We start from the raw sequence: 127,904 nt of genomic DNA on the forward strand, positions 1-127,904 counted from the left end.
AGAATATCAATTGTAACATTGTGAGTCCAAAGCAGTGCCAAACCACTTGATGCACCCCGAGCATCCACAACAAAACAAGAGTGCATACCAAATTTCCTGCACAATCGATTTATTCTGTCCTTCCCAGTCTTTGTTTCAATAAGAAAAATAATCTCAGGTTTTTCCACATGAGAGAGGTGAACCAGGTACCGAATTGTCGCAGCCCTCCCTAACCCGCGACAATTCCAACTTAAAATTTTCATTGATTCCTGCGAAGCTGAGCCTCCCCAGCCTCCACGGGTTCCAAGCATAAAAAATGGTCCACTTTGTTTCCTTCCATATGAGTAGCCTCATCCGAATCTTTCTCACCCCCTGGGCCTTCCAGCCTGGGACGCTTCTGTTTACCTTGACCCGAGCTAACAGAGATGTCTAATTGCTTTTGGTCCCTCATGAAGCTTCCTTGCTGCTCCTGCGCCTCTGATATATCCATCGGTGCAACATAAGTGGGATTGGTTGGGTGTGGTGGAGGCAATAAAGCAATATTGGCTCGGTTTGGTAACGGTTCTAAAGCAAGGGAGGCTTGGATGTTGGGTTCTTGAAGAGGTGGGATTGGGTTACCAAACTGGGAAGGCTGGTTGAGTGAAAAGGTGGAAAGGTGTGAGATAAGATTGGATAGGAGAGTTGCCACGTCAGGATGAGAGAAAATCGTGTTATTGGCAATAATATGTTCCAGGTTGGTAGGTGGATTACTAATATGGTTATTATTCAAATTAACCAAGGAATGAGGAGGTGATGGAGGGATATTGTAGGGCTGACGTACTGTGTAAGAATTGGAAGGTGAATAATTATCCAAGGATTTCTCCTGCATTTTCGGACCTTCCTTAGCAACAGGTATGGTCTGAACTCCACTGGAAAAACTCTTCGCCGAGGAACTAGATCCATCTACTGGGGCACTCTGTGTCTGGGTAATAAGCTGGGAAGGCATGCCTTTGAGAAATCTGGGATCGGGGGGTGTAGCTCTCAGTGAAGGACCATATCGGATCTCAGGGAAGGAGGGACAGCTTGACGCCTTTGGGCATCCATGCTCCAAGAAGTGCTTATATTCAGCATCGAAAAAAGAAACACACCTCTTCACCTCATGATCAAATAAACCGCAGAAGTAACAAAAGCTTGGAAGTCTTTCGTATCTGAGCAACACTGTGGATCTGTTCCCGGATCTGCGCTTCACCGTGATAGACTGACGTAAAGGTTTAACAATATTGATATGAACTCTTGCTCTGACATACTTGACCTTAGCTCCAAACTGAAATCCTTGAACCAAAATGACCTGCTTGGGTTGCCCTACTTTCGCCGCTAATTGAGAAGCCACCTCCAGATTAAAGAGTTCCAACGGCACTTCATGTATCTCGCACCCGAAATCGTGCTCGAAAACCCCATTCTCGATTTTCATTCCAATGTTCCAACAACAGAGATTACCCCGAACCGCCCAAGGGCCTTCATCCAACACGTTCAAGAGATCTAGCTTATGCTGGAATTGGAAACAGTAACGATTTTCCTGCATGGGGGTGATAACGACGGGAAAACGTGGGTTCCATGCATGGACCAGAGCCTCAGATACTGTGTGGCGCCTCTAAGGCTTGCAAAACACGATCTGGCCCACCAAACTATTTTATCAGTATTGCATAATCGCTCCTCAGTCTGTTCCTGCAAGAACAAGGCATCCTCATCGTCATCCTCAGGAGAAGGCATTTGTGCTACCGGCGATGAGATCCGGGGTGATTGATGTGCAGGGTTCTCTTCCATTTCGCAGCCACCAAAGAGAAAGCAAGATGAGGAAATGAAGAAGAGAGGCTGAAGAAAGCAAAAGAAAAACTTTGTAACCTTCTCTCATGGTTTGAGGTATCAGTCTCAGATCGCTCTTTGTCAGTATTACTCAGCCACCGATCCCAACACCATATGGGTGAAGAAGTACAAGACAAGGGTAAAAATCGTAAAATAATCTAAAACCCAATTTTTTTGAAAATACCACAAGCAAACTTTTTCTATACGGACCAATCTGTTTTGATAATGTACTGATTTTAAAGATGACATACCCGATACAACACAAAAACATGCTCTCTCTTGCCATCATCATTTCAACGATTTTTATTTTTTTTTGACTCACCGGTAGAAGCGCTATCCCTCATCACCTTAAACACAATCCTCATGCATGCACACCACCTAAATCCCAACCGTTGAATCTCTGAAGGTAATCTTATTCGTTAAAAATATAACATGCCTATTTTAGGGTTTACCTCCACAGCCGGTTTATTTGGTTGAAGTCTAATATGTCCCACTCTTGTTTTGGGGGGGGGGGGGGTGAACCTAGTAGAGGATTTCTCATCGGCACCGACGGAGATGAAGAGATCTCTGCACAACTCACTCACTCACGTATCTCTCTCTCTGTATCTTTTTTCTCTTTCACTGCCGGCGGAGATCGAGAGCTCTCTGCACAACTCACCCTCTCTTTATATCGTTTTCTCTCTCTCGTTCTAAATCGTAAACAGTTGAATATCTATTAGGTGGTGCTACATTTTACCCCTTTGTGATAATAGAAGAGGGAAGAGAAGTCGATTGAGGTACTTATATGGATATCTCAGCGACATACTCCATATCATTGGAACCGATTTGTTCAACAAGAGAACTAAAATTCCAGAAATGAGAAACAGAGAAAAAGAGTGAGAGAGAAACCACCGGAAAAGAGAGATATCGCCGCTTAAGGATTAGACATGTAGCAACACCTAGTCAAATTCCACATTCGGTTAAGAGAAATTGTAGGAGTAGCAGCGACAGAGATGTACGATTGAACCTGCCGGAGAAAGCAAAATCCCGATCACCAGCAGAGATTTATCATTTATGAACTTCATATTTTTCTAACTCAAATGTTGCTCCATTAGCTGAGTAAAGGTAAACTTGTGAACGGTTAGAATTTGACGTTTAAAATCTACGTTGAAATTTAGGTGTTGCGTTTAATGGTGCGCTTAAGGATAGCCCTGCCACCTTTTCCCCTTCTTTGTTTTTTTAAGTGCGCGCTCTTTTCTCCCTCTTGACTTTCTGGAAACTAACCTGCTTGTTTTATAAAGTCTGACTTGTCCACGCATGTTTATCTTTTATTCTGAGGTGGAATATGTTTAGGTTTTGGCGATACTCATGAGGATTAGGTTGGAACTTTGATTGATGTGTGAGGCCAACAACCAACCACCACACACCAACCCCCCTCCCCCTCTCCGCTTCTCTCACATGCACAAAAAGCCTCAAAGCCTGAGGAGTGAGGAGTGAATTTAATTACTATTGGATTTTTTTTTGGGTAGAAAATTACTATTCGATTTGGAAAAAGCAAGCACATACTCCCCTTATGATGTAGACATGGTTGTCAATATGGATCAATTCCATGTATACACTACGCAGCCCAATAATCTCTTATTAGCTTTGCATCTCTATCATGGTTTTAGTGAATGGTATTGGATAGGGTATCAGTGACCTTAAAAAATGATATGATATCGATGCGGTATCGGCATAGATCGGTCATATCATACAGATTTATCCCTGATTTCTTAAAAGAAAATTTAAACTATTTTGCCCATGTCCATACCGGTTTACCGTTGGTGTTCAATCATAAGCCTTTCTCCTTGGGTTTTAAGTTGTTAGGCCTCGTTCACTCCATTTTGACTCATTTTGGTTACACAACTTTCACACAACGCCCTTGTTTCTTTCGCTATGGCTTGTCTAGCTGTCTCCTTCGAAGGGACTATCCTTTTAGACTCATGCGGGTATCACTCACCTTCAAAACTGTTTAGTATCGACAGTATCAGGCGATCTGATACCGACACCGATACCTCAAACCATGATCTCTATCTCTTTAAATAGTAAATGAGAAAAAGAACTTTGTCCGAGAGCAATTCGCCTGCGCCCAGACATAGGGTGGGATGGAATGACCCCTCCGCATGAAAGTTCAAAAATCTCGCCCTATTGATGCTTTAACGGGCTCCCATTGGTCACCGTGTTGACGTTGGGGCCACACTCTCAGACAAAAAACTCTTCCCGATAGTAAACAATGGGAGAAATACCATTGTTTAACTGTATAGCGTACACTAGCATTTTTTGTCTCTCTCCTCCCATAGTAGGGGTAGATATGTCATTTCATAGGAGGGAGGAGAGAGATAGACATAGGGAGGCACTAACATACATTATGCAGCCTGGCAGGCACAATTCAAACTCAAAACATTTTTGTTCTGCAATGTAGTTTGGGGCTGAGAGATCGAGAACTGGCAAGCGCGACGTCCAACAGTCTGAGGTTGATTGAGTTAGTTTTTTTTTTTTTCCTTTTTTCTTGAGCTCGGCGTTGTTGGATGTCGCACCTACCAGCTGTCGACCTCTCAACCCCGAACTGCACCGTAGTACACTTTTAGGGAATTTGAGAAGATTTTTTTCCAAAAAACTATGCCCGAGGGCTCTCAGGGTCAGGCCGGGCTGACCCTGATTGGCCCTGATCATGGGGAGGGGGAAGGGACATGCATGGGCTGGACTTGGCCGGGTAAAAAATTATCAATTTTACTTATAATAACACTAAAATAAATTGTTTATATCACTTATTATTTCATATATAATATATTATATAACAAAATGTGAGTGACATTTAAAGTTTATAATATATATTTTATAGTATAACTTAAAATAGGGTCAGGCTAGCCCGGGGCCAGGCTCAGCCTAAGGCCTCAATTCAAACCCAACTCGACCCTGACTCAGGGTTAGAAATTTCCAGCCCTGACCCGCCCTAAGGGCCAAGATATCTTAGCCCAGGCCCTATTCGGGCTCAGAGTGGCTTCGGGCCGACAGGGCCAAACTTGCACCCTTACTATGTATGTTTTTGGCCAAAAAAATGGGAATCCGTTGGACATCTCTTTCCTTCATGTGAATTTTCTCAAAAAATTTGAGTAGTAAAGCTCTCTCATGTTTATATTTTAAAACATAAATGTGAATCTTCTTGCAAATAATTATTTTTCAATGGAAACTTGCTTCATAAATATGCTAAAAACCTCTCCAATCAAGCGGACATAGGAAGAATTCCTGGTCTCATGCACCTATTTGCACCACATGGAAAAGTGATGTGCTCATTCTATCCATTTAAAAGAAAATATGGTTTTGCATTAGTAAAATGTTAAATTTCGTTACTTAATTAAATTAAAGGTAAAAAAGAAGGCTGCGTGGCGCTTACACCTAGACACAAGAAGGGAGAAATGCCCGCCCCACACCCTGTGAAATGAAAAATCACATCCTTATTGGATGCCCCCGACATGCGGCGTAAGGGTCACACAGCCTGGTAGCGATCCCCCTCCCTTAAATTAAATACCCTCCCGTGTATTGACATGCATCCCCCCTTTCCATCTCCATGCATGATTAAATGGTATTCCAACTACTACTGAATTTCTTCTACTTTCTCAAAGTTTTGTTTTGCCACTGGACAAACTTTTGTCAAAGTATTTTTGTTGAAACTTTGTGTCTAGACATTTTCGATTTCTTTCTTTTCAAAACTTTAATTTAATTGTTTCCAAGAATTACCTATGGCATATTGAGTCACTTTCAAGACGAATTTTAAACTCCTTAAGTCCACCCCAAGGTCATGAACTCACTATCAACATCGATGTGCATTTACCCTTGAGTAAACAATGTGTCTATAATGGCCCATTTGTGGAACCGTAGGAGAGAACCCAATACACAAATGAAATCCATCGGCCCAGCCCAATAAAGCCAATCCTGTCCAACCTAACTAGCATAGATTATCACATGATGCAAAGCATAACGCTAGCACATTTGCTTGTGCCACTCAAAAGGCTTCATCATTCCTACAATGCTCACTTTAAATATTTCCATGTACTCCAAGGATTTAATTCGCGGTATCGGCATCGGTGTTTGCAGATGATACCGATACGATATCAGGCCGACATTGAATCACAACACTATTTTTACACCAAAAGAATAGATGTCCATACCGTATCAGCCAATCCATGTCTAGATTGCTAGCTCCCGTTCATAGTTTCACTATAGATGATAAATGAGGAATCTTGTTATGGCGGTTCTTACTTCTGATGACTAACATATTATGATTTTTTCTCCCAGGGTATGATCTATTCAGATATAGTCAATCTGATACTTATATCTAAAATCATGATGTGGATAGATGATGTGACAATTCTGACCATTGTACATGATAATGTGTCGAAACATAGGTCCTCTTATGTATTGACATGCATTTCTATGTATGTTTACAATGCTCCAACTACTTATGAACACTTTCATAACCCTTAATTTTCCAAATTTTGTTTTGCCGCATGACACTGTGAGTTCAAATTATTTTTGAAAATCCTTTTAAGTCAAAAAGCAAACAAAACAAGATGTCAAATTGTAAATTTATCTTTTACAAAAAAAAAAATAAATAAATAAAAATTTGTAAATAAATACCAATAGAAGTTTCATTTTTTTTTTAACCAAAAAAAAAAAGTGTGAATCTTCCTATATATACATTCATAACTCACCAAAATCTATTTTCCTCTCTGACATTTTTTTTTGGGTAAGAATTTTCGGCTGATATTGGTAGGGTATACTATCCCTCTGCGTTAGATTGTAAAGCAATATAGAATGATGTCGACCTCTTGAAAGTTTTGCTGCAACACTAGAGATTCCTACCCCAAAATCTAACGTCAAACTTGGTTCACACAGGGTGTCCTGAGCTTAGGGATTTAGGAATTTGTATCGAATCAATCGTATCAGCCGATTTATTGTAGCATTGATGGATGTCAATACCAATACCAATACTTAACTGATACCAAATTGGTGATATGGTACAGACAGAGTGTATAAAGATTAATCAAAATACGATTTAATAGGTGATATTTTTTAGGACAAAAGCATCCAATCAAATGTATATGTATTATTACGTAGTGATGTTGGCATCAGTTTAGGTTTCGGTATCGGTACTAGAGGATACCCTATCTGATATCGTGCAATAAAACCATGTCAGCCCAAAGCCATTGTTACATTTTCAAGATTAAATATGCAAGGGAGGCAGACGCGTCTTGCCGTCTTCCCTGTATAGGAGTCGATGATTCATGGAAAGGAAGGGTAGGAAAGAGGACTCACCGAGTCCCAAAGCCTGCTTTTCTTAAAGTTAATGGACAGAGCCACAGAGGTCCCCAATGCTTTTCTTTTTCCAGTCAAATTAAACAGCAGAAAGTAAATAGTATTAATTAACAACATACAATCACATACAACATCAAACTCTGCAAAACAGAGGATTGGTAGCTCAGCTCAGGTTACAACAAAGGGTGCCGAACCAGCGTTTTAGGCCAGTTCTGGATTGGAATCGGTTTCAAACTGGTAATTCCGAACTAGATTTCTAGGATTAGCCGGTTTTGGATTGGAATTGGTTTCGCATTGATCATTACGTACTATATTTCTATAGTTTATAACATATTTTGACCGATTCCTGATCTATTCAGATTTCAGACTGATTCCAGTCTAAATATACATTCCGATCTTTTAAACCCTTGTGCCAACTGCTTTCTTACACCTCAGAGGAGCTTGGTTTGAGGAATCGGATTAATTGGATCAATCGATTTGTATTGGTATCGGTGGATTGATACGGACAAAGATAAAAATGTAACAATCACATTTTTTCAAAGGGGAAACAAGACCAATACTGACCAGACCGGTACCGATTACTAAAACCCTGCAGAGGAGCCTGAAGCCTCTTTAACAAGTCGTCAGATCCCAATCTTTCCCAAAGAGATCAATTCAGAAGGAATAATATTGCATCTACAATATCGCACCTTGGAGGACAAGGAACAACAGAGACCAGATTACACTGAAAAGGCCACTCTGGACATGCCTACATGGCGCCAGAGTTTTCCACGCGAGAAGAACAAAAGGCATTTTAAGCAAAAATATAATAACAAGAAAAAGGAAAAATGAATATGAACCAAAATTCTTTTTCCTTCACTCGTTAAATCAAATTGGAAACAATTTGTACAAGAGCTTGATAAGACAAGGATCATTTGATACCAATGAGGGATAGAGAATTGCAGGATTCGGGCCGGGTTGGGAGGTTTGTTTGGAGAAGAAGAGCCGAGCTCTTATGTCTCACAACTCTTGCGCCACTGAACGTTCAAACTCAAAGCAGTCGAAGCTTTAGCAAAAGTCCTCTTTCTCCTCATCACCTACCATCTCAACTCTCTTTTCCTGTTAGGAGAGTAGGGAAGGAGAAAGACACTGCAACTTAGGATTCTGTTATATTTCCCAGTCAGACTTCTACTCGGAGTCGCTATCCATGCTTTCCATTCCTTTCAATCCCCTTTTCTTTTGCTGCAATACCACAACACCCCACAATTTATAATTTAAAACCCTACAGATGAAAATTGTAAAAAAAAATAAATAGTTTGCCATTTTTTTTCTCCCTTCCTTTTACCCATTTCAGCAAATAAGAATAAGACACCGTCAAGGCAAATATTTGATGACCCATCCCCATCCATTTCCCTTTTATTTATTTTAAATCACCACCAAAACCATGGATGACGCATATTATTGTTTTTAAGCTTTATAAATGGACATTTTTTTTTTAGCCAAACTGACAACTCCGATCTACAATAGCTAGTGTGGAACATTCAATTCTCAAGTCAGCGACCTCATTTGTCTCCTTCATTTGTTTTCTTACTTCGCAAAGAATCTTTGATGACTCAAACAAGTCAAAAGTCTTCGCAACGTTTCAAGGTTGTAAGATCTGGATGGAAGCCAAATGGTGAATATGATGGTCATTGATGCTGGGTTGAACCAGCACGTGCCAGTTGGACGCCAGTGACGCAGAGAAGACAACTTCCCACGGTCCCAGAGTTTTAAAAATCGGAATAAGGTTAATTGAATCAGAATCGGCATTACCCGATCCATAATGCAGTTCAGGCTGATTCTGTCCAATACTCGACTGATTCCGGCTAAGGACGATACTGTCGCCGGTTCGGCTTACTTGAACCTTGCACGGTCCTACCTCCTACCCCAACCCCAACTCCACGCACGCACGCACGCACGCACTCGCAATCCACTCCAGAATCCGAGTCCAAGTCAAGATGTCTATCGTTATTACATTAAAACTAATAATAAAGGAGCTATAATAAATGCAGGGGACTAGGTCAGGTCAATAGGAGTATAGGGCATTACCTTCTTCACGCATTTCTTCTCCCTGACTTCGTACCGTCCCCTCGTCAGGTCAGAGAGCCACATCCCCGGGAAACAGTACTGCACCGACCAAAACACAACCAAAAAACCAAAGCACATGCCTTTGTTAAATCCACTGTCATCTATTCTTAAGAATTTTTTTTTGGTAAGAATCTATTCTTAAGAATTCACAGCATGGTTTGAACAGACATTTGATCAGATCGGATCCACTTGTGGATGCGGTCAACCTAAGCGGTGGGGGGAGAATAATAAAAAAAAAAAGGAACCTAAGGTATTTTAATGCCAATACATCATGGTGGGTTAGCATTAAAAAAATTCTAAAAAAATTTAATTTTTACCTGCAGAGTCTTGTCAATGTTTTTGGCCCTTTTCTTGGGTCTCTGGGGGAGTTTAGTGCCCTTCATGGCGAGGAAATCATCCTCTTTCTCCTTCCTGGAAAGGGAGACATAAATCCTGGACCACTCGAATGGATCCAAGTTCACCTTCTCCCCTACACCACCAGCCCCGGCAGCCGCAGCTGTTGTTCCTGCTGCTTCTTGCTCTGATGGCGCTGCCGTAGCAGATTCCACACGATGATTGACAGGGTCAGCTGCTGCTGCGGCGGTTGTTGACCCTGACCCCTTGGGCTTATTATCTCCCTTGGCACCAGGGCCTGAGGAGGAAACTATTTTGTCACTTCTTTCCGGCGAAGGAGAGGATCGGCATACAGGGGCATGTATGCCGCGGCTTATACTACTGCCTCCACCGTTGCTCCTCGACGGCGACCCATTTGCAATGACCAACCGATCTTCTGAATTTCTGATCATCATCATCACAAGAGTGAAAGGAAAATAAAAGATTAGATTCTGTGGTGAGACCAACCAAACCAAAACACCACCACCACCACCACCACGGGGAGGCACAGGATGAGACAGGCACCACTTGGAACCCCCTACGACCACCGACAGATGATGATGGCTAAAGTTGAAAGTGGAGTGGTAGTGATGTAAAAGAAGGTTTTTTGATGGAGAAGGATTCTCTTCGTCTCCCAGAGGAAAAACCTTTTTCCTTTCTTTCAATTTTCTTCTAGCCTAGGTGGGGATTTACGAAGAACCAAAAGGAGACACATACACCAAAAGAGAAATCTTTAATGCCCACCTAAAACAAGAAAAAGCTAACAACTAGATGGATCAATAATTACTGGCCTTAAGTAACAAAAGAAGAGAGATCAACAAAACGTTTAAGGTTCCATCTCCAACAAAATCATAATAAAAGATAAAGAAAGGGAATTTTCCTTTTCCAAATAGGGGAGATATATTTCCAAGTTCCAACCCCAGAAGAAAAACAATCCACACTACAAATCAACAACAGAAATAAAACGCAAATGAAAATAACATCAGAAGGAGAAGGTAAAGAGGAAAAGAAAATCCAGAGCCAGATCCCACCATGGAAGTAGGGAACTAGGGAAGGATATATTGGGTTTGATGGTAGCTGTTCTTGTTGATGTAGTAACACTACAAAAGGGATTCTTATTGATAAGACTTTCTCATTTCTAAGGGATAGGATGGTAAATTACAGGGAAAAAGCTCCCCAGTTCAGCGAATCACCATGAGTTATGTAGAAGCTCCATTAACTGGCAGATCCATCCAAATTCAAGGCCAAGGATTCGAAAACTAAAACTAAAGAAACCAAAATAATTCGAAAATTAAAACTAAAGAAACCAAAATAAGAACGAAACGCCTTAGCAGGAACAAGCCAAGTAGCCAAAACCCTAATTCTGAAAAACGACAATAAAGGAAAAGAAACGAAGAAATCCCAAACGCAGCTGATGCAGAGGAAGAAGGTAAAAAGAGCGAGGGAAAAAAAGGTTGGGATGGGGGAAGACAAAATTCAGATATAACATGAAGAACAAGAAGCAGGAGTCTACAAAACAAACAAGACCCCCCGAGCATTACAAGCTAAAATAGACAAATAGGAAGGGGGGAAGAAATGGAAAAGGTTGCAGACCTGCTGAGATGAGAACTTGTGCTTTCGCGGAGGGGCGTGCAAGGTCGCAGGTTCCCTCCCCTAATGTAAGAGGAGGCAGTGGTGCACGGAGGGAGCGGCGGTGGCATTGTCGTCGTCGTAGACGATTGTTTCTCCAACCCAGGCACGAGTCTCCTGTGGATCTTGATCACTTGCCTGCCCTGCACCGACGATTCATCCGTCACCGATCGGCTCTCCGATCGAGATCGACGAGACCTCTTATTGTGACCCCATTGCAACAGAACGTCGACTCCACGGTTGGGACTGGGACTGGGACTGCTTTCGTGGCTCTGGTTCTTCTGGATGGAATGGTTTTCCGATTGTGGTGGACCATCGGCTATGACAAAATGGGAAAAGTTCTTGTCAGGGCTATTGTTGGAAGGACTCGTTCCAGATCTGAATCTTAGAGCCTTCCCTTCCAAATTGCTGCAACTTGATGTTCTGCCGTTTTCTCCAACATCATCTTCCTTGCATGTTCTTAGGTTGGATTTCCTTCCATTGCTAAGAGGAAGACACTCCGGGCTGAGTCTCTGGTATCTGTCACAAAAAAAAACAAAAAAGCAACCTAATCAGCACACCGAATGCAAACTGCAGAAGAATAATTTCATAATTTCTACTAAATCATGGATTTGTGGCACCCAAAAGAAAAGAAAAAGAGAGATCCAGAAGATGCAACGCCTTCTGTAAGATTAGAGAAAAAAAATCACTCCAGTTGTGGACAACCAGAATAAATACCCAATTAATAACGAAGAAATCCTATTAGCTAGATTGCTTTCCTTTCCTTTTTGCCATATAACGCCACAAGAGGAGAACACCTTTCAGCTTTAGGAGGTTACCGAATCACCATTGCAACTTGCAAGGAGAAATCACATTTTGAACTTCAAACATGTGAACGAACGAGTTTCTCGCAAAAAGAGTTCAAAATCATATTTTTCTCATCGCAGTTTGATTAATCCAATGCATCAACTTAGATCCCTGAATAAACAGCTCTTCCTCTGTTTCCTGTGTCTCCCATTACTAAGCCTATCACCAGAACTGGAATTCATAGACCTAAACAATGGCTACTTTCTTCCAACTAGAAATATCAAAACCAAGATTTCCACTCGGACCAGGATAAAGATCCACACAATTAGGCTTCTTTGATAAAATAAAGAAGAAAAATTATGCTGTCACATGAGATAATGAGAACAGAACAAAGAAGAAACGGAATCATAGAAAAGAAAATCCTCCTCTGAATGCTAGAAAGATACGGCAATCCTAACACAAGGTTGTCCTTTCATCGTAAAATCTGTTGCGGTAACGACCACCATAATAACCTCCAACATCGACTGAACCAGTTAACAGGGAACCAAAAGCCAAACATCGCCAGAAAAGGAAAGAGGAAATAGAGAAAGAGGAGGTAGCTATCAACTCACTAGATTACTTGATATCCGAGAAAATAGAAAGAGTTAAGGAGAAGAGAGGAAGGCCTCCATTTCTCAGTAGAATATCGCGACTCTTCTTTCTTAGACCCTGTGAAACCACCCGCAATGAAACTCGATCCCTATTCAAGAGACTAAAGGATGACATAACCACTCTACCTAAACTCAAAACCGCCGATCTTCGACCTGAACTGCAAAAATGGGGGTTAAAACTCGGCGATAATTAGAGAGGTGGATTACGAGATAAAGTGAAGAAACCTCCCTGATCTTTCGAATTTCTAATGGCACAAACATGTCCAATTCGTTCTACGATGCTCAAGCCTTACATTCAGGAAGAAACGTTAGCATGGCAGGAAAAAATACGAAGATTTTCCATATTACTCTGAAATAGACGAACATTAACCGCTTAGAAACAACCACCAAGATACTTCACCCAAGAATGAGAGACTCTCCAGCAAAAGCAAGATTTTGGTGGTGTATTGCTGTTGTACTCCAAAACATTCAACCAGAACACAAGAAGGCATCGAACAATTTCGACGACCAAACAAGGTTAATGGTGAAAAAAAACCTCTCCATTGCCGGAATCTAAAGATATTCTGTACCGGAATCAGAAAATTTTACCAGACAATGATAGTCCCGGGGAAATTGAAAAGGGGCAAAAGAAAAACTCTCCACGCTCCTGAAAGAAGCATAAATCTTCCTAAACCACCCAAAACGAAACACAAAAGGCAAGAGCATATATATATATATACAAGCACAAATCTTCCGAGAAGCGACTCTGCTCTGCTAGAATCCGACGGAAAATTTCTGAGACCAGACCAGCGAGACACACATCCGAAACAAATGATTATATCATTAGTCCAGGCGTGTCGCCGATGAGATAGGGATTCGTCTTTCCGACGGAATGGAATAGGAGTTGCCTCCATCTCTAGACGGAAACAAGAGATCCACCGAAAACCGAAGAACACCACAAGAAACACAATACAAAGCGCCTGAAAAAAGGCTGGTCCGACCAGGAAAAAGCCAGGAGAACATCCCTGTTCGCCTTCTGAACAATCGAGAAACTCAATCCCTTTCCGGAGGAACTAGAAGAAACAATCGGCCACAAGCTTCAGCTAGAAGATATAAGAGGTAGAAAGAAGAAAGCTCGAATTATGTTATTCTTTTGTTATAGGATTTTCACAGAGAAGTTGAAGGCCATCCAAGAAGGATAGATGGCAGACCTCATCATATCCAATGCCGTGGAGAATCAGGAAGCAACGCCGAGGTGTTATTGGTCGACGGGGAATATTGGTTACGCCGTGAAACGCATCAGTCCTTCAACAGCATATCACCATCACCGTCAATGGCTTCGAATCGGGTGTATGATCAATGACTCCTCTTCTCTGAAGGAACAGAGAGCTTCAACCAAGAGACAAGAGGCTCATGAGAGTTTCTGTAAACGAAGAAGAGAAGAGGAAAGAGGAGAAGGTAGCGAGAGAGAGAGAGAGAGAGAGACAGAGTTGCAGAAATGGGCTGAAATAGTGGGCTTTTATGGAATTCGATTTGTCCGAAATACCCCCTAGTTTATTCGGAAATATCAAAACTACCCCTGAGCACTGGAGTAAAAGCAGAAACCTGCCTCTATTCAGTCCATTGTCTCCATTACAACAATTATATCTTTCCGGTGAAACCCTCAAGTCTATAACCTTACTCTACTCTACCCGTTTAGACGAAAATATCCTCGGCTTTTAATCCTATTACCAGAAAATCCTGTCCACTTAAATTTTAGGCATCGGCATTTCCTACACAGTGAGCCACAGCGAAGCGCTAGCAACCAATCCCATGATTTGAATAATTCGCCATAAATAAATAAAAGCAAAATTTTACACCTCATCTCCCTTTCCCCAACTGTAGAGATCGTCTGTACGGTATTCACAGTATACAACTCCATGATCACAATTCACAAATGAGCGAGTAGGAAAGAGCATTTCTGTATCCCATTTTTTTCACAATTTTTCACAAATGGTGAAAAAAATCTCTCCATTGTTTGTAGATGTTTGTCATAGGAAGTGGGTTGAAGAGAGGGGGCATCTTCACAACACGATCTAGATCTAGAATCTATTCTGAGAATGTAGATAGAATGTAGATTCGGGTTAAATTGGCTGATATGTTTGATCCCTGATTTTGAGTGGTCTGGATCAATCGATCCGAATAGAATTTCTAAGATTAGAATATATTTTGTCTGATTATGGCCAATTTAAGATTGATCCATATCAATTTCGATCCGATCCAAAACAAAATTGATTGGGACCAAACTAGATCCTGATTCCAATCTTTTAAACCCTCGTAGCAAGCCTTTAAAGGTCAAAAGATTGACTATATTACTTCACCAAATTTGGGGTTAAATATATTGACAAGATTTTCGAGTCTCATCCAAATAGTAAATTAGTGTATACGAGTGGCTCATCTTACTGATGGCATATAAAATGATGATGTGATAATTCTGAATTAGATATCTAGAGAAATTATTTTAATTTTCTATTTTTAAAACTTCATATTTAAATTCAATCACGGTAATCCTCATTTATTGTCATGAGTTGTCTAAGCATTGTCATGCATCCTTTTGGCAATCATGAGTTTTTGTTTTGTTTTTTTTTTTCAATGAGAAAAAAAAAGATTTACTAAATCAAAGCGGTAAGTTGTCCTTATATCTATTACTGTATTGATAAGGGTAACTATCAACTATTTGAGTAGCCACCACATGGCAGGTACTTCTTCTGTTTCACACGATCTGTTATATTCCATATTACACCAGGATTCTTCTCCTTCACTATCGAGAAGTTTCGCTACAACGGGACTTTCCCTCTAGGATTCTCTACGATTATCTTCTACCATGTCAATCAACTATGAAGATTCACCTTCCTTAAAATGACAATCTATCATCGCAGGATTCTGAGCAATGCCTCCCAATAGATAACGGTACTTTACCCTATAAATACAAAGGCAAACACCCAAGTGAGGGGATCACATAATTTATCTCTCGTGTTAGTACTCTGCAAATTCATATTCTTTCCTAGTATACTGACAAAATAAGAAATCATTGTGTGAAATAGCAGAGAAGGATATGTTTGAAATATCACGAACTATAGAGTACTTGGAAACTATGAACAAAACATAGACATTCCATGTTCTATCAACAATGATTTCATAAACTTCATTACAATGCAAAATTGGTACAAGAACATTCCTCATGAAAATTGGGGGCCATTGAGGAAGCCATTCATCACTCTATATATCCACTAATTGCTCAAAGCCAATCTTCCAACAAGTCATCGATCGAAGAGTAGAAAGAATAAGTGAAATACTATTCCATACCCAAGAGACTTGAAATTTAGCGAGGTAACATTGGTATTGGGAAAATACTTGGTCTTCAAAACTCTGCTCCACAACGTTGATGGATTTTTCAGTAAACTCCTACCCAGATGGAACAAGAGGGCCTTATTATGAACATAATTCGACTGAAAACCCAACCCTCCCAAGATTCGTAAGTTTACACACATTTATCTATGAGATTAAGAAAAGTTTCCTATGTTTGTTTGTTTCCCATCTTCAAAACTTGGAATTCATTGAGTCAGACTAATCACAAATGTTTTTTGGAAATAAAAAACTTGACATTAAGTATGTAAGAATAGAGCTTAAGACAGACTTAATGAGAATGGAAGTTTATTTTGAATTAGCAAATTTATTTTGAACTCTATAAATGAGAGAGTTTTGGGTCTATTTTTCCATAAAATTTAGCCCTATGTGATTCATATAGGTAAGGTGTCAAAACCAAGCACGAACCGATAAAATCGATCGAAAATCTGGAACCGAATCGATCCTTATCGGATTGAAGTATGACACGGCTGATTAAAAACCTAATCGCACCGATCTAACCAATATCCAGATTGAAAGTCGAACCAAATGAAACAGGAAAAAAAAAAACGTTGAGTATGAGGTTATGAATAGGTGAATTGATTATTTATTGGTTTCAATATTAGTGAGAAGATTTCTAGTTGTAAGGGGAACTCTGTCATAACTACAAATTATAGAACCAGGATCCTCTCCAGCCTCTGCTGTGCCGTTGGATGTGCATTGCCGCCCCACCGGTATTGTAGAGGATTTTTATCTCAAATTATAGGAGTGTAACCCGATCATTTAATAGAGTTTCATCTCTTTCTACAAAAAGGGGGGGGGAATTGTTACAAATCAATGAGTATGTGATTATGAATAGGAAAATTGATTTGTAACAATGCTTCCATTGATCTCCTTGTTCATTATACAAAATTAGTTGGACAGCTAAATGAATTATTTGATACTTTGATAATATGGTTCATTTTGTGATTTTAATTTTAGTTATCTTCTCGCTAATTAGTTATCCATTGATTTCAATATTATTTATCTTCCTCTTACAATGATAAACAAAACTTTATTTGTAACCATAATTTCTCTACAAACTCTATTTATCTATTGAATTCATTAGTTATCTTCCACTTATAATTTATTTCTCTTTGTTTTGATTAGAACTTGAACAGATAGAATCAATTTCTCAATTCCTGATTGTTTACTTGTCTGATTTGGGGAAGACGATTTAAAGTGTTTCTTCTGAATGTTTCCTCCCTACAGTTTATGAATGTTTTGGTTTTACTCTTACTCGTTTCTAGACCGAAATCGGACTAAACCAACCGTTTGACGCCTCTACAAATAAGTGGGCATCTATATGTATCCAGTTGATAAGCCCGTCCATAAAACATGTTACCAAATATAGTAGTATTTTTATTACAAAATATATATATATATATTTATATATATATAATAGTATTTTCGTGTACCTAATAAAAGATGCATTAAGCATAGTGGAGAATGGCAATAATGCGAATGGGTCCTATTCCTACCCAATCAAACTGGAGTTTGCCAGGGTGATCATGACCATCCGATTTAAGGAGCCATTCTTAATTTTGGGTAGCAATGCCATAGACCTGAGGCTTATGGACAGGGACATAGACTTGTTCGCAAATCGCTGGATTGGAATCCTTTCCCAACACACACACATCAAAGAGAGAGAGATATGCACATCCTGATAGAGTCTTGACTTGTCCATTTCCCGAACAAAACATTCCAATCGGACGGCATTCACATTAAGTTTCCCTAATGCAATGTTCCATCCCAATGGAATACGGATTTCGTAACCCACCAATAGACAAAAGCCATTTACACAGTCCCATATTGAGAGATCTCCTAACATGGCCCAACCTTATTATGTCATGTGGATGGATGAAAGGTTGTTCGGACCATTGCATAGAATGAATATGATTCTCAAATTCAATCAAATATCCCTGTGTATGTCCATGAATATTCGCAGATGATTTATTAATGGATAGTCAAAAATTTGGATTCAATTTAAATTCGTATATGATTATTTGAATAATTATTCAGATAATGAGATGTTGGATACGGATTCGGATAGCTTTTGCTATCTAAATGATGGTCGAATATGGATTCAAATAATTTTTGATATCTAGATGATAATCGAATATAGATTCAGATAGATTGATGTATTTGCTTTGATAATATCCACTCTAATTGTAACTTTATATCATCTATCTATAAGTATTAAGTACTTAGGTTTTCTTGTATTATATATGGGAAGGAGTTTTCTGTCCAGGAGTGTGGCCTACGCCAGTACTCGCATGTGTCTATCTCTATCCTCCTTAAAACAAGGGTTAGGACTGTCTTTTCATATGGGGGAGGAGAGAGATAGACTCATGGGAGTGCTGGCGTAGGCCACACTCCAGGACATAGTTCTTTTTTCCTTTTATAAATATGTTTATTTATGGAAGTGCTGAATAACACATCTAGAGGAGTATTTAGAACTTGACACCTTTTAAGACAAGGTATAAAAAGAGTTTTCAAAATAATTCAAAAATGACATCCCTATTGTTGTGCACATATTTCGAGTATACTTGTGAACAGACACCAGCACAGAAAATTATCCTCTCCAATTTCTTAAGGTGTGGCAGTGCGGCAATGCTAGGTGAAGATGTCGACACCTGACAGCTACTGCATCCAATGGTCCATATCAATGAGATCCGATCGTTGGATGCAGCAGCTGCCAAGTGTCGACATCTCCACCTAGCACTGCCGCACTGCCACACTTTAGGAATTAGAGAGGATAATAATCCCACCAACACCTATGTCTATCTCTCTTCCCCTTCCTATGAAAATGACCCCGCCCTAGTGTGTCCCACGCTCCCAATAGTGCACGCCACCCTTCTCCCTTTATTTATTTAGTTGTTTTGGCGAAAGAATATTTTTTTCATTTAGTTTGAAGACTTGTTTCAAACTATAGGCAATTGACAGTCCTTTAAGCTATGTTTGCATTTGTGTTTGTTGTCTTAAATTTTGTGAACATATTTTCCATATCTCGTTTGGGAAAGGAAGAGAAGGTTGGTATGACAAAATTTTCTCTCAACTTCGTTGTCCTCGGGTGAGAAACAAAATTAGGGATTCAAATTCCCAATAGTAGTTATTTTTCCTCTTGCTTTTTTTCTACTAGAGCAATCAAATGATTGATTCCCCAGACTTTCATAAAGAAAAGGATAAACTATCCTTAGGGTACCTCATGTCGGAATATTATGTTTTAAGATTTTTTTTTGTTACCTAGATTCGAAATAATTTTCAACTTTACCCATGGTCAGTTCTCTCACCCCCTCTCACCTCCGCCCCCATCTTTGGCTTCTGCCACCACCATACGCCTACCCTAACCCCCAGCAACCCAACCCCCCCCCCTCCCCTCCCCTCCCCTTCCCTTTGTTCTTCCTCCCCCACGGGCCCCACCAACACCCTGCCCTGCACTCCCGCCCCCACTCACCCACTTACGTTACTTATTTTCCTCCCCACCCCCACCCTACCCGTACCCATGCCCCACCACATTAAAAATGTAAATACCAAACAAGAGAACGACAATGAGTATCCCGCAAGGCAAAATCAAAAAACATGAAGCCGTCAAAGTTGAAAACAAGAGAAAACCAGAGCCCAAAGCAATAGAAAACATGGACAAGCAAGCTCCTCCCACAAACAGACGATTCGTTTCAAAGATACAGCTTGCTCACATTAATCCCAAAACAACGTTGCGTGTTACTCGGAAAAATGTTTAGGGATACCAAAAGTAGAAAGAGAGAACCGCCCCTCTATTTTGAATCAAGAGCACCCGAAAAACCAAAACTTCTTTCCACAGATCAATTCTGAAACAAGAATGGAGCTTCGGAATGCATTAGATAGTAACCTCGGGTTCTGACCACCAAGATTAATCGCCAAAGCTATTTCTAAGAAAAGAAAGGGGGGAAAGATCGAATAGGAGAGGTTGAAAAGTGAAACTGTGTGGACATGAGGCGGAAGAAGAATAAAAAGAAAGAGCAAAGAAAGAAGAAGTTGAGGTAAGACGGAAGAAAAAAAAAACACCTTTGAAGCAATTGGAGTCGTAAAGAGTCCTAGAAATCGCCCAATGAATGGAGAGACAGAGAGAGATTGACCCAAACAAAGGTTTGCAGAAATGAGAGAAGAAGAGGAAGGAGATGAAGCTTTCGAGTATTTATGATGTTTTGTTCACTGTCAAGGCGAGGCGTGGCGTGGCGTGGGGTGGGGTGGGGTGGGGAGGTAGAACAGTAGCATAAGAGGGTGGGGCAGGGGTCGTTGCAGAGAGAGAACTCGCCATGGGCAAAGTTTGAAAATTATTTTTAACTTTAAATAGAACTGACTAATAAAGAACCTCAAACATAATATTTCAAACATGAAATGCCCAAAACCTAGTTTCACATAAGGCAAGCTATAAACAAAAGTGATTAAATCTCCAGATCCCTTCCCCCCCCCCCCCCCCCATCCCCTCATCATTAAGGAAAGCAACCAAATGCAGCATAAAATAAAAGATTTCTGACTGTCTTTTCATGTCTAATATCCTATAGTGATAATTATGCCCATCGAAAATCCTCAGATCCTATTTTCAGGAAATCCCATCCTTCTTTTAGAGAGAACATACATGTTGGCTCTGAATAGTGTTTCTCTCTCTTGGGCAGGGGGTAAGGGGATGCGGATTGGTGTATATTGCCTAACTTGGGAAGTTTGTTTTTGGAGCTAATATATGACAACATGCTGGAAGGATATCTGCAAGAAGATAAGTATTAAAGTAGGTATATAATTAAGAGCCTTCTACTAAGTTCTTGGAGCAATGAGCAACTACAATGGGGGGTTCCACCTGCATTTTCAGAAAGTTGAACTCTAACGCCAATACAGGCTTTGACAATAACACAGAAATACTCCGGTTCCGTGCATCATTTTCTGTCAGTCCTTCAAATTCAGAATCCACGGAGTAAGAACTTTGGTGGGCGATCAATCCTTCTCCATGTTTGTCCACTGGAGTTGTTGGTCCTGATACTTTTGCTGGAGTCACAGCTCGAACCCTACACGGTGTGTCAATCAGTAAACCAAGATCAAAACAGTTGAATCCAAAATTGGAATGTCTATTGTGCTAAATTGATAAAGATCAAATCCCATGGCCAGTTTAGGTGCAGAAAGTTCCCCTATTGATGTTAGATCTATTAGATCTATCTAATTGATCAAATCCCATGGCCAGTTCAGGTTCAGTTTCTACCGGTTGCATACAATACAAACCGAAAACCAGTTCAGGATGGAAGTTGACACCCCTATCCTGACCAGACACTGGCCCGCCCCACAAATTGCCTCCCCTAAGTTGCAGGAGAATTAAAGAATTGGATTCACCCAAATGGTTGAAATTTCATGTTTATGAAGTTCAAGCAGGGCATTATAGCTGGGAAACAAAACAAAACCTGCATTTAATTTGACATGAATACTTGAGAAGGCGAGGATTATACTGTGTGTGGCCACTGCAAATTGCAAGCAAAAATTTAATCAGTAATCAATGAAGTAGAGCTCAATTCAGAACCAATCTATTGTTAGAAAAACTACCTAAAGCTTGGCAGAGACATTTTGACAATGGGACCCATCCACATGCTATCAGATCTGGAATCCAGCACTGCCATCAACAAACTCATGGCCGAAGAAAAAAGAGAAAATGACATCAGAATATTTGCATAAAAGAAAATGCTTGAAGTCTCTCAAACCCCTACCACCAAAATGAGAGAGATAAAGAAAGCATCACAGTTAATTGTCACTCACACAATGACGTATGTGAGGTTTATCCAGTTAGAAGTGTCACCAGTTAACTTGATCATTTAACACATAGCCTGCTTATTCATATAAAGTCATCTTATTGTCCGACCTGGATTCCGATAAAGTTGATAGGGTTCATGTCAAATTCAGGTCCATAATACGTATAGCTATTAGTCCGGAAGGGTTTTGATTACCACAATCTACCATCAGCACCCCATACGTTCTTGTTCTCATTTAAAATGACAAATACATCATACATCATTAACATTTAAAAACATTCTATCAAACTTATAGGAACCTGACAAGCAGGGCCCCTTCTATGCTTTTGGGGTCTTTCAAGTGACATGGAGCAGGAGCGAGTGAATAAAAATCTTCACTAACAGAAGTTCAAAACCTGAAAGCCGGTAAACTGAAATTCCAATTAGATTTGAAAGGCTAGATTCGGCATTAGTTTTGATATGTCCTTCAAGATTTCTGATCAGTGGTGGATTCATTATTTTAGTCCAAAAGTGATTTAGCTAGCACTAGTTGATTGCACAAGGAAAATATATAAATGTCCCTCCTGTATCAGAGAATAAATATGCTGATAGATATCTTAGTATCTTATCAATGAGGATTAGTTTATATACAATTGATAAATGAAAATATAAAATCTTAGTATCTTATGATATCAAGTGAAAAACCTAATACATATTTTTAACAAAGTTTCCACAAATCTTGAGTTCTAGAAGGAGGTGCTAACCAGTACCTAAAAGGTTTAAAATTAACAAGAGCAAGTCATAAAAACATACAAAAAATGCTTTTTATCTGTGCTCTGTTCAACCAACTCACCAGCAGTTGGAAGGCTGATGCAACAAAAATCAGTTGTGGAAGAATCCTTGATTTCTGCTACTTGAACATCAATACGATCCTTTGGGTTGCAAAAAGCAGTTCCAAAACCAATCTTATTTAAGAAACTATTCTCCTTATTTCTTGACCTCTCTAAGATTGTTGTTCTCTGCTTGAAAAGAAACAAAATATGTTCATCATTATCTAATTCACTTGATTTGGTGCATGCCACTGATCTGTTATGAGTAAAATCTTATACATTCTCTCCCTGTGTAACCATTGAGAGGCACACGGGATCAGCAATCTGGATATCCAATCATGGGCAACTTTTGTCAAAGTCATGGCCCTGATATTGTGAAAGATAGAAGATCAGTGCCAATCTGACAAAGTGAAACCAGTGCCCAAAAGATTGATGAGGATTCACAGGAACTTAACATGTCGAATGGTTAGGATCATCCAATTGCAATGATTTGATCAATAATATACCATGACATGAACATGAGCATGTGTTGGCAGTTATATGTGCATATGCTTTCCATATCTAAGAGTTAAGCTTGTGTTTGGAAGCTACTCTTTGATACTGCCACAAGTTCCAGTACTGGTCTGTGAAAAACACTCTTCTGATGAGCTGTATGTTCAAGATCTCAATTCTCAATACCCAGATAATGCAATAGATGAAAAATAATATAAAACTAACACAATAAACAATTGCAATGATTTGATCAATAATTGCAATGATATTATGAAAGATAGAAGATCAGAGCCGATCTGACAAAGTGAAACCAGTGCCCAAAAGATTGATGAAGATTCACAAGAACCTAACATGCCTAATGGTTAGGATCATGCAATTGCAATGAATTGATCAATAATATACCGTGACATGAGCATGAGCATGTGTTGGCAGTTATATGTGCATATGCTTTCCATATCTAAGAGTTAAGCTTGTATTAAGAAGCTACTCTTTGATACTGCCACAAGTTCCAGTTGCTGGTCTGTGAAAAACACTCTTTTGATGGGCTGTATGTTCAAGATTTCAATTCTCAATACCCAGATAATGCAGTAGATAAAAAATAATATAAAATTGACACAATGAACAATTTTTTTGAGATTTCTCCCAGAATCTTAAGGTCTAGAAGAAACAGAACAAATGCTGGCCTACATCCCATCGTGAATGGGATCCGAGTTCTGAGATCTTTAGCATGGAGCACATATCATCAAATTAACTTCTGACAAACTTTGTCACATCAGACCCAAATGTAAACAAATTATTGTGCAAGAAATATTTCATTCATGGTTTGCTACCACACTAGAGTTACTTTATTCAAACAATACCTTTGAAAACCCAGCAACTTGACTCGGAAGCCCTATACACTGCAAGAAAACATAGAAGTGAAACTAATTTACCAAAAATTATGCGTCAAGTAAGTCATTCATTTTAATAAAAGTTGGCTGAATTTTCAAATAATTAGCTGAAGCTGGCCAAACAGTTGGGTTTGCTGTTTGTGGACCAGAAAAATCAGCAATGAAAAAGGCTTAGTGCTCAAAACTTGGAAGAATATTAAAAAGATTCAGTTTAAGGGGACCTATTTAAGAGTGAAACGAATCCTCACCTTTCGCCCATGAAAGCAAGCTTCGTGGCTGTTTACAAGTACCCTAGCAGCCCATCTGTTGAGAAAAGTATTAACACAACTCATTGCAAGCTTACTCACCTTTGGGTTTTTAGAGCTTAGTGCTCATCAATGTGATCATCCAAGTAAATCACCATTATGAAACAACAGAGAATCATATAATTGATGATACCAGGTTCACAAGGGCATGATATTATTTGCAAGCTTATTTTGAATCATTGGATCTCTAGGTATCCAAATGTTAATATTTTGTATCATCATTACAACCCAATAGAAAAAGTCACATATGTGGCTACATCAGATAGAAAATAAAATGGTATTAACTGAGTCGAACTGCAACCTGTTGTATCATAGGTTTCAAATCGTAAGTTGTTTACAAATTGACTGAGTCCGGCGAGTATTAAGCCCACTGAGCAAACTGTCATATGGCTTTGGAAGTCTTAAGAGGATATCTTAACTAGACGAATTTATAGAGAGTTTTTGTGCAAGTGATGACTCAAGAAAGTCAACAATCATTCAGCTTATAGCTTTTCTAGTAACAGCGATTACAATAGTCACTCTACCATGGTAAAGATAAACACTCACAATGCCTCCCAATCACTTAGTCGACTCAAACAGTACAATTATTCTAGTCCAAGCAGACCCGTCCTGAGTTGTGGGCTTACAACATCAATTTGGATCAACACTGTCAACCCTGGACAGCCTGAATCAACCCAAGCTGAACCAAGTCCAACAAGTTCAAGACTTATCAGAGTAACTGACACATCAGATCTTGGATTTGACAAATCAGTTTGCATACCCAAATCATATGGATGTTAGCTGTTGTAAACAGCAAAGAGCAGTCTTTTATTACCTTTCTCCAGAATAATTTTGCTTATTTTTCATATTAATTTGGATCAGAGAAAAGGAAAAGTTACATACGCGCAAGAAGTTGGGGGGTTCCATACAATCCCTGCAATGACCACAAGCTGGGAATGCAAATATAATTTTGTTAGTTACCAATGCAAAGAGGTTAGCACTAATCAGTATTTCTCTTTAATCTCTATCCACTTGTGCTATTTATAGGTACACGTTCTCAACGTTTGACAAAAATACATCAAGAACTATACAATAGGAAACATAGATAATTTAAAGCACTCAAATTCCTAGGCGATTCAGGAGTTGTAAAATGAAACTGAAGATTATAAGATCACCAAGGAGACCTAGTACTATCAACTACTGATATATGATGGAAAAAGGTGCAACTTGAAATAACTCTCTAGTGCAAAAAATTAACATCTCTAACCTCATCAAAGATCCCAGCTGGACTATCATCATAGTGAGCAAGAAAAAAACCACCAAGAGTGTATCTGCACAGTGTAAACTCAACTTCAATACTGACATTTTCTTTTGTGGGGGTGGGGATGGGGGTGAGGGAATAGAGAACAGAGGATAATACCCAAAAGCTTCAACTAATCTGAACTCTTTTGGTATAAAAGCTCGAGCGGTTTCTGCTTTCACGAGATGGAGCTGGTACAGTGCACTGAAAACCAAACACATTGTTCAACATAAAACTTCATTCAGTAATGAAAACGCAGGAAAAAGGGGGGGGGGGGAATCGAAAGAGCATGAATGTTCATATAAAAAGAATGAACCAGAAGTAAAAGAATACATGCCTTCCTTTGAATAACCATGGAGGTTTGGCATAACCTGAAGAAGGTTTTGCTTCTCCAACTCCCATAGGTCAGAGATTGAAGCATACAAGTTATTTTCTAGAAGACAGTGAATGACACTGTAAGAAGACCTCTGAGGAAGAAGTTGAAGTTTCCCAGCTAGTGGTTAACAAAGAACGACCATAGAGTGGAAAAAACAGATTAGACTATTTTACATTTGGTAGTATAAGAAACACAAGGAAATAATGAAGGGGCAAGATACATAGTGTAGATTATAAACAATAACTAGATATTCAAGTTATCTGTTTACAGAAGGGGTGAGGATATATGTACATAGGGTCATAGATACTCAATATCTGAACATGGATGATAACGTTTCACCATAGAAACAAAAAGAAATCTTGATTAATCACAGCACCAGTGTTACAGACTTACGGTAAGTAGTCACAACAGTAAATCAACAGTTTAAATAATGGCAGTCAAATATTCATCTTGGAATCTCGCCTTTAGATCCTCCCCATTACCTCTACAGTAATAGAATGAGATTCAAGGAAAAGTCAAACTCATGGAAACTCAGGAACTTTGAGTCTTGAACTAAAATAGAATGACCAAAGATCTTCAACCAAATTGTAAAACTTGAAAGTAATATGTTTTTTAAGGAGAAAAATTGAAATGCAGATCAAAAGGAAGACAAAACCCACCTGGAGTTGCCATCAGTTTATTCATATTGTGTCCCTTAATTTCCAAAAACTAATGACAATAAGATAACAGTTATGTATTCAATTTTGAAGCAGAGAAGGATTCCAGCATATTGGCCACTTCTTGTTCCAAATAAGGACCAAACCATAAATGCCAGGATCTAGGAAAATCCTAGCATAAGAGCAAATGCTTCAAACATATATTCCCAACAAGAAAAATGACTAGACAGAATGCTCAGTAGGAGCCTAGGAGAATCTATAAACCGTAGAGAAGCAGGTTGTATAGTATGTTGCTGAATGTGTTGCAGAGAGAAGCAAAGATAAATAGTCTTGGAGATCTCATAGAGGAGAGTGGGGGGAAATAGAGAAAGAGAGAAATCCAAAACTGAAAATAAAAAACTAACCGAAGTAAATGAAGCTTTGAGTTGGATTCGGGGAAACCCTAGCCAGAGAACAACTGAATAACCAGATGAGCACACACACTCTCTCCCTCTCTTCTCTTGCTTTGTGTGTGTGCGTGTGTTTCAGGAGACTACGGGTATGGGGGAGGGTGTGAGTACTGAGTAGAGAGAGTGAGTGTGGAACAGTGTTTCTCAACGGGAACGGACAGCGAAGCTGATTTGCGATGATAACAACAACGTCAGCACAACGGATAGAATCTTATCCCACCCACCACTATGATTCAGATTCCAGCACAAACAAAAGCTACTACTCCATACCTTTTTTTTTTTCTTCCAAAACTAATAATAAAAATAGGATAAAGGTCTCTCCACTGCGGTGCGGGATACAGTGGACACATCACACATGGGGATGAGCAAAATGATTAGTATCTTGTGTCCAGATGCGCTTCTGGATAGAGAACATGTGCCCTAAAACAATAATCGTAATTTTACTTTTTCATATTTTTTTGGTAAACATTTTCTTTTTATTTTTTAGTAGAATCTTTTTTTTTTTTTCTATCCCAAATCTACAAAATTGAAACTCAAACATGTCTATATCATTCTTGAAGTAATTTTCCTTTTAAATCACTTTAAAATAAATGTGTAACTTTTAATAATGTCACAATGATAAGCCATTTTCAAATTATTTAAAAAATTCTTTTTCATCTCCTCCATAAAATAATGGATTTTTTATAATTATCATCCCAAAATCTTTCATATTTACTATTATCCCCCAAAAAACTGTGAAACAACTATTACCTTCTCCTTTTGCATACTAATAACTAACTGGCCCCCCCACCGTTACAAACCTGTAACAAAGGGGGTTAGTCGTGATAGTGTATCATTGTCACAAATTTTTTAAGACCAAAATGCCCTTTTAGAATGATAATCGTAAAAAACTCCCACCCCTTCACTGTCCCTTCTCCTCCTCCTTCTTCTTCTTTTTCTTCCTGCTTACATTAATCGTACGAACCTCCAATGCTCGAATATATTGCATTGGAAACAGGCCAGCAGTATATACTGTACAGGAAACTTATTATCACAAAAATAAATTTACTAGGTACGGTATCAAACTCTACCCTTCCAATAGAAGCTGCAGGTCGAGCTCCCTTGAGGTTGAACAAAGTATCTGGAATTGCAGAAGAGAGACGTTTTTGATAGATAAGGAAATATTGCACAGAATTTGATAATTTTGGATGAATGTCACCAGTAAATAAAAATATATCCATTACCCCGAAATCAAAACCATGTTAGCCAAAATAAAATAAAATAATACATTAAAAAAAAACAGTCATTTCAACTGAAGATCAATTAACACCAATGCGGATCAAAGCAAAAAACATACCCACCAAAAACGGCGAACGGAAAAGGAATAACAATTGAGAGGGAACCATAGAACATGTACAGCTCAATTTTTGGTCCGGCGGATTAGCAAACTAACACACACAATTAATGTCGATCGATTCGTGTGGTTTCAATGCTCTGAAACAATTGTGAACTTAAAAAGAAACTACTTGAAGGGAAAAACCTGTATAAATGGAAGCAAAGTAACTTTGACAGCAGATACAATGGACATGCAAAAACATTCTCCTAAATTTCCTGAAATTTACAGCAAGTGCGGACATGAACTGAATTAAGCATCAAAACATAAGAACTAGGTCCAAGAAGATGATCCTTACCAAACAACTTCAACAAATTCCTTATATGTCTATTCCTCTTCTTCAAAAAATCTTTATTTTTTTTATCTCGTTTCTTCCCTTCTTCTTCCAGGAGAAGGGTAGTGGAGAAGATATCCTCGTCTAGGGCTAGAACAAGGGTTAAGATTCTTTAGGGTGTTCAAAGGTAAAAACAGCCAACAACCAGAGGAGAATCACGATGTCTCTCTGCAACAAGAGAATAAGAGCAGGATCGAGAGATCCTTAGAGACGAAGGAGAAGGAGGAGAAGAAGGCCACCCTTGGAGGTTCGTACGGTTAATGTGAGGAGGAAGATGGAGAAGGAGAAGGAGGAGGAAGAGGAGAAGGGACGGTGATGGGGTGGGAGTTTTTTACAATTATCACCCCCAAAAGGGTATTTTGATCTTAAAAAATCCGTGACAACGGCATACTGTCACGACTAACCCCCTCCATTACAGGTTTGTAATGATGGGGCCAGTTAATTATTATTATGCAAAAGAGGAGGGTAACAGTTGTTTCAAAGTTTTGAGGGGGATAATAATAAATATGAAAGATTTTGGAGAGATAATTGTAAAAAAACCAAAAATAATTTTTAGGATTATTTCTTACATTAAATAACTTTTAAAAATAAAACAATGAACAATTGAAATAAGGTTACAAAAATTCTCAATTCATCATTTTAGTGACATCAAGATGGGAGAGGGATCGCTATAACTAGAGAGTATAATTTTCCACCAATGAGGGGATGAGAAATTAATAGGGATTTTAACAAGGAGAGAGTGTGTGAGATCCACATATGACGTGAGAAGGTGTGCATAGGAATCTTTCTGTCCAACAAATACACCCATAAAATATGATCTCTAAATAACCATGGTCAACATCTCACAAAAAAGACCAAAAGCATTTTACATATAAAAGTAAGAAAAAATAACACTACTTGGTCATGTAGCGCAGAGACAGGAGTAATCGGAAGTACCGCATTGCCCCATGAAATAAAAAATGACATCTATGTTGATGCCCGTAGATGCATTCTCATTGGCCCCAACAGTGGTGTAGGTGTTACACGGCCAAATAATGATATCTTGTCCATAAAAACAAGAAGACAAAATACATTTAATGAGAATCACATTGTTACTATAAAAAATACAGATATCCAAGCCAAAGGTTTTACCCGGTGCAAGACTGGATAACCAACCATGATTACACCAAGCAAAACCAACCCCCCTCCTAAAAAAAATGTGTACTTGTAGTTAGTTTGTAGTCTTCATTTCATTTCCTTTTGGGCACATGGCCATGGCAATATTGCGAGGAATTTCAAAACAAGACAATCCTATGAAATGATCTCATGAAATCCGACACCAATACCATCTTCACTTGAATCATGATGATCCATGGTCGACAATTAAAGAAATATGTATTAGTAGAAATAAAATAAGGAGGAAGCACTACAATGCAAAGTTTCCCACCAATGAGGGGGTGGGTGATCAAATCGGGGAGAGAGAGAGAGAGAGAGAGATGCACGAGTGGGATGTGAGGGGACATTCACATGAACCTGCACACTGGTGTCATGTGCTTCATTTCGCACGTAAAATAAATGTAAATAGATTGTCTGAATGACACCTCTGTAAATGTATTTAGGACATGCAACATTTTTTTGGTTACATTAGGAAGTAATTTCTTCTTTATTTATTGATCTTTTTTTTTCCTTTCTTGTTTTTTGGCCTAGCCCTTGTCTTATTCATGAAAGCTCTTCAAATTAAGGGTAAAAAAAATATTTTTAAAATAATTTTTAAATAATTTATCATTATGTCATTCTCAAACTCTCATTGTGTCGCATGTTTTTTGAGTACAAATATGAAATAACAAGCTTTTAACTGAATGAAAGAAAAATTATGTTATACTAAGATAACAAAAGAAAAAAAGTTTATAAATTATTTGACACCTTAACGGTGTCAATATGAAAATCTCAAATGTAATGGCCTTAATAAAAGGGCAGCTAGTATATGTGAGCTTTTGTATTTTTTATTATGAAAAATATTAAGGAAAAAAGTTGGACACGCCGTCAAAGTGTTCAACATGTGTCATCCTCTCTCTCCCCTTTGGAAAAGACCATTTTGCGTAGGGGTGTAAATGAATAGCCGAAATCTGTGTCCATATCCGTTTAGAACTATCCGAATCCGTCCGAAAGCTAAACGAATGCGGATACGGATAGGCTATAGCTATCCAAAAAGCTATAAGCGGATAAAATATCCGATCCGTATCTGTTTAGCACTATCCGAATCCTTTCGAAAGCTAATCGGATGCGGATGCAGATATAGCACTATCCGAGCCGAATCTGATCCGTTTACATCCCTACTTTTGCGTTCCTATGTCCAATCATAATCATGTCACTAACTTACCGAAAGCTGAAGACTTTTCCAACACTCTCCTTTTATTTATTTATGAGAAAAAGAACATTGCTTGATCATGTGGCTCCTATACCCAGACACAGGAGCACGTGAAATTATCCCTCATGAAATTAAAAAATCCCATCTATATTGATACCCTGTGAGCGCTCTCATTAGCCACCACGCTAGTGCAGGGGTTACACTAACAAGCAACAATCTCTTGCCCTTTATTTATTTATGAATCCAATTTTATGCACGGGTCTTGTACGTATATGATCGTGCATTCAACCGTTGAATTCCACACCTGTCCTCCACCTTCATCCAACGATTGAAGGCATGACCATAAATGTACAACATCATTCACAAAACCTTTTGCCTTTATTTATTTAAGGAAACTACTGGGTATGCTAGCGGTATATCGTAAGCTAGCACCCCATGTGTCTATCTCTTCCTTCCTCCCTTTGAAGGGTAAGAAAGTCATTTCAAAGGGGAGAATAGAGAGAGAGAGATACACATAGGGTGCTAGCTTATGGTATATCGTTAACATACCCATCCCTCTGCCATTTATTTATTAAAAAATGAAATATATAATATAGTTTGGATTCTAGTTTTATTTTTATTTTAAGTGTATTATATAGAGACAGAGAGTAGGTCCATAGAGTAAGTGCAGAACATATATAGTTTATTAAAGCGTGAGACAAACGAGTGCTTGGAGATTTGCAGGACAAGGCGTGCTTCCGTCTTGATTACGCTTACTTGAGATTTGAGATTCATCCATTTACCGAAAACAAGATTTGAGATTCATCTCATCATCATCATCCTTATCTTAATTAACAAGAGGGCGGAGGCTGGGCAGCCCCACAAATAATTGGTGTTTTTCTAAGAACCCTTTCCTTCTAATTAATTTCTGTTATTATTCAATGTAATTAACTAAACCTTTAATTAATTAAAACGAATGGGAGGTGTTGGGGGCCCACAAATAACATCTTTCAGACTTTCACCACTGCCCAGTGCCCACCTGGCTTGAACCCTAGAGAGGAGGCATCCTTCATGCAAGCCTCTTATTTAAAATGAATCTGTGGATACACCAACCATTTTAGGAAGGTAACTCTACCCTTTGACCATGTTATCCTGCATCAATTTCTTTACCAGTCTACTGTTCATGTAACATTGTAATCGAAATGGAAGAAACCCCAAAAGGAATTCTAGTCCATATAGGTACATACCATTCTTTTTCTCCACAAATCTCTTTCAGCCCATTTCTACCCACCCAAGAAAAAGGACAATTTACACAAGGGAGGAAAGCCATGGAAGAAACCAATCTTACAGCCCATTTGCTCCACAAATCTCTGACCGAATTCTATTCCCTTTCCAGGATCCTCTTTAAGGGAATTCTCACAATTGAGTTCAACGAGTCTGAATCTGCAATTAACCAGACAAAAAAATTATTTTACCATATTGAATTGAATCAAATTTTTATTTCAGGAGAATGACTTCAGGAAAAAGCTTACAGAATTGCAAGATATTGATATCATATCCATCTGTCAGGAAAAGGCTTAGGTCAAAACCTTGTAATCTGCTGAATAGTTCAGCTGGAATCATCTATCGGAAGAGCCTTGGAACCGACCTCCTTGGTATCTTTCCTTCCAGCTTCAGTCTTCTATATGCTTCCCGGATGTGGCAAGGCCTGATAGGGCCAGTCTCTTTTCTTTCTGTCATAACTATCCTTCCTGCAAAACAAAGGATAATGGTCAACTTTCCTCGGTGAATGATCCGGTCCACTAGGGCAATCACCAAGAGCACAGGGCTTGCAGAACCCATTGGGTACACTGAAACAACTGGCTCTTCATTTTTCCAGCAATACATAAGACCATTCTAATTTGCAAAGACTAAAGCATCTGTTATTCAGAAGCGGAACATTGAATTCAATGTTTACATGCCTGTTTCCACAAGCTCTCCAATGAACATTTTTGCTATTCCCGAAACTACGATCGCCAGGGGTACAGAGATTTTCTGACTCCCAGTAATGCTTGCCAACAACTGCACACTCAAAATCAGAATCAGAAGAAGTCAGGATCTCCTGAAATTCAAGCACATGATCATACTGGGATTTGAGTAAAATTTTAGTTGTATAGCTTACCATGAGAGTGATACTGATGAATCACATGATGTAAAGCAGTCATGATCCAAAACTTGATTAGGAAGCAAAAAACGAAAAGGTCCTGATCTTACATAGACCTATCTACCCAGAAACCTTTCCCTAGTGTATCAGAGTCAAAACATGCCAAGCTAGGGAAACTTCTCATGGCTTGGTCCATTTGAGCAAGCAGGCCATTTTATCCAAATGCTGTCTCTTCATGGTTAGGAGTTTACAACCCCAACGCAAGTAGATATGTCACAGTAGAGCATACATCCAACCTAAGAGAGAACGGATATCATTTGTTGCTCCCCTTCATACAAATGTATAAACTATTGCATATGCTTATAGAAAATACTGTCCACTAAATTGCCACAACTTTTTAACATTTTGTATGCATGCATATTNGNGNGNGNGNGNGNGNTNCNANTNTNCNTNACCCCAATCAGTTGGAGCTCTTTGATTTTCATTTGCATGCTCTAAATGAGAAATCCCTGCCCAGCATAATCACCAAATGAAAGAACTATGATACCATCAAAGAAGACTGTTTCCAGGGACCCACATGGAGAAATAGTTGAAAAGAGTCCACAACCATGTCATATACATAATCCTCAGCAAGCAAGGCATCACATGCTTGTAATGGTGCCTCAAGAAGCATTTAGTTAGATTGATGGTAGAAGATTTCTCTGCAAGGATAAAGGGAAGAGCTTTTGCACCTTTTTTCCCCATATCTTCCACCAGTTATTACTTTTTATATTCCATTTTCACTTTTATCTCTTCATGTTACAACCTTCAGCCTCTTCCACGCCCTCACTCTCTTTCCCCACAGTAGGAAGATCCTTCTTTCCGAATTTACCCTTATCTCCATTTTTTCCCCAATCTATTGTATAGTTTTATCATGTTTACTACATCTACATTTTTTTGAGCAACTTTCTCCATAATTTGTAGTGGTTTACATTGCACACATATAACATGAGCCTTTTACATGAGACAAGTGAATTATGGAAGTTAACGGTAGAACCAGGGAAGGAGATGGGTAGAGACATTGACAACCAAAGACCAATTCCCTCTAAATCAGTTTCCTCTAAACTGGTGCCTTGAACCTTGTGGCTCTGTTTGTTTCCAGGCAAAACCATGTAAAAGGCAATTTTAAGGTAAAATCAGTATTTTACCCGATTTCTTTTCTTTTTACATGGTTTGCATGGAAAAGAACGGAGCCTCAAAAACAAATCCTAATGCAAAATGATGGTAAAGACTTCATGTAGAGTAGAGGAAATTGAATACATCTATATTCAGCTGTATATCTAGGCAGAAAATATCATTCCAAACAGATAAAGCTTCCTCAATTCCACAAGAATTTCATGTTTGCAGTAAAACTTTAAACACCTCCTGAAATCGCCTACCAAACACCCTATCCCAATTTTGCAAAAAAAAAATGTATTATATATCGAACCATCTTGGCCTGAGGTTTATGCTTCGCCTTCCAGGCAAATGGAAGCCTTGCATCATGCCATAGCATTTATACATAATTGTATGTTAGAAAGGTACAGATGTCCTTGTGTAAAGATGTTAAGATTCACAAAACTCGGCCAACAAACATAGGAAAAATAACTACTACATAGAAATAGGTGAGTCCAAACTCATACGGCTCAAAAGCACAAGATAACATCCATATTCATGTACATCCAGGAAAGGAAAGAGCAGCATACTATTTTGAACCAGATTAGTAGAATGACAAACTCGTTTGAAGTTTGAGGAAAAAATAGCAAGAGCAGATAACACAGCATGGTAAATGAAAAAACATACCTTTTTCATGTTAGCTTTCTGAAATCCAGATCTCCGAAATGACTCATACCTGTTCATCTGTTCCTCTGTGAATTGAGATAGAATTGCCCTGAAATTGAAGCAGAGATGCTATTACATCAATGAACCATGACTAATCATGTGAACTCTTGAAATTCAGTACACAAAACAAGAAAGGAATGTCCTCGCTGACTGAAAATTTACTATAGCTCTTTCTTCAAATGCAGGTGGTGCTTGACACAAGCATGGATCATGCATGATAGGCATGGACTAGGCAGAATGAGCTACACTGAGGTATCATTGGTACAGCCATATTTTTTTGACAATAAATGCACTAACCTAAGTGCATCCAGGAAACTTAGATAAGATATTTAGGTTATAATTAAAGGTGACCAGCTAGGGTAGGTGGTAGAAATGTTACATTCTGCACTGTGAAGAACTTTTGAAAAAGATTTGTCCATGAAACCCTCTGCATCTCATGGTTTTCACCTAGCTCTTTAGGAATGCCTCGTGCAACACCTTTAGAGTTTGAAAACTCTAGCAGCTATTCCTCCATCTTCAACTCTGAGGGAAGGAATAGGCCATTAGAGATGGCAGAAGGCCTTTTAGGAGTCTTCATGTCCATAGCTCATAGCCTCATATGGAGGTGTATTACTAAAAAATACTCGGGTCAAGAGCAGGAGGCAATTTAAATTCACCACCCAAGAATGATGCAGTCCCAGATGAGCTGGCACAAATAAAGTGACTAAGAAATTGGATAAAGAGGAGAAAGAGAGATTGGTCAATGACAAATGAAGATTGATGAATAGAGGTGTAGGAGGTCACTACAATTGGGTATGGAGGTGACTAATCATGCAATGAGGTTGGACAAGTTTTGAGTTCACTTATAAAGGGGAGAGAGTGCATAATTAAGATTTAAGCACTATAGGAGGTTTGAGGAAAAAATTCAGTAGTATCTCAAATCAATGAAAAAGGTTACTTACAAACACATTTTAGAGGAAGCAGGCCTATGGAGAATGAGCTTGCAAAAACTGAAACCCTTTATAACTTGGGGGTGCCTATGAGAGCGAAGGGAAGAGGGGGCAAATATTATCATAAGGAGGAAAAATGGGTAGGTAAAGGAATTTGACGCAACTTTTGCATGTGAGTCAAGACTGCTGTGAGAAATTGTATAAATGCACGTGGTTGCAAGAAGTGGTAGAGTTTGGTCCCTCCTTTCCTCCATTTGCTCCTTTTTTACTTTTTTTTTTCTTTGCCCTCTTTTCCTTTTCCTGTGTGTTTGGTTCATGTCTCCACTCAATTATACATGGGGACTAGTTCTTTTGGAGTGTCCTTTGCTGTCTATTGGATGGACCCTGCATACCACTGTATTGGTTGGAACATAGTTAATGTAAGACTACAATCAGAATAGGTCTAATCCCAGGCAGGATCAAATAAAAAATCTCCAAAGAACAAGAAACAGAGCAATGGGGTTCCCAAGAGAAGAATGGGATCACCAAATTGGTTGAAGAAGAATGATGGGATCTCAAAAGATAACCAAGAGACAAATTGGTTGGAGGAGAATGAGATGATTTCAAATTGGTAACCACAAGAGAAGTAATAAATATAAACCCACAAATTTGTAACCTGTTAAAGCAGCAATTAGGAATAAATAATCTTTTGAATAAAGAGAAGCAACAATCGAACTAGTGGTGTTGAATGACTCTTGGATCTCAAAACTTTGATGCAAACTCCAGAATACAAACCCGATGGCTTGGTTGCAGGTTTTAAAACAAAACAGAAAATACAAGAAGAATGGGGATCGAGTAGGGAAGAAGAAGGGGGAAAGGAAGAGTTAGCTATCTCAGCCTGGGTATCACTTTGGGCATCTCACCCATCTTATCTCAGGATTTTCACAAAGGCTCAAACCAATATTCATTAATCAAATTCGTGTACAATGCTGGCTTCCCTTACAAACTTATATAGAAGATTCAAAAATAGACTTGGACTAAAAAGGAAAGGCCTAACTCAATCCTCACTTAATAAGGTATCCTAAATGACTAGGAAAGTGAAATAATAAAGAAAAGCAACTCAAAATAGGACTCTAACTAAACCAATGAAGTAAATCCCGTTTTCCTATTTTCTACCCATGTTTTAGGCTCATTAAATTGGCCAATTACAAAGGAAACCCATGGGATCAAAGTCCCAATACATATATGACCCATCCCAAAGCTTATTTTCAATAAAATAAACACTTTGGGTGACTTGTCTACATCAATAGTCTACCCGACATTCCATTACCTCAATCAGTCAATCTAGCCTACAGTCCATTGCCTCGATTAGTCCATCCTGTCTTGATTACAATGTCAGTTTTCATAGTTGGGCTTTCTTACTGCATTTTTCAAATGCTACTATTATATATAAATTAATAAAGAGAGTTGATTTCAACAAACAATATCTAACTTGGAAACAATAAAGATAATAAGCACCTCCAAAACCAGTCATATAACATTGGCAGAAGGGAATCCATAAATCTCTAGAATTCAATTCAAATTCTTACATTAACAACTGATTTCCAAATAGAAGTAGAATCCAGTTGGAAGTGCATGCATGCCATGGGATGTTTCAAGTTGAACTTCCCAGTAAGGACATATTTACACAAATATGTTCAGACACCTACATCTAACAGCAGTGTTTTTTTGTTGGGTTTTTTTTTTTTTTTTTTGGAGGGGGGGGGGTATAATTGTCTGGTTGCAGCAAACAATAATTTTTGGTGTATTCTTGATCAATAGTGGCCATTACGGTATAAATCATAGATTGATAGACATGTACCAAAGGTATGACTACTGCAACACTCAACATAGAAAAATTAAAATAAGGAAATAAAGATACAAATTTCTTAGAGAGAAAAAGAAAAGATATGAAGCAAAATGTTTAGACGTGAGTGACACTCAACTGCATCTTTGCCATTTTGTCAGGGTCATCACTGGACTGGAATTTTCCAAGCTCGACATCCATGTTTTCTTCCTCCTCCTCTTCTTCTTCTTTTGTTTTTCCAGCAGTGTCTGTAGCTGATGGACCCAATGCTGACATTGATGGGTGGGTGGGCTGAATGTTGACATTGGGGTCATCCTCTTGGCCATTCATAGCAGTTGACATGGCAGCAGGAACTTGAGTTTCAGTGTCATCAGCGGCAACAGGGGATTCAGGGGGCGATTCTTGCTGCTCCTCAAAGGCCACCTCAAACGGATCCTTTGATTGCTTCATTTGTCTCCTTGACGGCTGTCCTATTTTGATAATTGTGATTAGTAAAACTCTACCTGACACAAACCCAGGAAAATAAGCTGAAAATTCAACTCCATTTCCAGAGAAAGATACTGAAAGTCAAAGCAACAAATTATAAATATTTGCACAGAGAAAGTCTAGGGTACCATGGCTCAGTTTCAACAACCAAAATAAGGTAAAAAATTAGGTCCAGATAACCAAAAACATCAAGTCTTTACTGAGATATATTCATGTTAGCATTGCTTTGATTCATAAATTGGAACCACTATAAGAAGATAAACAATGACGACAACGTCTCTTCAAACTAAAGGGGAATGAAAGATAGAAACAGAAAAATGTAAAAGCTAAAGTTGATCCATATCTTTCCATTTCAGGTAAAAGCAGTGGAAATACGCAATGATAGAGATTGATAAGGCTTTTCTCCCTTCATGTACAACATCAACACCTACAGCCTACAACATAGAGAAAAAGGAATTCAGGAAAAAAAAGAAAAGTAGGAAAGCAGATTATCTACTAGATCCTGCATTGAATTTACATGTTAAATAACCAAAGTGGCTTTAGAGATTATCATCAATCAGCACAACAGCATGTTCTAGTTATCCAGAGCAGTAGCACTCAAGATTATTCATATAAAAGATTAATAATCCCTCATAAGCAAATATAGCAGCAGCTCCAAAGAAGACCCAGTTCATCACGGAATTACATGTTTCTTTCAGAATCTGCAACCCCAAAAAGTCCCCAAATTTGTTGAGAGAGAGAGAGAGAGAGAGAGAGAGTAAATTTGGATCTTTGGTCTAGTAGGATATTCAAGGATTTTATTAGTTTCTATTTTTTGGGATTCTTTGTAATTTTTAATTAACTTTTTATTGGAGTTTTAATTAGAGTTAGAGTCTTAGGAGATAGGTTAGTCAGTTTTGGATTCTATTTTGGTTTTAGAGTTTGAAAAGGAGTTTTATTTTCGTTTATTTTTATCTATATATTTGTACCCAACGCTACCAAAGATGGGTTTGGAATGAGAAGTTTTTGAATGGTTTATGGTACCAGAATGGTGTGAAATCAGGTTGTGTGACCTCTTTCTCTCTTCTGTGAAATCAGGTTGTGTGACCTCTTTCTCTCTTATTCCTAGGTACGATTTCTTCTTCCCCTTCCAGTAAGTTCCTCCTTGTGCTTTTCTCTCTTCTTTCCCTTTGTCCTCTGTCTCCCCTATTCCTTCTTATTTCGTTTCGTTTCGTTTCCTTTCCTTTCTTACTTTCCCTTTTCTCTGTTAAGTCGCTGTTATGGTGTTATTTGCTATGGGCGACAATACCAGATTTAAAAGAAACCCTTGCTGACCCATTAGCCCAAATCGATTGGCCCAGAATTTTGGGGCGTTAAATCACACCCTAGGGCGATTCATATCTTAGAGACTCAGACCCAAAAGCTTCCCTTGCTGTGAGATTCAAGCCTTTGATGAGGCCTGCAACTGTGAAGTTCTTCAGGTCTGATTTCAGGGATGAAATACTCATTTAGTTCATAATAGGAACTGTTATTGGTAGGGTTGCTTTGAGATAGCTTCCTTGTCCAATATTTTGAGATCAATTCGTGTTATCTTGAAAAAGTTCTCTCAATTAAACTCACAGGTGGTTACTGCCCGGGTTGCTTGATTGGAGGTTGAAGACAACCTCTTGTCCCCACCCTCACCGATATTCTATTTCTTATTTTATCTCCCCAATTTCAAAACTACCCCTCCTTCTCCCCTTTATTACTCCCTACCCTTCTTTTTCAATCACTTCCAAGTCTGTCCCTAAACAATAAATACTAATCCCTTTTATAGTTTTGCCACACTTAGTCTACCTAACAGCCTCTTGAAATTTCTGGTAATTTACCTAACTGCCCTTGACTTTTAAAACTTGGAGTCTTGTTGATTGGGTGGGCGCATAAGCAATCAGAGCAGGGTTTTGGAACCCGGACTGCATTAGAGAGAGAGAGAGAGAGAGAGGGTAATGGGCTGAAGCATATCCGGCTAAATGGATTAAAGGTCTGCTCTAAAACCCAAATAAACATATGTCATTGTTACGTTGGCAACCAAACTACCCAACCCAAGCCTTATGTTCCTTAAGATTTTTTAATAATTAAAATCAGGTTGAGGACAAAGATAAGTAAATATACCTTAATCCAAAGTAGAGGGAAGTGGTAAACGAACACAAAAATAGGGAAACAAGGGTCCCATTGCTATAGATAATTTTAGCTGAAGCAAAACAATCACCAGTGAGGTTCAATCAATTTACATGTGAAACAGTCATCTGCTCCACTGACAGTTGAAGACTAACAGAAGAGGCTATCTAAAATAGCAAATATGCAGCAGGCAGAGAGAGAGAGAGAGTAGCAAAGCTACGGTACGACTGGGAGTAAGTTACAGACAGGGGGGGACACAATGTGTGCTGCTACTGTGAGGAATTGGTGAGGACAAGTGAGGGAGGGACGAACCAATGAGGGTCTAGGGTTTTGGTTCGGACTCGGAAAGGAAAAGGGGCTGCTGGCCGTAGATGAGATTTAGGTATTTTCGGTTGGGGCACTGGAAGTGGGTTTCTGGCAGCAGTAGTGCTCTGTCATCTGCCACATGGCAGTCAGTCAACCCTTAAATTTGCAGGCATCATCACTAATCATAAGTTTTCCTTTTGTCACCCTTGTTTCTCTGGCAGGGACACCTAGTTATGCATATGGTTGACAAATTCAGATTCAGGAATTATTCAGAAGTGGCAAATTTTGGTTTAATTCATTTTTTCCAATTTCTAAATTCGGTCAAGTAAGCAGACAATGGCAAGTTTTTGGATTAATACAAGAATTATTCAGTCACGTTTAAAAGTTCGGGGCCAAAATTTTGGATCTTCATTCTTAATACAACAACAACTCAGCCTTATCCCAACTAAATGGGGTCGGCTACATGGATCCTAGTTGAGACAAAATATTAACAATAATAGTAAAAAGAATGGAGCACAAACTTAGCAAACAGCTCTAGGGACGATGCCCTAGAGCATCTACTGTTCTTATCTATATACCACTTCTTAACTACCCAACATTCCGCTCCATACCTTGAGTTTTTGGAGTGCATTACAACAACAATGAAAAAACATCATAGCCCAACTAAATGGGGTTGGCCACATGGATTTTTGCTCTCCAATCAGCTCTATTTGAAGTCATACATGGTACAAGGCTTAAGCTAAGCATGTCTTTCCTCACCACTTCTCCCCTATGGTTATCTTAGGTCTGCCCCTGGCTCTTTTGGTTCTTCTCAATCTGAATCAAGTCACTCCTCCAAACTAGGGCATCTGAAGGCCTTTGTTGAACATGGCCATGCCACCTCAAACGACTCTCCTAAGTTTATTATGGATCGAAGCTACTCCCCACCCAGCTATAATATGGTCATTCCATACTTTATCCTCCCTGGTCTTCCTACACATTCATCTTAACATCCTCATCTCTGCAACGCATAGTTTATTTATATGACAATTTTCAACAGCCCAACATTCCACACAGTACATCATAGCTGGTCGAATGACAGTCCTATAAAATTTTTCTTTAAGCTTTAAAGGAATACACCGATCACACAAAACGCCGGTTGCACCTCTCCACTTCATCCATCCTATTTTAATCCTCTGGGCAACATCGCCTTCTATGTCGCCCTCCTTATTTACTAATTACGATTGATCCCAAATATCTAAAATACTCACCTTGCGGGATCTCCCTCTCACCAATATTCACCACCTCATTATCCATCCCAGTGTTGCTAAAGTTACACACCATTTATTCGATCTTAGTTCTACTTATCTTTAGACCTTTTGATTCCAAAAATTGATCTTCATAGTTCCACTTTGGCGTTAATCCCTACTTTCGTTTCATCCGCAAATATCATACACCATGGAACCTCATCTTGTATGCCCCTGGTTAAGTCATCCATCATAAGTGCAAACAAATAAGGACTTAAGACCAATCCCTGGTGTAACCCAATTGAAATTGGGAATTCACTGCCTTGGCCCCCCACAGTTCTAACGCTAGTTACAACATCAACATACATATCTTTAATTATGTCTACATATTTACATAACACCTTCTCTTCTCATCTCAAGGAAATTCCAAATTAACCCTCTAGGGACTTTGTAATGTAGCTCTAGATAGGAGAAGGATCCCACTAGAGGCCAAGCAACAGGATCTAAAAGGGGCTGCTAGTTCGAATGGCAGAATTAGGATTTTAGATCAATTTTTAGGGTTAGGGTTAGGGTTAGGGTTAGGGTTAGGGGAATGGGGGTAAATTTTATATGGTGAAGGTTTGAATAAAATTTCAAATTTCAGAAAATTAGGGTTTGGGTTTTGGGTTTTGGAAAATTAGAAAATTAGGTGAAATTAGGGTTTAAACTTGGAATTTAGGGAAGGGCTTTAGGTCGAGTTTTCTAAGGGTAGAGGAGAGGATTCGGCCAAGGTTTGATGAGTAATGGATGGCTGGAAGTAACGGTTCTGGAATTTAGGGTTTTTGGGGGATTAATGGGGTAGGATTTTCTAGGGTTTGGATGGGAGTTTGGGGACCAAAATCAGATTGAGTTTCCCAATTGGGGAGGGGGATAATCGATCCAAATCTGAGAGGAAGGTGATGGCTGGAATGGTCTGTGCAGGGTTTAGGGCCTTAGGTTTTAATTTGAGAAGGGGGGGAAATTAGGTTGGCTGTTTAAAGGATTTAGAAGAAGAGGAATGGGAATGGGGCTTCAACTTTTGGAATTGCCGGGGGAAGATAACAGTTGCTGAAACTTGAACAATGGAGCAGGATAGAACCACCTTCAATCTTAGGGATCCTCCCGGTGTCACGACACATGAAATCGTAGGAAATCCACCTACCCTTTCCACCTTGATAGAACCACAAGGATGCAACCTCACAAGGAGCAGCAGCAACAACAATGGCGGCACCACAATTCTGTTTTTTTTTTTTTTAAATTATTCAACTGTGGGGGAGCCTCCCACGAAATTTACTTTTATAATAAAAGCCAATGGCCAAATCCTAGTCTAAACCAAAAACTCCCTCACTAAATCGTGGAGGGGTGGGGACTTAATAAAACAAACTAAAAACTTAAAGGACAAAGACCTAATTGTCCCTAACAACTTAAAATAAGACTTAGTTAAATCACTTAAATTGAACCATGGTTTGAACCGGTTCAATTGAAGTTTACAAATAAGCTGAAATAAAAACTAAGTATGGGAAATACTAAATTGTAAACCTAAGCTAAGGCTCCCAAACTAAGCGCTAATTTCAGGGCTGTTTCTTCTTCTTCCTTCAGGTGTGGGCATTTGGTGTTGCATCACTTTGTTGTAGGCATTTTCTAGGTCTATGGAGACCATATGGCTGTCCTTCTTGCGCTCTCTATATCTTTTCATGAGTCTCCTAAGTAAGAAAATTACCTCCATCGAGGATCTGCATTCTTAATACCTGTTGTAAATATTTTCAATAGTCCATTACAGTACAAAAGGTATCACTTATTTTTGTTTTCGACTTCTTACTCACCATTTATTTAATTTCCATGTGTGCCAGCCATTGTTCTTAAGAAACTAACTTTAATACAGACATACAAATCTCTGAATGTGAGGAAAGAAGAGATTCTCATGAGCATCAGTCCATAAAAAAAATTCAGAAAACTGAAACGCCTACAAAGCTCCCAAAAAAAATTTAAGAAACAGCCCACAGAGCTCCAAACGTTGGGGGGGGGGGGGGGAGGACCAACAACTGTCTCTGCTACAGTAATATAAATTGAATACTGAAACCAAAACTCCTCCAAAGCAAAAGTTGTACCCAAAAATATTTCTGAATCCTACAAAACAGGAACCCGAAATCACCTTTGAATCAAATTCTCTTTTCCACGTTGCAGTGCGAGTTTAAGGAGGTTTGGTGGATCAGGTTTGCACAAGTTGGTTATTTGCTTAACCAGGTTTTCTTAGAAGGCTACGTGATTTTTTGGATGTTTTTCTGGTTTTCTCAAATGCAATTTGAGGATCCAAGATTCTCGGTGGCAGATGGGGGCATGGAACTTCGATTCTTTTCAGTCATTGCGGCAAACACACACTCATATATATATATATATATATATATATATATATATAGAGAGAGAGAGAGAGAGAGAGAGAGAGAGAGAGAGAGAGAGAGAGAGACGGCTTACCTGAGGTTGAGACGAGTTGCCGAATTCAAAGACTCCGTCAGTCCAATAGGGTTTTAATTCTTTAAGGAAAAGAAAAGCCGAAAAGGGGAAGAGCCGAACTCCCGGAATTGTATCACATTATCAGCCGTCGGACGTTCTTAGGGCTCCGTTTCTCCAAGAAGGGATGGAACTCGATGTAGACGGATAATACGAGTCGGATGTAGCACTATCCATATTCGGATCCGAACAGCCTCTGAATGGATTGAGTTATTTTATTTTTTTTGGATGTAATAAAAGCTAGGCACACCACTTGCATGTAGGACTGTAAATGGATAATCAAAAATCCGAATTCGATCCGCATCCGTATCTGTTTAGGGACATCCGTATTCAATTAGAGATATCCGAAAAAAAATCCAAATACTTCGATAAAAATTCGAATCCGAATACTTAATTATAAAAAATTAAGTAAATAATGATCCTAAGGGTTTTTGAAGATTCAACAGGTTCTAGATTATGAAGAGAAGAGAATCATGATCTAAAACTATGGATTGAGAGTGAATTGTATCCACTAGGGGGAGGAATGTTCGGGTTACACAAGGCAGAGGTGTAAACGGATGGTCGAAAATCCGAATTCGATCCACATTTGAATCCGTTTAGAGATATCCGTATTCGACCAGAAAATATCCGAATCCGATGACATCTGATCCGTATTCGAGCCGAATCCGATCCGTTTACAGGCCTACTTGCATGCCATAAGCTAGCACTCATCGTGTCTATTTCTCTCTTCTCCCCTTTGAAATGATCTTGCCTATCATGTATAATGCTTCGTCCCATACCCCCATTGATATCGCCCGTTAGCTTATTGCACATGAGCGGTGTGCATATCCCTCTCCATTTATTATTTTAAAAATATTAAAATAAAATCAAGCACATCATCAACAAAGTAGTCGTTAACTTATGCATCCTTGACCACTCAACTAATTAAATTAGCTACTGACGTTACATATGGGTCCTTTAAACAGACGAAATTTTGCTGCTACACCTGTAGCAGGAATGCAAGGCTGGCAGTCAAGGAAAAGGAATCTAAAAGGGTATTTTGAAAATACTAAAATCTTGGAGGGTATTTATGAACCCAAAGGGGAAGTGAATTATTCCATTTCATTGGCTGTCAGCCTTGTAGCAGGAATATCCCTGCTACAAGTGTAGCAGCAAAATTTTCCTCTTTAAACATACATTTATATCGATCTTTAAGACAGAATGATGAAATAGATAACAAGATCTAGAATAGCTCCCTAGGCCAACCCGATGGATTACCTGCATAATCCGTTAGGCTATATCAGCATTGTCTATCCATAGCCCTATTAACCGGTATCCTTTCTCCATCGCCTATTGCAGGCATGTAGGATTCTTTGAATATGATTCTCCTAAATGGGATAAAAATATGAATCCGATATCGATTTTTTATTATTCATTTACATTTTTAACTGTTTGCGTTGAGCGGATGAGAACTTAGAGAAGATGAAAACTCGAATAGGATTATGTTGAAGGACTGAAGCCACTGCCTACTAGGGTGATGTTGAAGGTTGGGCCTTTCTAAAATTGCATAAATGTCGTCGTGATTTTTTTTTTGTTTAATTTAATTTATTTAATTATATATATAATATGTTATAAAACTATTATTAACCATGTTTTTATATCATTGGAGTTGGAACCAGAAGTAGGAGGCGGTGTGTGACCGACGGCCATGGTGGCCCACTCCGGATTAGGTAGTCCTTTTTAAGAGGCTTTACTATGGTCCAGGTCTCTGCCTAACAGCAAGTAACCCAGCAAGTAACCCTATCGTAGCGGCTTCACTTTAGCACCAAATCACCCTTTCCATGGGAGGGTTGGGACTGATGATTAGCTGCTTTGATATTAGAAATATAAACTTTGGGAGAATTCAACACCATAAACTAGTTAACAAGATGAGGAAACCCAAGACCATGAAATGCTTAGATTGTTTTAGTACCGAATTGAACAAAGAGAATTCAACCACATCATTGGGAATTCAGGTAGTGATCATCAGTGTAATTAAACAGCTGGTACATCATTTAGAGAGAGAGAGAGACTCAAGGACTTGCACTACAAAAAAGGGTGAACTAATTGTGTTGATACAAAATCTAAGCATTCTGTGCTTGTAAGAATGCATTGAAGTCATCTCTTGCCTTGCGCAAACGTGGTGTAATACAAGAACCTGATGATCCAGTCGAAGAAAATCGAACATGCCGAGATGATGATGATGAGCTCTTATTAACGGCTCCACTTCGATCGCTGTCGAAAAGAAAAGCTGTTTTAACCGGAGAATTCGCGTCGTTACCGCAGTTTCGAATCAACTCCAATGGTAGATCAAAATAGAGATGACGCATGGAATCACGGTCATCATCAACTTCATTCATTATAGCTGATGAAGTCCAAGACTCACATTCAAATTTCTCCAAAGAAACTGATCTTGATATCACATTTCTCTCCACTACTACTACTGCTTGATCTCCTTCTTCTTCCTCTTCCTTTCGAGCTCTCACCGGCTTTCCCTTACCAAAGGCTGGCAAGAACAAACATTTTCCACATTTGAAAATGTCTATTTCATCCTTATAGCTTCTTGGATTAATATTGTGACCTCTATAACTAGCCTTATTATTCTTACCACTAACATGTACATCATCATCATTGGGTTTGTATTCTGGGTAGAATCCATCTTGATCCTCTTCAATATTTTCATGCTTAGGAGAAGGAGGAGTAGATGATAGTTTTCTAGAGAAAAGATCAAATTCATCAGATGGAGAAGAAGCTCGTCCCTCCCCACATGACTTGCTTCTAAATAATAGACTTTCTGTAGCAAAACGAGAGAGACCCAGTGAAGCCGCCGCCTCTGCTGCTTGCTGGTTTCTTCTCCCTTTCTTGACATTCTTGGTCTGAGAACGAGGAGAAGTTGTTGTGGAACTGGGTAAGCTGGAACTTACTAACTTATTGTGCTTTGAATTAGGTGGCAATGGTGGTGGGTAGTGCTGGGGCGAAACATTTGTGAAGGAAGCAGTAACATCAATAATATTGGATGGTAACGACAAAGGAGGAGGACCTTCTTCATACCTCATTGACTGTTTAAGTGAAATTGGATCAACAGATATCTGCTTCTCCTTCAGCATTGGAGAACGTAGGGTTTCTTTATTGAAGCTCGAGTACTGCTCAGACACTTTGAAGCCTTCAATACTGATGCAGAGATCATCTTCTTCGTCTTCATTGTACATGTAATCTATTTCCTGTGAGTATTTGGACATTTTGATCGAAGATTAATTTGAAGGTTCAAAATTTTCTGAGGACTAGGGCTGGTGCTCTGGGGTTTTTGAAGGGAAGAATTCACGAAAAAGAAGTAGAAGATATTAGTAGCTACGTGCCAAGCATGAATCTGCTTTTGAACTAGTAGTGATTTCCATGTATATTATTCTTCATAATCATGTATATTATTATAATATTTTTTTTAAGGTGGATATGAATATTAATATTATCTGTGTTAAGTTCGTGCATTCACATTACATATTTTGACCAGACTAGTAATTTATACCTAAATTTTCTTAATACCTACTAACTAAAAGTTCTAATTAAGAGGATAGCTTCTTACTAATATTAGTAAGAAGATTTATATATTCATTTCATGCATGGAAGTAATATTTGTAGATTTTACATTACATCTGAAGAATGGCCTTACTCTCTCTTGAGCAGTCACATCCATGTACTAGCTAAGAAGTCACTACCTTTGAAGTCATCCTCCTGATATGGAATTTTTATCAGTTCATCAGACAGGTAAACTCTTATATCTAATTATATTTTTCAGAAAATTTGGAGAGATTCCCTGAAAGGCAGCATGGCCTTTGCATCAGCACAGGCACCAATGGAGTCATGCCGGAAAGCATCAACAGGGGTGGGATTTCAATCTTTCATTGGGGGGTGATCAGGCAGTTATTTCACACCCCTCTATGTCTAGGCGCAAGAACTATGCTGCCTTTCAGGATTCTTTTTTCTCTTACTTTTATAACTGAAGGGAAGTAGTTTTCTGTCTGGGAGTGTGAGCTACGCCAGCACTCCCATGAATCTATCTCTCTCCTCAAAACAAGGGGGCAGCGATGTCTTTTCATATAGGGAGAAGAGAGATAGACTCATGGGAGTGCTGGTGTAGGCCACACTCCCGGACAGAGTTTTGTTTCCATAACTAAATTTCTTAATACCTACTAACTACAAGTTTTTATTAAGAGACTTCTTACTAATATTAGTAAGAAGAATATACTATTACATGCATGTGAGTAATATTGGTTAGGTAGATGTTACAGATCCAATGGATGGCCTCTCATGCGCAGTCACATCCATGTACGAGGTAACAAGTCTGCCTTCAAGTTCAAGGTCATTATCCTAGATTGGAGAAAGTTTTCCTTTACCCCACAGTCCATCTTAGGGTTCACAAACCTCTATAAGGTTTTAGTATGTTCCTTAAAATACCTTCTTGATATACTCTCACATGCATATGAAGCCTCGCAGTGAATGAATTCCCATTCACCGGGATCCTTTGGAATTTTTTGTTAGTTCATCAGACAGGGTACAAACAACAAGAGCTGGACTGATCGACTTACAAAGTCCCGGATCAACTAGGGGGGCGGACAAATTCCAGCCTGAATCGGTCCAATCAACTGGTTTAACCAGACTTGAATTGATTGCATATATATATATATATGAAAAACAAATCGAACCAGACCTAAACCGATATCAGACTGATATGAGCCCATTAAGAAAAACCGAAATAAAATTGTAACAGAACCAAACCTAACCAATTCGGCTTTGGCTTGACTAACTACCAAACTCAACCTGATTTAGCCTGACCGAAATTGGACCAAACTAACCAATTATTGACACTCCTCATGCACACTCATCTGCTAGAAAACAGTATTAGTCCCAGCATCTATTCCCTCTTAACAATATTTCACTCAAAGGTTTGGAGTAAATGAAAAGCCAAGCAATGAGATGAACTAAAGTTGCCAGGAATTGATATCTGTAGTAATTAGTACACTTCTCAAGAAACAGTCACTTTGCGAAAGTAAGGGTAAGGCTGCGTACATTATGACTGTCCAGACCCTACAGTGGCGGGAGCTTAGTGCACTAGGTATGTCCTTTGTTTTGTTAATTAGTAGACTTCATTAGGTTGTTAGAGTCATTATTGTGCTCTTCTAGTTTCCCTACTTTTTAAATTTGTTTGTTTTGGGGGTGGGGTGGGGAAGTTTATTGCAGTAATTAAGTTACTGTTAAAATGTCACTAGACTCTAACATCCAAATGTCCTTAAAGAATTAATATTACTTCATTTTCTTCTGTAGATAAATTATTAGTACATTGAATGACAATTTTGTGCCATATAGTGGGTACTCCATAGGCATTGAAGTGGCAATTCCACCAGCAAATAGAGAAACAGTACTGCATGTGGTGTACATAAATGAGGTTTCTCTTACAATGGAGTTGTTTATTTAGGATTGGTTATTCAGCAGCATCTGTGGGAAAGATCAAAGGACAGAGACGAAAAAGCTATGTTTGGTATGCATTCTGAAATGCTAAAAACAGTGAAAATTAACATTTCAGAATGCATTATCGACCTAGAATGCATTCCAAGAATACATACCAAACGCAACCAAAGGGCTGGGAGGAAGTTTCTGAGAGCATGCATGGAGGATCAAATGCAGGTTCCCAAGGCCCTAAGGATCAGTTGCTGTAGATGCTCTATTGGGGCTAAACAGGGACACTCAAATTGAGATAACCCAGATCCGGATCTTAAAAAGAGTATGGGTTGCATCAAAGCTAGGCACCAAAACTCATGAAGAGTTAAGAGCAGCCTCAATGAAAGATTTGGTTGAGTCCCTTAAACTCTAATACAAAGCCCCATAAGGAGAAGATTTGGTCCTTAACCAAAGGTACATTGCTTGCCTATTCAATTTGGCAGATGAGAAACAAACTCCTATACAACAAGGTTAAGGGAATCCACATTAAATTTTTGGGTCTTAAGTGGTCAGGGGAAGTTTATACAAGCTATTTCTTTGGTAAAGAAGATATTGAGGGTAGCATAGCAAATGTCCAAAACATGCACAATAACTTTCAGAAAGAAAAAATAAAATAAAAGCTTTCGGAAGCAGTTTTCCTTCACCCACAGAGAAGGAGGTACGTCGGTGATGAAAACCTATCCCTGTAATAATAAGGGAAGGGTATTTCGGACATTTTCCCAGAGGAATAATAATGGTGGTAGATTTGTGGGTGTATTCTTCTCCCGTGGAGATCGAATACTTTCTCCATAACATTCCCATAAGCATGCCACTCAGTCTTAAAACACAGAAAGATTATGTGACACATTGATGATTCAACTTCAGTTTTAATAAATAGCTTTTACATTAACATAAAAATGGAGAAAGTTTTCTTACAACTGTAGTACTGTAGGGTTCAGCCACCATCTTAGGGTCCTAAAACATCCCTCCCTATTGTTGCACAATATCCTCTGCCGCCCATCTGAAGGTCGTTGTCAAAGGATTCCCCTTGACCATGGCTGAAGGAAAACTCGATCCTAAAAAAATTACAAATCTTATTTGATTAATTACTTGATTATATCAAGAGCCAGAACATAGTTTTCCTCCTTTTTTTAAAGTCATATAACTTACTTTTTTAATGATGTCTTGAGAGGATAAATTACTGGTATAAGTTAACTCTTAATCCTCTAACTAGAAATATTAGGCAACTAGTAATACATTCTTGACTTCCTCTTAACATTAAGCATTAATGAAATATATCCGGTGATAACTACAAAGATAGGCTTGGACTAGGTCTTGAAGTTTTCTTGGTTTATGGCTTCATTCCTTTTATAATAATGCTCTCAGCAAGTTGATTAGGCAGGTAATTATTATATATAGTTTCCATTCAACCTCTAAATTTTCCTTAGGGTGTAGTCTTATTTCATGGGTACCAAGGGGAAAATATCAACCCAAGAGTTGTTGAGGAAAATGATTTTCTGATAATCATATGTATTATTTACATGATTTTCTAATAATTATATGTATTTGAAAGATTAATGCCAGTATGGAGTGAAGACTCAAAACCAATTAAACACAACAGGGCCAAATATAGTTTACAATCATTTCCATTCTAATAACACTTTAAATAATGTCCACTAGTTAAACCACAACCACTTGCTAGAACCCAGGTTTGTTATGTGGATGTATTCCCTTAATAATGTTCTTCACTATGCTTTGGGGAAACCAGAATTATAATGGAGATAACCTCCAAATCAGCTCAGCAAACTAAAACCTCAAGCCCTCTTTACAAGTATAAGAAACATTAATTCCATTTATCTCATACAAGACATGTAAAGGAAAGCCCTATATTAATAACCCAGGATTTGGGTTTTTTTCATTGAATCTCTTTTTCAAACCCCTGGTAGCTAGCACCAACATTGAAGCCCAGAAGTCTGAGTTGTGAATTAATTGAAATCATAGCAGCAAACTAGAGACAAACACCTACTCCAACAAGATTCAAGCATACTATGATGGATTGAGTGGAGATAATTCGATTTTTCTGATGACCAACAAAGAATGTAAAGCTTATAATACAGGAAAGTAATATTAATTGCCCAAATCCTTCATTGCAAATTTATCATCAATGCAAGTTGCTGAATTAACAAAAACAATGGACATAAAAGAGATCCATGTAAGATTATTCTATACACGATAAGAAACTATTAATATCAGTAGTAGAATGATGGAAGACGTGGACCTAGAGGTGAAGATGGAAGTGAGACAAAAGCTGTCAAAAGGTTGATTTGGTTCTTACTTCTTGGTAGTGATTTGCATGTATGTTTCCATCTCTGGTCATCAGTAGTCAGTACAAACAAGGAGACTGTTGCAGAGCATGGGCATTGCTTCATAAATTATTTAATGCTTCTCCAACATTCCAGAAGAGCATTTTTATTTTTATGGTTAAAGATAATGGATTACTTAAGAAAATGAGACCTTAGAAAGCCACAAAAGTCAGAATACAAAGCGTGCAAAAAAGAAAAGGGGGAGGGGTAATGTCCTAAATTACAAAATGTCTATACGAGGAATAAAAACCCTTTCTACCAAAAAAATATACGAGGAATAAAAAGAATCAAGCTTATCCGCCACTGTTTTGGTCCAGTTTGATAACGTTTCTGTTGTTTCTGTGCTAAAAACTAATAGAAACAGTTTTTTCCGTTTTTTGTGTTGAAAAACAGTTTTTGAGGTGTTTAAAAGCGTTTGGTAAACCTATTCTGGAAACCGTTTCGAGTAGTAGGAGTCCTCAAGGGATAGCGAGTTGCAGGCGATAGGAGTTAAATGGCGATGGCAAGTTGCAGGTTGTAGGAGCTCTTGAGCGATGGAGCTTGAGGTTGGAGGAGAGTCAAGATGGCGACGACGCTTGAAGTTGGAGGAGAGTCTATAGCGTTTGAGCTTTTTATCAGGAACAACTATTCCCCCTCCCCCCCCCCCCCCGGCCCTCCACACACACACACACTTTATTTTATCGGGCACAAGTTTCCTTCAAATTGTTTCTAAAAACAAAAAACTAGTCAAACTTATTTTGTCAAACCCATTCTTTGGTCCATAAATTCTAATTTATGTTTCAAGAAACAATAAAAACAAAGCGTGTTTATCGTTGTTTTTCCATTTCTTAGAACAAAAAAACGGAAAAAACGTGTTTCTTAAAGTGTTATCAAACGGACTCTAAATTTCCTTGCCTATAGATGTGAACGAAGCTGATGTTGATAAAGCTCGGAATATAAGAAAGCAATCTGAGAAAATATGAAAAATACACCATCCCAGAAGAACTACGCTTATATGTATATATAAATTCTAGATGAAAATGATTGACCGATTAAGCGGATGTTTACTTTCGTCAACTTTTAAGATCTAACATTTTCCCAAAGCACAACAGTTCAAATATTATAATCTCTTCCTCGTGTCCGTGGCCTCACATAAACATTTTGTGTATGCTACACACCTTTTTCAAAATATTAGCATCTCAACAAGAAATTTATTAATAATTTGAGAATTATGTTTGTTTGGCAAAAATAATATGAAAGATAAAAATAACAACGAATAAAGAAAATTGGACTGAGTTTCCCTCCAGGCCTCCACCCACGATGAATGTGATTCCAATCACCATGGGTGTGGGATGGGCGGGGGAGAGGGCATCGCGAAGGTGTTTTGGGAAAATACTAAATTCCTATAGGGGTTTGTGAACCCTGGGATGGTAGGTGAATCATCCTCTAACATGAGTGGAGGAAAACTTTCTTTAAGAAAATTTGTCTTTCCCTCTTTTCCCTTTTTTTTTAAATGGAATTGGAGAGCTTTAATAGGGAAAATTATCTCCTCAATTTACTTGCCCGTCAATTTCCTCAATTCCATCTAATAGGGGGAGATGGATCCCACCTAGGCAGTGTGTTTGGGCAAGGGGTAGGGTCGTCATTTTTGCACCCCCTATTAGATGGAATTGAGGAAATTGACGGGCAGGTAAATTGAAGGGATAAAGATCCCTTTAATAGTGGAAGGTGGGGGGGGGGGGGAGAGGGAGGTAGGGGAAAGGTGGTTTAAACTCATGACCTCTTATTTGAGGAGTTGGTCTTTTGCCAACTGATTGTCTACCTGAGATTATTGACAGAGCTTCCAGCAATTGCCCAGAGTGAGTTAGGTATTCTTGGGGCCTATTGAGATCATGATTCCTCAAGGACAAATATCAAATATTTACTTTTCCACACCCACCCACCACCCCCGACCCCACCCCCCCAAAAAAAAAAATTCTCAGGTAGACATTCTGTAGAGATCACAAAGTGTACCGATAAAAGATTTGATCATATTGGATACTCATCTCTCTCACTGCTCTTGAATCCTCTTTGTACAGATCTCATTCCAAATTTCCAATGGGGTGGATTATGACAGAAAAATCCATAATTCCATAGCATATGAATAAATTAAGCTAGGGTCAGCAAGGAGTCCATGTGTATAGGTAATTTATACTATTGTGACATATTACACAACCAGGGTTAAGATCGAATGATACCTTGATATCCCATAATACCCTTCGGCTGTACATATCTCCTTCAATACATTCTACATTCATACAAAGAATAAATTGCTACAAGGAAAGATAACAAAAGTGCCCCTCTGTACATCAGGTATTCTGTTATATTTAACAGGGCAAATCATCATTGTCCATTAAATGCATTTGCTTACAGTTATAACAGGTATTGTGGTGTTTCTCCCCAACAATAAATATGATGATAACAGTGGACGCATTTTCGATAGGCTTCAATCAGGCTGTTTGCCTCAGAAAGACCTCTTTAATTTTTGACATTTTAAGCGGAATTATAGCCATCAAAGCTGCCTGGTCCTCTCACTTCAGAACATTGATGTTTTGCATCAGCTGCAATTGAATAGCTTGGAGGCTGGGGGAGAGGAGAGGAATCTACTGGAGAGAATTGTAGAATAAAATCAACACGACAGAGACTCCAATGATGACTGGAAATGCAGTGACCAAGTACAATGCACCGTATCCCTGCATGAGAATAAACACATATACTCATATGCCAATACGTGAACACCAAGTCAGAGTAAATAATTCATGGGGATAACAACTTGGATGCTGGAGAATGTGTGGGTCAATCACCAATAATTTGTCTCAATCCATGTAAGATGGAGCATTGAGATGAGAGTTCCAACCTACACTGATTAATGGGGAGAACTGCCCCCAATGGCTGTATGTTGGTTAAGATACTAGTAATTTTGCCAATATCAATTTGGGTCCAAAAAACTGAAATACTTGTTTAAAGGTTCAATAAGAAAGCGAGGCAAACCACAGCTGGAGGAACATCTGCATCATCACTGGCATCACTGTCCTCAATCTCAGCTGCTGAATCCCAGTCAAAGTTGAGTCTCTTTGCAGCCACTTTAGGATCAACACCGGTGTCAGTGACTTTTGCATATAAAGATTTGCTAGGTTTTTTCTTTGAAACTTCGACCTAATCAGAAAACACAATTTTCTGTGATGAATCAGGATTTCATTTTAGCCACATGGCATACAACAGCATCATTATGATTTATAATTGAAAAGGACTGTGCCAGAGCACATAGAACTAATGATGAGAAACAAACATATAAAATGTAATAGCAGCACAACTATTCCAAAGCAGAAACATATGCAGTTGTCTTCATTTTTTTTCAATTTCTCCAAAGCATTGGCAACATCAGCTTTTCTACCCAACAAAGTGCAACAAAACAACACATAACTGCAGCTAAGTAGTCTATATTGTCAATCTCATAAGCTAACATTCTCCTCATTTTCCCTCATTAAAGTATGACATGGAGCCTACATCAGTATGAGTTGGCCTCCAATAGAAGACATTGCTTGGTTGAATTCATTCACCAAGAACCTCAGCATGCATTCCCAAAATTGTCACACACACACTAGTTAGCAGGAAGTGAATAATGCCAAGAACACACTAGTCACAGACCTACCTCTATCTTTGACAGGAGAAAGCCAAATCAAGTTCTAACCTTAATGTTCTATTCTATTTATCCTGAACAGAAAGATTCACCTTTTTTGGGGGGGAGGGGTGTTGTCAAAGGGAGAAAGATTACTTTAGATGAAGCATTCTTCCATACATTTCAATTCATATCTTGGATTGTTTCACCATTGATAATACTGCTAAGACGTCAACTTGGGCAATAAAAATCAGAGTGCGGGAGATCATCGAGCTTATCTGCCAACTAAATCCGAGGCACTTATGGATGCATTCTGTAGAGTTTTATGCTTAGATAGTATCCAAAGAGATGGAGCATTTCAAGATGAAAGGACCAGATAACCATATGACAAGCAAAACAACTTATCGGAGCATCCAACAAGGCTCCTAGCAATTTGATATGGCCAATACATAGAATCACTCACTAAGCCATTCTTGGCCAACTCATCTTCCTAGCAGAGACCACAGCTCTAGCTCTTATAACTTAAAAATGGCCTAGCTCCAAAAATCCTGCTTGGCATTTCTAAACATCAGATTTCCAAAGCAGAAAACCATTTGACTTCAAGATGGAAGAAGTCCACAGAAATGGCTAAGGCTGATTGAAATAGAACAGATATGACATTTGCCAAGGCTAAGGTGAGGTAGACCAATCAGCCTGAGAATACTGATGACAAAATCTCTTCATCATCTCTAAGTACACCACCAATCCCAAATAGTTCAGGGTTGCCCATTAACCAACTAATAGAGTTCAGTTTGATTTGCTGTCAAAGGGTTGGGGAAGAGCAAGCAATATCCAATGTGCATAGGGGATACCATAAAAAAGACCATCTAACTGACCTAATCACTAGGGGTGTCAAAACTTGACACAACCTACCAAACCCAATCCAAAAAACAGCCAGCTAATTCAAGGTAAGTGTTTCGCCGTTTTTACTTACACATTGGACGAGGGTTGATCTTCCTCAACTGGATTATACTCGGTTTAGGGATGAACTGGCCAAACTCACAAATAAAAGAAGCCAAGCAACCAGGACAACATCACCCAACAAAGTCATATAATGTATCATATGTTTCATTTTGCAGATATAAGCACTTGAAAGTGTTTTCTCTCCACCAATTATGGAGAAAGCTTCTCTCCATAGATGCTTATATCTGTGACATGGAAGTTAAGTTTTAACCAAACTTCATGGACTTGTTATCCATGTCGTACTTTGTTAATGTGGTAAGTTTCTGCCCATAAGCATTACACCACAGCACAAACCATAGGTCAATATTTGGCCAAGATCTGGACATAATATACACAGGAAAAGGTTCACTACCAGTGGTCAATATAGCTATATTTGGCTATAAAATTTCACAAATGGGTAATCCATGGAGTCCTCTGTCCATCAATGAGCAGAATGGCCGCCAAGCTAACATTTCATGTGGTTCAAATAAGTGGGACATCCGTGTCATTGCTAACAATAAAAGGAGAAAAATCTAATACATGGTGGGCCCTAGGGTTGAGTTTGAGTACCAAATTTGATGTCACCAATCCACTTAACCAAATTCTTTCCTGGGGCATTTCTACTAACTTCAGCATATTCTCTAGTCATTCAGACCCAATTCATAACAGAAGAACATATTTTTGTGCACATTTTGGTAGCTGTCTGCACTTCTGTTGAAGTACTGTTCACGTGAACAGTGATTTGGTTGATATGTGTATCTTCTATTTTCCTAGTCCTAGTTGGAGTCCTAGTTTCTAATTATGTCAAGTCCTAATTCTACTGTGAGTTGTTAGTCTTAGTTTCAGTTTGAGTTGTTAGTTTTAGTTCTTTTCCTATTGTAACTTGGAATCCTATCATGATTAGGAATTCCTAATCTGATTAGGAGTTCCCCTTTCTATTTGTAATTTCCCCTCTATTTATAATAGAGGGGCTTTTCTATCAATGAAAATAACAAGTTATTATTCTCTCATTCTCTCTTTTTTCTCTTCTCTCAAGTTACTGGTTACAGGTCCTAGGTTTTCTACATTTAAAGACCACCTCTCCAAAATAAACTCCAAAACATTGCGAAAACCGAGAGGTACAATGTTCCAATGGATTTGGCTGTTATGCATTCAGCTTCAATTCTTGCAGCCTCATCCAAGCCCCCCAAAGCATCAGAAAATGAGGCCAAACATCTTAAGATCACACAAAGCTTACAAGTGGTAAGCTTTCTCCACTTCCCCAAGCAAGAAACACATATTGGCTACCTGGATTCAGTTTTGACAGTTTCCCAATGTCAATACTTTGTCTCATGCAAGTTTCACACAAGAGGTTCTACCTATGAAGGGTACAATTTCCCCAGCTAAAGGGGTCTTGCCCTACATATCAAGGATAGATAGAAAGAATCTATCAAGAAACCCGTTATTCCTATTTTTCCAACTTTTATATCTTCCCATACTACCTCGAATGAGAGGAGGACACCCCTGGAGACAATAATATGTCTATTCCTTGGGGAATCGTTACAAGTAGGGGATACAGAGGAAAGCTTGGCTTTAATGTCAAAGGAGATGGAGTCCCAAATCTGACAAAGAGGCCGAGAGTTGGAGGTCCATTTCCTGATATTGCACTCCATCCAAATTTGATTGATGGCGGCACTGAAGGCGAGGTTACCCACTGCATCACAAATAGAGTAACCAACAAAAGACATATCAACCCAAATCCATTCCCTTTGGAAGAGAAGAATCCTATGACTCCTTGGCCAACATTTTGCTAGGACTTCTTTCCAAATGGAATTAGAGAGGGGGCAAGCAAAGAAAAGATGGTCAGCATCCTCCATAGCATTCCAGCAGAGGCAACATAAAGGAGAGACAGTGATCTGGCAATGGATGAGGAAGGACTGCGTTTGAAGGCAGTTGGAGAAAGCTCGACAGACAATGAAGTTGTGCCGCGGGATGTGGTATTTGAACCAGACAATTGGGGTGAGCTTGAGGGAGGTTTATTTTTGTGTACCGCAAGCCTATTCAAACCATTAATAGACCACCATTTTCTAAGTACTGAAGTTTTCAAAATGGAACAACTAATCAAGTTTCATATAAAATCCTCTAATTAATTTACCTTAGTGTAATGCATAAATAACTTAGCGATGTTTCACTTCTGTCCATGGACATGAAACAAAAAGCAAATGGTATATGGAACACCAACTCAAAGGCCTAATTTTAGTCTCATCAACTTACAATTCTGAGGCAGCCACAAGATAGAACCAGGAACAAAACATTTTCACTAAAGCAACCATCAAAGTCATAATTCAATGATGATTGTTGCTCTATATCTAGGCTTGAACCTTGGATTACTGTTCAAAAAGCTTCCCTTGTAAGAAGGTTCAAGGATCAAAAGGAGATCATCTTTTATGAAACCTACTGAACTCTATCTCGAAAATAGACTAATCAAGAACCAATGGGAATAATACGCCAAAAGATTTCTTAAAAAAGAATATAATGATCTGTGAGATATGTCAGGTTGCAGCATTTCCAAAAATCCTCCAAGGAAATGTGAGAACTATGCAACTTTCCCTTGTCAATTAATATATTCCCGAATTTTGACAATGGATTTTGCCAGCTAGATTAGAATTTGGGGATGTAGTATCAATATATAGTTATTAGTTATAACTTATAAGTGGATAATAAATATGCAATCCTTTATATTTCTTGAAAATTTGAAATATTCTCCATCTTTTGAGGCTACAACAGGAACTCAATAGTCTAATACACAATGCACAAAAGTGAACAAAGCACTGAAAATTAGTACATTCAAAGGATCTAAATTATCCCAAAAGAAAGAGGAAAAGAAAAACTAGATGAACAAAATTAAAATAATAATAATAATAAACCAAAAGCTTGGATTACAACAATACCTCAAGGTTGGGCCAATTGATCATTTCCTCAGCAAGCATCCGAAGAGCAACATGGTTTTTTGGAATTCTTCCTTCATTCACCTGTATAAATACGGTAGTCACACTCAAAGCATAGCTAATAATAAGGCGAAATATTATCCTTGAATGCAAAGATTAAGGATCTTAGAATCATTATCTATTAGTAAGTGGCATGAGTACTTTTTCTGAGATACATTCATTTTCTGTAGATACTACATAGGAATGCCAAGTGGCATCATGTCATGCTAACATCACAATGGGACATCATCATGTTCTAATGTATGACAAACTTACAATGACCAAATAAATCCAGTGGATCAACATTCATTTATCATCGAAGATCCTTCTATTCTTCTCTTTACAAAGCCCAAAAGGAATCATCTTCCAGAGAACTATACGAAAAAAATGAATGTCTAGAAAAAGTTATGTCTACCTAAAGGACATACCAATACAACCTGAATATCGTAAGACAGTAACCATAGGCATAAAAAGCAACCACACAAAGGGAAAATAAATAATTAGAAGCTTTTTCCTTTTGCCAGTTCCTACCCCTTCAGTTTATCCAGCATTAAACACCTTTCTAGAAGCAGGCAACAAAGCAAAGGCCCCCTACACTTCGTCAAATAGGATAACCCTACTCTTTGATAGAAAACTGCTCTCTGACTCCACAGATCAAATCACTCTCAAAAGAAAATAAAATTTATAGAAAACTTGATCTTTGAATCATCATTTCAAACCAAGCATCTCTCTCTCCAATACCAAATGCACTCCCTTGGGATGGCTAGAATTCTACGATTTCTGCAGCTAGTAAAAACCTTCAACGTAATAGGCACCAAGCAATGGTCCCTTTTTTAATTTTTAAAAGAATTTGATAATATCAACCTCCTTGATAAAGAGTAACTAGAATCTGATCACAACTATGGCTTCACAACTGATCACCACAATCAATGCATTATATGTATATTTAAATCCCTTGTCATAAATATCTATCTTCCAACTAACATAACAAGTCACTTTTGATGGTCTACAGCTTAAACAAACCTAAACTGATTTACTTTCTCTATGAAATTAATCACATTTACTCTCCAAAGGTAGGTAACATAGATCTGGCTCGACTCATTTGCAAAATTTTCATTTGCCACCAATATATATATGCATGGCGATCATAGTCTGGCACTCTGGCATAATACCTGGATCACAAAAAGCATTAGTACCTGACCTTGTAAAAAGTCAATGGGAGAGGGCCCTCGATGCTGGCAGTGTCAGGAACCCACCAATCAGAGAGGCGGACGACGGTTCATTAATAGGGGGGCAGGGAGGAGAGAGAGAGAGAGAGAGGGGGTGATGGTATAGCCTCTGCTGCTAGCTTAGAGAACCTGTCTCCAAAATTAATTTATTGTTAAATTAGGCAACTCTTAGATTGATAGATAAATTTGTAACAAAAGATCTGCACTTCTTTGAAACGTATCCTAACTGTAATAACTTCTTTGTAGTCAATATCCCACTGAATGTGTCTACACAAATCCCAGTGTAGATTCATCCAATAGATATCTCTGTTTTTTACTATCCTACAAAACCTGAGATTGTATTTTGCATTTTTTTCTTTTTTCTTCTTTTTTTTGGGTGGGGGGGGGGGTGAGGGTGGGGATTCTGACCATTTTACAATGTGATTGCTACTGGAGGAGACAGTTAGGCACTGAAAATACAGAGTGTGACATAAAAGTTGACATGGTTTTTTATTATGACTAAGTTGATACCTATCTGATAGTGTATCTAAAATCAATTAAACAATAGGAAGCAAGTTCTTATACAATTGGCTTGAGTTGGCCAAAGAAGAGGACGGGTCACTTTATTTAATTCAAAACCACTCGATTTTCTTTAAAGTCCCTGATTTTTCCATATTCATTTCCCCTCTTTGTGCAGATCGTACAACAGTAACCATGCATGGAGAAAGAAGCTCATACTTACGTCAACATGATAATGAATGGAAATAAACTAATGATTCTTTAACTATCATTCCTATCTCCCTCCCCCTATGGGCTGCAATGGAACTATGACCTGGAGTTGTTACATAATTTTTCTGCAATTGCTACAGGCCCAATCCTAATTTCCACTCTAGATGAATCTGGCATGAAAAAGAGACATATCATAACAAAATTAAAGCACATACATCTTCCAAAGCAGCAACTAAGTCATCCCTAGTCGGCGCATCAGAATCTTCTATGCCAAGTAGTCTTCTCCTCTCAACTTCTCTTGGGTCCTCAATCATGACCGTTAGTTTAACCTGCAAAAAGAAGGAACCTAAGAATTGGCCATCACAGCCCAGAGGCTGAACAAATTCCAACCATAAAATAGTTGGATAGCTTAGCAGGGGGCACAATAGCGATATCATATAAACACGATACCCCAGCTCACCAGAACAAAATAAACCATGGAGAAAAAAGAAGAGCTTAAAGTTCAGACGGAAAATCACATCAAACCATGAAAACCTTACGAATAAACATGGAATTAAAATCTATGATACCCAAAATTTGGAGATTTTAATTGAGAAATTAAATATATATAAGCCCGTTACATTATGGGAAATAAAACAATAAAGAAAATTACACACACAAACTAGAAAGACACCGTTCAAGCCATTAGAGTAAAGCTTTTCCATCAAAGCGAAATGACTTTTCGCTGATTAAGGAACATAAATAAATTGTATGTACCAAAAGGGCAAAATGCTCACCTCACTGAAGATCATGTCTCTGTTTTTCGTGAGAAGTTTTAATACCTGCAAGAAGAGAAGAAGCAACGTAAATAGAAAAGTGAATGGATTCAAAGAAACGCATGGCAGATGCAGCGAGAATTTTTTTGAAGTAATTAGAAAACATTATTTATATGGTGCTTACATAAATTAGTAGGTAGGTATACGATTTTAAATAAAGGTAGCTTAGGAAGAAGAAGAAGAAGAAGAAGAAAAGAAAAAGAGGGAGAATAACTCTTTGGATCTGGCCAACATATTCGAGGTCGTCAGGAGTTGGGTCTTCTTCTTGCTGCTCGAATTGGGTTTCTGAGTCTGACACCTGCAATTCAGTCTCTTCTTTGCCTACAAAAACAGGTCCCCTTGTTCTCGTCCGGCGATGGCAGAGGAACTGGGCAGCGGCGATGGATGTTGTAGTGGTGGGTCTGTAGGAGCAATGGTGTTGATGGTGGTTGCGGAGGAAGAGGCTAACGTTTTCTACGGATGATGAGGATGTGGACAGACATGGCTGGTGCAGAGCCATGGCCATGGCTAGTGCAGGTTAGAGGAGGCAAGAGAGTCCCTTGTGGTTTCGACGGTTCAAACTGTTAAACTAACAAGAACCCTGCATTTAAAACGGAAAAATGACGATCAACAATCGAAGAAGCAAAACTGCAGAACTGCAGAAGAGAAAGAGATCACCATTTCCCTCTGTATTCTGTAAATTTTTTTTCAGTTATAGTAAGCTAAAGCTCTGCTCTTCGGCTACTGCGCCTTATCCATAATTCCATAGAATTATGCAATATCCTTTCATTTCGTGGGTCGTGGCTAGGAGGATTATCACGGAGACCCGTTGCAGGTTCGGCCCATTTTATTTCGCAATGAAAAGCCCATTAACATTTGGATGGATCGGCCCAATTAAGTCCGGGAGGCTGTAGCATAGTTAGTAAAAACGCGTATTATATGCGTATTATATGCATATCCGAACGTATGAATGAAAAACTCTGTATTGCATATAATACTTTAGAATCGATAAAATATGCACATTTTAAGGGTCGTCGTATGATACTCGAATGAAACGTGTATAATACGCATATAATACGTTTACATATATATTAAAAAAAAATTTAAAATATATCTTAACCTTTAAACCAATTCCTAATACTAACCATTAGATTAAGAAAAACCTAAAATCTACCAAACCCTCGTCTCTTATCCATTCCTCTCTGTCTCTTCTTCCTCTTCTTGCGTTCTGCCGGCGATTACAGTGGTGGTTCTTGCGTTCGTCAAGCCGGCGATTGCAACGGTGCACTTGAAGCGACAATTCTTAAAGTATTTCTCAGAAACCTTTTTCCCATCCACTATATGGAGGAGAATCGCAGGGAGGGCTTAGAAATTGAAATCCAACAACAATACAAGGCAACTCATTTGGTTTTTTTCAAGAAACCCAACCAAACGAAACATATACAATCTGTGAGAATTCAAAACTTTTCTTAGCAAAAAACTCCATCCCTGTAGATTCAGAAGCATCCATTCTTTCTGTTTTTTACGGTCAAAGAGACAGACTTTGGGATTTATTAAAGTCCAAAACCCATGAAGCATGAAATAAACTCAGATTTAGTTAATATTTAATAACAAAACTCAATTCAACAGCAGAACCAAAATCTAAAATTAGAAATTGAAAATAGAATCTAAAACTAGAGAAGAAATTAAAAAGAAAAATATAAGAGGGGGGGGGGAGAGAGTGCTGCGGGAAAGACGTTTATCTTGTTCCAGAGACGTCAAGATTTATGAATGAAGAGACGTCATGTTATCTGACTTCTTGTTTGGTACATAAAAACTAAAAAGACTCTTTATGAGCAATATTCATTTCAATCATCCTTTTTGATTGGCCATTATAATCCCTACAATAAAGAATGTAATGAATCTAGACTTGTTAACCAATCAAACTATATATTTAGGCACCTCAGTAAATGCTATTATTGTGTTTATTAGGTGTACATGTCTATTGCATAGTGAATATATGTCCGTATTTTTGTTATCGGATTTTTACATAGCAACCATATTATACACATATTAAACACATATCGTATTATTACGTCGGATTTTTTGAAAAGTATTATTATCGTATAGTCTGTTTGACTACCGTACGTATCCGTTTCCGTATTATTGCCATTCCCGAACTTACTAACTATGGGCTGTAGCCATATGATTAAGTTCTCATATTGAAGCCCATCACTTCAGGGTGGGCCTTGGTTCAACGGTAAAGTTGTTCTATTGTGACCAAGTGGTCAAGGGTTTGGGTCTGGAAACGACCTCCGTGCGAAAGCATGGATAAATCTCCATATATTTCTGATTCTATTGAAATCAGCCGGAATCAGCTTGAATCCTAGAAACATAATAGTGGGCATTGGCCGCAATTGTGATCCATTCCTTTGTCTATTTTTCTGGGCTACAAATCTTAGACCAACTGTTAGAGGCCCAGTTTTCTTTCTTGGTTTCTCACATCTCTCCGAAATCATGCTTGAACTTAATCTTTATCAAACATTCGACTGAGAAGGATATTTTCGATCTCATACAATAAAAGGCAAGAATTGATGATAAACCCATAGTCCAATCATAGTGTCATATCCAAGGTTTGAAAAATCGGATCAAATTATCCGGTTGATGCAAATCAGATCGATCTTGCACAGAAACCCAACCCTCCTATTTTACGAATTGTCGATGAAAAAGAATCTCTCACACACGAAACTCTTTCCCTTACTTTTATCTTATTATGTTTTGAGGAAGGATTTTGTGTACGCTTTTAAAAATCGAAAGCTTCATAAATAGGGAAAATTATCTCCTCCAGTTTGCTGACCGGCCCAGTTCCCCAGTTCCTCTAATAGGGGGACGGTGGACCCCACCCGGGCAGAGTGTTTGGGCATGGGCAGAGAAATCATTTCAGCCCCCCTTTGTTAGAGGAACTGGGGAACTGGACCGGGCAGCCAACTGGAGGTGATTAAGATCCTCATAAATAGGGGATCAGTTCTGGTATTTTAAAGTGGCTTTATCTCTCATGGGTATAAAGTTAGATGAGTCTGGGTTTTCAAACACAGCCTATTTAGCCCGAGTTGCACCTATATTTGGCATAATAGCTATTACATTTGTCACAGCCCAAATATTTGCCACGTAAGGGGTTAATGGGCTCAAATATTGTGGATGGGTAAGCCTGAAATGAAATGCCTTGATCACATGTTTTTTTTTTTTTATGAGAAGAAGAAATATATTAAAATTAGTACGAGTACAAAGAAGGTAGTTGATCTAAAACCTCTCTTGAGGTCAAACATGTACGGGAATGATTTGCTTAAGTTGTGGAGGAGGGATGTAGTTCTACGATCTACCTTATTACTACATACTAATTCAAAATGTTTGAAAAGACATAATGTATCAAAGATAATTCCAAAAAGTTCCCATGGCCAAGGTTGTTTCTGATGAAGAAAATCCGCCATATTCTGTGATCACATGTTAAGTTTTAGCTTAAATGAAGTTTGTTAACGAGAGGAAAAAAAAAGGCAATCCATTTGAAAAAATACATACATAGTGAACCATATGATTATGATGAATGACTAAATTCGATCTTTTAATTAGAGTAACCAAATCAATTTACTTGGTGGAATTGTAACTAATGTAAAAACTTTTTTCCTTTTCTTAAAGCATCTTAACTCTCAACCAAACATAATAATGTCAACTATTTTAAAAGGGTAGGTTTCTATTTCTAGGCCTCTTGTTTTTCGGGTAACAGTTGCTAGGCCTTTGTTTACCCAAAAAAAAAAAAAGAATTTTTAGACCTTTTAGGGTAAAGGTGGAAGTTGAGGGGTGAGAAAACTGGCCATAGGCAAAGTTTAAAATATTTTTGCTTTTAAACAAAATTGATTAATAAAAAACCCCAAATATAATAATTCAAACATAAGGTATCTCAAATATAGTTTAAATAAATGTTAGATACCTGAACTGTAATTTACCTTCTTTTTTATTTTTTTAGTTTCGTTAATTTTGTATATCTGTATTTTCTACTTTTTTGGTTGTGATCATTTGTTGCCTAATAAATTTTTTTCCTTCTTCACAATTTTAAGCAATGCTCTGTTCAATATTGGCCTTCTAAGTCTTGATCGATAGGTAGATTTTTCAATTTGTTACCCACTTGGAAATTCGATGGATGAGATTTTTTATTTCATAGGAGTATGATGGTAATTTTAAAACTTTTGTGTTTAAGCAAAGAACCCACACGACCAACCAACATTGTTTTTCTCTTTAAACTTTTAAACTGGAGTTGTGAGAAAGGATCCAAAAATTGGTGTAGGAGTCAGATTTTTTTTTTTTTTTTTTTTTTTTTTTTTTTTTTTTGTTCATTGAAATATTACTTGATATAGGTCTTTGACCAGAGTGTTGGTGTGGGAGGAAACTCCTACACACCAATGGCAACATGCCGAACAATTTTGTTAAATATATCATGTTGATTCTAATACCAATAATTCTTTTATCAAAAAATCACTATTTAATCATATCAATACCATAAAAAATATCAATTATTATTGATATCGATACATATCAGCCAATATATATTAATCCATAATAGAGGCTCAATCACAATGGTCAAAGGAAAAAGGTGGGCATATTGCCGGGTGCCCACCATGTCTCTCTCTCTCTCTCTCTCTCTCCCATCCCATGACAAGGACCACCCTACCCGTTCCATAGCATCCCATTGAAGACCACCGCGTACATGGAAAGCGGGCAGCGTGCCTACTTAAATATAATAGAATCACAATCGGACATTTGACAGCACTATAGTGATGTACTCCATCAACTCCTTTTCAGAGACTTTAACAAAAAACACAAAAAAAAGCGCTTAAGCTTTGTTTATCCAAATTCCACTTCCCAAGCTCCCAACTACATAGAGTGGAGTACACGATTCCCAATACTCTAAACAAAAGCTAGCTTTTGTTTATACAAATTCCCCTTCCCAAACTCCCAATTGCATTCCCAATTGCATAGAGTGGAGTACACGATTCCCTCATCCCCACTCTTATCCTTCTTCCATCATCAGTGCCTTTTGAGAACTAATGTCACATTCTTTATGTTGAAGGGGATGAACACTTATGTTTGATACATGCCGATAATATCAATTTGTATTGTTATCAATATCGATATCGGTATCAGTCAAGATCGATACCTATATTTAACACCATGGTGACCAAGGTTTAAAAGTGTTGACCGAACCTGGGCCTAGATCCGACTCGGGTTGACGCCCACCCATGGGGCAGCCCCATGGACTTGAGTAAGTTGGCTACGTAAGGAGGTGACCTTCCTCCTTTGTATCTCTTCTCTCCTTTGTTTCCTATTTAGAGTGAGACACTGAGAGGGGGTGGACGATTGATTATATATGGACATAATCAAGTCATCCCAAATCCAAAAGTCATTGTTGAGATATTAGTCTTTCTCTCACTCTCAATCTGGTTCACCTACTAGTGTGTACTTTGTGGGATTCCATCTAATCCCAAGAATTTGCGGTGTGAAGTTCTCCGTGGAAAAAAGATATGTAGAGATTGTAGAAGATTGTCAGCATTCATAAAGCTTGTAACCATTCCTATTCGAGATCCTTTTCCACTACGTTCCCATTTCTGTTCAGGTAACACCCTAACAGGTGGTGATTTATTAACAAAAAGAATGGAATGGGAATCTGAATCGGTCTCATCAGTATCATCATAAATGGTCAAATTATGTCCTCACTTTGGGAGCTAATTGACCCATTTGAATAGAACTGAACTGAGATCAACTTCAGCCAATTCCAATCCAAATCAGTTAATCCAAACCGATACAATCCAGATCTTTTAAATCCCTCCTATGACACTCTTATATACATGAGTCCATAGTCCATATATGCTAATATGCACGGTAAAACTTATTATGATATGGGTTTCTTAATGTGACTTGGTTAGCAAGTAAACATGGAGGTTTAAAGCAAGTGTCCTGTGATGGGTAAGTCATTTGCCAAATCTTATCACCCTAGACCCTATGCCACATCTATAAATATTGTGTATAATCATATATTAGTACACATTAATATATGATTATACACACAAATGTGTGTATTAGTAGATAGTGGCTAGAAGCTCTAAGGTTCCCTCTTTGATCAACGCTTAATGCAATTGGGTGCAGCTAGCAAGGGTACTCCATCATTCCCCTCCCCCCCCCCCCCCGGTTCTTATCTACCTATCTCACCATGGTTATCGGTATCAGTAGCGGAGATCGTGTCGGTCTCTAGAAATATTGATACGACACTGATACATCTGTATCGGTCTGGTATCAAGTCGTATCAGTTCAGTATTAGATAAAAAATTTTAAAAAAATGAAAAAAGATCAAGCATCAATCATTCTCACCTATTAGTATTGGTATCGTATCGGTCTCCTCTCTAGTGAAACCAGCTAATACGATACCAAAACCGATACTTGATCCATGTATCTCAAAGGGTCTCATTGGACTTTGACTACAGCTAATAGAAAATGTAGGTGGATAAGGGAGAGAGGGGGTGTCTTAAAGCACAAAGTGAAAACAGAAGAGTCAGACTCGTGATCTCCTAAGAGGCCGTAGTGGCAGATACCAACCAACTGAAAAAAAAATCCTCTCTAATTCCCTAAAAGTGTAGTGTCGTACAGTTCGGGGTTGAGAGCTAGACACCTGATAGGCACGACATCCAATAGTGCCAAGTTTGAAAAAAAAAATAACTCAATCAACCTCGGACAGTTGGATGTCATGCCTGTCAGATGTCAACCTCTCAACCCCGAACTGCACCGGAATTGAAGAAGATTTTAATCCCTAACCAACTATGTTGGTAGTTGTCTCACTATAATTATTTGAACGAAAATTGATTGGCCAGTTCTGAAATCGATACCATACTAATACTTATCAGGGAAAATTATCTCTTTCAGTTCCCTGCCCGGCTCAGTTCTCTAGTTCCTCTAATAGGGGGTGGTGGACTCCACCCGGGCAGAGTGCTTGGGTAGGGGTAGGGTGGTCATTTCAACCCCTCTTGTTAGAGGAACTGGGGAACTGGGCCAAGCATGGAACGGAAAGTGATAAAGATCCTACGTATCAGTCGGTATCAATTGTATTTGACAATTTTACCCCTCGTTTGTATTATATCACCAATCTGGTATTGTCCAAGTATCAATATTGGTGTCGATTGATACTGATACAGATCGATCGTTACGACCAATCCAATACCGATTCCGAAAACTATGATTGTTATGGAGAGAGGTATGATCCTATCCAAGTGCTAGTTTGTTTTATCTCCACATGCGTATGATGTCTTTCCAGTCCGAATCTTGTCCCTAAATATTGTGGCAGAGGTTTATAATGAATGAATTAGATGAAAAGGCCCCATGAGGGAGAGAATAGAGACTAAAGTTTCCTGATCCTTGCTTTTGAAAAAATGGTATTGAATGGCTGTATCGATTGATTCGTATTGGTGTTGCCGAGGCCGATGTTGATTCTTGACAGATATGGAATCAGGTGACAGTATCGGCTCATAGATCAGATTCAGATTGGATCGACCAATCCAACCCGATACTCTTTAAAACCCAGATTCTGCTTATAAAACGAACTATGAACTTCAAAATGGCATATTTCTCTAGTCGTTCTTCCAATTCAGTTTATATTTTGACACACTTACTGTTTTTTGGTGATCAAAACATCCAACAGGGCATTTTACAGATTTGAACCTGAATTTAGAGTGGGATTTTCATCTTTCCATGAGGGTAAGGTGGTATTTTTCATGGGGAATGCGGTTTTGTGTTTAGATGCACGACTCACGATACCTGACCAGGTAGTATTCTTTTGTCTAAATCTCACCAACAAAAAAATAAGTAAAGTTTCAGTTTTTCTTTCATTTTTTATTTGAGAGAAAGAACACCAGACCCACCATCCCTCACCTTAACATAAGGATACGCAAAATGACTGCTACACCCTGATGTTGTGGTCATTTTACGCACCTCTGTTTTAGGGTGCAAATGCGATGCTCAACCGAGTGACGTTTTCCTTTCCATTGTATTTGTACAATTTTTTTTAAAAATTAATTTATTTTATAATACTTTATTAATTTAATATCAATACTATATAAAAATTTTGAAATCTGTCGATTCAGATCGATCCATATCATATCGAAATGGGCAGAAATCAATTATGGAAGCCAATACCGATATTTTAAATCATGACCCACCCACCTCCCACCTCCCACCTCCCACCTGGCCGGTCACATCTGAACATTGGAACGTGTCTCCATCGGCGTGTGTTCAACAATGAAAGCACCATTATAAGATCAGTCATAGGAAAATTCCTCGAAGCCTCCCTCTGTATACCAAACCCTACTGCCAATCCTTTGTGAATCATAAGCCCACAACAAATTAAACGGACAAACAGATACAAATTGTTTTGGTAAAAGGACAAACAGATATGACCCGCGTTCCCTCCCCTCCCTCAGTTATCCACGAAGAAATAACTATGTCCTTGTCGCAACTCCCGGTAAGGGGAAAAAAATTCCAAACATCCCTACGTAGGAAAAGGGACAGGGTTCTATAAGCAACACCTAAAAATTTTTCCTACGAAGATGGTGTGGTATTACATTAGAAGGCATTGAGATTATTTTACGTACCCTATCACAATTTACAATGGCCTAAGGGATCTTTTCCATATCCCACGCCTTTTCACTTTTCTCACAGTTGTACTTTATTTTTAGGGTGGATGGGGGCGGCAATTACGTTCTAGGACCAGGCCCTAAGGTGATTGTGATGATCTATCTCCTTCCCGTGTAATGACCTCCTTGTCCCCCTTTTCTAGATCTACTCACTTAATAGATTAAAACAATAATTACAAAACAAGTAAATTTACAAGAAAAATAACTTTATAACTGTAAAATAAAATCAACCCTACTTGTTTTGTAGTTTTGTAATTTCTGAAAAGACATCTCAACCCCTTATTTTAAAGGAGACCCATGGGAATGGCAAAAATGTGGGACACGTGGTTACCTGGATTGTTCAGAATGCTGACATAACCCACACTCCCGAACAGAATTTTTTCGAAAAAAAACAAAACCACACATCTCCCGGGGCGAAGAGGGATGATGCGCTCACATCCAAAGACTACCCATTAAAATCAAGAGTCACACTGCCGCAAGGCTTTGGCCGTCGAATAGAATACCTATTATTGGATGGTTGCGTCTTGGTCCACAAGTAAAAGGCAACAACGACAAACCCTGTGAGAGAGACTATAATAATTAGAGAACACACAACGATTATATAGTATTTAAAAAAAAAAAAAACACAAAAGATCAGGTATGATTGATCCTCTTTACTTTTTTTTTCATTTTTCTTTCAAATATCTTGTGCTGTATGTCTCCTTCCATTCTATTTTTCCGTTACAAATGATGCACCAGAAAGAAATCCTAGAAACCCAAAACAAACGAGGGAGGGAGGGAGGGAGGGAGGGGGTGGCGTAGAAGAGGAATATGGCCACAGGGGTAGCACAATAGGCCACACCACCTACACAAGACCACAACCATCACCCCAAGAAAAGCAGGGGGAAAAAACAAAATTACAAAAGCAAAAGTATAAAACAAGAGAGAAAGAAGAAGAATCAGCCTAGAGCACCTCCATGATCTGTCTCCACTCGCCCACCCAATGCCCCCAGAAAGCCACTCCCCAACAAAAAGCAGCAAAAACTCCACTGAAGACGGCAAAACAAATGCACAACTTAATAATGGAGCTTGTGCGATTCCTTTGTTGCCGTCATACCCAATCCTTCTGCGCAGCTTTCTCAATACTCCACAACCCCCTGGCCAATCCTCCCAAGTTCCCAAACCCAACCCCCCCCCGGGTCTTTTCCTTTCTTTTTTCGTTTCTTTTTCCTTGATAAATTCTTCTCTCCTACTTCCTATATTTAATGGTACAAAAGAGACCTTGAGGAGGGGGAGGGGGAGGGGGGGGGGGGGGGAGGCCATGAATGATCAAACCTTCCTCGGAGCTGCAAGCCAGCGCCCGTAACAAATGTTTCTACCATCGCTTCTTCACTTTCTTTTTCACCTTTCTCTCACCTTCTGGAGAGCATGGATCATCACCCTAAGAGCCTACTTCGATATCATTCAGCACTGCTCCCCATGCTCCTCCATACACTTCCAGTCTCCCTTTTCATTCCTTCACTTTGTTGTCTTCGCAAACTACTTCTTCCATGTTCTTGTCAGCGCTCACCTCAACCACCTGAAGACCAGTCACTTGCATTATTTCATTAGGCTTCTGCGAAGACAGACAAAAACACATAAGATAATCAATCAGTGCTTCAGGCCCAACAGAGGAGACCAAAAAACAAAAAACAACTCTTTCAGCACTGTTATTCCATTAATCCTGCCCATAAAATCAGCACTTAGAATATACCCCGGGATAAACCTGTCTATTAACAAACTTAAAATTGAAAACAGAGATTACCTGCACATGATCCCAACGTGGTGTAGGTGGCCTAGCCCTCTTGTCTTGCAATGCTTTCTGACGACTTTCATAAAAACCAAAGTCATCCAATATCGATGTCATTGGTGAATGGTTCTTAAAAATATTCAACATTTCAATGCCTTGAGGAAATTTAACCTGAGTAGACAGAAGAATTGCGCCCACAAAGAATAAATACATTAAATAAGTGTAGCCATGGTCCAAGTTCAATCCATTCCATACCAAATTGCATAAATTTCCTCACCTCTTGCGTGTCCCTGCTGTTAGTTACAGGCTTGTTGTCATTATTCTCAAGTATTATGTGCCGGAACTGAGCATTTGGTACATCTTTAATAATGTGCCACTTGACTGGGAAATAACCGCTCCACTTGTCTTGCTGCCAAAAATCCATGTTCTTGTTAAAATCTACCCTGCCAATCATCTCAGCTACTCCACAGAATAGACCGCTTGCATTTACCTAAACCAACAGGAGAAAAATATATGATGAATTAATAGTTCATAAGAAAAGACTATATATATATATATATATATACATATGAGAGAGAAGTGCCTTCTGCATCCCATCAATATGAAAGAATCAAATGCATACCGAGAAGAAAAGGAAGACTGAACACTTGCTGCCTTTCTCTGTCGTTCTTGCCTGTGCATCTTGATAAGCATTATCAAGCCTCTTATTTCCATTTGGTGTACTTGCCCACACATTATACTTGATACTCTTATGAACGTCATCTTCGCTGTAAGATTTTATGACAAAGAACAAAGCATGATCATACTTGGTGGGAAAATCACGAAGATTGTATTCATCCCTCCTGACTACAGCAGTTGTGCAGTTACCATCACTGTCACCATCAGCTACTATAGACCCACTCAGATCAACTCCAGACATCAAAGCTCCTTTGGCATTGGTTGTTCTAGGGCCACGGTTTTGTTCGTTTAGCAAGTCAAAATCACTAATTCCATTAATCTTGCCTCTTCCTTTAAGCTTTTCATTGCCAGCCCATGCCCGCCCATTTACTTTCAAATTAACAGGGCTGTTGGGATATAACAAACCACCTTTCCCCTGATTTGAGCATGGAAACTTCGTGATGGGGAAGCAACCCTTGGCCAGAACTGAAGATGCCTGAGAAACAGACCACGCTCTAAGCTCAACAAATTCGTCTACATATCACCAAGCACATCTAACAAAAGAGAAATTACATGGTCACAAGAACATAAACCATAAAGTACCACATACCTTATTTGCAGGCTTTAATTGGTTGAGTGCACCAGGACCTGATGAGACATCCAGAGATTGTGAGGAGCCCTTAACTTCTGATGGATTATTAGACTTAGAAGCCGTCAGAGCTTTCGAAGAGAGAGTAATGTTGTGTCTCTGGGCAGAGAAATTATGTTTTGAGTCGGGAATTGTTGGAATTCCACCATAGCCATTGCCATGAGCCCCATCCTCAACCATAACAGAAGGATCCCAGATGCATGAGTGCACAACCTCCGATCCATAAGGCAGTTGAGTTGGGAAATATCCAGGTCCAGCAATGGGTTGTGGAAAAGTAGGGCTCGGGAAGTACTGCTGTTGACCATAATATTGTCCATCAATGCCAATTGTAGCTCCAGGGAAGTATGGGCTGTAAGGAACGTAACCAGGTTGATACCCTTGCATGTAATATATGAGAGATCCATTATCAGCTTGAATAGCCTGTAGAAAAAAAAAATGAAGGTCCAGTTAAAATATAAATCAATTAAAACTGACAGTACAATACCAACTATAAAATTGAAGAGTTATAAGATGATGTAAACATAGGTACAATCCACCCAAACAGGTAAACTCTACTTCATTACCAGTAAATTTTTTTGGCAACATTCAGTAGACTCTCAATAGTCTTGAACTAATACATGAGGCAAACTGTCACATACCAAAGACATCGAATATTGATAATGATATGCCTAAAACATTTGAATTACAACTGTATGAAGGGGAAAAAAGTTGTCTTGGGGAAGGGGGCTGGCAGAAGGGGGAAGGAACACAGCATAAACTACAACACATTTTTCTTTGATATACAGTTAACATACTTTTCTATGGCATGTACCGTCGTATGTCATTACTTATTACATCAGATTGTTACCAGATACAAACATAATAACACTGAAGAAAAAAATATCCCTCAAACATTTATATAAAAGGCAATAATTCGACATTCATATCTGAACAAATTTTCCATTTGAAACATACTCAGTTCAGTCATCAGTGGTTATCACTATCTTCATACAGATAGCATAACTAAAAGCTTTACACATGTTTTGTAGCAGTATCATAATTCTCGAAGTTAATATTTACAGTTTAAACTTTAAAATTTCAGAATAAACCAAAATTATCAGTGAGATTCAACAAGGAATCATGTTTCTCAAATATATGGTAAACGAAGGTCTTCAAACAACATAGTTTTCATAGGCCCATACTCCATGAACATTTCAATCCCTGCAATTCGGGTATACATCTTTTCATGCTCGTCAGACTTCTATAAAATAAATAAAAAGAAATTGAATAGAATCAATTCCTATCTACTACTACCAGACAGGGGCAGTGTGTGGGCGTGTGTGTGAGAGAGACAGAGAGGGACACACACACACACAGAGCAAAGCCTTTGCATGTGCAAAATTCATCATGAAGTAACTTCTAACATTTTGTCTGCACATGTAATACATAACATATTGGTGCATCTCGGAAGATTAGATTGACCAATACCCATGCCATGTTCTCTCCACACATGCACCCACAGAGATTTGAGGGGTCCCAGTTCAATAGGGAAAAAACAATATAAGAAAAAGCTCATTTAGCTCCACCATATATGACTGGTTCTCGAATACACAATCACAACAATTCTAAACAAGCAAAGACCAATATTAATTTTATAAAATATCCCCAAAAGGTTTCCCACAAAAACATTTACCAACCAGAGGAAAATAGGATAAATGTAACACCAGCCATCCTATAGTCTAGAATTTCAATGAAATGACTGACAAGGACCATAAGATCTGTAGAATTTAAAAAAAAAAATCATTTAGAACGAAGCACATTGTTCCACATGCAGTTCTACCTCAGAAAATGACTCCATATAATTGTAAAACTCAAAACTGCAACAATATCCAACTCCTTCATAAGGTTCAAACCATTCTCCACATGGTTTTAACCATCACGGTCTGGGGGTTGGATCATTCTCAACCAACCCCGATACTGGATAAGAATCAAATCACCTACCCACTGCAAACCAATCAGATCTTGCTAGTGAATGATCAACTCTATGTTCACTTGGAACTTATATCGCTAGATCCTTGAGAGTTGAAACCATTAAATTGCTCTCTGTGTCAAACCTGACCTTTAAGTCTTGATAGACTATAACTCAGTATAGGTGACTTCTCACAATAAATTATAGCTAGAAAAGTATACTGATAAAATCCAGGGAAAAAAAATTTGAGGCTGCAAAATAACTAAGCAAAATCCAAAATTCAGACATCAGATGCAGAATAGGAAAATAACTGAGTATAAATCAAACAGAAGTGTTTGAAAGACATCGATGGCAGCACCTTCTACTCCATGTATTGTCATTTAATAAGAAAATATTAATGAACTTACAGGATATTGAATCTCCAATCCATCAGAGCCAATAAAGTATCCTTGATCATCCCATTCTCCCAGAGAACCATCATAACCTGTGCACACATTACCATTAGGGTGAACCAAAATATTTCCCTGATGGGCAATAACGTAGCACAGAATGGTAGATTAAACTTCTAAACCTACCTGGGTAGTAATATCCATAGTAGCTGCCAGGATACATGCCAGGCTCAGCTATCACAGACTCATGATCCACATCACTCTCCTTGACACTGCTTGTTGCGTCTCCAGAAGAAATACACGAAGTTGCATCAGAGGGATTTCCATCCTTTGGAGGAGGCTACAGGCAAACATCAAATCACAATTGAGACGGGAAAAAAAAAAAGAGGGCAGGGCGGGTAAGATCTTCCAATATGGAAGATAATACTAAGATCATAAAATAAACCCTTCAAAAAAAAGGTCATATATAAGAAATAAATAGGGAAACATGGCAACGAGATGGACATACCAGATTGGCATCACCGACTTTAGAAGGAGGATCAACTTTAAGATTCCTCATCAAGTCTACCAGAGCTGATCAAACAAGTCAAGTTTCCAAAATCGAAACATATAATTCAATCTGTATTTTTGCAAGGCCGAGAGAGTACTAAAGTAGTGCCCCGAATTTTTATTTTTTTTAAAAAAAAAAAAGAGATATAATAATAATAAGTTGGTAGATAAATCAAAAGACTAGCATTCTTGTGAAAATGGAAGGAATCCAAATTCATTTCAAACACATGGGCCTTTAGATGGCTGACAAGCCTCAACAGTTAAGGTCTTACAAAAGCATTTTATCGAATTGACACAAGATCAATTACAGTGCATTCAAAAAGGAAAGACCATCTGCTACATACAGATCGGAAGTAATCACTGATCCAAAGACAGAACCATCTCAAAAGAAATCGATGAGCTCATAAGGCAAGAAACAGAACCACTTCAAAAGAAATCGATGAGCTCATAAGGCAAGAAACAGAACCACTACAAAATAAATGGATGACCTCATAAGGCAAGAAACAGAACCACTACAAAAGAAATCGATGAGCTCATAAGGCAAGAAACATCGTTTAAAGAACATCACAGTTATTCAAAAAAGTTCAAACACAGAGAACTGTACACCTATAGAGTTGAAGACAACTGAAGTTTGTAGATGAAGTGCGACGAGGCAAATCCGACTAGACCCTCAATCAATACCAGGGCTTTGTAATTTCGTTGTAGAGCGAAACAGAATGAACATTTCACCTGTACAACTAACACTACCTACGAAAAAGCCAGGGAAAAAACACGTAATAGCTTCCAAGGGCAAAATAACAACACACGTAATTTCAACAAGATAATCGGCATGAGCATGACAGGAAAGGAATAAATAACATAAATCTGTAATCAGTTAACGGAGAACAAATTTTGAAAAAAAGTACACAATGATTAAGATAAAATGGAAAAGAACAAGCAGCAGGCGAGCGAAAACAGAGGCAAAGTTGTATCATCTTGGGACTTATCATCTTGATTGTTGAATATATGCTAATTCATCCCCCCCCCAACCCAAAAAAAAAACAGAGGCAAAGATCGAAACCAACATATTAGAATTTTCAAATCTAGGAGATAGTCAATCTACAGATTTTTAAATAGAAACGACTAACTCGTCAAGAAATCCAATATTGACACCACAGAAACAAAAGTTCGAGTAACAATAACAATAGCCTTTACTGAAAAGGATGGAGGGGAGGGGAACCAAACGAGTGAAGGATACGTTTCTGAGGCTGTGTGACCTGTGTCTCTGCAGCCATAACTTCACACCAGAAATCACCACAAAAGAATCCTTGTTTTCCTCCCTCCAGCTCGAAAGACGGCACAGCAAGTCCTTGAAATTGTAAAGCAAAACCTCTCTTGAAGGCCAAAACCTAAAGCACCTCCAAAGATGTAAAGCTGCTTGAGATCAGCGAGAAGAATCAATCCACTGTAAGAACAGATCGGTCGGAATACCGCCTGTCTACCGCCGCAAATCAGCTCGTCAATAAAAGAACGAAACAGCTTGAAAAGGAGCAACAAAAACTCGAAGCTATGCAGACAGATCTGCCCCCAAAAGCCGCCTTTGATGCGCAAGAAACAAGAATCGGCGTCGACGACGACGGCTACGACGAGAAAACTGGAGGGAGAGGAAAAAAAAAAAACAAAATCTTTACGCCGGAACGAAAATAGCCAGAGGGGGTATCGGTTGGATTGAAATGGCCGAGAAAGAAGGAGAAAACACGATATTAAAAAGCTAGAAAGTCAATAAAGAACGGACGGTGGAGAGGATTCCACGTCATTCGACAGTCAGATATTTGACGGTTTAAATCGCTACACGCATCCGTAAAGCGCAGCTTTCATATCCGTCCGATGAAGCCCCGAGTTGACAGCCTCAGACTCTCAGTACCAGTAAGTTAGTAAGCACAAGAAGCCGCCTAGAGTAGTGGTAGTGGTTACATATCGTCGTCACATACGTTGCTACATACATCCACGGATCATGACATGAGTCCTTGAGTCTTAACGAGGGAAATCACAAACTGGGATTTAAAAATCGGAATCGGAAGCCGAGGCCGATCCCAATTCGGTTAGGGCAGCTTACGGCCGATTCTGACTGATTCCTTAATAATCGATCCAGTATTCCAGCCTAATTCAAATTCGATCCGATCCATATCGGAATTGATTGGATTCCGAGTTTAACAACCTTGAACCTTTATCCACTTTCTTCCATTGTCAAAGAACAGCAAGATTGGTGGATCAACTGGAATTTGTAAAATACCTTCCAAAATACCTGAATCTTAGAAAAAGTAAAGAATCATCCATTGTATATTTAGGGAGAGAGACAGGTAAGCTAACAGTATTATTGTAATGCTAGTACTCTATGTGTCTATATGTTTCTTCTGTCCTTTAAAATAACTCCCTTACCTCTCAAATGGAGGAAGAGAGACACACACATATGATGTTAGCATACGGTATACTGCTAGCATTCCCAGCCTTTTCCCATACATTTATTAGAAATTAGTGGTATTTGAGTATGTAAATTAACACCTCAAATGCCAAAAGAATCAACATATGTCGAGAAAAATAGATTCTTATTAATCATACTTAACGGGTTGATGTTCTCTGTGCCGCTGTATAGCCTGCGCCCAGACACATGGACCTGCCATTCAGGGGGCAGGATGGTCATTTCACCCACCCCCATGTGTCTGGGCACAGCCTGCGCCCCCGACACAGAGAACATTTGACCTTAACTTTAAATGTCGAGTTTATTGATGTGATTTGTGAGAAGGATTTAAAAAATGGAGGTTTATAATTATAATCCATAAATAATTTGTATATGTATTTCACAGGTGTCGAATGTCAAATTTTGCTGCTTTAGTCGGTTCCACTTTGAACCATGCTAGTTCCAAATTTCCAATTATAACTAGACTTGGCTACTCCATCTAGGATTGGTCTAGAACCTACGGACACCTATATCTTGGGTTCCATATGTTCAAATAAAACAATTCAAAAACCATGTCTTCACAAATTTTGTACATTTAGCTTGATATGAAAATTGGGAAATGTATTGGTCAATATAGACTGCTCCAATGGAGATCTCACTCAATTGAAATGGAATCATCTTCCAATAATACCAAACTTGGCTATGACAAAATAATACATTGCTCATATACACTACAAATTTCCAAGTCACATAACCTGAGAACCACACCTCTTTATATTTTATCTTATATGGGGCATTTTGATCATTTTGCATGAACGATTTATTTATGTTTCAAATAATATGAGAATTCCCTAAATCTATATATACAATACTCTTCAGCTTTGAGAGAGCGGGATGCTAGAATGAGGTGTCTACATCTGTTTAGGGAAAAGATTAATCATGAAGGCAAGAGACACTCATGTCATAGTTGTATGTTTGTCATAAAGCAAAGTTTAGGAATCGTAACAACAAAATGAGACTTGTGTTTAGATTTTGTTGTGAGACAATTATACGGATTAAAGCAGTCCCAAGTTGGTTTCGTTGTGGATAAATACATGGAAAGCCATACCATGGACTTGTTGCCAATAATGACACAGTTAGACTCCAATCACACCAAGCATAGAGTTCTAGTATGAAAGTAATGGTATCGCACTATGAGAGAAAACAATTTTGTTCCACATAGGAAACATCATCTTCTTGGGAGAGAAGGAATAGATTTGAAGGTCGCTCTATGATTCATGAATAGGATTTTAGATACGACTCCGCGGAACAAAGAAAGTATTAGGCACATCTGTTAAATGATTTATTTATTTATTTAAGGTTTTTTTTATAAAAATGATAAAAATTGAAACATAAAGACATGTATGACAAGAAAATCATCATAAAATACCAAATATTAAAATCAATGGAAAAAGAACTCTGTCCGGGAGTGTGGACTACGACAGGACTCCCATGAATCTATCTCTCTCTTCCCCATATGAAAAGACACATCTATCCCCCTTGTTTTGAGGAGGAGAGATATAGACACATGGGAGTGCTGGCATAGACCACACTCCCGCACAAAAAACTGCTTCCCTAAAATCAAATAGGGTACCACTCGATACATATCGTACCATTTTGATTTAGATACTAATACCATATTAAATCGAGAAAGATTCTATTTTTCCATACCTAAACTGTATCGAATCTTCTTTGGTCCGATTAGGTAGGTATTATTTTCTATACTAAAGTGCCCGGGAATAGAGAACCAGTTGGATTATAGGTCCTTGCATTGCACAGAGCTCACAATTTTTGGAGTTTATTTTTAGGGTAAATTACACATCACTCCTTAATTTTCAAATGAAACTCAGATCATCCCTTGATTTTTGAAAAAACTCAAATCACCTTTACAATAAACGGTGTTAGTTTGCTATTAGTTATTGGTGTGAAAAGACTATTTTACCCTTGTACTAAAAACATTAGAATTAAATTTACAATACTACCTTTCTTTCATCTTCAACATTGGTTAAGGATAGTTTAGGGATTTAAATTTATTTAATTAGATGACATCATCACTTAACAACATAAAACTAATGGTAGGGACTAATTTGTCATATTGAGGTCTAAACTAGGGGGTAATTTGATTTTTTTTAAAAAAGCAGGGGGTGATGTGTAATTTATCCTTATTTTTATTTTGGAAAATTTACACATACCTCCCCTAATTTATGTTTAATTACATATTCACCCGAAAGTTTTGGATATTCACGGATACCATCCCTGTTTTTCAAAATAATTGACAAATACACCCACTCCGTTAGTGGTTCCCGTTTGTTGCTTAACGGTTGCGAACGCTTGGAGTTCTTTTAGTCATTTTATGACCAACATTCGACCTAATCGGAAAAATACACTGGAGTTGCAGCGGCGCCGGCAGGACGAACCAGAATAGCTGCGAGTCTTTTTCTTCTTCAAACCTTTTCTCCTTAAAAAAAAACACTCACTATATGCTTCTTCTTCTTTATTTTATTTTCTATCTGAAATCAACTAACGAACCTCTTTTCTCCTTTTTTTTTATTTTTAAAATTTTTCTTCCAAAACCCCAATCAAAAACCCACTTCTACATTCATCTCTCCTTATTCCCCATTTATCCTAATCGAATCTACCCAACTTTGGAACGCACCATCCATCCTCCCCTTCTCATCTCTCCATTTACGAAACCCATCAACAATCCCACTATCATCGGTGGCAAAACCCCTTTTGCTCCCCATCGGTTTCCAAAATTTCCTCCGGTAAGCCAATTCAGCTCTCATTTTAACATTTGTATGTCTATTCAACAGGAAAGCTATAAGTGTAACCATTGCCAATATCCTCTGTGGATTTTGGGGGATGAAACCAGGAGATCACCGGCATCACAGGGTCCCTCAATCGACACACAAGATTCAATAGAACATGGAAAATTCGTTCCCTTAGATTTGACATGGAGTTGCAAAACAAGATTCTGAAAGCAATTGTCCTACCAATGATTGTTGAAGGACTAATTGAGACTCGATCAAGTCTTGCTTCATTATTGATGTCCATTTCTTAGGAAAAACAACAAATGTGGCAAACAGCCGCCAGCTCGGTTGGTTGGAGGCATTGTCCGTTGAGTGCATGCCCCCCCCAGGAGGTCAAGGGATCGAGTCTCCTGGATTGCATATTGTGCCAAAAAACCACTCCTCTCTGGAGAGTTAGGAATGTAGGAATAGGGCATTTGATCATTATGCTGTGCCTGTGCATAGGTGTTAAAGAGGGATGCACACAATCTCTTGGATATTAGATCCCAATAGAACTCTAGTGTAGGTGGGGTCTTGTGTAGGGTTGGGTCATGAGTAGTCCATGTGTACAACTTTTTGCTGGATCTTGAAGTTGTGTTCAATCATTTTCTCATATTTCATTTTATTAAAATTACTTTACTGACTTGTACAAAAAAAAAATAAATCCTGCATATATCATGCTACTTATCTTCGAGATATCTAAAGTCTACTTTGTTGACTTTACCAGATGTAAACTGAATATACCCATTCTTATTTCTGAGTTGTAAATGATCTAATTTATGATTCTCATAGATGATAGAGATAGACAAATACGACAGTGTACTATGCATAGGGATGATATGCTTTGCAGCTTGGCATTTACTATGCATAGGGATGGTCTGCTTTGCAGCTTGGCACTACCTAGAACACTTACTAGTTATTACTGCAAATGTTTTCATGGTCTTCCCCACCAAATAGCTTCATTTTGATTAGTATTTTCTATTGGACATGCAATGGCATATTTTTTCTCATTTGTTTTGTTTTCTATTATTTTTGAAGTATGGAGCAACACGAATGGAAGTAGATGTTGACGGGTAATTGTCTTATCCACAAGCTCAACTCGATGCAAAAGATGATGGTAAATGTGGTATTAAATTTTGAGACCTTTTCTCCCAGTTTTAAGATGAACATGTCCTAATATTTTCATTACAATTTAACATATTTGCACCTGGCTGAGAAGCACTCCCTTCCAAAGCCACTTAATATTGAGGAAGAGCAACTTATCCGGGTGTTCTATGAGCACAAGATTCAAGAAGCATGTGGCGCCTTTGGATTTCCATATAAAATTCAGGTGTGTGAGAGAGCATATAATAGGGCTTCATCATCCTTCCTTGAAGTAAACTTGGCCTTGTAGGCGACAACCATCATATACTTTAAAAGGTTTTATTTGCAATGGTCTTTCATGGAGCATCACCTAAAGCACATAATGTAAGATCCAATTTTGGTATTTTTCATTTTCTTAGAATTCTTATCCTTTAAAACATAGACAACGATTGCACAGACTAATGTGAAATGCATGGATGATCATGCACTAGAACCAATATATGTGCAAACAAGATCTTAAAACAACATCTAAGATTGGGAATACACTGGATGCACTTATACATGAATAAATGCTAGAATTTGGTTTTTCTCAGGCTATAGCCTTGTCTGTCTTGTGCAACCTTAATGGTCTCTCATTGGTGACCTACTGGAGATTGCCTTTACATTACTATCCCTTATTTTTTGTGCTGTTATTGTTGATTTGTTGTTCATCATTTCAGTCATGAAACTGAAAATGACTCTTTCATTGTGCAGGTTAACTTGCATTTATGCATCATGTAAGATAGAAGAAAACCTTGTATCTGCAGAGGAGCTTGGTAAGGGGATTCAACAGGATCATCAAATGATTCTCAATAATGAGATGATAGTTTTTCAGGCACAGACATGCTTCACATGCTGCTGTTGTCTCTCTTTTGCTGATTTCAATCATCATCTTACAAGATTTTGATTAGTTTATATTTCCGGCTGGGTGGGATGCAGAGCCTGGGATTTGATCTAATTGTTTATGCACCATATCGGTCACTTGAAGGTTTTGTTGATAATATGGAGGTCAGTTTGGGCGTTATTCATTTATAATTTGACTGTGTTTGCACTAGTTTGTATGGTTGGTGTCCTAATGGAGGAAACCTATGATGGGGTTTAAACTGTGGTATTTTCACTCAACAAAAGATAAGAGGAAAACTGCAGATTCTCCTCCTGCAATAGTGTTTTCTTTTTATTTTTTATTTGTTCACATAATGTGGCTATTATAACTTCCATTGCACTTTTGTTGCATTCCGTAATATTTTCAGTGATTCTTAAGGAGTTTTGCCAAGCAAAGGACGACCAGCTGCAAAAGTTGAAGGTAATTGTTGCTTTCATTCTCCATATTGTTGTTTCTAAATGATAGTCCTTGTGTTATGCTTTGCTCCTCTCATGTGTATGGGTTTATCAAGCATTACTTTGAAGTTTGATCTTCGTTTCTCCTCTTTAGAATATTTTGGAGTCACGTCCTGAATTCAAAGGCTCTGCAGATGAGCTGAAGATCCATTTTTGTTCTTGAAATAGTTAGCCAAGCCATATGTGATCGTAAGTGAGCCAAGTAAAATGTGTGTATCATATATTCCATCATCCTCTTTTTCTTGTACTCTACCCTCAATACCCCAAATGCATATATACACTTTTTTTTTTTCCGACTGAAAAATGGAAAAGCCTGCATCAATTGATCAGAATCTCTAACTAGATCATGTCTCTCTCTATTTCATGGAAATCATTGTCATATATGATACATTCTAGGCATAAATATTACTTGATTATTGATAATATTAAATCAGAGTCAGAGTGGATATTTTTGGAGTGGATATATTGACGATTGATTCATATCCAATTATCATCTGGAAACTAAAAAGTATCCAATATCTGATTAGCTGGATAAAATAGGAATAATGAATGTGAGTCCCAATTTTCAACCAAAACAGCCACAGCGTTATCCCAACTAAATGGGGTCTGTATCAGAATATAACACTAGAATACCACAACAGAGAGTGAGAAGAGAAGAGAAGAAGGAGAAGAGATGGAGAGGAGGAAAGGGAACCGTGGTAGTGAGAATCGAGCACCCAGTCTCCTTCCTTATTGTCTTATTTATATTAGTCAAATAGTCAGATTACAAGAAGGATTCCTAATCATAATAGGATCCACAAATATAAAATTGAAAATAAAATAGGACTAGGAGTTGATTAGAGGAATCTCGATTAGGATATTAGAATATCCTAATCGAGCTATTCCAGCCCTAACTACTTGACATACTTTTAAAAGGGTCAGCTACATGGATCCTTGCCCTCCAATCAGCTGAATTCGACGCCATTTTGTACAAAACAATACATATAAAAGCACTGTTTTGATCGGAATTTCGGTTTCGACTCGGTTTTGATTTGGTTTCGAGTGGTTTTTCCTGTTAGAGGGAAAAACTCCAAAAACTCTCAGATTTGGCATTTTTGGCCAAATCACCTACATTTCTTGGTGGAACAAAATGTTGGGGACTACTACAATGCATCTACAAGATATTTTCCGCATTTGAGCAAGATTTATGTAAGATTCAAACTTAGAGGTATAAACCCTTTTCCCCCCAAAGATTTTGAGCCTTCCTGAAACTCTAAGTGGTACTTGCATAGAGTTGAAGGAACAGCTTTGTAGGGATGTTTTAACCTTGATTGTACACTTGTATTTGTAATACTTTGACATTGTATAATATTTGTAACAAGTTACAATAGAGAAACCAGAGAACCGAGAGAGATGGAGGGAAAAAGGGACTGATTAGTTGTGTTGGATCGAACTAGTCAGACCCCCCCCCAAAAAAAAGGGCCTTTATTTATATAGAATTCAAGTAAAGATTCCTAATCCTACTAGGAATCACCAACAAAGAAATAGAAACATAATTAGAGTAGGAAACTAAACTAGGACTAGGACTAGACTAACTAGGACTGACCGACTCTGATTACAACTATAAAACGAGACACCTATTCCTTATTCCAATCGAGATAGCCCTAACCCTAGAGCTTGATATACTTGAACAATATTAAATGTTTTTTCTTCATTCCTAATGCATATTGTAGTTGTTTCATTGAATTTCATATATTTTAATATTAAATTATGTGTAGAATAGACTATATTTGAGAAAGTGTAAAGCAGGGTACGGCATACACTACCAACCTAGGGTACGGAACCAAACTACCATTTTGGGTGTGTTTTTTTACAATATAAAGGTTCTAATATGTTTAGAAGTGCTTAATCAGTGTTTCCTTGAAGTTTTGGGCTAAAATATGGCCATTTGACCACCGAATTGGCCAGCCAAAACATGCAGAGTTTTGGTTGAAACCTAAAATATTTCGGTTTCGACGTTGAAACCGAAATCTCAAACCTTGCCTTCGAGTTAATTTGGCTCTTCACAGTGGGTGGGGTCAATGTGCAACTTATGCTTGTATGGACAAAGGAACATCATCCTCAATGTTCTTGGGAGCCTCTCACACTCTGCCCATCCACATCCATTTTACCCTTTGCTAGACTACTCCTGCAGGTTTTTCCAAGGTATCTTGGTTTTGGAGTAGCTAAAATAGATAACCATTTATTTTCACAATTATTATAGAAATATAATGACAAAATCTTCAGGTCATATAAAACTAGAGGATTAAATTTCCAGCAGTAAGTAAAAACTTCGCAAATGGATGAAGCTTGCTTTCGGAACTGCTATTTCTCACATTTGGATGGAGCGCAATCTTCGCAGATGGCCTCTAACTCTCGTTCCTATGACAAGATTTGGAAAGCCATCTTTTTTGACGTTAGCTCCAAGCTTTCAGTTTTACCTCACTGTAATGTTGTAGATACCCCGAGGAACAGGCTCATTGTTGTCTCCTGGGGTTTACCTGAGTCTTTGATTCAGCCTCTCCCCATCCCCTAGGGGAGGCTCCTTCTTGGCTTTCTCTCTTCTCCCCCCTTGTATATTCTCCCTCTCCCCTCTTTTTCGGGGCTTTTGGAATTGAATTAATTATTCACCCAAAAAAAAAAAAACTTCGCGAATGGAAAATGAAAAATGAAAGATGAAAGATGAAAGATTAAACCTTTTAAAATTACTAATCTTTGGACACTTAATCACTCCTATATCTGAATTAAGGAAAAAATTAAGAAACTCGGAACAGGACTGTATTCTAACTAATAACTGTAAGAATCATAATCTAACTCAAAACATTTATAACTTGACAAACTAAGACACTTTCTGCTACTAATCTCATATCCAAACCTCACCCTCATCTTATGGCTTATAAATTTGGTCTGTTACAACAAATAACCCCTAACAAGTAGCCCAAGGCCCATAGAACCAATCGATGGCCCAAATTCAGTCCTTAAACAACTACCTCATATTGAGATATGAATATACTCTCAGTAATAGTAAAAAGTGGTCTACACGCTGCACGGTAGAACATGTGGTACGCGAGTAACTCATTTGATGTTTTTATTCATGGACAGAAGTTGATCCTACTGGATACCTCGTCTGCACACCCTAGATGCTTCAGAGTTTAGAAAGTGTTTGCCCTATCATATGCTTTACTCTATTGGGGATAGTTTTTATTATAAGTAAAAACTAAGTAAGAACCCTCCTTATTTTTCTTTCTTAACATGTTTTGACAAGGAATCATTTTATTTCTTCTTCTGAAATTCCATATTTAAGTGAAGAGATTCTATATGTATGGACTTGCATGGGTGATCTTCCTTTTGAGTAATGGGTCATTAAATGAGTTTATTTCTGGAATTTTTTGTTTTTGGGAAGCAGCCGGGTAGGAGGATGGAGTAAGGATTACCTTATCCCTGAGGAAAAAAAAAAGGAAAAGCTTAATCACTATTTGAATGTTATGGTTAAATATTTGACAGTGTTAAACAGCGAAATAGACGGAGTTTCTACATGGATTTGAGGTATCATTATCGGATCAGATACCTGGCTGATTCTATATCAGGTATTGGTGTTGGTTCAAGAGTAAAATGGTAAAAAATCTCTTCTTTTTTCTTTAAATGAAAAGTAGTGGTAAAATTGACCAATCCAGGTTGATACTGGCCTATTCGGATTGGTATCGGTAGAGGCAGATACCGATACCGATACCGAGATCTCAATCCTTGATTTCTACTAATGCTAGTTTAATTAGGAATTTGAGTAGAGTTTATTTTGAGATTGTTACTTGTATTCTTATGAGAGGGGTAAAGCTTTGAGTTGAACAGTCGAAATGGTTGTTGGAGTTAATGAAACTCTTTTGTTTTATTCAAGAATTAACTAGTCAGTCTAAACACACTTGATGCTTGGTTGCAAATAAATTTTGAGTACCTAATAAAGATTATTGGTGGGTCCTGAGTCTCCTGACAGGATGTTTATCTCTTTCCTTGGTTGCATCCAAATTATTGTTATGCTACACTTCCTTTCTTTCCCCTGCTGCTAATAGGAATTTTGGTTGCACAAGAATAATAATACTAACAGCAAAGACAATTAAGGTAACAGTACCATAGGAAAGGCTAACTAATTGGAAAAGACCACAAACATAATTGATGTCTAATCACCCCCCCCCTTCTTTTACTATACTGCTTTGGTAGGTACCTTAAAATGATTTTAATTATTTGGATTGGATAGATAAATTTGTGTGAGTTTCTGAATTGATGGGAAAAATTATAACCTGGTTACAAATTTCTGCAAATACATTGACTAACATGTTTTTGAACTCGAGTACAGAAAGATGTGGGGTTCTCTTATGTTTTCAATCTTTTCGTATCTTTTTCTTTTGGGGAAATCTTTCTTTAACCCCTGATCTAGTGGGTAAAAGTTGAATACATGGTAAACACATCTATTTGTGTCACGTGGGAACGTGATGTGGCTCTTTTAACCGATGGATAGAATGTAGTCTAGATTAGTTATATGTGAAATTTCATATCCTAATTCATACCCTTTGGTGTATTGGCCTGCATCCCCATATATGTCCATTCATGCATGCTGGTACTTCAATCACTATTGTACTCCTAATTGTTTTGCCACTTGGTAAGAATTCTTTTTGGATTGAAATTGATAAGTGAACAAGAGACATTGGAATCTACCTGTCTACAATATTTCAACCTCATCCAACCTGCCATGTGGCAAATTATAAGTGTACAAATGAAGAATTTGTTTCTAGTCTGTTAGTGCAGAACCCCCCACACACAAAAAAAAAAGAAGAAAAAAATGGTAAAAATTGATTCCATTTAGCTCAGCTTCTAGAGCTGAGGAAGAAACTCCAGCTCTAAATTAACCATGCTTGTTAATAAAATTTGGTGCCATCCGAGGCTCTAGCCAATGAATGGATGAGGGAATAAAAATCATTTAAAGAGTCCTTGAGGATATTTTCATCATCTAATCAATCTAATATATTATAATGGAAAGTGTGTCAAAGTCATTTCGTATACAGTTTTCAGGTAACCCAACCCATGATTAAGGAATCAATACATTAATTCTTAATTTCTTAATAACTATTTTTAGCTGTTTTCATAAGCAAAAACAAGGACAGATTCTCTCATTCAATAAGAAACGCAATTAAAACCTCATATGTGCGGTGGGGATGGATAAGTATAGAACTCTCTCTCTCTCTCTCTCAATCACAATTTTCCATATTGTAATCGAATGGTGCTGTTAACCGGTCCTTATCACCTATTAAGACTTTCCTTCTCAAACGCTAAACTACGTCAGTTAACAGTGCCGCAAACCAAAATAATCCCAGCCAAGAGTCCAGACATCTGAGGGAAGTTACATTCACTTCTCCACTATATTTCTTCAGCCACAGTACGAGCTGAAGGATGGGCTTGAGTAGGTATCGGTAGGGTATTTTGGGAATTATACTAAAACACTATAAGGATTTGTGAATCTCGGATGGGTTGGTGAACCAGTAAAGAAAATCTTTCTCCTATATATGTATATAATCTCTTTTCTTTTTTCTAAAATTTTAATACGGACCTCTTCTTGTCAAGTGGCAAAGTTGGTTAGTTGGGCCCAGCCCTTGCTTGCTTATGTGTCAAGTTTCAATTCAAACTAAGCTTTCCAAGTAGCAAAAATAGAACATTGAAAATTAAGGATCATCAAGAGGATGTGTGGAGTATCGAGGGGATTCATGAACATAAACTTGCCCAATGGGAACCATTCCCTACATGACAAACTCAGCTATGTTCGTTCAGACAACTCTTATGAATGAATAATGTTGTGGAACGTAACCAAGTGGATTATATATGAATGTTGTGGAACGTGGCAGTTGGTTTGGCTGGCCAAAATAAGTACAAATATTCCTCAGGGCTCTTCCTCTAAAGTGATTAGTCTAAATTTTCCTACTTAATTTGTCTTGGTTAGAGTAAGTTAGGAAATGGAATTTATATGGCCCCGGTGCGGATAAGGTTCTAGGGATCGGTATCGGTGGCCATCTCTGTGACTGTCGATATCGAAAGATTCATTTTTTGTGTAATTCCCTCAGTCCGTATTAGTATCAATATCAGTATCAGATATTGATTGATAAAACCAATACAATACCGATACCTTGATCCTTGCATACGGAGCATTGGTCCAATTAAACTAACAGTATGATGCATAGTATACGAAGAAAATGAATACTTATTAGGCCAAATATTCTCTACATCGGTGGCGTAGGCTACACTCAGATACATGGGGGTGGATGAAATGACTATCCTGCCCCCCAAATGGCAAGCCCATGTGTCTGGGCACAGGCTGCGCTGTGGCACAGAGAACATCAGCCCTACTTATAATGATGCAGAAAATGAAAGAGTGTAGTTAAAAACAAAACGATGACAAAAGATGAGAGAGAGAGAGAGAGAGAGAGAAAACGATAAGATGGAAAGTAGCCTTATCTTCGCCATGGATGCAAACCTTATCAGATTGATTAGTTTTAAGATAATTTTAGACCGGAGACAACTACAAGTAAACTACTCGTGCAAGTTATTCCAATCTGTCACTTCAACACACTATCGTATTCTTAATTGTTATATTATTCTTGAAAACTACATCTTGTGATTGGAATGAAATTATTTAACATTTCTACATTGTCAGAGCCTTTAATGAGGTTAGGATCGAATTATTCTTAAGCCACGGTGAATAAAATCCATTGCGGGCGGGAGAGGGCATCGCATAATATTAGGGGGTTTTTGTAAACAAAAAAAAAAAAGATGTTTTAAGTCCCTAGGATGATGGTTGTACCTTTATTTCTTGGGTGAAGATAATTTTCTTCTAAATATTATAGCTTGTGTATATTTATTAGTTCATGTAGATAGTAGATACACACGCTTCAGCCGTTATATGAGACATAGAGAAAGGATGTGTAATATCATTTTTGGCCTTTCTGGTGTGACTCAGACAGCACTTGCCCCTAAATTTAATTAAAGATTTGGATATATATATTAAAGTCTAGTAGAATTCTTCTTGAGAGTGGGCCCCTTAACACCTTCTCCTAAAAGTTAGACCCAAAAAAATAGGAAAATATCAACAAACGAAATAATGCTAACCTCACATATATGTGAAGTCACATAGCCAATTAGCTGGAGGATAAATAATTTCAATTTTTATTTCACTGAATTAATTCCAAAAGATCATGTATGATGTGTTTGCATTGGAAATATGACCAAGATTCTATGACAAAACACAGACTAGGAAGTCTTTCAAGGACCACATCCACAAATCCACAATTGACCAGACCATTTGGTTATTTGGCTAATCCTAAACCAGTGATGTTGAGGTCTGGTCCAGTTTGGTCCGGTCATGGATTAAAGTATCGGTATCAGATTGACTGTTATTGATACATATACCATTGGTATCGGTTAAATAGATTCTTTTTTGATGGAATCAGACTGATACGATGATCATGTCGTGAATTAAATCTTTGGATTTGGTTTGGTCCAAGTCAAGATTCTTACCAGTGAGTTGTGGATGACTTGAAAAAACCCTGAACCTATTTTAGGAGGCAACAGTAGAGGAATGATGAAAACTGAACGAATTTAGCTCATCTCTAGGGAGCCCAACACGCCCAGGGTGTTGCCAACCGTTGGGCTGTGCCGCACACATCTCGGCGCATCGCACACATCCTTAGGCATGCGTCAAGATGTGTGCGGTACAACTTAGCCATTGGAGGCCCTCGGGTAGCACCCTGGGTGCTGGGCTCCCTGGAGACGATCTTGATCCAAATCGAACTGAAACAAAGATGGGGGGCAAAAGGGAAAATTGAAACAGTACCAGTACTATCCCAGCTTTCAAATTATCTCCCTATCTAGTCTAGACTCTAGTCTGGTCCACAAGGAGAAAAAAAACCAATTCGGATTCTAAAGTTGCTTTCACCCATTTTGGAGGGGTAGGGGGCGGGGGCATGGTTGCTAGGGAAACTCATCCAAGACAAGGACAACTGGAAAGACAAAAAAATATATAAATATATATTGAATCTGATCCAACCTCTTCTTGCCTGACTTGTCACATTCTAGTCCACACAATACTACATGACATGAAGATGGTTATTTCTTAAATCGGACCAAAACCAGAACCAGCACCAGAACGGACTATTTTATGGAGGATTTGAGCTGATTAGCCGGGCTAGTTTGAGAATAAAAAAATTTGCCACCCAAACTACATTATTATGAGATTGGCGAAAATTGCGGGGTTCTAAGAGGACTAGCTTTGTCTTCTTCCCCTAAGTTTCCCTGCGTCAATCACATGCTTTGCTTGCTTAATATAAACTCGAGCGATCATCAATTCATGTGCGGGTCATCACGACATGACACGTGTAATCATTCTTTTTGGTATTCAATGATGGTATGAGTGGGTCTCATCTAAGGGCAATCCCGTGTAATTTGTGGAGAAATGGAAGAAGGGAGTTTGAATTCAGATCTGCTACCCACATGAGGACGGATGGAGATAAATTTGAACCCTCCATGGGGGTGTGGGGTCCGTTTCTGAGATATAAAACCCATGCCATGGAAGGGTCACATCTATCCCCACCCATCCCGATGTGAGTAACTGATCCGAAATCCGGGTTTCTCTTTTCTTTTCAGAATTACTGTATTTGACGGCGGGTTTTCGAACCGAAGGAAGAACCAGCGAAGCCACGTGAAGAAAAGTTGAGAATTGAGAGGCAAAGAAGGAAAATTTTGGACAGATCAGACATGTAAGGATCATCCAACCCGCGGGACCCACGTATGATATTGCCACCCTGGCCCTTGTCTAAGGTAATAGCCAGCTGTCACATCAACACACCTCATAGCCCATTGAATTTACGAGACTACCCTTTAAATGTTGATCTATCTCCATCATCATCCCTTCACAATAACCGACGACTTTAATTTATTAGACTCGTATTATACAAAAAACTTATCAGAGAATTAAAGACAGAGACTTAACCCTAATTAATTGCGAGAAGGACATTCCCTCTTTTCTATTTCTATCCCATAAGGGATAAGGCCATAATCAATTTTCATTAATAAAAGGCTTTGGAGTTCAAAAGAATTGAGAAGTTTATGGTAATTTCGAAGGAACACGATGGGTGGATTGGGGATGGCAAAGGTCTGTCAGACTCTGTATGTTTCAGCTGCCACGCTCTCGGCTTCTAAGCCTTTGTTTGTTTGTTTGGGACAAATTTGCCATAAATATCTCATCTTTGCGTTGGCCTCTCTCTGGTCGGAGAGTTAAAATTTGAGAGTAACAAACGCGGAGAGAGTTATAAAGAAGAGAAGCTCATCGGTGTTCGGAAACTCAATTCAAAGAGGAAGAGAGAGACGAGATTCTTTGTTCTTCGATTTCTAGTCTGGTATTTCTCAGAAGTACTACTATTACTGTTTTGTTCTGGTAGGACTTTTATGCGTTTTCTTGATGATGATGATTAGGAGGAGGAGGAGGAACGTATGTTTTTAATTTCTCTGTTCTAACTTTTTTTTTGTTTTTCTGTCTTTGGCTGCTGCAGAATTTTTTTATGTTTTTTTGGTGAGTGAGTTTTTGAATTGAAAAGCCAAGCAATATGGGTTACTGGAAATCAAAGGTTCTTCCAAAGATCAAGAAGGTTTTTGAGAAGAACGTGAACAAGAAAGCTGCTACTGAAGCATGCAAGTCCTTCGATGATTCTAAGGTGATTTTTCGTATTCTCCTTCATGGAATTAAGGTGTTAGTAGTAGGAGTAGTAGTAGTAGTAATATCTGCTGTACGTTGTTAATTTATTTATTTGTGGTGTGAGGGTTCAGGAAGAGATCAACAAGGAGTTTGAAGAAAAGAAGACAGAGCTCCAACCTAAAGTAATAGAAGTTTATGAAGCTTCTTCCACAGAAATCAAGGTCGATCATCAGCTTCTCCTTCTTCTTAAAATTCAAATCAAACCCCCTTTTTTTTTCGCGGGGGGGAGGGGGAAATTTTATTAATTTTGTTTGGAAATTATTTTGCAGACCTTGGTCAAGGAACGTACGGATGGAGGAGTAAAGAAGAACGCCACAACAGTTCAAACGTTCCTCGAAGAGTTGGTGAAAATTGGTAAAAAAAAAAATAAAAATCATCACTTGCGGATTTCTTATTTGATGTTTTGCTCCAGTTAAAATTTGTTCTAATATATTCGTTTATATGTGTAGAGTTCCCGGGATCGAAGCAGGTTTGTGAAGCATCATCAAAGTTGGGGCCAGTTCTGGTGTCAGGACCAATTCTGTTTGTGTTGGAGAAGGTGTCGACCTTGGTAGTCACAGAGGAGGAGAAACCAGCCGAGACAACAAGAGAGATAACAACAACGGAGACGGCGACAGAAACAGAAGCAGAGACAGAAACTATAATAACAACGGAGGAGACAAGTGTGAAGGACAAGGAGATAGCCATAGAAGAAGAAGAAGAAGAAAATAATAAGGAAGTGAAAGTTGCAGAAGCTCCTGCTGCAGCTCCGGCAGAGGAGATCAAGAGTACTACTGTGAAAACAGAAACGACCGAACCTACTGCTCCGGCTTCATCTGAACCACCAAAACCAAAGGTTGAAGAAGCCGAACCACCAAAGGCTTGAAGGCATGCATGGATCGATATATAAAGCTGCCCATGATGATCATCATCAATCAAACCAAAATTACTCTCTCTCTCTCTCCCAATCCATCTCCAATATTCCCACCTCTGTAAAATTAAGTAAACTTTTTCAAAGGTTCAAACCTCGATCTTCCTCCTTTTTCGCATGATGTTAAATATGATTTGTTATTCTTGTAATCTTTTTATTGTATACCTGCTGTTCTGATCTTAATTTTAAGCTTTCATGGAGATTTGTATTGTAATTGTGCATGCATGTGTTTCTATATATTTTCGCTCTAATGTCACGATTAAAGACTTATATTATTGTTTGGATTTAAATATTTTATCTTCAGCTGGTCATCTATTCAATCTTTTTATGTAAGTATATATATATAAATGGAGTGGGTCATACCGATGTGAGACTAAACCGACAACCATTGAGCACACAAATTACACATCAATCTCAAAAGATTAACTGATTTATACACATTACACACCACACTTACATACCCACCCGATGTGAGACTAAACCTACACACCAAGTGGGTCATGTTATTGTATGAGGTGGTATATATGTTATTAGTTAATTTAATTATATATAAGAAAGTAGAAATAAGCAAGGGTAGGTGTTATCATTTTATCATTCGCATCTTTCCAGAATGTAATCGTAAGCATTGTGTATAAATCAGTTAAGAATGGAATAAGGGGAAAGGAGATGTACCTAAAAACAACAAAAGAAGAGGTGAAAGGAGAGAGAGAGGGAGAGATAGAGGATAGAGCAGAGATGAAGTTGAGCACTACATGGGTTTCCCAATGAATCCCTCTTGGAACTGAGGATCCAAATCTAATTATCATTATGATGGGAGGATTAATGATGAGGGGGACAAGGACGATACAAAGAGCGGATACTACGTGTGGAATTGAGGCTTGAAAGTAACCCAGACCTTAGGGGCCGAAGCACCTACTTCACTAACCCCTTCTAGTAGTCCACTTCTTATTATTAGGGAAAAAGAATCCTAAAAGGCAGCGTAGCCCTTGCCCCTGGATATAAGTTGTACAAAATGACTATCTCACCCCTCATGAAAGAAAGAAATTCATCCCTGAAATGCAGTGTGATCCCTATGCCAATGGGTGTGAGTGGAAGCATCAACATGAGAGGACAGTGTGGCCCTTGTGCCAATGGGAGCGTGGATGGTAGCATCAACATGGAAGGAATTTCTTCCTTTCACGGAGGTGGGGCAGTCATTTCTTGGGGGCAAGGGCTATTTTTCGTAGTTTGGTGCTCCATTCCTACTCTGGGAACATGCACAAGAGAGAAAGTAACCAACATTTATGGACATTAATTCAGACACTTCATCTCAATAGGGGGAAATTTCTATTCCATTTTCATGGTCTAATGCTCCACACCACGTTGTCCCTTCTCTGGTCCACCGACTAGAGAACTTATTCTTCTTTAGTTGGACGCCAATGTGAGAACTTCTTTTCCTTTTCGTTCTCTTCGTCTTCATCATCATCATCATCATTATTATTTAAAAAATATATGACGGTGGACCGTGGGTGGGACCCTTCAAACATCAATGAATTAATAGCTTACTTTGCGCCGGGGAGGGGGAGGAGGAGGAGGAGGGAGGAACGGAGTGGGATTGGTAAGGTGAGGAATCAAATCGAACAGTGCCAAACGATCAACAATCGAACAGTACAACTCACAAACATGTTCTCATATTCCTTCACATCGTAATGTCTGTATATATGTGTCACTCAGTGTGTTAGATACATTATATATATATATTAGCTAGTTCGGAGCTAAAAACAGATCTGTGAAGTGTCAAATTTGCATTAACACCTAGAAAAGGAAATGTTTGACATTATGAACTGACCAGGTGGAAATCCATTTTTATTTTTTTAATTTATGAAGGCAGAATTTGATACCAACATGAACTGGCCACGAGAAAATCAAAATCATAAATTATATAATGAGTTTCATTTATTGTCATCACCATGTTAGTTAGTTACATTGATTTTCATAACTGTGTATTGGTTCCGTCAATCATAACTGTGTATTGGTTCCGTCATATGGCAACCCAAAGCGAGGCTGGAAATTTTGTGAAAGTTTTGTAGGAATAAGTTGAAACCACGGTATTGACCCCTGCCAAGTTGAAGCAGGAAGAGAAGCTTATGGCTCACATCTCGGTAGGGTTTCGCTCAGTAACAAGGATGCGAGGCACCGCCAAAGGCACCAATACGGGACTACTTTAATCCCAAAAGGTGATCAAATTCCCCACAACTATTGTTAATATTTCCATTTCAGATAGAAGGAACTAAGCTTCAGGCAAGCAAGTCAGATTTAGATAGCTTGAGAAGTGCTCCTTAAGGGCATCTTTCTAATCATAAAAACGAAAAATATTGAATAGGGAAGAAGTAATGATTTTTCAAAACCTTTGATTTTGAAGTTGTGTTTGGTATGTATTATTGGAATACATTTTAGGTCAATTTCGCATTCTCGAATAATAAAAACAACTATTCTTGTCATCTAATAATGCAAAATTGACCTAGAATGCATAATTTTTCATTCAAAAGTATTGAAATTATAATTATGCCTTATAAGAGATAAGAGGAAAATAATCCTCTCCAAATCCCTAAAGTGTGTTGTGCGACAGTGCCAGGTGGAGAGGTGATGGAGGGTGACAGTGGTGGTGGTGGTGGTGGTGGTGATAGTAGTATTGGGTATCTACATTTATAAAAGATGAAGATGATTTGGGGAAGATGAGGGTATTTTGGTTTATCCTCTTTCTTCCTTTGTGCAAAATGGAAAAGAATATGTATATCTACTCATAAAGGTATTTTGATAATTTTACACTAACAAGGTTATAATGTACATTACATTCTTCAATTTCAGATCCATTAGCATTTAACGGCGTGGACTTAAATGGCTTTAGGTTGAAAAATAGGGGGTGCGTGTGGAATTGTTAGAACCTTGGGGGTGCATGCGAAATACTTGGTCCATTTAAGGAGGGTAAGTGTATTTAACCCATTATATTATTGTAATAATGTAATTTTCTCTACCTACTTATTACATTTGTAAAACATATTAATTTTGTTTCCTTTAATATAATTTCTATATCACATCGTTATATTTTAAATATGCAATTGATGTTTAAATATTATTGACAACATAGTTGTCACAGCATCTAGGAAAACAAAAGCGACACTAGTTTTCAAGATGTCTGGATGCCAAGGCACCTAAGCGCCAATACTAACCCCTATCTTTGTTCGTTATGTTAAATTATTTAAAGATTACATAAATTTTGTATAAATATATCTTTTATTGTAATCCTATATACCATTTATTAGGGCTCTAAATACAATTTTGGTACTGTTATCAGTTTTTTGGGTGAAGAATATTGCTATTAGGTTGTATCTCATTTTTTTTTTTTTTCATATTTAAGGGGACAATTTGTCTAATTTAAAAAAAAAATTTGTTTCGTAAAGCACATGCAGAAAAAATATCTGCATAATCTACCTAAGATATATTTATCTACAATTTAGCAGGTCTGACTTGGTGAATACTGAGATTATTAAGAAAAAAAATTTAATAGCTCTTTCTCACCTCAGCTATGGTCACTCAGCCTCATCAATTCTGGATATGGAGACAAATGGGGGGGGGGGGGGAAATGCAGAAAAATATATTAATTATGACAAAATACAAACTTATAACTCATTTTTTTACTGGCCCAATAGAAATCATAAAATGGTCTCTGGTAACTAAAACCAAATACAAAACATCAAATTCAGAAAGAGGGTGTTTCCTGGTTTAACAGACGGGAAAGGAAAAGATTGCACTGCCCCAGCATCCATGGCATTTTAAGGGCACGTCCTGCTTAATCCTTTCCAAAGTCCGCATTGTAGTGAGCAGTTGACTCGAGCTTCTTGGCTTCATTAAGTTTCCGGACAGCCTGGCAGCAAACAATGGCAAGAGAAATTAATTAGCAAATATTCAGGGACCAGGTTGACAGCCAAAAGAAGAAAAAGCTGATTTATGGAAGAGATCATACAGCAGTTACCAAATAATAATCATCTCTATCAGATGTACAGAGAGAGATTTTAGAATCTGAAATACAAATACAGACAATTCCTCCAATACAGAAGCTTCATGGAATCCCACAGTACTGAGATGCCATTCAGATGGTTTATGTGAAATACTTACAGTTACAATACATAAACCCGACGGGAAGAAATCACCCTCAACCCATTTCATCCATCCTACTTTAATTCTTTGTGAAACATCATCATCTATGACACTTTCGTTGTGTGTGATAGACCCCAGATATCTGAAATAGTCACATGGTTGTATCTCTCTCTCATGACTAAAGTTACACATCATATGCTCCGTCTTTGATCTACTAATCTTAAAGCCCCTTGTTTCCAAGGTCGATCTCCACAACTCTAACTTAGCATTAATCCCTGCTTTTGCCTCATCCACCAAAACGATATAATCGGACCAATCGGCAAAGAGCATACACCATGGTACCTCGTCTTGGATGTTCTTGGTTAATTCATTTGTGATAAGCGCAAACAAATAAGGGATAGGGCTAATCCTTGATGTAACCCGACCATAATCGGGAATTCCTTGCTCTAGACTCCCATAGATCTCACACTAGTCACCACAACCTCGTACATCTCTTTAATTACTTCTATATACTTACTTGACACCCCTCTCTTCGCAAGAACATGTCGGATTAAACCTTTAGGGACTCTGTCATAGGCTTTCTCCAGGTCAATAAAGACCATATGGAGATCTTTTTCGCTACCTCTACATCTTTCCATGAGCCTCCTCAGTAGGTAGATAGCTTTTGTCGTGAATCTATCTAGCATAAAACTAAATTGATTCTTCAAGATATAAGTCTCTCTTCCCAGACGGGCTTCAATAACCTTCTCCCAAAGTTTCATAGTATGACTCATCAGTTTTATGCTTATGTAGTTATTGCAGCTGGACATCACCCTTATTTTTGTAGACCAGAACTACAATGCTTCTCCTCCAATCGTCTGGCATTTTCCTTGAGATAATAATCTTGTTAAATAACTTGGTTAACCAACATACCTCACATGCTCCTAGGGCTTTCCACACTTCTATTAGGATCTCATCCGGGCCTAGTGTCTACTTTTATCTTTCTTAAGACTTCTTTAACTTCCGCCACACCAATCTTTCGTACATATCTATGAGTTGTGGTGTCTTGATGAATAATGTTGTTAACCAGTTCGGTCATATTCGAAATATCTCCATTTAGAAGTTCACAAATGTACTCATCCCATCTCCTCACAATGTCCTCATCCCTTACCAACACTCTTCCATCCTCCCCTTTTATACTTCTCACCTGGTCGAAATATCTACTTTTCCTTTCTCTCATTTTAGCCATTTTATAAATAGTTTTTTCCCCCTTCCTTTGTGTTTAGCTTAATATAGAGCTCCTCATATTTCCTTTCCCTAACCATCCCCACCATCTTCTTAGCCTCATTTCTGGCCTCATTATACTTCTTTTTATCTTTTGATTCTTTAGTCCGTTGCCATGTCTTAAACCTCTCTTTCTTGGCCTTGATGGCTGCTTAGATCTCCTCATCCCACCATCAAGTCTCCCTAGGGGCCTGACGCCTACCTTTTGCTTCCCCTAGCACTTCTTTGGCAACCCTCTTCATACAAGTCATCATCTTGTTCCACATCACATCTCCCTCAAAGTCCCACTTTCCTTGTTTGACCACATTTTCAGTAAATGTGTCTAGGGACTTCCCTTTTAGTCTCCACCATCTTATCTTAGGATACATAAGTTCTCTCCTTATCAAGTTTTAAAGTATCGGTACCGGGTCATATCGGTACGTATCGATCGGTGCAGAAACGCATGAAAATGATCAAAATACACATGGAAATACACTTTTGGACACAAAAAACAATATAAACAAGCAATATATGTCATATATCATGCATATACACTAAGAATTGCGAATAATGTATAACCAGACAAGTGCGGCACTTTGAAATTGTTATAAAAGATAAGATTTCTTACATGCAGAGTCACTTCATTGCTATGAAGAATGTCGGGCTGGATCAAATTCATGTTTGTAAGGGTCTTCAAGAATAAGAGCAACTAGGCTGATGTTGTATACTGACCGAACATAAGCACAATACTGACCCTTAAGGAAGCCATTTTAGGTTTTGGGTGAAAAATGGTGGATTTGAGTTCAAATCTTTGCAAATGTATAAGCATGCATCTAATAGTGAGTTGAACCTATTCTCCTTGAATCATAGCAAAAAAAAAAAGAATTAAAATGCAAGATTTGAAGCAAAAGATCAAATTTTTTGAAAAAAACCTACCTTTCCCTTCAAGTGTTGAGTATGTCTTGTATTCCAAGGATTCGAGTGCGATGTGGATCCGACCCGACCCGACATATTTTGTGGTGCGACCCGAAGGGAGAAAAAGTTGAGATTTAGTTCGTGAAGCGGAGGGTTTTGGGGGGTTCTAGTTCGTGTTTGCTGTAAAATGTGAAAAAGGCATGTGTATCGATACGTATCGATATGTATCGGTACGTATCGGCCGATACATATCGATATGTATCGATACATTTAAAACCCCAAACAAACGGTAATATTAATATGTATAGAGTGTATTGACCGTATTGTATCGACACGTATCAGTTGATACATTCGATATAATACATTTTTTTAAAGAAAAAGAGACGTATCGGTCAGTATCATATCGATACCCATACCGATACGTATTGGCCGATATGATACGGACTGATACTTTAAACCATGCTCCTTATACGCTTCTATGCACTGAGGCACATATCCAAGACCACCACCAATCTATGTTGGGTGGGTAGACTCTCCCCACAAATAACCTTACAATCCTTGCACAACATTCTGTCTACCCTTCTAATTAGGAAGAAATCTAGTTGCCTGGTATGAATCCTACTTTTGTAGGTAACTAAGTGTTCCTCTCTTTTTTCAAAGAAAGTGATCACAATGAATAGATCATAAGCTACCGCAAAGTTTAGGATAGAGGCCCCCTCCTCATTCCTCTCCCCAACTCCAAAGCCTCCATGGACACCTTCATAGCCTCTACAATTGCTCCCAACATGGCCATGGCCATTCATGTCACCTCCAATAATAATCGTTTCATCTTGGCCAAAACCCTGCACTAACTCATCCAAGTTGTCCCAAAATCGGCGCTAACTACTTTCATCCAATCTTATCTGGGGCGAGTAGGCGCAAACGATATTGACAACATCTTTCTCCAACACTAGCTTGATGGGTATAATTCTATCTTCCAATCTTTTGGCCTCCACTACATCTTTCATTAGATCTTTATCCACTATTAACCCCACACTGTTTCTATTACTTTGGTCTCCTGAATACCAAAGTTTGAAGTCGTCTAACACTTTAGCTTTGTAACCCTTCCATCTAGTCTCTTGGATACAAGCTATATTAATCCTTCATCTCCTCAAAACATCTATCAACTCCATGCTCTAAACCCATCAAGGATCCAATGTTTCAGGTAGCCAATCTAATCCTACATTTCTGGGCTGGCAAACTTCCTCTCACTTGCCCTTGCCTACTTATCATCGCATCCTCGGCATCGATGCGTAGTGTCATATGGGGGGTGCCCTAGCCAAGTAAAGACGAGAAGACATGATAACAAGAAAAGAATATCAGAAAACAAGAGGATCCATGTAGAAAGGTGATTGGCTGGATAAATAAAGTGTCGGCTGACGACCTGACGCACCACTATAAGAAAATAGGTATATAGTACATAAGAACATACAGAAGGGTCCTTAATACATTAAAAGACAGCTGGAAAAAAAGGTGAATAGTATAATCCACGCAAACATGATCGACAGAATATTATCAGTAATTGAACAGGACACGTATACAAATGAAGGATTTTGTGATGTAACTCAACTACAAACAGGATCAGCAACAAGTAAAAATATGTAATCTGATGGAATGAAATCTATACCAGACACAGAACTGCTTGAATCAGCAATCTTGCAACAACAAAGTTTATTAATAACAGTGATGAGTATAGGAATAAATTTTTACGGCAATAGAATTTATACTACAAAATCAATATACATTATATATTAACAGGAGGAACCAAGGTGCAAGGAGCAGATCACAGAGATCAAACCAAAATTAAAGGCGCCAACAACATAGACAACTCAAGAAGTAAAGAAATAGCATCCAACAAGATAGACAGCTCAGCAGAAAAACAAATTGCATCCAACAAGATAGACAGCTCAATAAGTAAAGAAACAGAGCTAGAGGTAAAGAAACAGGTCACAGTAATAAACTAGACACAATAATACTGGAAATGAAGTAATAGGCACAGTAACAAACAAAACACAGTGCTAGATGTGAAGAAACAGTTCACAGATGGAGTAACAAGCTAGCTACCAGCAACCACGACATACACAGCACGAAAAACAATAGGTTAGTACTGCAGTAAAAACTAGATTAACCGAGTGCCTTTCGCTCCAGGGATCCGAAGAATCTTACCGAAGTGACGATCTATGGCTTAACTAACCGATTAACCGAAAAAAAGCTTCCTGAAGCAGCTCCACTGAGGGTTGCAGCAAAGTATACCGTGGGTTACCAACACAATAGTGTTGCGGTAAGTAACTTCAGGGTGGATGAATGGTTTGAGTGGGATTGTTTGGTTGGCGGATGGTGCAATCACAGGGGATGGCTGTGAGAGGCGGGTGGTAAAATAACCGTGGATGATTGTGAGGGTGGTGGCTGTATGTGTGTGGGGTGTTATTGGCAGACGAGAGAATAGTGTTTGTGGCTGTGTGCAATCGGTGTAGGTGTGTGGGAAGTCGGTGTAGGTGAGAGATTAGTTTTGTTATAGGTCAGAGATCAGGGAATCGGTGTAGGTGAGTGGAGAGTGTCAGTAGCAGAGTGAGAGGAAAGTGTGTGAGTGGCTGTGATAGGGGGAATCGATTAGGGTTGATAAGGAGGTCTGTGGTAGGGGAAAATCAATTTGGTGATGGAACGAGGGAGTGGGGTACTCGTAGGGCTGAGCGTGAGAGAGAACTAGCAGGGGTCGTGGTAAAGTGAATTGGGGAATCGAGGTAGGGGGTGAGAGAGGGTTGTCGATCTGAGGGGGTAAAAGGAGAATCGACATCGAGTTAGGGGATGAGAGAGAATCGAATAAGTAGAGGAAGGGAAGAATCGTGGTAGGGGGTGACATAGAGGGAGGATCGAAGAGGGAGAGGTAGAGGGAGATCGTAGGGGGGTTACTTACCTGGTTAGGGAGAATCGAGGGTTTCGTAGAGACTAGATGGTGTCTTCATAGAATCTCCACTGGGGTTTAAAAGATATGCACCCTTGTTTGGGGACTTCGTCAATGGTTTCACCTATATTCCAGGCTTTGTAGACCTGGGTAGGACCTGCAGATGGGATGTTCAAATGGGCTCTGTAGTGCCGAGGGCCTTCGGAGTGAGCGAGGAGCTCACCAGTCCCCCTGTTCTTGCCTGTGTTCTTGCCAAGCGAAATCCGACCGTTTGCGAGATAGGGCCAACTTACTTTCTAGAACTACAAGGAAGTGGATGGGAATACATATCATGAAAGAAAATAAGAAGTAAAACCTAATTGTTACATTGGATGCCGGTAGGCTACCATAAAGTTACCAAAAGAAAATTTTCTCTCAATCAGAAAACTAAAGGGGTGCAACATGAGGACTTCCTGGCACGCACCTATCCTAATACCCTTCTTGCCCAAGCACGCTCGGAGCTCTGATGGGATCCAGTGCATTAATGCACTGGTATGATTGCACAAAAAATGCATGCAATATGTCCAACTGAATGTAAGTAATAATGTACTTATGACCATTTCCCAATTGTAGAGATTATGGCCATTCTTAAAACTATTTCCCCCCCCCCAACCCCCAAAAAAAAAGAGTATGGCACCTGCATCCCTGCTCAGAGCCAAGTTGGGTCAAACTATCAACTTATACAATAGAGAGAGGTGGGGGGAGGGGACAAAGAAGAGAGCCGCTTTGATGGGCCACGGCACAAGCCCAACAATACCCTACAATCTTACAATATAACCGATTCCGTCTTGATGAACAATAACAAGTACAGAAATTATGAAATACTAAACCAGTTGGACAGTCAAATCTGGCCATCTAAGATAACAGCAATCAGCTAGAACAGCATAGGGGAATAAGGACATAGCAAACAGCAAGATGGATCCTATCCACATATGTACTTCCCATGTCCCTTTCAAAGAGATGTACCTTCATGAAATCTTCATGGATAACATAATCACGCTCAGCACGGATTGCTGACATTCCAGCTTCAGTGCAGACATTGCGAAGATCAGCCCCATTGAACCCCTGGAACAGATGCAACACATAATGCTTCAAATAACAGCACATACAGTGCTTCATGTCCGAGTTTCAATAAAGAAGCATTACAAACCTCTGCAAGTTTTACTACTGCTTCGTAGTCTATTTCACCATGTTTGGCAATTCCAGCAGCATGTATTTTTAGGATTTCCATTCTCGATTGCTCATTGGGCAATGGGATCTCAATTTTTCTATCAAGTCGACCAGGACGGAGAAGTGCAGGATCCAGGACATCAGGTCTGTTAGTTGCCATAATCATTTTAACCTGTCACCATTTGCAGAAATGAAACTTTCAAATTTCAATTGCCTGGATATTTTTATAAAGTTACCAATAAATAAACAAGAACAAGTTGAAACAAGAAAATATGCAAGCAAATTTCAGCAAATGTCGACGAATTCATTTATCGATTCTTACTGTTCTACTCAGGAAAAGGAATTCAAACACTTTTCATGTCAGGTAATTTTAGTTGCTGCAAAAGGAACTCAAACTATGCCACATGCCATACATAGTGTCGGCCAGAGGGATTTTGAGACTGTAACCCACATTCAGAATCCCAAAATCTTGTGTCACAGTGCACAGGGGTGACTGAATGCCAGGGGCATTGTTGGATCAGGGGCAAGGAGGGGTTGATGCAGGAGACCAGCTTAGCTCCATCAATCAGTAACTGCAGTTTTCAGGTCTTAGTTCATCTATACGTAGATTTGGTAGCTTGGACACTCCTTTTCTCTTCGGCGTCAGGTGTCAGAGGGCGGGCATATCTATATAATTTCTCTTTTTGGTTAGAATTTTCGTTCTTACTTTCTCTCTCTCTCCCTCTTCCCTACCTCAGCAGAAATATATCCACCTTATATATAGGTAAGGGTATAGAAAGTTGTACATTCCCACATGTCCTCCAAATGCTATGGTTCATGTCAAACTGATATTGAAAAAGAGAGTAATACCTTTCCAAGTTGATCAAATCCATCAAGCTGATTGAGCAACTCCATCAACGTTCTCTGTATCTCACGGTCTGCACTTGTTCCCTCACTAAATCGACGGCCACCAATGGCATCAATTTCATCCATGAAAATGATGCAAGGCTAGACAAACAGATAAAAAATTATAAAAAAAAAATAAAAAAAAATACTGCAACAGAAACAACAGTACAATGTAGAATAATGAACAGAGCTTAGGCGCTTACTTGGTGATCACGTGCATAGCCAAACATCTCCCGTATCAACCTTGCACTTTCACCAATGTATTTATCAATTATAGCACTTGACACAACCTAAGAACAGATTAAGTGGTTTGAGAGACTCAATATATAAAACCATCCAAAAAGATGAGTGAATTCTTACTTCAGTCGCACGCAACTCTTAAAGAGTTTAGAAATTCCTACCTTCAAGAAATTAGCATCTATATTACTGGCAATTGCTCTGGCTAACAGTGTCTTGCCTGTTCCAGGAGGTCCATAGAGAAGAACACCCTAAAAACATTGATTTTATGACAATGAACAATTAATTTTTTTTCTTGCAAATCCAAAATAAAGGCTTTAATAAAAATTTCAGCCGGGGGGGCCAGAGAAGACAAGGTAAATGAATGCCAAAGATATGTACAAGATAAAAGAATTAAAGCACCTTTGGTGGCTTTATCCCCACTCTGAGGAAGAGCTCAGGATTCATAAGAGGTAGCTCAATAGATTCCCTAAGTTCCCGGATCTGATCAGATAATCCACCCACAGCAGAGTAGCTAATGTTACCAGGATCTTCATGAAGCATGTTGTACACAACAGGATCAACCTGTAATAACAACAAGAAGTCAGAAAGCCCCATTAACTTTCTTTTCAGACCTCCCTTTGAAGCGGAGAAAAAAAAAAACATTATAATCCACAAGTTGGTATGTGTGGCATCAACCATTATTTCCAAGTGTTAGTGATTTTCAAACAAGTAATACAACCACTTACTTCGCGTGGAAGGGCTCGCATGATTGTGAGAGTCGTCATATCAAGAACAACTCTGGTCCCAGCTGTCAGCTTTTCCTTATCTACTTTACTGCGGCATCCAACAACATATCTTGGACCACTACTTGCTTTAACTATCACTGAAAAGACAGATACATAATCATACAGTCAAGTTTGCATGAAGTACAAGTTTTCACAACAGTGTTGTAAAAGTATTGCCAAGGCTTGGCCCAAGGTGGTCACACAGTTTAAGGGTGTCTGGATGACAACAGCCAAGGCAAGCCACAATTAGGTGATTGCTTAACGTTTGAAGATTTCATCCATTGTCATAGGTGAATCCCTACGGTTCTAGGCATAATTTCGAACAAGGGGCCCACTCTATAATGCCTAAAATACATTTTGATGCTGACACATATGATTACAATGCACTTACATTACGACCTATCATGTTGGATTCTCAAAAGACCCAAAATGGATCTTATTTATCTATACACTTATTATATTTGTGCACCTTATACTGTTTAGTATTCCATCAGCAAAAGAAAAAATACATAGATGTTCTTGTAATTGATGGAGACAAGTTCACAAGGTTTTTTCTCATTCTTTGCTTTGGTTTCCCTAAAGCTTCCCTCTTTTGTTTCGTTGATGCATCAACATCAAGATCTGAGATTAAGTCATCAAAACAAGTTTGGTTACAAGAAGCCCAGAAATCATTCTTCAAGTTCAAGTCTTAAAGCCCAGAGTCACATAGGCATCTTAACAACATCAGCAGTGGCATATCAAGTAATGGAAATGAGTAAAAAACCCTCAAGATTGAAATCTGCAGAAGACATCAATCCATATATTGTACTCCTTAGAACACTAGGTTGAAAGGGTCAACCAAGGGGAAAGGGATAGAAGAGAAGAAAAGTAAGTGAATAGAAGGTAGGTTTAGACCCCTGCAAAATCTGAATCTGCAAACATACCTGTCTTATAATAAAATTGACTAGACTCCATAAGTAGCGCTAGAAGAACTGCAAAGTTTTCCAAGTTACTAGCTTGGGAGGATACTGAAGAGAACAAGAACTTACATCGCTCATTGTCAAGAGGCCTCAGAACTTCCCCTATTATCTGTCCAACACTTTGAAGGGATTTGAGATCATCTTCAGTTTTGGCAAACTCCTTCTTTGCAGTTCTTAGATTCTCCCTCACTGCACAGTTCCATTTTCAGGACATCTTAGTTACAGCCATGAGCATGTTTAGAAAAGCAGAGTTTATGGATAAAGAAGCACATATTAACAATAGAATTGGATATTGTATCATCAAACAATAGTACTCAGCATCTATAGAGACGAGAGTGGCACAAGGGAGAATAAGAACAGTGAGAGGTAGGTTGATTAAAGAGATCAATTGATGAGTTTTTGAAACACATACACGAACAGACATACAAACAAAATCTTCAAAGATATAAAAGAGTAGCAGCAGACACTAATCACCTCTCATAAAATGTCAGACTGTCATAAATTCAATCAATTTCAGCCAATTATAGTTAACCCAACCCAGTCACGGAAATCAAACATAAATACAGCATAAATTCTGGAAGATGGACCAATTTCATTTTATTTTCAGTACTTCTTTCTGAAAAAGAATAGAATTACTTCAAAACACATATTCAATAATACTTTTAAAAACACTAACCAGCAACCATATGAAACTTAGAAAAATTCATGGTGATTAGCTATACTAAAAGCAAACCGAACTTAAGCACACATTCCATTCACAGCTCCTAAGTATCAATATAATAGGGGGAAAAAACAAAATATTTAACGGAAGATAGAGAGAACCAAAACTAAGACATTGAACATTCAGTAGAATATTATGTGAACCACTCCACATAATTGTGATCATTAATTGTTTTGATTAAAAACACTGTTAGAGTATCCACCAGTTTCTGAATTTTTGACCCACAGACTTTAGTCAAATACGAAGTACATAAAACAATTCATTCAAACGTCAATGCCTAGTTTTCAGCATTGACATACATCATGACAGGAATCTAAAGCCTGAATTGAGAATACAGACAACAAACTCAATCTCAGACAGAAAAGAGAACTAAACAAGAGAGAAAAACACAAACATAATAAACCTTGAAATGGGAAAAGTTTAAAAAAAAGAAGTATTTCTTATTCAGTCTAGTACAGACCTTCTCTAACTCTGGCTTCGAGCTCCTTGTGTTGTAAGAGCTTCTTACGGTAGTCATTGATCGCAGCCTTGCGACGAGCATCTTCACCTTCCATCTTTTGAGATTCTAGTCAGGACAATTCTGGAAATATTTGCATCCAAATTTTATATGCATGATATGTTGCATTACAATAATCGAAGATCAAGATCTCAACCTTCCATTTACTAAATCATACCAACATCATGAACTGTAAAGTTGATGTCATGAGTTTCTGAAAAACAATACAAACTAAACCAATGCTCCGAGTAAGAATTATACTATTAAAGAAAAGGAAAATACTAGCCTGAATATTATTATTATTATTATTGCCTTCATACTATAAAAGAAAAGGAAAATACTAGCCTGAATATTATTATTACTATTATCATTATTATTTTTGCCTCCATACTATTTCTTACTTGGCTTACTTAAGCCAAGATTCAAACTAGTACATCCATCCACACAAGATATTTCATCAGCAATCAAATTGGATAAACTTGTTTAGAAACAACCACTGACTCTCCTGAATTTGTTCAATGAGATATACAACCAACTACTTTTGGAAGGAGTGATGAAATTTAGAATATCAAAACTGACTAGAGAAGTGGGTAACTTCCAAGGTCAAAAAGGATACGGTCATACAGGTAGGGCTCCAATCACCTCAATGAACTTGTGAAATTTTGTATTCTCTCCATAGTTGTCAAGGTGTCGCCAAGGTGTCCCGGCAGTTTTCTAGGGGCTGGGTGGGTGGTAACCTTATCGTTGTCATGAAAGGCGAGCGCCTTGTTGTCCTGGTCGACGCCTAGGTGATGTTGCCTTGGGTGCCTCAGGATGCCTTGGTGCCTATGCGGTTGCCTTGGGATTGTTTTTCTTTTATTTTAAAAAAAAAAATTAGATAGATTCCTTTTCTAACCAAGTAACCATATCATTTGTGTGTGCAGATAGTATACTTGAGATAAGATGCACAAAATCATGTAGTTAAAAACTATGAAGAGGAATCAAGAATGAAATGAAACTGAGTACACAATATCCTGTTTTGTTGTTCACTTGTTGGATGTTCACCCTTCACCGCATGCTGCAACCCTAACTCCAACCTACTGTGGTAAGATGGGCGACAACATTCCAGCATGTGGCCATTCTCATTCCTCCTTAAATGTTGATTAATGATTACTTGATTTCAAGTTCTGATAATCATTAGATTGCTGTGTCTATCTTTGCAGTTTGCACTGTTGTATGATACTATAACTGAGATTGGCTGCGTCTATCTTTGTATCTGGTATTCTGGTTAGCGGTCATACACTTATACTTATTTTCTTAGACTGTGTATGATTGGATAGAAAAGAAAAGAAACTGTACAAAAATTATACGGTTTTCTTGCATTTCAATGTTTTCTTGGTGCTTGGATTGCATTATGTGGATAGAAGATTCTTTGTTTTAAATTTTGAAAATGCCTTGAGATTTGCATATTTTTCTATCACAAAATATCTCGCTGCGAGGTTGAGAAAAAAAGACTTCTCCCAAGAAAATTGTAAACTCTAGAGAGAGACAGAGAGTTTCAGAAAGTAAGAGGGAGGAAGAGAGAGAGAGAAGGGGGAGGAAACAGAGCGAGGGGAGAAACGATGAGCCTAGTCTCTGCCCGAGACACCTGACTGGAAAGAGAAAGCAAGAAAAAGGAGAAGCAGGATTAGGAACCTATCGAACAAGGATAATGGAATCGCTGGTCTTCAACATCGTCTCTGGAGTTGGATATTTGGAGATCTTGTTTCGATGCCGTGAATAATCAGATGAATTCTTTCCCTGCTGTCTCCAGATCTGCACTCTGTTTCTTCTCCTCATCTTCTATGTTTCGTGTGCTCATTGTGTGAAAGAACTCAATCTACAGGGCCGATCTACATGGCCATACTGCTGTTGCGGTTTTCATGTTATTCTTGATTCTTCCTCTTCTACTACTACTCTTTGTGCCCTAATTTAGTTTCTTGTCATGCTACAGTGCTATACTAAGACACATCGGAAGGCCTATTGTCTAATTAGGTATCCAAAAAAAAGTAATAGGTAAAGTAATATGCCAGCAAAGAAAGGGTTGGTTTTTACAAGCGCACAAGATAACCACATCTCAGGTTTTTTTTCCAGTTTTTATTTTCTTTTCTATTTTAACAAACACTAGGAAACTTATTTTTTCTTTTCCTTTCATAACGTAGTCCTAGATTGGTAGGAGACCAACTAGGATCCAATCAACCAGAATCTGTTATGAACAAGTGATTCGGCTAGGTCAAAATAGGGTTTTTGGTGAAATTAGGGTTAGGGTTTGATGTATGGGTTATGTCAAGTTGAGGTAGGGGATTCTATCAGTGAAGGTCCTGAGATGTTTTGATGGATGGAAGTGTGTAAAACTTGAATGAGCAGCAAGTTAGGGTTAGGGTTTCGGGTTTTGGAAAATAGGAACAGATGGATTTCTAGGGTTTAGCTGGACAGAAGTTAAACCAAACTTGAATGGTTTTTGATACAATACCAGAAATAAGAGAACCAGATTAGAGAAGGTGGGAGAGAAGAGAGAAGAGGGAGAAAGAGGAGAAGAGAAAGAGAGCAAGCTGTAAGAGAGAAGACCTGCGTGAGAACTTAATGTTCACTCGCAGGTTAATATGATTTATTTATATAAAACTTAACTGGACAGAATTGCCCTTACATAGTCGAAATATAAAAGACAGAAATAAAGGAATAAAGTAACTACACAAAGACCTATTTGCCCCCATATAACTCACGACTTCAACGCTCCCCCTCAAGCTGGAGCATATATGTCACCCATGCTCAGCTTGTTACAACAAGACCGGAAAGTAGGAGCAAATAAAGACTTTGTGAACACATCAGCAACCTGATCAGAGGAAGAGACAAAAGGTGTCTCAACCAGCTTCTTCAACACGGCACTGCGAACAAAGTGACAATCCACTTCTATATGCTTAGTCCTCTCATGAAAGACGGGATTACTAGCAATATAGATGGCCGCCTGGTTGTCACAAAACATCTTCATTGGGGTTGGAATAGAAAAACCCATCTCAAGAAGGAGAGACCTAACCCACATCAGCTCTGCGGTGTTATGGGCCATGGCTCTATACTCAGCTTCAGCACTGGACCTGGCAATCATGGTCTGTTTCTTGCTCCGCCACGTAACCATGTTTCTCCCAACAAAAGTGCAATATCCTGTAGTAGATCGACGATCACTAGCAGAACCTGCCCAATCAGCATCAAAATAAGCAACCAGCTCCATATGTTTATTTGGACGATAAATCAGTCCTTTCCCAGGGGCTCCCTTCAAATACCGAAGAACACAGATAGCTGCATCCCAATGAAACTTGCAAGGGGACTGCAAGAACTGACTAAGAACCCCAACAGCATAGGAAATATCTGGCCTAGTGACTGTCAAATATAACAACTTCCCAATTAAGCTTCTGTAGGAATGAATATCTTTAAGACTCTCACCATCATCAGAACCAAGCTTGCGATTAGGGTCCATAGGAGTATCCACTGGTTTTGCAGCAAGCATACCAGTTTCAGTCAACAGATCTAGTACATATTTCCTTTGGGACAGGCTTATTCCTTTCTTGCTTCGGATAACCTCAATCCCAAGGAAGTAGTGAAGCTGGCCCAAATCTTTGGTCTGAAAGTGCTGCTGTAAGTAACTTTTCACCTCCTGGATCCCATTTTCTTCATTTTCTGACACAATGATGTCATCAACATAAACCACTAGAACCACCAATTTCTCTCCTTGGCGGCGAACAAACACAGAATGGTCAGAGAAGCATTGAGTAAAACCAAATTGTGTGACAACAGAACTAAACTTCTCAAACCATGCACATGGAGACTGTTTCAGCCCATAAATGGCTTTGTGCAGCCTACACACACGACCACTATTCTCCCCCAGAGCAACATAGCCCGGAGGTTGCTCCACCTCTTCAACCAGGTCACCATAAAGAAAAGCATTCTTGATGTCTAACTGATACAACGGCCAAGCAAAATTCACAGCCAAAGAGATAATGATGCGAACAGAATTCAATCTAGCCACAGGAGAAAAAGTCTCAAAGTAGTCAACACCGTAAGTCTGGGTATACCCTTTAGCCACCAGGCGGGCTTCAAGCCGCTCAACAGACCCATCGGAATGGTACTTAATAGTGTACACCCAACGACACCTAACTAGGTCTTTACCAGGAGGTAAATCCACCAACTCCCATGTATGTCGAGTCAGTAAAGCATCCATTTCCACATCCATGGCCTGTTTCCAGGCAGGACTATGAAGAGCCTCAATGTGAGTGCGGGGAATAGTATATGAAGACAAAGAGGTAGCAAGACCATGGGGACAAGGAGGAAGATGAGATAAAGAAACAAATTGTTCAATAGGATAGGCAACGAGAGACTTTTGAGTACATGAACGTTTACCTTTCCGAGTAGCAATAGGCAAGGCATCAGGATCCGGATCAGGTGGTGCGACAGGAGGGACAAGTAGAGTAGGATCTCCACCAGAGGTTGAGACAGGTGCAGGAAGCGATGCGGATGGGCCAGGCTGATTTGGATGGAGTTGCCCAAAGTGCCTCTTGCGCCGGTACACCTGTAGTGGAGGAGTCATAGGGACAATGGCAGGAATAGGAGGAGCCTCAGACACAGCTAATGGATCACTAGATATAGTAGGGTTGTCAGAAAAATAGGATGTACCCTCGAAGAAGGTGACATCCGCACTCACAAATTGTCTGCGAGTGAGAGGGTCATAGCATCTATACCCCTTTTGGGTCCTAGAGTAACCCAAGAAGATACACTTGGTGGACCGAGGGTCCAACTTATCACCATGAAGATGGAGATTGTGAACAAAGCAAACACACCCAAAAACTCTAGGAGGCAAGCTAAAAGTCGAAACACTGGGAAATAAAATAGAGAAAGGGGATTTGTCACCAAGGACAGAAGAGGGCATGCGATTAATCAAAAAACACGAAGTAAGTACAGCATCACACCAAAAATGTTTGGGCACCTGCATATGCAACATGAGGGCCCTAGCAACTTCAAGTACCTATTTTTCCGTTCCGCAACTCCATTCTGTTGAGGAGTATAGGAACAACTAGTCTGATGAATCATCTCAGTAGAAGCACAGTAAGAAGAAATTTCATTTTGAACAAACTCTAGAGCATTATCAGACCGAAAAATTTTAATAACAGCATTAAATTGAGTCTTTATTTCATTGCAAAAATTCTGAAAAACATTTAAAAAATCTGATCTATCCTTTAAAAGATACAGCCAAGTGGTCCGGGAATAATCATCCACAAAAGTGACAAAATAACGAAAACCATGTCTATTGGTAGCACGACAAGGACCCCACACATCTGAATGTACCAAGGAAAATAAAGACTCACTACGGGGCATAGAACGAGATGGAAAGGTAGCACGATGATGCTTACCCAACTCGCAGCCCTCACACTCTAATTTATTCAAACTCTTAAACTGGGGAAAAACAACCTGTAATCTAGATAAAGATAACTGTCCTAGCCTACAATGCCATTGAAACGGAGACTCTCCACCAACAGAAGTAGCTGCAGCTGAAGCAGACGGGGCAGCGCCATACAAATAATATAGACCATCTTTCTCACACCCTCCACCAATCGTCTTCCTCGTGTGAAGATCCTGAAAAACACAGTAAGAGGGAAAGAAGGTTACCGAGCAGTTTAGATTTTGAGTAAGTTTGCTAACAGACAAAAGACTTAAAGGAAATTGAGGAACATGTAGAACTGAAGAAAGGGAAATATTCGAATTGAGAGATATAGTACCATGCCCGGTAACAGGAGTGGAGGAACCATTGGCCACAATAACAGGAGGTGTGTGAGAGTCAGAAAAGATAGAACTACAAACCGATGACTTACCAGTCATATGAGCGGTAGCCCCCGAATCAATGATCCAGGGTGTGGAAGTAGTAGAAAGGAGAGCGGCAGGAGTACCTGCATGAGCTAGGGTGGCAGTGGTGGTGGAGGCCCCAGAAGTGGAAGTGGATGATTCCAGACTCTTGATGCGACGCATGAGTTGTTGCATCTCATCACGAAGGTTGGTAGAAGAATCTCCCACGGTTGAACCAGCTTTAGAATCGCTAGGTGCAGCAAAATCAGAACCATCTTCAAAGACTGCATGATTGGCCAAGTTTTGAGCCCATTCGGGTTTCCCATGCTTGGACCAGCAAGTGTCAACAGTATGATTTGTCTTCCCACAATAAGAACATAAACGGGCTGCTTTGTCAATATGCTGTCCGCCAGAATTACGACCACCAAATCCGCGTCCTCCCCCTGAGCCACGGCCTCTACCGCGGCCTCTAGTAGTAGTGAAAGCAGAATTTTCCTTTGGATTGGTGTCAGGCTTGGAGCTAGAAGAAGCAATACGCTGCAATCGAGAAAAAGTGTCATTCAATGTAGGGACAAATTCCCCAGCAAGTATATGTCCTTTAACAGCCTTGAGACTAGGATTCAAACCAGCCAAAAATTTAGATACAAAGAATTCGTTTCTTTGAGCCTTCAACTTCTCAATATCAGTGGTGAGGGGCTGGAACATATTTAGTTCTTAGACCATTCCCTTAAAAGTACTGTAATAGTCTTGGAGAGACTAGTCCGATTACTGAAATTGAAATAGCTTCTCATAAAGGTCCAAGATACGTGTCATACTCTTCTCTTGAGAGTATGTCTCCTTGAGATCATCCCAAACTCCCTTTGCTGTTGTGTGGAACATAACATTCGCAGCAATGTCTGGCTCCATGGAGTTCCACAACCAAATCAAAATAATAGCATTCTCCCTTTTCCAAGTACTATATTCCTTAGAGTCAGCCGCTGGAGGAGGAGAAGTAAGATAGTCAGCCTTGTCCTTGGCCATAATGTAGACTCGAACAGCCTGTGTAGACTCGAACAGCCTGTGCCCACAATAAGTAGTTGGAACCTCCCTTCAACTTTATGGATGTAATCTGAACATTCACATTGTCGTTGGAGGTCTTCGAATCAGCCATAGTGTATATACGTCAAAAACCGAGGCAGAAATAATGTAAATATGCAGCAGCCAATGCCACTCAATGAAGGCATCCAAGAACAGCAGTAATAAGTAGTAGCAGAGGATAATAAAAGGATGAATAATCTCCAGCAACCCAGAGGTAATAGACAGCAGCAGCCCCACACTGATAGAAGCAGCCAGGCAGAATCGATCTCAGAATTTCTGAGAAGAAGAAGGGATCTTCACAGCAGCAGCAGCATCACCCCAAAACAGGGTAAGATAATTTCTAGAATCACTAAATACCATGTAGGAGAAGGCCAGAACAACCAGACATCAAGGAAGAGCTTCGAAAGAAACAAAAAATAATTGTCAGGGTTTTCTCTTGTACTCGATCTCAGCAGCCTTCAAGAAAAAAAATCGAGGGAGGATTCCAATCGATCATCAAATCATGTAGGTACCAATATGTATCACTCCATTCATTCTTCAAGGAGTGAACTTACATCGTAGAAGAGACAGCTATAGGTGGCTGTACACCACAAACCAGAAATCGATAAAGGGAAATCAAAAGAGAATCGTGGGGGTTTCTCCAATCTGATTATTCAGGCTCTGATACCATGATACAATACCAAAAATAAGAGAACTAGATTAGAGAAGGTGGGAGAGAAGAGAGAAGAGAGAAGAGGGAGAAAGAGGAGAAGAGAGAGAGCAAGCCGTAAGAGAGAAGATCTGCGTGAGAACTTAATGTTCACTCGCAGGTTAATATGATTTATTTATATAAAACTTAACTGGACAGAATGGCCCTTACATAGTCGAAATATAAAAGACAGAAATAAAGGAATAAAGTAACTACACAAAGACCTATTTGCCCCATATAACTCACGACTTCCAACAGTTTTCTTAAGAGGGTATGAGGGATAATCGGTCAAATTTGTAGACTGTTCTGACGGTTGGTTTGTGCTTGGCAGAAATTAGGGTTTTGGGTTTTGATTTGAGATGGGGGGTGGTTTAGGGTTTCAGTGGTTGGGATGGGTAGCAAGGGAGATCTAGTTCTCCTTATGGGCAGGGGGTGTTGTGGTTAAGGGTGTCAAAATCAAACCGAAACCGTTCACTAAAACCGAACCGAACCGTTTAAACCGAAACTGTGAAACCATTTAATAAATGGATCGGTTACGGTTTCAAAATTGAGGCCGTTTAGATAAACGGTTTGAACCGAACCGAATAAACCGTTTACCACTCTTAAATGTACAGAAATGTGCCAAAAGCAAACAGAAACGTTTACCGAACCGAGCCGTTTAAAACCGAAACCGGGAAACCGTTTAATAAATGGTTTGATTATGGTTTCAAAATTGAGACTGTTTAACCAAAACCAGACCATTTAACACCCTTAGTTGTGGTTGAAGTTTGATGAAGTCTGATTGCTGGTTAGGTCTATGGGGAATTTAGGGTATCGAAAAACTGAAAATTAAAAAGGGGGATAGCTAGGGTTGGGATGTGAGAGGATTAGAAGAAGAATAATGGGGCTGGAGAATGTTTCAAACTTACTGGAGTTGTAGAATTTCCTTGAGAGCAGCTTGTTTGAAGGTAGAACATGAATAAAACTTGAACTTGAAGAAAAACTTCATTAGAACCACCCTGGCTTCACACCGAAAGGTAGTAATTGGATCACACACCAATCCCACCAACGAACCACCCGGGTTTCCCACCGCAAGGTATCGATTTGATCAAACACCAACCCCACCAGCCTCACACACAAGACAATCTTCAGCAATGAAGAACAGCAGCTCAAAAGAGAGATTTTCAAAATTCAGAGGTGAGAATACACCCACCCCACCGAATTGTTTTATTTATAGTGGCATTAGGCCATATTCCTAATCAGCCTAGGAGTGTAAAAGCTCCTAGCCGACTCTAATTACACTTCACAACCTCTCTCAAATTCGTAGAGAGGTATGGACTCAACTTATAATGACAGCAAATAAAAGAAAGGTGACTCAAGTCACTTAAATTAAACAACTGATTCAAACTAGCTTTGAACCGGTTCAATTTAAAACACTAAAACATGAAAATAAACTAAGTATAGAGTTAATCCCGTATGCAACCTATGTACCCTTACTTTAGGTCCATAAAAGTGACCTATTATATTGAAAACCCATGGGAACACAGGCCCAACATGTACATAACCTAACCCTAGACTTGTTCCCATCAAAATAAGCCTCTTTTGGTGATGTATCTGCATCATTTCTTTTCTATCCAACCAAACAACCTATTAGTGATTCTTGATGAGTTGATGTGGCTTAATGTTGATTTTTTATGTATGATATAAGCATACTTATATAAGTTATATGTTATAGCATACTAATTGATGGGATCATGGATAAAAAGGGGAGAGGGGAAAATAATTCAATAACACTTGAGCACCTAGGCAGACGCCTTGTTGCCTAAATTGCCTAGGCGCCCCTCCACCATCTTGACAACTATGATTCTATTAGATTTTGCCACTTAGCAAATATGGGTAGGGTCCATGTAATAAAGGATCCACACCCATATCACTGGTCAAATTTCAATTCAAAACAACTAAGGGAAGTGTCTCAAAAATTAGTTCAAAATGACAGAAAAAATACACGAACGACACTAGATTCCATTACTATGAAATGGCATTCTCATAATTTTATGTGATTTTAAATTCTCTATAACAAATTTTGTGCTTGTTCTAGACTGAACTTTGAGAAGCGAGATGGGTGTGTGCCCCTTTATCACATGGATGGTCCCACCCTCATCTATTTATGTATGTCACATAACCATGAAGCATGACTTTGTGACGAAGAAAAAGTCCACAGAACTTTGTAGCGTTTAGTTTTTCCAAGAAAATTAACTAAATATTTCAGGGAGATCTTCCTACACCAAAGGTGTGTGGAAGTCATTTCAACACCAACAATTTTCAAACCAATATTTCTTCTCCATACTATTAAAAGAGAGGCTACCAAATTTCACATTTATCTTATTCAACAAAATGCTTAATTCTATCCAATGATTAGAATGACAAAATCACATGCCCATTTGGCTGATTCGTGTGGGCAAATATCCCACTGTTCATATAGGAAATCTTTTTCCAAATATTTTTGTAACCAATTCTAAAACTAATCATCAAAAGAATACCATAAGACGATTTCCAGAACTAATTAATCTGAAGGAAAAAATAAAAGGAGCATCTTTTCATGGACATGAACATAGCCTCACTCTACTGGCTCCTATACAGTATTACCATTTTTTTTTAACCCTTCCATGCAGCAGCTAAGTTGGCACCATGGTTTTAAAGATCAGTACCGGATCAGTTGGATAGTTATCTGTATCAACATCGATAACAGACAGGACCCATCCAACTTATCATACCTAGTAGATCATCTGATTCAGTAGTGTTTTAGGCCGTCTCTCATTGGACCGGAAAAATCTTAGTATGGATCTTCAAATACTGAACGATCCATAAACCCTTGGTTAGAACAGAATCAATTTGGATATCTATCAAACAGAGAGGGAAAAAAAAAACAGAAACTTTGTTGACATGTTATTAACATCAACCCCTATTCATGCATTACATTTCAGCAAAAGAATTACATGGCAATAAGTCATTAAACCATCTTTTCATCCAAAAAGAGTGTGCTTGGGAAATGAGTCAGCAGCCTATCTTTTCAGTCTTTCGCTTGAATTGAGATCTTTTTGATGGATTGGTAAGCCACTCACTTTAGAAAGCAAGACAAGGATCATAAAATACATTTACTCCTCAGACGAGGAAGTTCAACTTTACCATGACTGTTGGATCCTATATCAGTGTTCTACCAAAGCAAAGAATCCCCATTTTTATTCTTATTTTTATTTAAGAGATTAGCCATGGAATTTAGTTCCGGCATCATTAGATATTATTATTTCAAAGACAACGCCCAAAGAATGGGATATTATGCATGTGCCAAGGGATGTTGTTTGGTAAACACATTCTTTGGCTAGTTGGTCTTTAGGTTGTAATCGCTCACAGGTTTGGAAGAGTCAGTGTCCTTTCTGATTAGAAAATAGACTGGTGGAGTATGCTACATAGTCTTACTCCAGAGTCTTCTATGTACTAGTTGTAAAGATAAGAACTGAGATGTTTTGAGAAATCTCGCATACCTCCAGATTAGGTTGCGGTTCTTCTATATAGTATTTCTTTCTCCAATCTGCTACAACAGATAATTACAGATTTGGTTTAATTTAAATTCTTGTTACAACAGATAAACATTGAACAGGTCAAGTTTAAGTTTAAAATTTGAATTTTAAACGTATCCTTAACAGCCCCCCTAAAGATGAAGATGGTCTTGGATGAATCTTCAGCTTGTCACATAGATGTACGAATCTGATTTTGGATAGAGGCTTTGTAAAGATGTCTGCAACTTGATCCCTTGTTGAGATGAATTTGAACTCCAGTTGACCTTGTGAGACAAGTTGGCGCACAAAATGGAAATCTATCTCGATGTGTTTTGTGCGGGCATGAAATATGGGATTGATTGTGAGATATGTGGCACCAAGGTTGTCACACCATAAGATAGGGGAATGAGTAATGGGAAGGCCGAGTTCCTAGAGCAAGGATCCTAACCAGATAAGCTCAGTGGTTGCATTAGCAATGGCTCGATATTCAGCTTCCGTTGAAGACCGTGCGATTGTAGCTTGCTTTCGAGCTGACCAGGATATTAAGTTATTGCCTAGAAAAATTGCAAACCCCCCTGTTGATTTTCTGCCATCTGGACAACCCGCCCAATCAGCATCATTGTAGGCAAATAATTGCCTACCTGTATTCCGAGTCAACAATAAGCCATGAGAAACCATCTCTTTGAGATACCGTAGAATTCATTTTACAGCTTGCCAGTGTTCATCCGTTGGTGCCTTTAGAAATTGACACACCTTATTAACTGAGAATGAAATATCTGGTCTGGTGAGTGTGGCATACTGTAATGCACCGACGGTACTACGATAGACAGAGGGATCCCCAAGTGGCTTCCCCATAGAATGAGAAAGGCGGGTTGTGGTAGTCATAGGCGTGTGAACTGGTTTGACTCCATCCATGCCGGTTTTCCTTAAGAGATCAACAATATATTTTTGTTGTGACAAAAGAATGCCGTTGGAATGTGGTAAGACCTCTACTCCAAGAAAATAATGCAGAATGCTCAAGTCTCGAATAGCAAATTCGTTGCTCAAGGCAGCAATTGTCTGTCGTAGCAATGTTGGGTCAGATCCTGTGATGACAATATCATCCACGTATACTAGAATATAGAGTCGATGAGATCCATTCTTGTGGATGAACAGAGATGTGTCAGTTTTGGATCCTTCAAAGCCAAGAGAGATGAGAAAGGTACTTAACTGGTGAAACCAAGCACGTGGCGCTTGTTTTAAACCATACAATGATTTATGTAGACGACAGACATGGTTGGGTTTGTCTGGATCAATAAATCCGGTAGGTTGTGTCATATACACCGCCATTTAAAGTACCATGTAAAAAAGCATTGCTGACATCCAACTGATGCAATTCCCAGTTACTTATAGTGGCTAATGATAAAACCATGCAAACTATAGTAGGCTTGACTACAAGACTAAAGGTCTGCACGTAATCAATTCCCTCTTTTTGATTGTAACCCTTAGCGACTAGCCTTGCTTTGTAGCGCTCTATTGATCCATCCGCTTTCCGCTTGATACGAAATACCCATTTTGAGCCAACCAGATTTTGATTTGGTGAAGGTGGAATCAAGGTCCATGCACCATTCTTTATAAGAGCATTGAACTCTAGCGACATGGCATCCATCCAATGGGCATATTTGTTTGCTTCAGTGTAGGAAGTAGGTTCCATTTCCAAATTGCAATGGGATAAACTTGCTGATGGTAATGGATAGCACGTTGATGGTTGTGGATTTCGGCGCAATTGCATATGGTGAGTGCGCATGCTAGTAGCTTGTGGTGGTTCCGCATATGGGACAATGGCAATGTCTGTATCACTGTTAGTTGGCAGCAAAACAGATGTTGTACCTGCATCATTTGGAATACTGTCTTCTACTTGCGGGTTAGGAATAGCAATTAAGTCCATATTAGTATTGTCGGTTTGGGATTGAGTGGAGAGTGATGGGGATGTGGGTAACATACTAGTTGTGCCAGATGCCATTTGGGTCTTTGAGGGACTCATCATGAGGGTTAGCCATGGCATACAATCACTAGATGGGGAAGTGGGTGCTGTAACCAAGGTGGCATAAGGGAATTATTGTTCAATAAAATTAGCATGCCTGACTATGTAGATACGACCAATAGAGACATCCAAACAGCGGTATCCAAGGTGTAATGGGCTGTAGCCCAAAAACACACAAGCTTTAGACAGAAAAGCAAATTTATTAGAGTTATATGGTCTTAAGAGTGGATAAACTGCACAACCGAATACTTTGAAAATTTTGTAGTTTGGTGTGAGTTTGAAAAGGGTTTGATAAGGAGAAATGTTATGCAAAACAATAGTAGGAAGACGGTTGATTAAGAAAACAGCCGTTTCGAAAGCATAATTCCAATATTATAAAGGAAGAGAAGCATGAGCTAGAAGAGTTAACCCTGTGTCAACAATATGCCAGATTTTTCGTTCAGCTGCACCATTTTGTTCATGGGTATGAGGACACGCAACTCTATGAAGGATGCCATGTTGTTGAAGATATTGATTTAGCTTTTGGTACTCCCCTCCCCAATTGGATTGAAAAGCCTTTATTGGTCTGAAAAATTGCTTTTCAACTAACGTTTTAAATTGTGCAAATATAGAAGACCATTGAACGATTAGAGAGAGGGTAGTACCAGGTAAACTCAGAAAAATCAAAAAGTAAGAATGACCAGTCGTAGAGTTCATAGGCGTAAGGCCCCATACATCACTGAAAACCAGTTCTAGAGGTGCAGTACTAATACTACCAGTAAGAGGTAATGAGATTTTATGAGACTTCCCAAGAAAGCATGAAGAACATTTATTCAAAGTAGAGGAAGAACAGGGTAATGACTGAGTGTTCACAACTTTCCGAACTATACGAGAATGTGGATGGCCAAGACGAGCATGCCAATCATCAGAAGAGGGACTAGTAGCAGAGTGAGCAATGTGAGCTGATGGTGAGAACGGTGGAGAATGGAAACCCCTCAATTGATAGAGACCACCCTCAAGGGACCCTTGCAGCATTGGCCTGTGTGTCACCTGATCCTTCACAACAAAATGGAAAGGGTGAAATTCAAAATAACAATTGTTATCCTTGGTAAAATGATGAACGGAAAGGAGATTTTTTGTTATTTGGGGAACATGAAGAATGTTATTGAAATGAAAAGAATTATTTGATGGAGATGTAAGTTTAAAGGGACCGACATTACGAATATGTAACCCAATGCCATTACCTACTCGTAAGTTATCATTACCAGTATAACCAGATGAAATTTTGCAGATTTGATGTATATGGAGTGACGTGGAGTGTAGCTGCCGTGTCTAGAAACCAATCAGTCATGGAAGATGATGGTGTTGGTAGAATCCCAGCCATATTAGCATTTGGTGAAGCAGTGGCATTAGAGTTAGAATACCGGTAGTAGTAACGACTGGCAGTATGATTGAATTTATTACAGATTTGGCAGCGATCTCTCCTTCGATTCCTTTGACTAGAACCACGAAAGGGTGAAGCATTGTTAGAAGATGGTGGAGCATTATTTGTAGAAGGTGGAACACTGTTGGTAGAATAATGTGGCCCAAAAGATCCAGAAGTTGCTGACGTTGCTTGAGTAAGATTCACTTCAATAGAGGATTGTGCTGACTTCATACGGAGCTCATGACTTAGAAGTAGTCGGTGAAGATCATGAAATCCGATTGGCTCAGTCTTGATGGCTAGTGCCGCAACAATATCTTGATAGTCCGGACCAAGATTTTTAAACACAATTGCATTGAGTTGCTCAATCGCAACAGGCCGATTGGCAGCCGCTAACTGATCAGATATATAATTCACTTCACGAAGATAAGTTGAAATAGATTTATCACCTTTAGAGGTGTTTTGTAACTGCAGGTGAAGTTGGAGAACACTCGTGTGAGAGAGAGTGCCAAAGGATGTTTGTAATGCATTCCAAACTTCGGCTGCAGTGTTGAGGTCAACGACATAGGGGAGTATCTCTGGTGTGAGCGAGGCAATGAGCCAGCTAAGGACTAGCTTGTCCTTGCGAACCCAGTCCAGGTAGTCGGGATTGATTGCCGGAGTTGCTGAACCTTCAACAGTAATGGTTTCTGCAGGGCATTTGTGAGAGCCATCTGCAAATCCAAGGAGGTCATGACTACAAAGGAGGGGAAACAGTTGTGTTTTCCAGAGAAGGAAGTTGTCACTGGTTAACTTCAAGGAGATATGATGCTGGAAGTTGGGGGGTGAAGGAGTGGTAGAAGAAAGAGAGGAAGCAGACGACATTATGCATCAGGTCTTTTTTGGTCGACTGATACCATGTAAAGATAAGAACTGAGATGTTTTGAGTAATCTCGCATACCTCCAGATTAGGTTGCGGTTCTTCTATATAGTATTTCTTTCTCCAATCTGTTACAACGGATAATTACAGATTTGGTTTAATTTAAATTCTTGTTACAACAGATAAACATTGAACAGGTCAAGTTTAGGTTTAAAATTTGAATTTTAAACGTATCCTTAACACTAGTTTCTCTTTATGAATACACTTCAGCATAGTTGTCATGGCGACGCCATGGCGTCCTGGCGCTGTAGAGGGCTGCATGGCGACCTACGCCATGGCGACCCTCTTTGATTTCTTCTTCCTGACTCTCTTTCCCTCTTCGATTTCTTCTTCCTGTCTTCGATTTCTTCTTCCCTCTTCGATTTCTTCTTTCCCTCTTCAATTTCTTTCGATTTCTTCTTCGATTTCTTCTTCCTGTCTTCTTTCCCTCTTCGATTTCTTTCGATTTCTTCTTTCCCTCTTCGATTTCTTCTTCGATTTCTAAATTTTCTTCTTAAAACTTGAGAAACAATAGAGAAAAAATAAAACATGGCTTGAGTATACATCTATTAACACATTAAAAATAGAGAAAATAAAAAATAAAACATGGTCGACATGCTCGCCATGGCAACGCCATGGCGGGCGACATGTCGATATATCGACGTGACACCCCTCCACCGACTTGGATCGCCGTGACGCCGTGACAACTATGCACTTCAGTACTACTATATTCCCCACCCCCCTTCCCCCCAAAAAAAATGAACTTCAGTTTTAAGGGCTGATATGAAACAAATTTGGAGGAGTTTCACCAAAAAAACCTGGGATCATTATGAAGAAATATAACTTATATTGGAACAACAAGATCTCAAAACCTAAAATGAAGGCTAAGTTGAAACCGACACCAGTATTACAGAGTTTCTGGTCCGGCAATGTGTAGGGAGAATGCTGTCCCAGTTGAAAAATTGTGGCAAATCAGCTAGCTAACTACTTTCTTCCTTGATGCATAATAATTGGAAGAGTCAAATTGATACGCATCATAGACCACTGAATTACGGTAATTAACAACTTCTATTCAGTTACTAATGTTCAAATAACGACTCCAGAGTCTCTATTAATCCAACATTCCGAGAAAAGTACAAGAAGGGGAAAGTGACAAATGACAATCGGAAATCGGAATAAGAACAATAGGGACTAGGGTATCAAACCTAAATCTATAAGATACCTAGCGGAGAGTGAAGAACATGAGAAATCGATAAAACGAGATTACGAAGAAGAGAAAATGGAAAAACGGAGAAAACTCTTACCTGGTTCAGTTGAGATGCTTCAGCAGGACTGGCTGCGGCTTCTCTTTCCCGCTCGTCGTCTTCAACTACTTCCTTACCCTGAAAGTTAAAGTCTTATCTGTTCTTTCTTTCCTCCTGAAAATTCAGTTTTTCAATTGTCCCTATGCCAAGGTTATTAAACTCCGAATCGGATCTGGATCGGGACGGGATCGGGTGGATCTGGATCCTCTACTACCAAGCTGCCCGGTAGGACCGTGTTGCCCAAACACGGTGCTGCACGCAAAGACCGCCTTACCCCCACTCGGGCAAGATGTTTGCTCGGCTTTAGAGGATCCAAATCCGGATCGGGTCCAATTGATTCCTATATTTCGTTACCAATCGGCTGAATCAGTCGGAATCAATGTAATGAGTGAGATTCCACCTGAACCCTCCAAGATAAAAAATGGAGTGTAAACCGGCCGTTGTAAAAAATGGGAGGATTAGCGAAGGGCATCGCTCAATTCGATTCAGCCAAAAATCAGATTTCGTTTTTTTTAAACCCTGCCCTAGCCCTACGGTAAATGGTAGCTTTTGGGGGGAGGGAGTGTATCCTATGCCAGCACTCCCATGAGATACAAAACTACTTCTCAAAAAATGGTGATCAGGCAATACGCTAGCACCTATATCTCTGTCATCTTCGTTTGAAATGACCTCATTGGACTCTTATATTTGAAACCATTATGTCGCACCTCATTGGTGCAATCCTCTGTGCCGCAAAGTGCTAGTCAAC

The 127,904-nt window shown here is 38.8% G+C and overlaps 9 protein-coding genes across 12 annotated transcripts; 2 read left to right on the plus strand and 7 right to left on the minus strand.

Moving 5' to 3' along the window:
• Nucleotides 1-8,260: 8,260 nt before the first annotated feature.
• LOC122652959 (serine/threonine-protein kinase pakG) lies at nucleotides 8,261-14,078 on the minus strand. Its single transcript, XM_043846844.1, has 5 exons — nucleotides 13,889-14,078; nucleotides 11,227-11,781; nucleotides 9,579-10,038; nucleotides 9,223-9,300; nucleotides 8,261-8,376 (listed from the first exon to the last, which is right to left on the minus strand). The coding sequence occupies exons 1-5, from the start codon at nucleotides 13,894-13,896 to the stop codon at nucleotides 8,323-8,325; spliced, it is 1,155 nt and encodes a 384-aa protein (XP_043702779.1). The 5' UTR covers nucleotides 13,897-14,078; the 3' UTR covers nucleotides 8,261-8,322.
• Nucleotides 14,079-20,859: 6,781 nt separating this feature from the next.
• Nucleotides 20,860-27,136, minus strand: LOC122651720 (protein NEOXANTHIN-DEFICIENT 1). 3 transcript variants are annotated; one of them, XM_043845222.1, is made up of 11 exons: nucleotides 27,083-27,136; nucleotides 25,984-26,079; nucleotides 25,767-25,850; nucleotides 25,614-25,677; nucleotides 25,250-25,296; nucleotides 24,311-24,365; nucleotides 24,033-24,071; nucleotides 22,704-22,869; nucleotides 21,669-21,735; nucleotides 21,530-21,586; nucleotides 20,860-21,142 (listed from the first exon to the last, which is right to left on the minus strand). In XM_043845222.1, the coding sequence occupies exons 2-11, from the start codon at nucleotides 26,046-26,048 to the stop codon at nucleotides 20,881-20,883; spliced, it is 906 nt and encodes a 301-aa protein (XP_043701157.1). In that variant the 5' UTR covers nucleotides 26,049-26,079; nucleotides 27,083-27,136; the 3' UTR covers nucleotides 20,860-20,880. The 3 variants fall into 3 exon arrangements, with proteins under 3 accessions (XP_043701157.1, XP_043701156.1, XP_043701158.1); XM_043845221.1 differs by having other exon boundaries at nucleotides 25,984-26,099; nucleotides 27,083-27,099; XM_043845223.1 differs by lacking the exon at nucleotides 27,083-27,136 and having other exon boundaries at nucleotides 21,575-21,586; nucleotides 25,984-26,138.
• Nucleotides 27,137-32,456: 5,320 nt separating this feature from the next.
• On the minus strand, nucleotides 32,457-44,646 carry LOC122651722 (transcription initiation factor TFIID subunit 11). 2 transcript variants are annotated; one of them, XM_043845225.1, is made up of 7 exons: nucleotides 44,561-44,646; nucleotides 42,472-42,476; nucleotides 38,056-38,386; nucleotides 35,124-35,211; nucleotides 33,121-33,220; nucleotides 32,749-32,910; nucleotides 32,457-32,602 (listed from the first exon to the last, which is right to left on the minus strand). In XM_043845225.1, exons 3-6 carry the CDS (start codon nucleotides 38,364-38,366, stop codon nucleotides 32,783-32,785), a joined length of 627 nt encoding a protein of 208 aa, XP_043701160.1. In that variant the 5' UTR covers nucleotides 38,367-38,386; nucleotides 42,472-42,476; nucleotides 44,561-44,646; the 3' UTR covers nucleotides 32,457-32,602; nucleotides 32,749-32,782. The 2 variants fall into 2 exon arrangements, with proteins under 2 accessions (XP_043701160.1, XP_043701159.1); XM_043845224.1 differs by lacking the exon at nucleotides 42,472-42,476.
• A 2,052-nt stretch (nucleotides 44,647-46,698) lies between these two features.
• LOC122651244 lies at nucleotides 46,699-47,853 on the minus strand. The gene has a single exon (XM_043844548.1). It carries the CDS (start codon nucleotides 47,851-47,853, stop codon nucleotides 46,699-46,701), a length of 1,155 nt encoding a protein of 384 aa, XP_043700483.1.
• Nucleotides 47,854-54,704: 6,851 nt separating this feature from the next.
• On the minus strand, nucleotides 54,705-63,372 carry LOC122652007 (ycf3-interacting protein 1, chloroplastic). Its single transcript, XM_043845625.1, has 6 exons — nucleotides 63,000-63,372; nucleotides 62,747-62,791; nucleotides 62,186-62,299; nucleotides 59,998-60,078; nucleotides 55,459-55,623; nucleotides 54,705-55,160 (listed from the first exon to the last, which is right to left on the minus strand). The coding sequence occupies exons 1-6, from the start codon at nucleotides 63,288-63,290 to the stop codon at nucleotides 55,071-55,073; spliced, it is 786 nt and encodes a 261-aa protein (XP_043701560.1). The 5' UTR covers nucleotides 63,291-63,372; the 3' UTR covers nucleotides 54,705-55,070.
• Nucleotides 63,373-72,681: 9,309 nt separating this feature from the next.
• On the minus strand, nucleotides 72,682-79,007 carry LOC122651605 (YTH domain-containing protein ECT4-like). The gene is made up of 9 exons (XM_043845052.1): nucleotides 78,670-79,007; nucleotides 77,392-77,456; nucleotides 77,070-77,223; nucleotides 76,902-76,978; nucleotides 74,508-74,966; nucleotides 73,863-74,393; nucleotides 73,518-73,730; nucleotides 73,256-73,411; nucleotides 72,682-73,066 (listed from the first exon to the last, which is right to left on the minus strand). Exons 1-9 carry the CDS (start codon nucleotides 78,704-78,706, stop codon nucleotides 72,962-72,964), a joined length of 1,797 nt encoding a protein of 598 aa, XP_043700987.1. The 5' UTR covers nucleotides 78,707-79,007; the 3' UTR covers nucleotides 72,682-72,961.
• A 4,743-nt stretch (nucleotides 79,008-83,750) lies between these two features.
• Nucleotides 83,751-85,164, plus strand: LOC122651245 (cyclin-H1-1-like). The gene is made up of 6 exons (XM_043844549.1): nucleotides 83,751-83,770; nucleotides 83,883-84,027; nucleotides 84,091-84,164; nucleotides 84,534-84,654; nucleotides 84,759-84,827; nucleotides 85,081-85,164. Exons 1-6 carry the CDS (start codon nucleotides 83,751-83,753, stop codon nucleotides 85,162-85,164), a joined length of 513 nt encoding a protein of 170 aa, XP_043700484.1.
• Nucleotides 85,165-94,447: 9,283 nt separating this feature from the next.
• On the plus strand, nucleotides 94,448-95,863 carry LOC122652159 (plasma membrane-associated cation-binding protein 1). Its single transcript, XM_043845833.1, has 5 exons — nucleotides 94,448-94,606; nucleotides 94,785-94,921; nucleotides 95,034-95,123; nucleotides 95,232-95,316; nucleotides 95,412-95,863. Exons 2-5 carry the CDS (start codon nucleotides 94,814-94,816, stop codon nucleotides 95,825-95,827), a joined length of 699 nt encoding a protein of 232 aa, XP_043701768.1. The 5' UTR covers nucleotides 94,448-94,606; nucleotides 94,785-94,813; the 3' UTR covers nucleotides 95,828-95,863.
• A 3,657-nt stretch (nucleotides 95,864-99,520) lies between these two features.
• On the minus strand, nucleotides 99,521-127,248 carry LOC122652158 (26S proteasome regulatory subunit S10B homolog B-like). The gene is made up of 11 exons (XM_043845832.1): nucleotides 127,157-127,248; nucleotides 110,346-110,465; nucleotides 109,234-109,353; nucleotides 108,167-108,303; nucleotides 107,841-108,002; nucleotides 107,603-107,689; nucleotides 107,405-107,491; nucleotides 107,166-107,303; nucleotides 106,297-106,488; nucleotides 106,113-106,211; nucleotides 99,521-99,776 (listed from the first exon to the last, which is right to left on the minus strand). The coding sequence occupies exons 2-11, from the start codon at nucleotides 110,437-110,439 to the stop codon at nucleotides 99,702-99,704; spliced, it is 1,191 nt and encodes a 396-aa protein (XP_043701767.1). The 5' UTR covers nucleotides 110,440-110,465; nucleotides 127,157-127,248; the 3' UTR covers nucleotides 99,521-99,701.
• Nucleotides 127,249-127,904: the final 656 nt, after the last annotated feature.

This window comes from Telopea speciosissima, chromosome 2, assembly GCF_018873765.1.
Source record: "Telopea speciosissima isolate NSW1024214 ecotype Mountain lineage chromosome 2, Tspe_v1, whole genome shotgun sequence".
NCBI lineage: Eukaryota > Viridiplantae > Streptophyta > Magnoliopsida > Proteales > Proteaceae > Telopea > Telopea speciosissima.

Excerpts from the sequence above, each read along its gene's own strand:
- LOC122651722 (XM_043845224.1), bottom strand. The coding sequence starts at position 38,366 with ATGAAGCAATCAAAGGATCCGTTTGAGGTGGCCTTTGAGGAGCAGCAA. Across the intron at positions 33,221-35,123 it reads AGAAAGCTAACATGAAAAAG|TTGTTGGCAAGCATTACTGG; the intron begins GTATGTTTTTTC and ends TTGAGTGTGCAG. Across the intron at positions 32,911-33,120 it reads TGGAGAGCTTGTGGAAACAG|GAAGGATAGTTATGACAGAA; the intron begins GCATGTAAACAT and ends TTTGTTTTGCAG.
- LOC122652159 (XM_043845833.1), top strand. The coding sequence starts at position 94,814 with ATGGGTTACTGGAAATCAAAGGTTCTTCCAAAGATCAAGAAGGTTTTT. Across the intron at positions 94,922-95,033 it reads AGTCCTTCGATGATTCTAAG|GAAGAGATCAACAAGGAGTT; the intron begins GTGATTTTTCGT and ends GTGAGGGTTCAG. Across the intron at positions 95,317-95,411 it reads CGAAGAGTTGGTGAAAATTG|AGTTCCCGGGATCGAAGCAG; the intron begins GTAAAAAAAAAA and ends TTATATGTGTAG.
- LOC122652959 (XM_043846844.1), bottom strand. Across the intron at positions 10,039-11,226 it reads ACAAGTTCTCATCTCAGCAG|AAATTCAGAAGATCGGTTGG; the intron begins GTCTGCAACCTT and ends GATGATGATCAG. Across the intron at positions 9,301-9,578 it reads ACATTGACAAGACTCTGCAG|TACTGTTTCCCGGGGATGTG; the intron begins GTAAAAATTAAA and ends TGGTCGGTGCAG.
- LOC122651605 (XM_043845052.1), bottom strand. The coding sequence starts at position 78,706 with ATGGCTGCAGAGACACAGGTCACACAGCCTCAGAAAC. Across the intron at positions 77,224-77,391 it reads AAGTCGGTGATGCCAATCTG|CCTCCTCCAAAGGATGGAAA; the intron begins GTATGTCCATCT and ends GTTTGCCTGTAG. Across the intron at positions 74,394-74,507 it reads AATTAAAGCCTGCAAATAAG|GCATCTTCAGTTCTGGCCAA; the intron begins GTATGTGGTACT and ends TCTGTTTCTCAG.
- LOC122652158 (XM_043845832.1), bottom strand. The coding sequence starts at position 110,439 with ATGGAAGGTGAAGATGCTCGTCGCAAGGCTGCGATCAATGACTACCGT. Across the intron at positions 109,354-110,345 it reads CGAAGCCAGAGTTAGAGAAG|TGAGGGAGAATCTAAGAACT; the intron begins GTCTGTACTAGA and ends GGAACTGTGCAG. Across the intron at positions 108,003-108,166 it reads TGCGAGCCCTTCCACGCGAA|GTTGATCCTGTTGTGTACAA; the intron begins GTAAGTGGTTGT and ends TTGTTATTACAG.
- LOC122651244 (XM_043844548.1), bottom strand. The coding sequence starts at position 47,853 with ATGTCCAAATACTCACAGGAAATAGATTACATGTACAATGAAGACGAA.
- LOC122651245 (XM_043844549.1), top strand. The coding sequence starts at position 83,751 with ATGGAAGTAGATGTTGACGG. Across the intron at positions 84,165-84,533 it reads CATCACCTAAAGCACATAAT|GTTAACTTGCATTTATGCAT; the intron begins GTAAGATCCAAT and ends TTCATTGTGCAG. Across the intron at positions 84,655-84,758 it reads ATGAGATGATAGTTTTTCAG|AGCCTGGGATTTGATCTAAT; the intron begins GCACAGACATGC and ends GGTGGGATGCAG.
- LOC122651720 (XM_043845222.1), bottom strand. The coding sequence starts at position 26,048 with ATGGGAGTTGGAGAAGCAAAACCTTCTTCAGGTTATGCCAAACCTCCA. Across the intron at positions 25,851-25,983 it reads CCATGGTTATTCAAAGGAAG|TGCACTGTACCAGCTCCATC; the intron begins GCATGTATTCTT and ends TTTGGTTTTCAG. Across the intron at positions 21,143-21,529 it reads TCATGTCAAATTAAATGCAG|GGTTCGAGCTGTGACTCCAG; the intron begins GTTTTGTTTTGT and ends CACACCGTGTAG.
- LOC122652007 (XM_043845625.1), bottom strand. The coding sequence starts at position 63,290 with ATGGCCATGGCTCTGCACCAGCCATGTCTGTCCACATCCTCATCATCC. Across the intron at positions 62,300-62,746 it reads GAGACATGATCTTCAGTGAG|GTTAAACTAACGGTCATGAT; the intron begins GTGAGCATTTTG and ends TTCTTTTTGCAG. Across the intron at positions 55,624-59,997 it reads TCAATTGGCCCAACCTTGAG|GTCGAAGTTTCAAAGAAAAA; the intron begins GTATTGTTGTAA and ends TTTTCTGATTAG.